Raw genomic sequence first — 137,155 nt, 5'->3', positions numbered from 1 at the left:
CGTCATTAATTCAAATGGAGTATACTGTGTTGTAGAAGAAACGGTTCCTCTTATACTCATAAGAACAAAGGGTACTGCATCAACCCATGTATTTCCTTTGTCTAATAACATTTTTGCAATTCTTGTCTTAATTGTTCGGTTCATTCTTTCCACAATGCCTGCTGATTGTGGGTGATACGCTACATGGAACTGTTGTTGTACTCCTAGAATAGTACAAACAGTTTGCATGATTTTTCCTGTAAAATGACTTCCTCTGTCAGAGGTAATCATTCTTGGGATCCCCCAAGTACAAAACACATGATTTACCAATGCCCTTGCTGTAGACAGAGCATCATATTTCCTGACAGGTAAGATCTCTACCCATTTTGAAAATACATCCACCACCACTAATGCATACCTGAGTCCATGTTTACCTGAAGGTAAAGGACCTATGTAGTCTATCTGTAATGTAGACCAAGGACCATCAGCAGGTGCAATTCGTAAAAGTGGAGGTTTTTTTCCTTTAGGTCGTGGGTTGACTTGAGCACAAATGAGACATGACTGAACTACATCTTGGACAGTCTTCTCCATTTTGTCCCAATAAAATTTCTCTTTGAGAACTCCTAACAATTTTTCCTGACCCAAATGACCTAAACTCTCATGATTGTATTTGGTGAATTCCATTTGTAAATGTTTTGGGACAACAGGACGCAATTCCCCCTGACAGTCATGACACAAAACCCCGTTTTCACAAACAAAGGGAGGTTTTGGATCAACCTGAGAAGCAGCAAGGGACGAATCCTTCGCTTGTTCTTCTGCAAAAGAAGGAAAATGCGTGTCTGTTTTCCTCACTGGTAAAGCTTTCAAAGATTCAATTTCTTCCTTCAATTCTCCTGTCATAGCTGCTTCCTTAGCCAATGTGTCTACAGTGTTGTTTCCAATAACTAACTCATGTTTGCCTTTCCTATGTGCTGGGACTTTGACTATAGCATAGCTATTAGGATGTTTTGAAGCTATTTTGAATATGTCCTTGAGTGTATCACTATGCACTAGGACCTTGTTAGAGGAATCTACAAATCCTCTCCTTTCCCACACTGGCAAATAGTCTGTCAGTGATCTCACGACATATGAGCTGTCACTATAAATGACCAATGGATTCTTGTTTTCTTTCTCATCAATTGTCAGTACCGTCTTGACAGCTTCTAACTCTGCTCTCTGAGCTGAATAGTGTCCTGGCAGTCTATGCTGAACTGCATATCCTCTATCAGGAAACCAGATAGCATAACCTGTATAATACTTTCCCCCTGAACAAAATCTTGAACCATCAACAAATACTGGTTCATCACTGTTCTCTGCATCTCTCCTAAACAAGCTAGGATATGATTCATAAAATGTTTCTGAACATTCATGAGTTTTCCCTTCATACTGCATTAATTGAGGAAGTACATACTTGGCCTTGTGATCAATCTCAATTTGTTTTGATGATAAGGACAACAACCAATGTGCAAATCTTTGATTTGACACACCTGGGAGGTTTTTCTCAAGGAGAAGTTTTAGTGTGGAGTGAGGAGTCTGCAGAATGATTTTGTTAAATCCAACAATGTGTTCTGTTGCCTTAACAGCAAAATAAACACCCACCAAATGTTTTGCACAAATTTCAAACCCTTTTTCCACAGGTGTGAGAAGCTTAGAGAAATAGCCCAAAATCCGCCATTCTCCCCCCTGCAACTGCAAGAGTACAGCTGACACAGCCGTGTCTGAGGTGTGAACCTGCAAAGCAAAAGGTGCCTGAGTCATAGCTGTTGACAATGCTGGAGACTTTTGCATACTTTGCTTTAAAAGTTCAAATGCCTTCTGTTGTTCCTCTTCCCATGGTCCAAAAGAGTCATCATCATTATTTTTCAAGAGATCATAAAGAGGTTTAGCTTTTTCTGCAAAGCCTTCTATGAATTCTCTGGAAAAGTTTACCAGACCCAAGAAATGTCTCAGAGCCTTGTGTGATGTTGGAATGGGAAGAGAAGCAATAGCTTCAACCCTTTCTTGAAGCGGCTGTCTTTTTCCTGGACTGATCAACACTCCAAGATATCTCACTTCAGTCTGCAAAAGTTTGACTTTCTTGGTGTTCAATTTCAAACCTGCTTCATGCAACAATGAAAATAATTCTGCTAAGAGAGATAAATGCAACTCTCTATCCTCAGTGGCTAAAAGAATATCATCAACATATTGCAACAGACAATCGGGTCTTGAAAATTTGGACAATACTTTTGCAACTGCCTGATGAAATATGCTAGGTGATAAATGTGCTCCTTGAGGTAATCTGCAAAATACATATTGTTCATCCATGAAACAAAATGCAAATTTGTATTGACAGCTCTTTGCAAGAGAAATGCTGAAAAAACCATTACTGATGTCTAAAACAGAGAAAAACTTTGCCTTAGCATTCAGTCGTGCCATTATGTCATGAGTATCTGCAACAATGGGTGCCACATTTGGGGTATACTTATTCAGCAGTCTTAGGTCCAATAACATTCGGTATGAACCATCAGGCTTCACAGTACACCACAAAGGATTGTTTGTTACTGAATTAGCTTTTCTAATGACACCTTGATCAAGCAGTTCCTGTATGATTTTAGACATGGGACCAATTGATTCAGGTGGCAATTTGTACTGCTTTTGGGGCGGAGGGTCTCTCCCCTCCACATTGACTAATACATCTTTCATTGTGCCCACATCATTCCTGAATTGTGCCCACAAAGAAGGAGTACATTGTACAATTTCTTTTAGAACTTCATCATCACCAGTTTCTGGCCACAAATGTTCAGAAGAAACAACTTCGGTTAGGCAAACAGTACCAACATGACTGTATTCAGTGGGATCAATGACTACAGGTTTAGATCCATCAACATCTTTCCAGATCACCTTATTTCCTAAGTCAATGACCCAACCCCATTTTTTCATTAGGTCAGTTACTATGATGTTTTCAGAATTAGTACTATGCCAAATGTCTATTTTAGTTTTCAGATAGCCTAGTATTTCTAAATTAACATTCTGTGCTAAAATTGCCTTAGTGCCGCTTTTCCTACTAAAACCAACAATTGTACAAACAGGTGCATTTGGAGTTAGAGGCAAATCCTGATTAGTCACACTTAATTGAGCTCCTGTGTCAATGAGAAATGTCACCTCATTGCCCTGTAAGGATCCCCTTACAAATGGTCTCCCACAGTCATCTAATGAAACTGGAGCTACTAATTCCAAAGGACGAGAGGTCATAGTTCGTCCTAGTCATGGGGAAGGTAACAAACCAGCTGTCTCCTCAATTTTATTACCATAAGATTTCCCCTTGTACGAATTATTCAATGTTAATTCTCTAATTTGTCTTATTAAAGGTGCATATGGTGATTGTGACTGATCCTGCTCTGGAGAAGGAGCAGTTGGCACAAAACCATTTTCTTTCCCTGCATTCTGGGACTCATTTAGGAATTTCCTACATTGCCATTTTAAATGTCCTATTTTTCCACAATAATAACAAGTAACTTGTCCTCTTTGAAATGACACCTTTCCTTTCTGTTTATATTGGTCTCTTTTCATGGGAGGGTTTGATTTAGGACTATTTGAATTTGTTACCTGATTTTCATCCTTTTTTTGGACTGCAGCAACTTTGACCCTTATACTACTTTGTTTTATCGATCTCCTTATTTGATCAATAAATGTTGCCGCTTCCTGTAACGTAGGCTTTCCTAGTGCTAACTCCCTGGAGACTGGATCAAGATATTTGAACCGTTTTACAAATGACTTTATCATTGCAGTGGGTTCAGAATCATCCTCAATTTCCATGACCATTCTATACGCCTGTTCAAATTTTATCAAGAATGCAAATGGATCATCCTGTAAAGTGGGCTTTAACATGTCAAGGATTTCAAATGTAGGAGTAGATTCTCCAGTAGTAAATAAAAGTAGTTGCCTCAATCGATCTGCTGGGGAACTATGTATTTCGTGCTCACCATTTGTTCTTGGTGTTGTCTCTAATCTCCTTGCCATATGTGAGGGAAGCCATACTTTAAATACTTTGTTTTTCTGTTCATTATTTAGATTGAACTTATCAGCATTAGATTCAAAGATATCAGCATTGTGAAATGCATCCATCTTATCAGTATAAGCTGGGATATCTTTACAAATTTTTATTAACTGATCATGTATTTTTTAATTTAACTTGGCTGCCCTGTCATGTAATTTCCTCCTCTTGACTTCTTCAGCCTCTATATCTTCATTTGCATCAGCTGGACTAGTGTCTGGAATGTAGGATGCACCCGTATCTATGCCACTTTTTGTAATAATAGAAACTTTTTTCGTATGATGGCATAATTTTGATATGAGCTGTGTCCTAATTTCCATCTGATCTTCCAGATCTTCTATGTGTTGTGCCAAAATTTGACACTTTGGACAATCATTAAAATCATCCTCTTCTATGTGTTCCTGTGTGTCTGTATCATGTGTGTCCTTATTATTCACACATATACTATGTGTCTGAGTCTGTGGCTGCCTATCTTCAAGAACTAATGTATTGAATATTTTCACCATATGTAATACATTCCTGAGCTTCTTCTGCAATTTATCCATACACAACAACTTTTTGTCAATTCTTATGTTTTCTTCTTCACATTGATTATATAAACTTGCCCATAATTGTGCATTAGTATGACTACTTACAACTTTAAACTCCAATTTACTTTTATCTGAATAAGAATTAAGAAATTCCATTACTTACTCAGGTACTTGTCCTTGATGTCTCCTTCTTACGTCTTCTTCCCACAGTCAATGGAAGGATCTCTGTGTAGTTTCTTCACAAGCCTCCGTCTGTAATACGTCTGGGAAGTGACACTTGCAACAGATGTATGGCTCAAATTCTTCTTCTTTAGATTCGTTGTTGTTGTTTTCCTGAAGCTTGTAATAATAGTAATTACTCTCTTGGGCCCACCTCTTTACAAACTGAAGGAATTCAACAAAAATCCGCTGGCTCGCCAATGTAGAATAACGTCCTGCATTACTCTATTTTTCAAGAAATGCTTTAGAAGGAGCCCAACAAAATGTGCAAAGTTCGTGATGAAAGATAAAATTAGACGGATTTAATTCTCATAAAAAGAAAGTTGCAAAGTTTAGAAAGAGAAAAATATAGCACAGCAATAAGTCTTGAAAGGTTACAAGCAAGCAATAAAACAATTAAAATAAGTGAAAAAGCTTATTTCCCCAAAATAACGTGTATGTGTGAATCTGTGTGTGTGTGTGTGTGTGAGAGCAACAGGTGTCCGTGCAAGAATGCTCTGCCTATGTCATGAAACAAAGCCATTTTATAGGTTGACTCTTCATAGAGTTACATTGTATCCTAAATTTACCATTCTAACAGACATATATGGTTAACAAGTAAAATCCCTTACATCATGGTTTTCTAAGTATACCTTATTTGTAAAGCTAATAATAATATGCTGAGAAGGAGGATTCCTAACCTTCCCAAATGCTATTGTCGTCTCAACCTGTCAAAAATTGACACTTCAACACAAGTGCTGCCCTTGCATGGTCCTCTAAAATAACCCTAGCCTGATAAAAAATGTTAGTTTATTATTTTACAGAGACCATCCTGCGTTTTCTGCATTTTAGCGACAACACCACCTCCCGTCCCAGAGGCCACCCAGCTTTTGACCGGCTCCACAAAATTCGGCCCCTCATAGACCATTTCAACCAGAAATTTGCAGATTTGTATACCCCCGAGCAAAACATCTGCATAGACGAGTCCCTAATACTTTTTACCGGGCCCTTGGCTTCAAACAATACATCCCAAGCAAGCGTGCCCGGTATGGGGTCAAATTGTATAAGCTCAGTGAAAGGGCCACAGGCTATACCCACAAATTTCGTGTCTATGAGGGAAAAGATCAGACCCTGGAGCCGGTCGGTTGCCCTGACTACCTGGGGAGCAGTGGGAAGACAGTCTGGGACTTGGTGTCACCCTTATTCGGCAAGGGGTACCATCTTTATGTGGACAATTTCTACACAAGTGTGGCCCTCTTTAGGCATTTGTTTCTAGAACGGATTTGCGCCTGTGGCACCGTGCGACCTAGTCGCTAGGGCTTCCCCCAACGGCTCGTTACCACCCGTCTTGCAAGGGGGGAGAGGGCTGCCTTGTGTAACGAAGAACTGCTCGCGGTGAAATGGAGAGACAAGCGTGACGTTTACATGCTCTCCTCCATTCACGCAGACACGACAATCCAAATTGAGCGAGCAACCCGTGTCATTGAAAAGCCCCTCTCAGTCCACGACTATAATTTGCTCATGGGAGGGGTGGACTTCAATGACCAGATGTTGTCTCCGTATTTAGTTTCCCGCAGAACCAGACGCTGGTATAAGAAGGTGTCTGTATATTTGATTCAATTGGCGCTGTATAATAGTTTTGTTCTCTACAGTAAGGCTGGGAGAACACGATCCTTCCTCAAATTCCAGGAAGAGATCATCGAGAACCTCCTGTATCCAGAAGGTTCCGTGGCCCCATCCACCAGTGTAGTTAGCCGTCTACACGAGCGACATTTCCCCAATGTCGTTGCTGGTACCTCAACCCAACCGTCACCCCGAAAAAGATGTTGTGTCTGTAGCAGGAGTGGAATAAGGCGTGACACCCGCTATTTCTGTCCTGACTGTCCTGACCACCCTGCCCTATGCTTAGGAGAGTGTTTCCGGAAGTACCACACACAGGTACACCTAGCATAGGGATCACATCTCACCAGGACAGGCACACAGGGCTATTAGGGCTCATTCACTCATAGCTGCTGCAAACGTCTCCTTTCACATGGGACAAAGTGCATAACGTACTTCGCCACATCTTTGGGCGATTTGCGCTTTGCACATTGACCCATGGGGAAGGAGAGGTTTGTTCTATAAAGGTAAAAAAATTAATAAAAAAAAAACACCAGTAAGCAAAAAGGTTAATGTTCAGTTCAAAAAGTTAAAGTTTATATGTTCTCTTCCAAAGTTAATAAAATTATTGTGTTGCGGCCTGGTTTTTTCTTTTTTTTTACCTTCCAGGTGGACCAACCGATCGACTAGCTGCAGCACTGATGTGCATTCGGACAGAAGCATTGCGCTGCTGTCAGATTACACGCAAGTCGGTGTATGCGGCGCTGCAAGACGAGATTTCTCCTCTGCAGTAAAAGATACGTTTGCCGAGGCATATGAGCTGAGGAGGTGGCGGTGTTCCTATGCTTTGGCAAACACTTTGTATATAAAAAAAAAAAAAAAAAAATCCTGGCAATGATTTATTCATCCACATCGATTGATGTGAATGGAGAAATCTGGTTTGCCAGGGCACACGAGCTAAGTGGGTATGGACGTTGGGCGGAGCTCCTATGTCCTGGCAGACGCCTTTCCCCTCCTTTTTCTTTTTTTGGCAGAGATTTTTTCATCCACATTGATCGATGCGAATGAAGAAATCTGTGCCGTTCATTTTTTTCTTTCAGCCCAGAGGCTGAACGGAAAAAAAATATCTCATTACCCGTATGCTCAATATAAGGAGAATAGCAGAAACTCCTAATGCTGGCCATACATGTAATGATTGCGGAGACCCTCAAATGCCAGGGCAGTACAAACACCCCACAAACAACACCATTTTGGAAAGAAGACACCCCAAGGTATTCGCTGAGGGGCATATTGAGTCCATGAAAGATTGAAATTTTTGTCCCAAGTTAGCGGAAAGGGAGACTTTGTGAGAAAAAAATCTAAAAAATCAATTTCCGCTAACTTGTGCCAAAATTTATTTTTTTCTATGAACTCGCCATGCCCCTCATTGAATACCTTGGGGTGTCTTCTTTCCAAAATGGGGTCACATGTGGGGTATTTATACTGCCCTGGCATTTTAGGGGCCCCAAAGCGTGAGAAGAAGTCTGGTATCCAAATGTCTAAAAATGCCCTCCTAAAAGGAATGTGGGCCCCTTTGCCCACCTAGGCTGCAAAAAAGTGTCACACATCTGGTATCTCCATATTCAGGAGAAGTTGGGGAATGTGTTTTGGAGTGTCATTTTACATATACCCATGCTGGGTGAGATAAATATCTTGGTCAAATGCCAACTTTGTATAAAAAAATGGGAAAAGTTGTCTTTTGCCAATATATTTCTCTCACCCAGCATGGGTATATGTAAAATGACACCCCAAAACACATTCCCCAACTTCTCCTGAATACGGAGATACCACATGTGTGACACTTTTTTGCAGCCTAGGTGGGCAAAGGGGCCCACATTCCAAAGAGCACCTTTCGGATTTCACAGGTCATTTACCTACTTACCACACATTAGGGCCCCTGGAAAATGCCAGGGCAGTATAACTACCCCACAAGTGACCCTATTTTGGAAAGAAGACACCCCAAGGTATTCCGTGAGGGGCATGGCAAGTTCCTAGAATTTTTTATTTTTTGTCACAAGTTAGTGGAAAATGATGTTTTTTTTTGTTTTGTTTTTCATACAAAGTCTCATATTCCACTAACTTGTGACAAAAAATAAAAACTTCCATGAACTCACTATGCCCATCAGCGAATACCTTGGGGTGTCTTCTTTCCAAAATGGGGTCACTTGTGGGGTAGTTAGACTGCCCTGGCATTCTAGGGGCCCAAATGTGTGGTAAGGAGTTTGAAATCAAATTCTGTAAACAGTGACCAGTGAAATCTGAACGGTGCTCTTTGGATTGTGGGCCCCTTTGCCCACCTAGGCTGCAAAAAAGTGTCACACATCTGGTATCTCCGTATTCAGGAGAAGTTGGGCAATGTGTTTTGTGGTGTCATTTTACATATACCCATGCTGGGTGAGAGAAATATCTTGGCAAAAGACAACTTTTCCCATTTTTTTATACAAAGTTGGCATTTGACCAAGATATTTATCTCACCCAGCATGGGTATATGTAAAATGACACCCCAAAACACATTCCCCAACTTCTCCTGAATACGGAGATACCACATGTGTGACACTTTTTTGCAGCCTAGGTGGGCAAAGGGGCCCACATTCCAACGAGCACCTTTCGGATTTCACTGGCCATTTTTTACAGAATTTGATTTCAAACTCCTTACCACACATTTGGGCCCCTAGAATGCCAGGGCAGTATAACTACCCCACAAGTAACCCCATTTTGGAAAGAAGACACCCCAAGGTATTCCGTGAGGGGCATGGCAAGTTCCTAGAATTTTTTATTTTTTGTCACAAGTTAGTGGAAAATGATGATTTTCTTTTTTTTTTTTTTTTTCATACAAGGTCTCATATTCCACTAACTTGTGACAAAAAATAAAAACTTCCATGAACTCACTATGCCCATCAGCGAATACCTTGGGGTCTCTTCTTTCCAAAATGGGGTCACTTGTGGGGTAGTTATACTGCTCTGGCATTCTAGGGGCCCAAATGTGTGGTAAGGAGTTTGAAATCAAATTCTGTAAAAAATGACTAGTGAAATCCGAAAGGTGCTCTTTGGAATATGGGCCCCTTTGCCCACCTAGGCTGCAAAAAAGTGTCACACATGTGGTATCTCCGTATTCAGGAGAAGTTGGGGAATGTGTTTTGGGGTGTCATTTTACATATACCCATGCTGGGTGAGAGAAATATATTGGCAAAAGACAACTTTTCCTATTTTTTCTATACAAAGTTGGCATTTGACCAAGATATTTATCTCACCCAGCATGGGTATATGTAAAAATACACCCCAAAACACATTCCCCAACTTCTCCTGAATACGGAGATACCAGATCTGTGACACTTTTTTGCAGCCTAGGTGGGAAAAGGGGCCCATATTCCAAAGAGCAGCTTTCGGATTTCACTGGTCATTTTTTACAGAATTTGATTTCAAACTCCTTACCACACATTTGGGCTCCTAGAATGCCAGGGCAGTATAACTACCCCACAAGTGACCCCATTTTGGAAAGAAGAGACCCCAAGGTTCTCGCTGATGGGCATAGTGAGTTCATGGAAGTTTTTATTTTTTGTCACAAGTTAGTGGAAAATGATGATTTTTTTTTTTTTCATACAAAGTCTCATATTCCACTAACTTGTGACAAAAAATAAAAACTTCCATGAACTCACTATGCCCATCAGCGAATACCTTGGGGGGTCTTCTTTCCAAAATGGGATCACTTGTGGGGTAGTTATACTGCCCTGGCATTCTAGGGGCCCAAATGTGTGGTAAGGAGTTTGAAATCAAATTCTGTAAAAAATGACCAGTGAAATCCGAAAGGTGCTCTTTGGAATATGGGCCCCTTTGCCCACCTAGGCTGCAAAAAAGTGTCACACATCTGGTATCTCCGTATTCAGGAGAAGTTGGGGAATGTGTTTTGGGGTGTCATTTTACATATACCCATGCTGGGTGAGAGAAATATCTTGGCAAAAGACAACTTTTCCCATTTTTTTATACAAAGTTGGCATTTGACCAAGATATTTATCTCACCCAGCATGGGTATATGTAAAATGACACCCCAAAACACATTCCCCAACTACTCCTGAATACGGAGATACCAGATGTGTGACACTTTTTTGCAGCCTAGGTGGGCAAAGGGGCCCACATTCCAAAGAGCACCTTTCGGATTTCACCGGCCATTTATTACAGAATTTGATTTCAAACTCCTTACCACACATTTGGGCCCCTAGAATGCCAGGGCAGTATAACTACCCCACAAGTGACCCCATTTTGGAAAGAAGAGACCCCAAGGTATTCGCTGATGGGCATAGTGAGTTCATAGAACTTTTTAATTTTTGTCACAAGTTAGTGGAATATGAGACTTTGTAAGAAAAATAAAAAATAAAAAAAATCATCATTTTCCGCTAACTTGTGACAAAAAATAAAAAGTTCTATGAACTCACTATGCCCATCAGCGAATACCTTAGGGTGTCTACTTTCCGAAATGGGGTCATTTGTGGGGTGTTTGTACTGTCTGGCCATTGTAGAACCTCAGGAAACATGACAGGTGCTCAGAAAGTCAGAGCTGCTTCAAAAAGCGGAAATTCACATTTTTGTACCATAGCTTGTAAACGCTATAACTTTTACCCAAACCATTTTTTTTTTACCCAAATATTTTTTTTTATCAAAGACATGTAGAACAATAAATTTAGAGCAAAATTTATATATGGATCTCTTTTTTTTGCAAAATTTTACAACTGAAAGTGAAAAATGTCATTTTTTTGCAAAAAAATCGTAAAATTTCGATTAATAACAAAAAAAGTAAAAATGTCAGCAGCAATGAAATACCACCAAATGAAAGCTCTATTAGTGAGAAGAAAAGGAGGTAAAATTCATTTGGGTGGTAAGTTGCATGACCGAGCAATAAACGGTGAAAGTAGTGTAGGTCAGAAGTGTAAAAAGTGGCCTGGTCTTTCAGGGTGTTTAAGCCATGGGGGCTGAGGTTGTTAAATAAGTGTTTATGACCAGTGTTCCCTCTAAGCCTCTGCTGTTGCTGAGCGGAGCAGTTAGGCTTCTTTCACACTTGCGGCAAAGTGATCCGGCAAGCAGTTCCGTCGCCAGAATTGCCTGCCGGATCCGATAAAACGCACATTGCCGGACATTTTTTATGCAACGGATCTGTCGTTCCGTCGACGGAAACTAAAGCCAGAGCCGTCATTCCGTTTCATACCGTAGACAGTTTTTTACTGATCCGTCTGCCGGATCCATCGTAATAGCGGATCCGTCTATTCCGTTTTCTTCCGTTTTTAAACGGAAAGACGGATCAGGTATTCAAATTTTTTAGATAAAAAGATGCAATCTGTAAAGCAAATACTACAGTGGCTTTAAAAGACAACCGAAGGTCACTTACCACTCAGAAGTTCCTTCTGCAGATTGCAAAGATGATGCCAAACCATATTCGTTTTGGATTTCAGGCTCTAATTCTGGTTTCACGCTGGAGAAGACGTCTTCGAGCCAGACGGCGTCGTAAGCATCGCTATTGGGTGCATCCAATAACCTCTGCAAGAATAAGGCCTCTTTCAGACGGGCGTTGCGGGAAAAGATGCGGGTACGTTGCGGGAACATGCGCGATTTTTCCGCATGAGTGCAAAACCTTGTAATGCGTTTTGCACGCGCATGAGAAAAATCGCGCATGTTTGGTACCCAAACCCGAACTTCTTCACAGAAGTTTGGGCTTGGGATCGGTGTTCTGTAGATTGTATTATTTTCCCTTATAACATGGTTATAAGGGAAAATAATAGCATTCTGAATACAGAATGCAAAGTAAAATAGCGCTGGAGGGGTTAAAAAAAAATTAAAAATAATTTAACTCACCCTAATCCACTTGATCGCGCTGCCGGCATCTCCTTCTGTCTTCTTTCTTTGCCGTGTGCAGGAACAGGACCTGTGGTGACGTCACTCCGGTCATCACATGATCCATCACCATGGTAAAAGATCATGTGACGGACCATGTGATGACCGGAGTGACGTCACCACAGGTCCTTTTCCTGTACACAGCAAAGAAAGAAGACACAAGAGATGCCGGCTGCGCGATCAAGTGGATTAAGGTGAGTTAAATTATTATAATTTTTTTAACCCCTCCAGCGCTATTTTACTATGCATTCTGTATTCAGAATGCTATTATTTTCCCTTATAACCATGTTATAAGGGAAAATAATAATGATCGGGTCTCCATCCCGATCGTCTCTTAGCAACCGTGCATGAAAATCGCACCACATCCGCACTTGCTTGCGGATGCTTGCGATTTTCACGCAACCCCATTCATTTCTATGGGGCCTGCGTTACGTGAAAAACGCACAAAATACAGCATGCTGCGATTTTCACGCCTCGCACAAGTGATGCGTGAAAATCACCGCTCATGTGAACAGCCCCATAGAAATGAATGGGTCGGGATTCAGTGCGGGTGCAATGCATTCAACTCACGCAACGCATCTGCGCGGAAAACTCGCCCGTGTGAAAGGGGCCTAAAAAGGGGAGTTTTTGAAACTCTGTTTCCTGAATTAAGGGATTATCCTGAAAAATTATTTAATTACTTACGGATGACCGTAGAAAGTTTTGATGATCTTTTACAACGTGTGTCACCTCACATTCAAAGTCAAGACACCACTTTCCGCCGCTGTGTTTCCCCAGCAGAACGCCTATTGCTGACCAAAAGGTAAAGTACATATTATATATAGTAAAAATTATTTTCGGTATTAATTTTTTAAAGATGTTATTTTAGGTAGTGTGAAACCATAAATCTTTTTGAACCCAAATTTGCTCAGTTTTTCTGGGATCACTGTACAAAGTGCATAATTTTGGCCACAATTGATGCTCAGCATTATTATTTTGACTTCTATATCTTGTATGTTAAGTAGAATGAACTGTGATCAATATCGGTCACCATGGAGAAGAAACCTTTATCGTTGTCTTTTAAAAAAAATTATATTGGCCACATAAAAAATCTTGACCAAACAAAAATATGGAAATAAGGTCCCATAGAATTGCGTCCGATTGATATACCTTGTACATTATGTTATTTGAAAATCTAATGCCCTAATATTTTTTATTTTTTAGGTTTCTGGCAAGTGGAGAAAGTTTCAGCTCACTCCATTTTCAATTTCGCCTTCAACTGTTTCCATAATTGTGAAGGAGACATGCCGTGTTTTGTGGGAACAACTGCATGATGAATTTATTCCACATCCAACTAGACAGCATTGGACAAAAATAGCAGTAAATTTTGGGACATTTGTCAGTTTCCCAACTGCATAGGTGCGGTTGACGGGAAACATATTCCGATTATAAAGCCCCAAGGAACCGGATCAGAGTTTTACAATTACAAGAAATATTTTTCAATAATACTAATGGCCATCGTAGATGCCCAATATCGTTTTGTTGCCGTCGACGTAGGAGCCTATGGACGCACCAACGATTCAATGGTATTTAAAAATTCTTATATGGGCCGTAGTCTATATAACAGACAATTAGATTTTCCTCTGCCTCAACCACTGCCAGGTACTGATGCCCCACCCATGCCATTTGTCATGGTTGGTGATGAGGCCTTCCAAATGTGTGGAAATCTTGTGAAACCGTATTCAAGCTGCGGATTAGATTAAAAAAAACGCACATACAACTACCGCTTGACCAGGGCTCGAAGAATGGTTCAATGCACATTTGGAATTTTGGTAGCAAAATATAGGATTTTCACCAAACCAATTCATATGAAGGTTGAATCGGTGGACGAGGTTGTAAAGTCTGCTGTGGTGTTATACAACTACCTCCTTAAAAAAGAACCACTCAATTTGGAACAGATACCGGAGGACAGCGAGATGGCAAGCATTCGAAGTTTTGGACCTCGGTCAAGTGTAGCGGTTTCACGTATGAGAGACTGTTTTGCGGATTATTTCTGCTCTGAAGCAGGAAGGGTGGACTGGCAGGACCGATTTGTATAAACATTTTGTGATTAATGTTCAAATAACCGTTAATTTCTGTTTATTTGCCTGTTTGTTGTTGGTTACAGTTTGCTGTATTTGTTTTCGATTGGATTTTTGGTTCAATAAATATTGTTTTTCAACGTACTTGAAAGTTTTTTTTAATATATTTATTTGCCCACAATAGAGGAGAAACACATTCTTGCGTCGCTCCACTGGCGATGGTATATTATGTGAGGCATGTTTATAGAGACTCATTTTCAATCTCCCCATGCTAGAGAAACGACACATACTTGTGTCGCTCCACTGGCGCTGGTAGATTTTATCAGGCCTGTTATGTAGACTGAGGTTAAAGGTTAAATCTGCCCACGCTAGAGAAGCGAATAGTTGTGTCGCTCCGCCAGTGCTGGGAGATTATGTCTGGCCTCTTATACACCTAGCTTGTCCACAATCTCCCAACGCTGGAGGAGCGACAATTAGTTGTGTCGCTCCGCCAGTGCTGGGAGATTTTAATTGTTTTTAAAAAAAAACATTTTGGATCTACTATTTAACATTTTTTTAAATAAATAAAACAGTCATTGAATTTAAATAACATTTATTAATAAATAATAAAAATATTAAAATAAATATTTACAAATTATGGAAGGTAGGGTGGGGGGATGGAGGGAAGTGATTGGTTTGGGTCCACTCTGTCCTGTTGTCCTGCCGCTGTGGATAACAAGTGGAAAGTGCGTGTTGGTGCAAGTGGAACAGAGGGAGTATTAAGTGTGGTTTGGGCAGGAGAAGGAGTTTCCCGAGCAATAGTAGAGGGAGTGGTAAAAGAGGTAGGAGCATAGTAAGAAGGAGGAGAAGAAAAGTGTTGAGAAAAGAGCTCGGGGGTTTGGGACGGGGGTGGGGTTTGGGAAGGGGGAGGGTGGGAATGCAGAGCCTGTGGAGGCTGTAAAGAGGGATAGGTGTGGGCTGGAGGATAGGTGAAGGATGGGGGAATGGATGTGGGGCGGTGTGCCAGTTGCCACAAGACGCTGTCCATTTGTCTTCTGGCCTCATACTGCTGGTCGAGCGATAATCGTTCCAGCGCAGGTAACAACGATACAATATAGTGATGCATCGGACTCATTTGTGTCGTCATCACCGCCCCCTCCTGAAGACGACGCAAATGATCCTCCACAGATGCAACCCTATTTGTGATCCCCACCAAGGACTCATACATGAGCCTTGTGAGGTCTTCGTAGTCCGCCTGGCGACTCATACCTGACCTCTGGCGACGCATTTGGGCCTCAAAAAGTGGAGCCATAGTGGACATTATTGCGTCGCCAGAGGGCCCAGGTAGGGGAACAGGTAGGGAAACAGGGTGTTCCTGACCAGCAGTATGAGCAGGACGAGAGGGACCCCCGGTGGCTTGCTCTTCAGGGACCGCCTCCTGTGGAACTTCGGGCTCCAGAGTGCTGCTTGATGTTCTGTAAAGCAAAGGAAAAAAATATAAAAATTAGAATAGCGGTATTCCCGCCTCGAGGTTCCTCCCGACCCACTCGGGCGCCGAAGTTCCTCATTAAAGGCCTTCTTGTAGCGGTCACTGATTGAGAACCATGATCGTATTCCCTATAAAGTAGTAAATTATGTATATTATAAAAATCTGTGGTTTAATCAAAGATGGTTTACAATTTAATTGAAACAGCCACAAGAAGAATAAAAAAAAAAAAAATTATTTTGAAAAATATCAGTGGCGGTGATAAAAAAAAATAGACTGTAAACCACTTTTGATCAATAAAAATATTACGTGTCTGCTATCTACAAATGAAATACTTTATACTTATGGCACTGCTCCTGTTGCCTTTCTCTGAGGTCGTCCCAGTTGGGCAGAATGGCCGCACATATCTCGTGCCAGAGGAGCCTTGTTCCCTGATGGTCTGCGTGGCGGCGGTCGGTGTGGTCCCACAACGGTGGACGCTCTTCCACCATATGGATGAGGAGGTCATTGTCGATATAAAATCCTTCGACGTCCTCCTCATGCCATCTGGTGGAGAATTGGGAACCCTAAAAGAAAAAAGTAAAATAGAAAGAAATTAAACTTTAATCTTTGATAAATTTTAATTTAATAAAAACCATAACTTTACAATACACACACGACCACGACGTCCTCTGGCAGATGGTAGATGACCTCTCTGACTGGCAACGGGACGAGATGGCTAAATAAAATAAAAAATATAATTACATTAAAAAAAAAATTAAAATACAATGCTTTTTTACTTTGAAAAGTATAGCAAAAATATTAACCAACCATTTCTCCTCCACCCCCGACTTACTCCTCCCCTGTTCCTCTGGTTGCCCGGGACTTTCCCCCATAGATGATGACTGATTCAAAAAACTAAATAATTATTAGAATAATAAAACAATATACAGTTTGGAATGCTAAAGAACTTTACATACCACATCCTGGCGGCGCCGTGATCAAGGAGGAGAGCTCCCGGCCTCACTGGATGACGAAGATATGCCTATAAAACATTTTTTAATTGTATATCTGGACTTTAAATAAAAGAACAGACCGACGAAAATAATACTTACTTGTCATTGTAATTTTAATGAAAAACTGGCTGGATTGCTTGCTGGCTGGCGGCAATTATTTTTTTTGTCTAAAGTTTTTTATTTATTTGGACAGGCGGTCATATTGTTGAACGAAAAACTACTACTCCTAACATGCATTATGTACTTATATTACCTGCAATCCCTATGCTATATTACATAGGGGTTGCAGTTAATATAAGTACATAGTGGATGCTAGGGGTAGCAGTACACAGGACTACTACTTCTAACATGCACTATGTACTGACAGCTACTATGTACTTAAAGCTCCTATGTATAAGTACATAGGCGCTGTTTATTTGTCATTTTTCTGTCAAGCAATAAAAAAAAATAAAAAAAATGGACTCTCCTTCTATGGCTTTGCTCCCGACTCCCTCGCAGGCAGTATCCAGACAGGATGGCGCGAAACTTGCTCCTCCTCTATCCATCCTTAATACAATTTAATGGAAATTAAGTACGGATCCGGCGTTACGGCGAATGCTACGGATTTTGAGCCGGAGATGAAAATTTAGCATGCTACAGTTTTGTATTTCAGCGGAAACGTCGAAAAGACTGAAGTGGAGCAATCCTGATGCATCCTGAAGGCCGTACTATCCATTCAGAATGCATGGGGATAAAACGTATCAGTTCTTTTCTGGAATTGAGCCCCTAGGGCAGAACTCAGCGACGGAAAAGAAAAACGCAAGTGTGAAAGTAGCCTTAGTAGCTGGGCAATCTCTTACTAATGGTGCATTCCTATGTAGTAACCACAGGGTAACCTGCAATACCGTGTGACCATAATTTAAAGGGGAATTCTTATCTAATGTTTCTGTGGATTTACAATAAAAGTGCAACAGATGCTGACTCCTATGGCAGTGTACGGAGAGGTGACAAGTGTGGTTCCTTCCATTTACTTCTATGGGAGAATGGGACCTGTGGTATCTCAATCTATGGGACTCCTGTGAATATTCCATAAAAGTTTTATCTGCAGTCCTATGTAACACTACATATAACACAGTGATAGCTATCTGAATACAAATAATGTAGTAGATGGTCATAGCTTTCAATTGTTAAAAAGCCCAAGGAAGGCCATGATCAGCAGCAGCCATGCCTCTTACCCTGCTTAATGTCTATCTATATAGGTCCCACTTCCGGTCTTCTACCGGAAGAGGTTCAAGCCATTGATTTACGCAAGGTGGTTACCTCCATATTTAATACCCTCCTGTTCCTTTGGGCCCATCAAAACTGAATTCCCCCTTACAGTAGAACGCCTCCTTTAGTGGCCCTTCACAGTAGTGCTGGCCCCTGAATTGTTCATAAAATAAAAAATAACACTCGTCCTGTTCCCCTGGTGAATAGAACACACATGACAGCACCATTGCACTTATCCTAAAAATGCAGACTGGTAAGAGCAAGACATGCGACAGCCCTCCGAGGAAGACAGGACAGCCACCGAACTCCGAGACTGTCCTGCCAGTTCTGGGGCGGTACAAGTACAGATAATGTTGTTGATATCGGGGGCGTGGCCTGAGCATGGACGCGTGAACACATACCTTTCAGAGCTCCCGGACCCTGGGTCCTTTAACCTACTCTTTCTGCCTCTCAGAGTGCCCACAAACAGCGCACAAAGCCATGGTCAAGCGCTCAGGAAGACGGGGATCCACTGACCTTGCTCCTGAGCCACATATTAGGAGATTCTTTACTCAAACTCTGACCGCAGAGCGAGAGCCCGGCGCTTTCAAGATGGCGCCCGCAGTGGAACCTGCAGGGAAGACTATGACGCCAATGAGCACTCCACTCCTTGGCTCACAGTCCCTCCTTGCTCTGAGCACCAGTAAGGAGCCGACGGGGCCCGCACCACAGGGCTCACCCTCTCAGCCTTCCTACACGAGGTCAGCTCTTACCTCCGGTCCTCTCCCGCTGCAGGTCCCGACAACGGCAGCGCAACCTCCACGGGGTCCCTTGGGCATGAATGACCAGACAGCAGCAGTGCCCCTATCCACTCACCTTCCTGCACCGAACCCTATATCGCTGGCCCTGAGCACACAGGGAATGGAGCAGTCATCCACATCTCCTAAAGGGGAGACTATAGGACGGGTCATAGAGATGAATGAACCCGGCGGGAATGCAAAGACCACATCACGGGGACTGATTGCAGAGGACTTGCAGGAGAGCCATTTCTCCTCTCCCCACCTGATTCCACGTTGTAGACTCTCCCTCATGGCACAGGACTTTGTCCCTCAGTCTGATCACTTAATCCAATCTCCACGAAACATATCAGGAGACTTTTCATCTACTCCGGGGATCTTCCGTACTCAGTCTCCTTCAGAGGAATCGGAGGCCTCCACCTCTGCCTCGACCTCTCCATCGAGAAAGTCCAAAAGGCCGAGGCTCAAAGATATATGGTCGCTATTAAGCTCCCTTCCCAGCAAATCCGACTTGGAGACCTTGATAAGGAAGGTAGAATCCAAACAAGATAAAGCAATAGCAGAGGTGAAAGCCGACATCTCGAGTATTTCTGCTCAAATCATATCACAGGCTCAGGTGTCTGGTGTCCTGGACTCTCGCCTCACCATAGTAGAAAACAGCATTGCGTCCCAGAAAGCTATGAACAGACACCTACTACTGCAGCTTGACGACCAAGAAAACCACGGTCGCCGAAACAATATCAAACTCTGTGGAATACCGGAAGAGGTTCAAGCCATTGATTTACGCAAGGTGGTTACCTCCATATTTAATACCGTCCTGTCCAGACTTACTGACGCAGAGATTGAATTGGACAGAGTCCACAAAATTCTGGGTCCGAGACGCCCTTAATCCACGTGACGTCTTATGCAGAATTCACTTTTTCCGCATTAAAGAAGATATTCTACAAAAGGCTTGGAGGCATGGTCCAGTGTTGTTCGGTAACTCCCAAATCCAGCTTCTCCCGGACGTTTCCAGACGAACCTTACTGATGAGGAGATCTCTCAAGCCGCTCTTACAGATCATCACGGAAGCAGGGGCCACGTACCGCTGGGGTCACCCATTTCATCTCATCATTCGCAAGAATGGATCCTCAATGGCTCTCCATACTCCAGACCAAGCGGGTGACCTGGGACGATTCTTGGACATTCCACCTATACAATTGCCGGACTGGTTTGATGTCCCGATCTTTTCATTCCCTTTGTCTGGTCCTTCCGCACATCCAGATGTAGGACCACATCAGGATCCCCAGCGAGAATCTACTTCTGCCGCCCTGCCACTGACTGTCGAGACGATCGCTGGACCAATGGACTAACCTCACAGTCTAGCTTAACTGTAGGATGGGCTTATATGTTTACCCTAGTTTTTCCTTTTTATGCAGTTCAGCAGATGCAGACCTATGTGGTGCTGGCGTGTGGGCCGCCTTTTGGTAGTGTTGTCACCAACCTCCCATACGTTTTGCATATGCTGGACCCAGGGAAAGGGAGACGCTTCGATTTGCTCTCCCTCCTCCCACATAGTGTAGTGAGTCTTGGCTGGCTCTGTTCGAGTTTGCCAAGAATCGCAAAGTGGGCTTGGTTCCCACAGTATTCTTTAGGGTTCTTCAGGAACCCTTTTTGTTATTTCTGTTCAGAGTTATTTTTTTTATTATTACTACCCTCTCTGGGTTAGCCGGTTGGAGTACATAGCTCTAGTAGCTTGTGTTGTGTGTTTTGTTTTCCCCGTCCTGGTTGTGTCTATCTCTTCCTCTGTTGTGTCCCTTTTCTCACATCTTTGTCTTCTAGATTGGAAACATGTCCACTATTAACTTTGCCTCGATCAATGCCAATGGTTTGAACACCCCTGAAAAACGCTCCTCCATTCTCCGGCTCCTATGGAGTAAAAAGGTACAGTTTGCTTTTATCCAGGAGATGCATTTTCGCCGTGACGCTATGCCGTCCTTCAAATCCCCCAGATACCCCGATATGTATCACAGTTGCTATTCAGAATCTAAATCAAGGGGGGTTAGTATCCTGATAGCCAGATCTGCCCCATGGGAACTTATCGATACTTGTACAGATGACAATGGTAGATACCTCTTCGTCAAAGGCCGCTTAGGAGAACAACTTTTCACTTTTGCTAATGTATATTTACCCAACTCCAAACAGCTCAGAGCCATGGAGAAGATTTTGTCTAAGCTTGATGATTTTGCGGAAGGCACTTTACTGGTCGGAGGGGATCTCAATGTGGCTTTCGATCCGTCGGTAGATGTCTAGAGAGGAACTTCTCATCTGGCCTACACCTTTCTGCATCGTTTCAAACGTCTTCTCCACATGTACCAGTTGGTGGTTGTATGGAGGACACCCGGACACAAGGGACTTTACATTCTACTCGGCAGTGAGGGACTCTTACTCCAGACTCGATTATCTCTTTGTGAGACACTCAGATATATCCCTTGTCTCCTCGTCCTCCATCGATTCCATCACATTCTCAGATCATGTCATGCTCCATGTTTCGATGAAGTCCCTACTGCCGACTTCCAAGCCATGGAATTGGCGTTTGAACGAATCTTTGTTGCAAGATTTGTCCGTCTCTCCAGAAATTGGTGAGGTCCTAAGCCGCTATTTTGAAGAAAATCAAACTGCAGACACCTCACCAATTATGGTGTGGGCTTCTCACATATGTGTAGTGCGGGGGGAGTTTGTTAAACATGGAGCTAGGCGTAAGAGGGAGAGGGCATTGGAGATTGCCCACTTGCTGAAAGAGATCGCCCAATTAGAACAAGTCCATAAACGGTCCCATGCATTGGACTCCAGAGCGGCCTACTCATAGCCCGGGGAAAGCTTAGGGAGAAACTAGATGTTCGCACTAAAACCATTCTCGCTAGGGGCCGAAGGCTCTTTTTCGAATTTGGCAATAAAAGCGGTAAACTGCTAGCCCGCTCTTTGCGAGATCAAAGGGTAAAAAATTATATCCCCCGAGTGACAGCCCATGGGGGCCGACTTGTAACTGATCCGGAATCCATTGCGGAAGCGTTTGCACACTTTTACCAGAACTTATAGAATCTACCGCACTCTGGTACTGCCAACCCATCCTTGACTGAGGCGATGCGTGCATACCTTGTAGACTCTGAAATGTCTAAGATCCCTGAAGAGGCCCTGCGAGACTTGGACAGGCCGATTCAGGAGTTAGAACTTAAAGAAGCCTTGAAGTCCATGCAGCCCAGTAAGGCCCCGGGGCCGGATGGCTTACCTGCCTCGTATTACAAAAGATTTTCCTCTCTCCTTCTGACCCCACTCACTAAGGCGTTGAATGGGATCACTGCAGGTCACCCTCTTCCTTCTGATATGACCCATGCACATATAACTGTAATTCACAAGGAACGGAAAGACCCCTTGGCGTGTGCGAGCTACCGACCCATATCTTTACTGAATGTGGACCTCAAGTTATTCGCAAAAGTCTTAGCCACACGGCTGGTGCCTCTATTCTCGGGTCTCATTCATACTGACCAAGTGGGTTTTATTCCCGCTAGGGAGGCGAGAGACAACACCACCAAAATTCTGAATCTGGTCCACCATGCAAGGCGACAGTCCACCCTTCACTGTCTCCTCTCCACTGACGCCGAGAAAGCCTTTGACAGAGTGGGGTGGCAGTGGCTGTTTGAGGTGCTGGACCATATAGGTATTGCAGGCCAGATGTCGACATGGATACATTCTCTCTACACATCACCCTCTGCAGCGACTAAGGTCAATGGGTTGCTCTCGTCCTCCTTCGCAATAAGAAATCGAACCCGTCAGGGGTGTCCCTCTCTCTCCGCTAATTTTTGTTCTCACCCTTGAGCCTCTTTTACGTTCAATTAGGTAGGTAGCCGAGAGTTCAAGATTGCTGCTTATGTGGATGACTTGATGTTCACGGTCACCAGGCCCAGGACTTCTTTTCCGAATTTGATAGCAGAGTTCCGTACATTTCAAAGGTTGTCCAATCTCAAAAACAACTTCCAAAAGTCTGAAGTTATGAATGTGTCCCTCCCAACCTCTCTAGAATCAGACCTAGCCTCCGCCTTCAGGTTTAGATGGGTGACGGGAGCAGTTAAATATTTGGGTACCTTTATCCCTAGGGATCTGGGAGAGGTGTACAGCCGGAACTATGTGCCTCTCTTGGATCGGATCCAAGCGGACCTGAAGAGATGGTCCAAAGGTATTTATACTTGGTTTGGGCGCTGTGCCATTTTTAAAATGAACGTCCTCCCACAAGTGCTGTACCTCTTTCAGACTGGGTGCCGAAATTTTTTTTTGACATAGCTCACCGTAACCTTTTTAGATTTATGTGGGCGGGAGGGAAACCTAGATTATCCCGCTCCTTACTGCAGTTACCGAAATAGATGGGAGGTCTGGGGGTTCCTGACCTTAGGAAATACTATGTGGCATCACTATTACAGAGAATAGTTGATTGGTGTCGTCATACCAAAGTTAAACAATGGGTGTCTATCGAACAACACTACTCCAGATCTCCATTGGCGCTTCTCCCCTGGACTGGGACGAAACTCTCCCAGACCCTAACCGCGCATCCGACTATAGGCCCTACCTTGACGCAATTTGAAAAGTCTAGAGATACCTCATTGATCTCTCCTAGCCCATCTCCGCTTTTTCCAATCCTGGGTCATCCAGACTTCCCGGCTGGTTGTTCGGGTGGTCTGTTCCAACAATGGCGCACACAAGGTAAAAGCCGTGCCCCGTTCTTCCGAACCTCCGGGAGATGGCTAACTTATACTGAATTAGAAGGAAGATCGGACCCTTGCCCTCTGGGACATTGGGGGGCCAGACAGCTAGCTAATTTTTTATCTACCTTACCCCCTCCGAGTGGTTTAGACAGATCCCTCACTTCCTTTGAAAAGATTTGTATAGGTTCAGGGACATACAGACTACTGATGTCCAGAGGACTAATATACACTTATTAATCCAGCACCTATTCCAAGTTACCTAATACTTAACTTTTATTTGTATATTAGTAAAACGAATTGCTACCTTAACTATATCTTAAAATTGCAGTGCGTTACAGTCCTCACTTGTCTATTAGAGTGCTATAGTGTTGTGCAGCATCCCCTTAGTGTGGGATACAGGACACTCCTAATCACCACTGATGCTGCTGGCTGCGCGCTGCCAGCATGCTCAACATTCAGTGTGCGATTCCCCTTATGCTGTTTGGGGCTGTAAACTGCACTGTATTAAAACTAGAGCCTCACGCTGCCCCCCGACATGTTTCGCCGTTACCGGCGTCTTCAGGGGTTAGGGCAGAGTGTGCGCGTGTCTCCTCCCGGATGGTTTATAAGACCATGTTGATGACGTCGGCTTTAAGGCATACTACTAATGCCCATGTCAAGGCATGGACCCCATGGTTTACCTTCCAGGGTACACAGGAGTACCAAGACCTACTGACACAATAGGCACTTATTCCCCCCCACTGACCCTTCCCCCCCCCCTTCTGTCTAATCTCCCCCCCCCCCTTCTGTCTAATCTCCCCCCCCCTTCTGTCTAATCTCCCCCCCCTTGTTGTTCCGTCTTTGTCTGCTTCTTCTGTTTGTTTGGTTACTCCAAATACTGTCAAATACAGATCGAGTGATCTTAATAGTATATCTGATTTGTTTCAATGGAACACATCTAGCGATTGTACTTTATGGTGTCATGTTCACGAAAATACTTATATGGGACAACTTTTCCGCTAAATGTCCCTTCACATGTTTTTATATTGTTCATTCTCTTTATGATGATGTCATATGAAAATGGTAACCCGTTGGGTTGCTTCACTATTGGTGATTAAATAAAGAATAAAAAAAATAATAAAAAAATGTTGTTGATATCATTTGCAGTCCTATGTAACACCACAGGTAACACAGTGATGGCTCTCTGATTACCGAAAATTTTGTAGTGTTACCTGTAGTGTTGAGCAAACTTGTGTTTTACGTTTGGCGTCTAACATTCGGGTTATCGAAGAATCGCGTTATGGATTCTAAATTCCATTATGGTCCGTGGTAGCGGAATCCATAATGCGATTCTTCGATAACCTAAACTTTAGACGCCGAACTTAAAACACAAGTTCACTAAACACTAGTTACCTGCAGTCCTATGTAAAACCACAGATAACACTAGTGCTGGTAATGTGGTAGTGTTACCTGCAGTCCTATGTAAAACCACAGATAACACTAGTGTAGATCATGTGGTAGTGTTACCTACGTCCTTAGTGTGCCTCCCTGTGCCTCTCCCACGGGACTCCATGTTGGTGGCTCTGCCTCCTCTTTCTTCTGCTTCTTCCCCCGCACAGAACGTCCTGACGCAGCTGCGTCAAGACATACATTAAATATGATTCATTTATTCAAAGAGTTTTCTTTATTTTCATGACTATGAAAATTGTAGATTCACACTGAAGGCATCAAAACTATGAATTAACACATATGGAATTATATACATAACAAACAAGTGTGAAACAACTGAAAATATATCATATTATAGGTTCTTCAAAGTAGCCACCTTTTGCTTTGATTACTGCTTTGCACACTCTTGGCATTCTCTTGATGAGCTTCAAGAGGTAGTCCCTTGAAATGGTTTATACTTCACAGGTGTGCCCTGTCAGGCACTTATAAATGGGGTTGGGACCATCAGTTGCGTTGAGGAGAAGTCAGGTGGATACACAGCTGATAGTCCTACTGAATAGACTGATAGAATTTGTATTATGGCAAGAAAAAAGCAGCTAAGTAAAGAAAAACGAGTGGCCATCATTACTTTAAGAAATGAAGGTCGGTCAGTCAGTCAGCCGAAAAATTGGGAAAACTTGGAAAGTAAGGGCTATTTGACCATGGAGAGTGATGGGGTGCTGCGCCAGATGACCTGGCCTCCACAGTCACCGGACCTGAACCCAATCGAGATGGTTTGGGGTGAGCTGGACCGCAGAGTGAAGGCAAAAGGGCCAACAAGTGCTAAGCATCTCTGGGAACTCCTTCAAGACTGTTGGAAGACCATTTCAGGGGACTACCTCTTGAAGCTCATCAAGAGAATGCCAAGAGTGTGCAAAGCAGTAATCAAAGCAAAAGGTGGCTACTTTGAAGAACCTAGAATATGACATATTTTCAGTTGTTTCACACTTGTTTGTTATGTATATAATTCCACATGTGTTAATTCATAGTTTTGATGCCTTCATAGTCATGAAAATAAAGAAAACTCTTTGAATGAGGTGTGTCCAAACTTTTGGTCTGTACTGTATATATACAGTGGGGGAAATAATTATTTGACCCCTCACTGATTTTGTAAGTTTGTCCAATGACAAAGAAATGAAAAGTCTCAGAACAGTATCATTTCAATGGTAGGTTTATTGTAACAGTGGCAGATAGCACATCAAAAGGAAAATCGAAAAAATAACTTTAAATAAAAGATAGCAACTGATTTGCATTTCATTGAGTGAAATAAGTATTTGAACCCTCTAACAAAAAAAGACTTAATACTTGGTGGAAAAACCCTTGTTTGCAAGCACAGAGGTCAAACGTTTCTTGTAATTGATGACCAAGTTTGCGCACATTTTAGGAGGAATGTTGGTCCACTCCTCTTTGCAGATCATCTCTAAATCCCTAAGGTTTCGAGGCTGTCTCTGTGCAACTCTGAGCTTGAGCTCCCTCCATAGGTTTTCGATTGGATTAAGGTCCGGAGACTGACTAGGCCACTCCATGACCTTAATGTGCTTCTTCTTGAGCCACTCCTTTGTTGCCTTTGCTGTATGTTTTGGGTCATTGTCGTGCTGGAACACCCATCCACGACCCATTTTCAGTTTCCTGGCAGAGGGAAGGAGGTTGTCGCTCAGGATTTCACGATACATGGCTCCGTCCATTTTCCCGTTTATGCGAATAAGTTGTCCTGTGCCCTTAGCAGAAAAACACCCCCAAAGCAAAATGTTTCCACCCCCATGCTTGACGGTGGGGACGGTGTTTTGGGGGTCATAGGCAGCATTTTTCTTCCTCCAAACACAGCGAGTTGAGTTAATGCCAAAGAGCTCTATTTTGGTCTCATCAGACCACAGCACCTTCTCCCAGTCACTCTCTGAATCATTCAGGTGTTCATTGGCAAACTTCAGACGGGCCTGCACATGTGCCTTCCTGAGCAGGGGGACCTTGCGAGCCCTGCAGGATTTTAATCCATTACGGTGTAATGTGTTTCCAATGGTTTTGCTAATTTGAGGTCATTAACTAACTCCTCCCGTGTAGTTCTAGGATGCTTTTTCACCTTTCTCAGAACCATTGACACCCCACGAGGTGAGATCTTGCGTGGAGCCCCAGAGCGAGGTCGATTGATGGTCATTTTGTGCTCCTTCCATTTTCGAACAATCGCACCAACAGTTGTCACCTTCTCTCCCAGCTTCTTGCTAATGGTTTTGTAGCCCATTCCAGCCTTGTGCAGGTCTACAATTTTGTCTCTGACATCCTTGGACAGCTCTTTGGTCTTTCCCATGTTGGAGAGTTTGGAGTCTGCTTGATTGATTGATTCTGTGGACAGGTGTCTTTTATACAGGTGACTAGTTAAGACAGGTGTCCTTAATGAGGGTGACTAATTGAGTAGAAGTGTCTAACCACTCTGTGGGAGCCAGAACTCTTAATGGTTGGTAGGGGTTCAAATACTTATTTCACTCAATGAAATGCAAATCAGTTGCTATCTTTTATTTAAAGTTTTTTTTTCGATTTTCCTTTTGATGTGCTATCTGCCACTGTTACAATAAACCTACCATTGAAATGATACTGTTCTGAGACTTTTCATTTCTTTGTCATTGGACAAACTTACAAAATCAGTGAGGGGTCAAATAATTATTTCCCCCACTGTATACATACACACACACAGAGAGAGAAATACATGCATAGGCATAGACAATAGGTACCTATACACGTAAAGACACACATTTTATAAATATATATATATATATATATATATATATATGGACCCGGATTTTTATTTATTAGACATTTTGAGAACCATGTAATCATTTTCTTTTCACTTCACATATACTTGCTACTTTGTGTTGGTCTATCACATAAAATCCCAATAAAATAAATTTTGTGGTTGTATTAAAATACAGTTTGTGGTTGTAACGTGAAAAAATGTGGAAAAAGTTCAAGGGGTATGAATACTTTTTCAAAGACCATATGCCATTTCAGTGCCCAAAATTTAGTGTCTAGCGTGTGCCAGTGTGAAAAGCAAGCCCTCTTATTATTAGGCCTCTTGCACACGGCCGTTGATTCCGTTACGGTCCCCAATGCACGGGCAACGTCCGTGCGGCGGTCGGAACGGATCCAGACCAATTCAACTTGAATGGGTCCGTGATTCGTCCGTTCCGCAAATAGATAGAACAAGTTCTATTTTTTTGCGGAACGGAAGCACATACAGAATGCTTTTGTGGGGTTCCGTTCCGTATCTCCGGATTTGCAGACCCATTCAAGTGAATGGGTCCGCATCCGTGATGCAGAATGCACGCGGCCGATGCACCGTGTATTGCGGAACCGCTGTATGGAGCCCGCAATACGGCTACAGGAGCACAACAGCCGTGTCCAAGAGGCCTTATGCTGTGCTTCCTGGTTTTAGAAACACCCTACGTGTGGCTGTAATCTTTTGCCTGAACGTATGAGAGGGTTTAGGAATATAAGAGCACCATGTGCATTTTGAGGCCCCATGTGGTGATTTACACTGCTCGTGCTGACAACTGTATTGGCTCTAGGGTGAAGTAATAAACGGAAGCCCTGAGAAGTGACCCCATTTTAGAAACTCTTCCTTGCACAGTAATATGAGATGGAGTGAGCATTTTGACATCAAGGGTATTTTGCATAATTTAATTAGCAGTGGACCGTGCAAAATTTTCATTTTTCCACAGATATGGCATTTCAGTGCCCAATATGTTGTCATGCTCACCACACTACTTGAATTTATAGGCAGGTTTTACTGGCTACAGAAATTCCATAAATGTGGACGTAAGCTGCTGTATGGGTACATGGAGGGGCTCAGAAGGGAAGGAGCGCCATTTTGCTTTTGGAGAGCAGATTTTGCTGGAATGTTTTTCAAGTCCTACATCATATTTGCAGAGCCCCTTGGGTACCCATACAGTAAATCCCCACAATAAGTGACCTCATTTTGGAAACTACACCCATCAAGATATTTATCTAGGGGTGAAATATTTTGACACCACAGTTAGTTACAGAAAATAATGAGCAGGTGACCATGCAAAATGGAAATTGCAAGTATTCTATAAATATGGCCAATATGCTGTGCCCAGCCTGTGCCATCTGAAATAGACCACACCCCAACTGGGTACACAAATGCCATAAATGTGGATATAAACTGCTGTTTGGGTACACTGCAGGGTTCAGAAGGGAAAGAACACCTTGTGGCTTTTGCAGCACAGATTTTGATGGACTGGTTTATGGGCACCATGTTGCTTTCAACCAGCCTCTTAGGTATCAGTACGGCTATTTTCTGACAACTATATTTTTCCCTGACAGAGCTTTGTGAGGGTTTACTTCTATCCATCGGCAATATTTTGGGGTACATATGACTTTCTGGTCACTTATGATTTAGTTTTTTGGGAAGCAGGATAATAAAGAGGCTTATTGTGGCATGCACTGTGCGGGAAAAATTACTAACTTTATGCTGCAGGTCAGTACAATTAGAGGTATGCAAATTTTTATTTTTTTTCAAAGTTTTGCAACTTTTACACAAAGCATTGTTGAAACTAAAATCGTGTTTTTGTGTCGCCATTTTCTGAGAGCTAAATATTTTTTATTTTTCTGGTCATGGTCTTGTGTGAGGGCTCGTTTTTTTGTGGAATTAATTGACGTTACCATTGGTATCATTTTGGGATGCAGACTACTTTTTGTTAGCTTGATAGTTTTTTTTGGGGGGAGGCGAAGTGACAAAAAAATGGCTGTTCTGGTGTTGCGTTTATTTTTTTTACAGTGTTCATCTGACAGGGTAGATCATGTGATATTTCTATAGAGCAGGCCGTTACAGATATGTCGATAACAAATATGTCTTTTTTAAATTCAGTTTTACATAGAAACATAGAATGTGTTGGCAGATAAGAACCATTTGGCCCATCTAGTCTGCCATCTACATAATAAAAGCATTTTTGAAAAAAAATCATGTTTTTGTGTTGCTATTTCCCAAAAGCCATATTTTCTTTTTCTGGCGATGGTCTCATGTGAGGGTTCGTTTTTTGCAGGATGAGGTGACATGTTTATTAGTACCATTTTGGGATACATACGACTGTTTGATCGCTTAATATGATTTTTTTGGTGAAAAGTGACTAAAATGGCTATTCTGGCACAGTTTTTATTTTTTTATGGCTTTCACCTGATGGGGTAGATTATGTGATATTTTTATAGAGTCAGTCGTTAAGGATGCGACAATACGTAATATGCATTTTTTTCCCCCATCACAATTGTAAATAGTTTGATTAGGGGAAAGAAGCAATTTTTTTACATTTGAAACTTTTTTTTTTGCCTATATTTATAAAACACTTTTAAATGTTTTTTTTTATTTTTACCTTTTCTTTTAGTCCCTTTATGGGACTTAAACTTTTGAGGGTCTGATCCCTGCTTCAATGCAGTACAATACATGCTGTATTGTACTGCATTGAAACGGTCAGTTTCACACTGACAGTTGCCTATGAGACTCAGCCTGGGAGATACAAGTAGCAGCACTCTGCCATGCGCAAAGACACAGGTAAACACTAGAAACATGAATAAATGTAAACTACATTACTGCTATACTTACTATAGGAAAATTAGAAGCTCTTTTCGCACATTTTTGATCAAAATGTTTGGGCCCATCTACCAATGATAGGGTGGCTTCTAACGAACCTACACTATCAGACTTGCCTTTCCTGGGCTTTTGGCTTATAAATGTTAGGGTAATGTAGTATCCAGTTATATCAACCTGGACAGATGGGCGAGAGTGCACAGTTCAAAAGGGGGCAGCCATTCTCCCAATGTACAATGTAAAAACAAAGTTAGAGGAGCACCTCCAAATAATATAGAAAAAAGGGTTCAGGTGCACATTCCAACTTAATTCCAGGGGCCTCTCTCTTCTATATTATCCAAGATGCCATTGGGTTGATAAAAATATCCATTAAATAACATGGCAATGTGGCATTGTACAACAGGTAGAGACTCTGAGGCTTAGGCCTGTATTACACCGGCCGAGGGTTGGTTACATCATCGCTAACAAGCAATCGTAGGAACGTTTGTTAACGATGATATGTTTGTTTAAAAGTGCTGCTGATTACCCGTTTATCAGGCAATCACATCTTTTATACAGGCACAAAAATCGTTTGCCGGTGTCAGATCGTGTTGTCTAATCATGTTCTGCTGCCGGCAAATAATGATTCCATATGGGGACGAGTGATGGCATTAGCAATCCATACTGTGGAGGAGATCGCCAATTGTAACAGGAGCGGTTTCCTTCACTGATGAACAGTTGTAAGGGTACTTTCACACTAGCAGCAAGGAAATCCGGCAGGCTATTCTGGCGGGTGAACAGCCTGTCTGATCCGTGCTGCCGCTAGTGCATGCGTGCCCCCGGACTACCGCTCCAGGGGCACGCGTGCACTAGCGGCAGAACGGATCCGACAGGCTGCTCACCCGCCAGAATAGCCTGCCGGAGTTCCTTGCCGCTAGTTTGAAACTAGCCTAAGGTTCATCTGCCAGTGTAATTACAGCCCTTACAGTTGAAAGAAAAAGTGAACCCTTTAAAACGTCCTGGATTTCTTCACTGATTACTAATAAAGTGTCATCTGATTGTAATCCAAGACAAACACAATCTAAGCCAATAGCACAACCAGTTGTTCCATATCTTATTATCACCGCAAGTAAATATGCACAGTGCAGGAGGAAAATGTGAACCTGTGTTAATGACTTCTCCAAGAGCTAAATTGGCAAGAGGTTTTTCAATTAAGGTGATAAGATTGGAATTATGGGTTTACAGGCGCTTTTCCTATAACAAAAGCACACAAAACCTGGTTACTGACAAATGTATTCTTCTACCCCCAAAAAACTAGTGGCAAATATACCTCAGTGCAAACTATAGGAGTCATTTATTAAGACTGGTGTTTTAGATGCTCGTCTTAATTAATCCCCTGCTCTGGCGGTGGATCGCTGAAGTTATCTAGAGGCACTGGCCTCTACATAACTTTGGCGCATCCAGTGCGGCTTCTAAATGTAAAACACCTTCCTAGCTGGCCTACATTTAGACCATTTTCTACGCCTTAACCAGGTGTAGAAAATGATGAATGAGCCCGTCCCCTTCCCCGCCACGTCTTTAGACCTGGCACGAGCAGGAAAAAGTGGCAGATTGCAGCTAATATAGGCATATTTCAGGTTAACCCCTTAAGGATCTCCGCTGTATCTCCTTTTAGCACAAATGCACAACTCTATGGAGGAAAAAAAAAAAAAGAACCCTGCACAACAAAACATCATCCCAACTGGGAATTGTGATGGAGAGACCATAATGGTTTGGGGCTGCTTTGCTGCCTCAGGGTTTGGACACCTTGCAGTCCTTGAGAGAACGAATTCTAAATTATCTCAAAACATGTCACTGTAGAATGTAGGGTGGCAGTTCATGCCCTCATGCTAAAGATGTTCAGAGATGCATCAAGACAATGACCCAAGGAACACAAATAAATCAAGTAATAGTTGAAACTTGAGTTTTCCGAATGACCACAGTCATGTCCAGGGCCGCTGATAGGCCAGTACAGCTGGCCCAGTTGTACCGGGCCAGGCTGGCAGGGGGGCCCGGGCAGCCTCGACATAACCAATTAATGTTTTAAAAAAAAAAAAAAAAAAACCTCCACAGCCCTGACCGCTAGTCAAACGCCGTCGTACACCCCCCCCCCCCCTGCTTTCTACGTTTTTTTTTTTTTTTTTAAATCGCCGCTCAGTACCTGCCTGCTTGCTCCGTTTGTATGCGGCAGCAGGTAGGGACTATTTCCTCTGTTTCGGGCGCGGAAGAGTATCTCTTCTCTTCTCTCTCCCGCACCCGCTCCTCTGCTCTGCTCAGTCTGCTCTGCAGAATCAAGTCCCGGCCAGCTTGTCCTTCCCTGGCGCCGCGGAGTGGCCCATAGAGTGTTGTGTTGTCACAAGTTAAAGTGACACTAAACTGTAGTTCTATTCAAGTATGTATTCTTAACTTAAAGTCCCGTCTTCCTCTTACAGCAAAAGTGGATAGGAGAGCTTCGGGAGCTCGCAGAGGACGTTACAAAGAGGCAGAAAACCACAGTAAGAAACAATTTCAGGAAAAATAGATTACAGGCCCATTAAGTAGTGGATATGTATGCTTTTTATTTTAAGCGACCGTGAGTGTTTTTGAGCTGATAGTATCTTAAGACACTGGGCTCCATTCCTGAAACAATATCTACCGCTTTAAGAGCAGTGGTAAAAAATCAATTTCAATTTTTTTTACCATTCTGCAAAAATTTTTAGTAAAACATGGCCTGCGTTATTCCATTCAAATATGCGGTACAAGAAGTCCCCGAGTTGCGAACATCCGACTTGCGAACAACTCCTGCTTGCGAACGGGAGGCTGCGTGGCCACTTTTCGGCGGCGGGCACATTCGAATGAACCTTTTTGACTGCGAGCACATTCAACGGAATCTTTTCAATGGCGGGCACATTCAAGGAACATCGGAAAACAACGTATCTGCTGTTCTGCGCATTCGCGGCCACTTTTTGATGGCGGGCCCATTCGACGGAACTTCAAAAAACAACGTATCTGCTGTTCTGCGCATGCTTTTCCGACTTACGAACATATTTGACTTAAAAACAAACCTACAGTCCCTAGCCAGTTTGGAACTTGGGGACGGACTGCCTGTATTTATCTCATGAAACCAATTGCTATTTTATTATTGCATGCAATTTTTAGGAAAATGTGTCGTCGCCCAATACCGCATGCAATATGCTTTAGTGAATGGAGCCCAATGCCCATGATCACATTGAGGTGGAGTGAGTGATAAGCGCCTTTGGGCAATCTTACTTAGATATGACCCAAATTTGGGATTCTGGCTGCGTTTGTTCAGAACAAGAATCCTATCTCCCTGTTTCAGGTCAATCCAAAAATGTATCCACACAAGTCTGGATTTCTGAAGCGCAAGGAGAGGAAAGAGCGAGAGGAAGAACAAGAAAAAATAAAGAAGAAAAATCTAATATTTCACTATTTTAAGAAGCCAGAAACTACCCAGGAACCTAATGTTGAACAAGGAGAATCCTCAGAACTAGATATGGATGTTAGGTCAGACACAATTGAGGGCCATTCTCAACATTGTGAGCTGCTCACTATATCTGAAGATTTGCAAGAAGAGGGTATGGCTGCCTTTGAAATTCAAAACTGCTCCACTGAGAGTGTTTTACCTGAGGAAAGTGTGTCCTCATGCACCCAGTCTGCTGCAAGTATAGAAGATACCTCCTCCATTGCATATCCCTTTGAAATTTTGAGCGATTTAGAAACTTCATGCAGCTCCTCTTTTGCCTCAAGTTCTACAGGTCCTGTTACTATGGATTTGTGCAAAGTCGATTGGAAAGATCCAGCACTGTGGCCAGAAAATCTTCAAGACAAAGAAAGAAATCAAATTGTGCTTTCTGGATTGATGACTGAAGAGGATCTGAAAAAAATGGCATATCGTATGACTTTGGACAGCGATGGACGTTCATTTTCGGAGTATCTTTTGTATGCAAAATCCTCAAATGGACGTGAGAAGATTTTAAGAGACTGGCTTCGATGGAGTGATTCCAAACATGTTTTATACTGCATCACTTGCAGAGCTTTTTCTACAAATTATTACCATAGAAAGAATGGGAGTATACTATGTAGGAGCGAAGGCTTTGACCCTTCCAAAAACACATGGCATCGACTTTATACACGATTGCCAGAGCATGAACGTTCTGCTCAACACCGAAAGTACTACCTAAGTTGGCGAGCTTTACAGAGGTCCATAGGCGGACAAGGTGTGGACTTTGAGATGCAAAGAAAATTGACAAGAGAAGCAGAAAAGTTTGCAGCTCTGTTGGAAAGGCTTCTTAATGTTACCTTATTTTTGGCCTCACGGAATCTGGCTTTTAGAGGATGTTCTCAAAGAATTGGAGACATTCAAAATGGTAATTTCCTTGGAACTCTTGAACTTGTTGCCAAATATGATAGTGTACTTAGGGAGCACTTGGAAAAGGTGAAACAAAGCCAGGAAAAAGGAAAGCGTCTACCTGCACATTATCTGTCATCAGCCACACAAAACGAATTAATCGATGTATGTGGAAGACATGTTTTGAATGTCATGCTTTCTGAAAGGCAACAATCTATTTATTTTTCAGTGATCTGTGATGCAACACCAGATGTATCGCATATGGAACAGAATGTTATTATTCTGCGATATGTGCACAGAGATCTTGTGAAAAGAAAATGGGGCATTCAAGAAAGGTTCCTGGAATTCTTTGATTTCTTTGAGAAGACTGGTGAAGAAATTGCTGAAATGCTGCTAACAAGATTGTGTGAGCATGGCATTGATGTCAAAGACTGTAGAGGTCAAGGATATGATAATGGAGCCAACATGTCAGGAAAAATTAAAGGTGTAAGATCCAGGATCCAACAAAAGTATCCAGCAGCGTTGTTTAGTCCATGTGCAGCACACTCATTAAATCTGGTGGGTGTACATGCAGCTTCAAGTTCCCCTGAAATGAAGACCTTCTTTGGGAGTGTAAATAGGCTATATGTTCTATTTAGCAGCAGTCCTGAGAGATGGAGCGCTTTGTTAGATGAAGTTGGTGGTTCTTTACATGGCCTTAGTGACACCAGATGGAGTTCCAGGATTGAAGCAGTAAAGCCAATCGCACAAAAGCTTCCAAGTGTTCTGAAAGCTTTGGAAAGAGTGCTGAAAAGTAAAAAACTGACAAGTGCTGCACACTCTGAAGCGGAAGGGCTGCTAGATTATTTCTCCTCTTTCCGTGCAATTGTTCTGGCTACATTCTGGGTCAAGGTCCTGCAAAGTTTTGAGGAACGGAATAAAATCCTTCAGTCCAGGTCTGTATCTATTGACATAGGTGCAGCCAACATCAGGGCTTTGTCTGAAGAAATGAAGATTCTACGGGATAAGTGGCCAGCTCTACTCTCGGAGTCCAAAGTTGTTGCTGATTCTATGGAGATTCCCAAGGAGCTACTGAATGCTCACCAGCTTCGTAAAAAGAAGGCTGATAAAAATGTAAAAGATCTGGATGTGGAAATTTATTTCAAAGTCAATATGTTCTTCCCAGCAATGGATGTCATAATTTCAGACCTGGATCAAAGATTTAAATCAATGGAAGAAGTCTGCAAGCTCTTTGCTCCCATCTTGAATCTGAGGACTCTTTCAGAAGAAGAACTGAAAACTTCAACAGAAATGCTGATTTCCACATACCGTGATGACTTTACTGAATCCCTACTTACAGAACTACAACTCCTGCGGAAAATCTATGCAGAAACATTTACCAATCAGCTGGGTCCCTTGGAATTATTAAATTCAATTTATGAGCTGCAGCTTGAAGGGATTTTTGGAGAGATTTGTATTGCCCTTAGAATTTTTGCTACCCTTCCACTCTCAGTTGCAGAAGGAGAGAGAGCGTTCAGCAAGTTAGCCTTGATAAAAAACTATCTCCGATCGACAATGAGTGAGCAGCGTCTGAACAGTCTGGCTCTTCTGTCCATTGAGCATGAACTTGCAAGACAGCTAAACTTTAAAGACCTTATAAATGAGTTTGCTGAAGCAAAGGTACGAAGAATGTCCACTACAAATTTGTAACACCTTTGGCAAAATGGGAAAGGACTAGTGAAACTGGTCAGTGTTTCACATTGTTTTTGGGTGAAGCCATAAATATATGCACATATGCAGACTGTGAATGTTCAATTGCACTCTGAACTTGGGTCGTTTGACTCCTGTTGTTTTTGTGCCTGTTGGCGCACTTATGTTTACCCAGTTGTCTACAGTAAACTATCTTTAACGAGACCTGGCTTGTTGTTTTTTTTCCACCTTTATCATTTGTTTAATCTTCCTAATTTTTTCAAAATACCACTTAATTTATTCATTAATGTTTTTTTATTACATATTGATATTAAAGAGGTCTGTTCTCATCTGAAAACAGTATTTATTTTGGATAATAAAACTTATAACTGGCTGGAGAAAAATAAATATCACTTGTAGACAAATCTGCATGTTGTTTCAAGGCGGCGTCTGGGGAGGGGCCAAGGGCGGGGCCAGGGGTGTGGCTGAAGGAGGGATCAGGGGGTGGAGCTGAAGGGGGCCCCGTCATGTATGCTGTACGGGGCCCCATGATTTCTATCAGCGGCCCTGGTCATGTCCTTAACCCAATCAAGATGCTGTGGCATTACCTGAAGAGGGAGGCCCATTTATCACAGAAATATTTATAAACTGTAACACTTTTATAGGAAGGAATGTTCTAAATTTCCTCAACGTTGTATAAGTCGTATTTTCAGTGATTGCTGCTAAAGGGGATTTATGGGTTATTAAATTCAAGGGTTCACTTACTTTTTTTGCAACCGTATATACACTGCTCAAAAAAATAAAGGGAACACTTAAACAACACAATGTAACTCCAAGTCAATCACACTTCTGTGAAATCAAACTGTCCACTTAGGAAGCAACACTGAGTGACAATCAATTTCACATGCTGTTGTGCAAATGGGATAGACAACAGGTGGAAATTATAGGCAATTAGCAAGACACCCCCAATCACAGGGGATTTGTTTGGAGGAAGATACCCTATTGGTGACGTGTGACGTAGAATCCCTGTATACTAGTATCAAACACGCTGATGGGCTCCAGGCGTTAGAATTCTTCCTTATAGCCAATAATGTGAGGAAGGAGTTGGCCCTGTTTTTGTTACAGTTTGTCCTTACGAGGATTTTATTTTTACCTTCAATAGGTCCTTTTTTCTACAGCTCCAGGGAACTGCAATGGGGGTGGCCTGTGCACCCTCATATGCTAATCTTTTCCTGGGGCTGTGGAAAAGGGACCTATTCCTATCAGACAGACATGTCATCATGGACCGTGCCATTTTCTGGGCGCGGTACATCTGTCTTTATGATCTGGCAGGGTACAGAAGAACAATTACATGACTTTTTCTGTGTTCTTAATAACAATGCTCGGAACATTAAGCTCTCCTATGCATATCATAGACACATCTAAAAAAAAAAAAATTTCCCTATGATTAGAACTACAGGGGGTCATATACAAACCGATGTTTATCGGAAAGATACTGCTGTGAATGCATATTTACATGCATCTTCTTCACACCCTAGAAATACCATAAATGCCATACCTATTGGTCAATTCTTACGTATACGGACAACACAACTTTTGAAAAACCGGCCAACGACCTGAAAGATCGCTTTCTGAGAAGAGGCTATAGTCATTGGTCTATTAAGAAGGCATACCTGAGAGCAAAGACACAGAAACAATTAGACTTGTTACAGCCAAAGAAACATAGAATTGCTGATAATAAAATCAGGTATGTGACTACTTACCTTTCACGGTGGGAGGAGATAAGGAGGTCTTTAGCCAAACATTGGTCTGTTCTTCTAACTGATCCAACTTTGGATAAACTCTTACCTTCATAGCCGTTCATTACGGCCCATAGAGGGAATACTCTACGTGACACTCTGGTGAAGAGTTACCTTGAATGAATATCTCCACAGATCTTTCCTGGACAAAGTAGACCACAATGGGGTTTTAAACCCTGTGGTAAATGCGTTGCATGTCCCAATATGGAGCGGGCATATGATTGTGGATTCTCGGGGACAAAAAAAACAACTTTAAAATCAAACACTACCTCACTTGTTGTAGTTCCAGGGTGATATACTACGCTTCTTGTTTGTGCCCCAAAATATATGTGGGTTTACTCGGGAATTGAAGATTTGGGTACAAGAACATGTGAAGGACATCATCTCTGCAAAGGATACAGATAGGACTAATGGTTTGAAACCGATCGCAAAGGAATTTCATGCATGCAATCCAAGACTCTTAAAGAGCAGAGGAATTGATTGCATTAAAGGGAACCTGTCACCAGGATTTTGTGTATAGAGCTGAGGACATGGGCTACTAGATGGCCGCTAGCACATCCGGCAATATACATTCCCCATAGCTCTGTGTGCTCTTATTGTGTAAAAAAAACTATTTGATGCATATGCAAATTAACATAAGAGTCATATCTTACTTGTGTGACTAGAGAAGAGTCATATTTTTAAGCTCTGACTCATCTCAGGTTAATTTGCATATGTATTAAATCGGTTTTTATACACAATCAAAGCACACAGAGCTATGGGGACTGGGTATTGCGGATGTGCTAGCGGCCATCTAGCAACCCATGTCCTCAGCGCTATACACAAAATCCCGGTGACTGGTTCCCTTTAAGGTTGATTTAGGAGCTGGAAATATATCAAAGAAATTGGCCCAAAAAGAAAGTCTCTGTATTTGGACCCTTGGAACTTTACATCCCATGGGCCTCAAGGAGAATCTGTGTTTCTCATCGTTCCTATGATTGTCACGGCCACGACTGTGGATCTTCTATGTTTTTAAATGTTTATTTAAGTCTTATTTACCCTTTCCTTTTTCCCATTTTTATAGGATGCTGTTTATTGACAGGACAAGTCCTGAGCTGACCCACCTTCATTCTTATTTGTTTCCTTCTCTGGCCCGGTGTTCTTTTGAATGCAACTTATCTTGGACGCTTTTTTATTCGATCATCTTTTAATGTTGATGTTTTTCAATTTTTTTTTTACCTTATTAGTATTTATGTGTATACACACTTTTTTTTTTATCCTACATCCTTATCATGATTGTATACTCGAGTATTTTTTGTATCATGTGTTACATATATTCTATAGGGGACTTAGTCTATGTATGTTGATTTTATGTATATCATGATTTGTGTAATATGGATAATGGGATCTCCCCTTCTGTTTTAGTCTATTTATATAGTATATTTATATTTTAACCATGCTGATCACTGGTGCACAATATAATATTATTTTTAATATTAATGATAATTGATTGTGTTTGCTCCTGGATACTGTTTTTATGCATGGGCTATATGGACCAGTAGAGGGAGCTCTATATATATTTGTGGGTGTTTTTGTCTCGCCTGGGTTGTTGGCACGCGGTGCCTCGCTCGGCACCTTCCGTCTGTGCATCTCTACACCGGGGCCGCCACATCACGACTTGTTTCATGTGTTTGTGGGCGTGACGCCAGTCGGGAGGGGGGGCATTCACGCATCGCGCGCCCATGGCATACCCAGGTGACTGAAATTACTATTTTAAACATCAGTATCCGATTGGTGGGTATGGGATTAAATACCTGATCCTGCAATGATGGCGTTACCACCGGACAAAGGCACGCCGAAACGCGCGTCAGGGTAGCGCCATACTGGTATATACACACTGCTTCTTGGGTGAGTCGTGTTTATGTTATTGTCGTTTTGGCCTAGACTTTTGAAGGACTTGTCCGCATTTATATGTTCAGGTTGCAAATATCCTCATACTATGTATTGTTTATGACTTCTGGTATCATTGATTTACTCTAAGGTAAACTTTTACTAGTATATCACATCTAATATCCATTTATACACATAGGACATTGATTTTTATTTATTTATCCCTATACATGACATTTTTGTGGTGTGTGTATTGCCGGGATGGTGTCTGTTCTGCCACTTCCCCCTTTTTAATGGTATTTTTTGTTACATATCATGACTTAATAAAATACAATGTTTTATATGGGTATTATGTGAGCTCCATTTTTTTGTCTTAGTTGTTCTACAGTACTGTACATAGTATAGTGGCTGTGCTTGGTATCGCGCTCAGCCCCATTAACTTCTAAGGGACTGGGCTGAGCTGCGTCTAGGCCACGTGACTGATGAACGTGTCATCACTGGCCTAGGCTAAGCTGCAAGAAGACTAGGCTATCTTCAGGAAAGGTCATCAGTATCTAATCAGTAGGGCTCCTACACCTGGGACCCCCACCGATCAACTGTTTGAGAAGGCATTGGCGCTCGCAGTAGCACAGTACCAAGCACAGAACCATACATTGTATAGCAAATGTGCTTGGTATTGCGCTCAGCTTCATTCACTTGAAAGGGGCTGAGCTACTCCTAGGCCACGTGACACATGAACGAGTCATCACTTGCCCTAGGAAAAGCAAAGAGAAGGCTGCAGCGCTCACAGGACAAACAGCTGATCTGCAGAAGTCTCAGGTGTCGGAACCCCACCGATCAGATACTGATGACCTATCCCGAGGATGGGTCATCAGTATCAAAATCTTAGAAAACCCCTTTAATTCTGGCTTTAGCGGCTGAGTATAGCAATTGAACCTATCAAATAAATCCACTGCCAAAACCCATTCAGGTCTAAGTGGCCGAGATATATGAACATTCAGTACTTTAAAGACTTCTGCAGTATCCAAAGATGCAAAAGCCTTCAGGTATGATGGATTCTTAATTCTGAATTAAATCTGGACTGATCACTGGAAAGCCTTTAATTCATGTTTAATAGTGTATCTGGAATGTGCTGCAACCAAGTGTTGTGTTCTGCTTCAGTTACTTTCACAAGATCCTTGCTGTCTGACCTTTTTTGAGATGTTACAAGGCTGCTTGCAACTATTCTCCACATTGCAACCATCTGATATTTGCCCGATTTGGAAATGTATTTAGACACCCATCTGCTAATCGTAAATGCCTCTTTTGGCCATGTAGGATTAACAAAAAAAGGGTTAATTACTCTTATCGGTCTTTGGATTTTCAAATAGCCTCCCCAACGGCACTCAACAGGAGGGTGTCCCTGCCCCCTGGACAGGAAACAACACGGAAGCTGAAGTTTAAAAGGCCTCCTCTCCTTACCCAAGTCAGTAAATAAAGTACACGGTAGAGATGCCAAACAAAAATGTATATATTAATTCATATACAAAAAAACTAAGACTGAAACTCCAGAGAAAGTTTTGCATAAGGGAGGGAAATCCCAGTGCCGTTGGGGAGGCTATTGGAAAACCCAATTACCGGTAAGAGTAATTAACCCTTTTCCCGGCGCCTCCTCAATGGCACTCAACAGGAGAATTTACAAAGAAATAAACTAGGGGGGGGGGGACTACTGCAGAAAGGATTCTGCGTCCAAAAGAGGTCCTGGTTATGGACCACGTCCAATCTATAATGCTTGAAAAAAAGTCATTGGATTTGCCCACGCTGCTGCTCTACAGATCTGCTCAATAAAGACGGAGGCAGATTCAGCCCAGGAAGCTGACACGGCTCTTGTTGAGTGGGCTTTAAGGCCTGCTGGGGGATCTTGATTCCGCTGAGTTTAACAAAGTGATAGTGTCTCTGATCCTTCTGGCGATTGAAGCTTTACTGGCTGCTTTACCTTTATTAGGCCCCTGGAACTGGACAAGGAGATGGTCTGAAATCCTAAACTTCTCAGAATATTTTAGATAGGCCAGTACACACCGCCTTACATCTAAGTTATGAAACTTCTCCTCTTGATCTGATGAAGGATTGGGGGAAAAATGATGGTAAGGCAATTTCTAGGTTACAGTGGAAACTAGATACCACCTTCGGGAGAAAGGACGGGCAGTGCTTCAGTATGATGCGATCATCAAAAATCTGGAGAGAAGAACGGCAGGAGAAAGGCTGGATTTCCCCAATTCTTCTGGCTATAGTGATGGCGAGAAGGAAGGTGGTCTTCAGAGTTAGAAGTTTCAGAGAGATTTCCTCAATGGGCTCAAAAGGAGGATTCATCAAGACCTAAATTTTGAGTCCCAGGGAGGGACAAGAAGTACGGATGGAGAGGGAGTCTCTGATTGCCCCTTTAATAAAATGTTTGATTAAGGGGTGTTCTGACAGTTTAGTATCCAAGAAGACCCCTAGAGCCATAATCTGGACCTTAAGGGTGGAAGGCTTGAGACCTCTTTCCAGGCCTGTCTGTAGAAAATCTAGAATTTTGGGGATAGTCTCTAAGGCTTCCTGGTGAACTTCATATCCAACAAATAGCAAAAAAAAAGTCTTCCAAGCCCTGAGGTATATTCTGGAGGTTATTTTCTTCCTGCTCTTCAGTAAGGTGGATATTACAGCATCAGAGAGTCCTTTCTTCTTCAGACTTAGCAGCTCAATTTCCAGGCTGTCAATCTCAGATGAGAGACCTCTGGATGAGGGACCCGACCTTGATGTAAGAGATCTGGACTCACAGGAAGAGTCCAGGATATTCCGGACGAGAGACTCATAAGAAGCGGAAACCAGGCCCTTCTGGGCCAGTAAGGAGCAATCATGATGATTTGTGCTTTTTCTTCTGCCACTATCATCAAGGTCCTTGGAATCAGGCTGAAGGGGGGAAATGCATACAAGAGCCCCTGAGGCCAAGGGCAAGACAGAGCGTCTAAGATATGCAGATGATCCTGAGGAGATAAGGAACAAAACCGTGCCACCTTTCAGTTGGCTTGGTGTGCGAACAGATCTATGATGGGCATGCCCCAAATCTCGGTGATTTGATGAAATACCTTGGTGTTTAAAGACCACTCGCCCTCCTTCAGAGTTTGTCTGCTGAGGAAGTCTTCTATTAAATTGTTGCTCCCTTTCAGGTGAACCGCAGTAAAAGACAGCAGGTGGTTTTCTGCCCACAGAAATATTCTTCTTGCTACTGATGCCAGAGCTTTATTTCGGGTACTGCCCTGTCTGTTTAGGTAGGCCACGGTGGTAGTATTGTCCGAGAGGGCCCTTATGTGACCAAGAGGCCCTTTTGCTTGAAGTGCTAGAAGGACCTTGTGAACCGCCGTGAGCTCTCTTAAATTTGAAGAGGCGTTTGACATGGATTGGTCCCAGATACCTTGAACACCCAAGTCTTTGGTATGACCTCCCCAGCCTCGACTGCTGGCGTCTGTAGTAACCACGAGCTGATCTTCCTGACGCCAAAGGACTCCCAATTGTAGATTTTTCTTTACCTTCCACCAGGCCAGAGAGTACTTTACTTGAGGTGGAATAACGACTTTTTTGTCTAAGGTCCTTTTGTCGCCGTCCCAGGAATCAGGAAGAAAAGCCTGTAGAATTTTGGTGTGGCTTTGTGCCCACCTGACTGCGGGAATTGTTGCTGTTAGCGTTCCCAATATGGTCATGGCATTCCTGATGGTCGTGGTTCTTAACTCGCAGAAACGACGTACTTTTTGATACAGGGTTATCTGCTTCTCTTCGGGGAGAAAGGACATTAATGGGCGGGAGTCGAGGAGGACTCCTAAAAAGACCTTCCGCTGAGAAGGAGCGAAATCGGGTTTTCTGAAATATATTAACCATTCTAGTTCTGAGAAGGTAGTTTGAACAATGTTTAGATGGGAGACGAGATGGTCTTCTGAGTCTGCTGCAATAAAAAAAATCGTCCAGGTATGGGACTATGTGGATACCTTGTAGATGCAAATGAGCTGTTACCTCTGCAAAAACTTTTGTAAAAATTCTTGGGGCCGATGCTAGGCCAAAGGGGAGAGCCTGAAATTGGAAGTGACTGAGGTGGCCTCTTAAGAAGACTGCAATTCTGAGGAATTTCTGATAGTCTCTGGATATGGGCACATGATAGTAGGCATCTTGCAAGGCCATAGTTACCATGTAACAAAACTGAGGCAGAAGATTTTCTGTCGATCTGATGGTTTCCATTTTGAACCTCTTGTAGGTCAAGGATCTGTTTTGGTTTTTTAGGTTTATGATTAGTCTGAAAGAGCGTTCTGGTTTTTGGACCAAAAATACTGGGGAATAAAACCCCTGTTGATGTTGGTGTTCCCAAACAGGAAGCAGGACTTCTTTTTGGATCAGGTTCATTATTTCGGATTCAAGACACAGTTGTTCTTCCTTCCTGGGTAATGGATTGTTTACAACGAAATGATGTGGTGGGTAAGAATCAAATTCTAGTTTGAATCCTTCTTGAATGGCGGCAAGTATCCAAGGAGAGATTCAGATTTTTTTCCAGCTTGGAGCGAAATTTTTCAGTCTTGTCCCCACCTGACCACTGGCGTCATTGGGAGGATTTTGATGACTTATCTGGATTGAAAAGGAAACCTTTGCCTCTACCTTTCAAAGCCTGCCATCTTCCCGAGGATTCTTTTCTTTTTCTGGTCCCCTCTGGACTTGTTTTGAGAACGAAAGGACCGTCTCTGGTGAAAATATTTTGGCTCCGATGGGAAACCTTTTTTTCTTATCGGACGCCTTTTCTAATATGTCGTCCAAGACTGAGCCAAAAAGTCTATCCCCCTTGCAAGGGATCGAGCAAAGGCGGTTCTTCGAACCTGTATCCCCTGACCAGGATCGAAGCCACACGGCTCTGCGGGTGGCATTCGATATGGCTGCAGATCTTGCAGACAGCTTTACCAAGGACACTACACTGAATGTTTTAGGAAACCAGAAAATGGGGGTGGGAGGCAAAGGGTTTTTAAGAATAATTACAATCAGCAGTTTAATGATTATTTACCGCAGCGGAATCATGGATATTATAACAGAAACTACGAGCGTACATATCAGCCTAACAGAGATAATGAATATGCATATGAGTCAAATTTTGGGAAAGGGAATGACTACATGTACCAGCAGAACCATATATACCAGCAAAACTATGGAGGCCAACAGGGCGGTAATTATGGCCAAAACAATAGCTATAGAGGAGGTCAACATAGTGGTAATTATGGGCAGAATAATGGATATAGAGGATATCAATACAGACAACCATATAGACAGCCGTATCAAGGGGGAGGATATAAGGGAAAGCCAAAATGGAGACCACAGGAAAATTATAACATGAGCCATTATGAGAAAGGGACTTACTATGAAGGAAATGGCTATGGAGAAAATCAGAAGAGGGACAACTATGAGGGACACAGATCAAGTTTTAAACAGCAAAGTGAGCAGAATTTTCCCCATCAGAGTATAAAAGGAGTACAGAGGGAAGGAGACATAAGGGAACAGATAGTGAGGACACCACAAAAAAGAAGCTTTGCAGAGGAAGACGGGGAAAAGGGAAGAATAAGCCCAAAAACCAAAAAGAGCAAGGAGACATAAGAGGAATTTTCAATTTGAGCAGTCACATTCTAACAGAGGGAGAAAAGAGTGTCCTTAGTAAGGGTCTAAAATATGCACCAAGCCAGAAGATTAACAAGTTTGAGGCATTCCTGGATATTCATAAATATATTCGGAAAATTAATATGGCAAAATACTGGATTAATAACCCTGCACCACAGAACATAAAGGTGGATAAAGAAGAGGGGATTGTGCATACACATATGAAAGAAAAATCAAAGTTTTTTCCAAAAAATCGGAATAATGAGTGTGTGGAGGCATTTAAAACAGGCTTATTGAAAGAGCTAGAAGAGATGGATACGAGTAAGGTGACACAAAATCTCAATTATAAGGAAAGAAAGGCCCTGAAAGGCCTGGAAAAAAAACCTGATATAATAATTAAGCCAGCTGATAAAGGGGGGGGGGGGGGGGGGGGGGGGGTTTGTAATGAATAAAGAAAAATACGAAGCAGAAATGGCGAGATTGGTATCTGATGTAACCACCTATAGGAAATTGAAAAGCAACTCCACCCATGAGTATAAACAGATTCTTGATGGCATATTAGTAGAGGGCTTCAAAAAAGGGATATTAAACAAAAAAAAAAAAAAAGAGTATGAGTACCTTACCGTTCCGTTTCCCTTAGTGCCGGTGATATATCACCTGCCAAAGGTGCATAAAAGCCTGACTGACCCTGCAGGGAGGCCGATAATTTCGGGTCTAAATTCCCTAAACTGCAGAATTACAGAATATATTGATTTTTACCTACAGGGATATGTGCTGCAAAATCCCTCGCATCTGAAGGATAGAGGGGCAGTGTTACATCTTATCAAAGATCTAAGCCCCCCCACTGTCAATACATGGATGGCCACAATTGATGTGGCATCCCTGTATACAGTTATTCCAAAGAAACTAGGTATGGAAGCGGTAGGGAACAGGATTAAAAAAGATGCGAAAATAGGAGATCAGCAGCGAACCTTTATCCTGGAATGCCTCAGCTATTGTCTTGACCATAATTACTTCTGGTTTAGGGACTCACACTACGTACAGTGCATTGGTACGGCGATGGGGGCGAAATTCGCCCCCAGTTTTGCTAATATTTTTATGGGGGCATGGGAGGAGAGCTCTATCCTTCCCACACTAGGAGCGGACACCCCAGGGGGTAAGTTGACCTTCTGGAGGAGGTATATTGATGACTGTCTCCTAGTGGGGGAAGGAGGGAGAGAGGGACTTGAGTCTTTCATCTGCCAGTTGAACAACAATGACTGGAACCTGCGATTTGTGGGGGAGATCAGTAATGTCTGTCAACTTTCTGGATTTGTGTATACGGATAGAGGATGGCCGATTCATAACTAGCTCTTATTTTAAGGAGACAGATGTTAACTCCTACATCGACATGAAGAGTTGCCATTACGGGCCATGGCTCAAGAACATACCGAAAGGACAATTTAAGAGAATGGCCCGTAATTGCACAGCAGTGGAAGACTATAGAACACAATGTAAGGTGTTAAAAGATAGATTTGTTGAAAGGGGTTATGATGAGGCAAATCTGGACATGTGTATACAAACTGTAGAGGTGGAAAAAAGGGAAGAAAATGAATGTATGAGAGAAAAAGTGAAAAAGGATGATAGGGACTATAGGTTCTCCTTCGTGACAAAATACTGCTCGATGTCTGACAATATCAAGAAAGTGGTGAAAAAGAACTGGGGAATATTAAAGAACGATCCAATATTAGGAAAAAAGTTATACCAGACAATCCCTCCTTTATTTTTAGGAAAGCGGTCAGTATCAGAACAAAGCTTGTGCACAGCGCTATCCCCCCAGTGAATATAAAGTTAAATAAAGGAAGGAGGAAAATTCACTTGGTGTGGGTTTTGCGCAGGGTGCAAGAATCGGAATATAAAAGAACGGCAAAGAAATATTAACTGTATGATATCCAAAAAGAATGGAGCGGAGTTCCGTATAAGAGGAAACTGCTCTTGTGAAAATGAGGGTATTATATACGTGCTGGAGTGCCCTTGTGGGCTCCAGTACGTTGGTAGGACGGTGAGGAAGCTGAAAATTAGGATACAAGAACACCTACGGAACATCAAGAAAGGTCTGATGACCCACAGTGTATCAGCCCACTTCAAGCTCACGCATGGAAAAAATCCGCGGGGCTTGAAGTTTGCTGGAGTAGAAATCGTCAAGCCACACTGGCGAGGAGGGGATTCGCTGGCACAAATTAATAGAAAAGAGGTAGAGTGGATCTACCAGCTAGGGACCCTACAACCAGGTGGGCTGAACATAGAATTTGATTTGAAACCATGCATATTGTAAAGTGTCTCTATTGGTAGCGCTATTCAGGTTCTCTTTACCTTGCTTCTTGAGGACGTTTGAGCGACGTCATGAGGGATTGACCGTTCAATAGGGCGGTGGTACATTGTGATGCGGGCGTCAGAGGGAGGAGGCGAGGTCGAGAGTACCTGAATGACGTTCCAGGAGTGGGCGGAGCCTAGGTGACGGCACTATGAACATTACAGGGAGTGCAGAATTATTAGGCAAGTTGTATTTTTGAGGATTAATTTTATTATTGAACAACAACCATGTTCTCAATGAACCCAAAAAACTCATTAATATCAAAGCTGAATATTTTTGGAAGTAGTTTTTAGTTTTAGCTATTTTAGGGGGATATCTGTGTGTGCAGGTGACTATTACTGTGCATAATTATTAGGCAACTTAACAAAAAACAAATATATACCCATTTCAATTATTTATTTTTACCAGTGAAACCAATATAACATCTCAACATTCACAAATATACATTTCTGACATTCAAAAACAAAACAAAAACAAATCAGTGACCAATATAGCCACCTTTCTTTGCAAGGACACTCAAAAGCCTGCCATCCATGGATTCTGTCAGTGTTTTGATCTGTTCACCATCAACATTGCGTGCAGCAACAACCACAGCCTCCCAGACACTGTTCAGAGAGGTGTACTGTTTTCCCTCCTTGTAAATCTCACATTTGATGATGGACCACAGGTTCTCAATGGGGTTCAGATCAGGTGAACAAGGAGGCCATGTCATTAGATTTTCTTCTTTTATACCCTTTCTTGCCAGCCACGCTGTGGAGTACTTGGACGCGTGTGATGGAGCATTGTCCTGCATGAAAATCATGTTTTTCTTGAAGGATGCAGACTTCTTCCTGTACCACTGCTTGAAGAAGGTGTCTTCCAGAAACTGGCAGTAGGACTGGGAGTTGAGCTTGACTCCATCCTCAACCCGAAAAGGCCCCACAAGCTAATCTTTGATGATACCAGCCCAAACCAGTACTCCACCTCCACCTTGCTGGCGTCTGAGTCGGACTGGAGCTCTCTGCCCTTTACCAATCCAGCCACGGGCCCATCAAGACTCACTCTCATTTCATCAGTCCATAAAACCTTAGAAAAATCAGTCTTGAGATATTTCTTGGCCCAGTCTTGACGTTTCAGCTTGTGTGTCTTGTTCAGTGGTGGTCGTCTTTCAGCCTTTCTTACCTTGGCCATGTCTCTGAAATATGGCCAAACTGGTGGCAAGTGGCATCTTGGCAGCTGCACGCTTGACTTTTCTCAGTTCATGGGCAGTTATTTTGCGCCTTGGTTTTTCCACACGCTTCTTGCGACCCTGTTGACTATTTTGAATGAAACGCTTGATTGTTCGATGATCACGCTTCAGAAGCTTTGCAATTTTAAGAGTGCTGCATCCCTCTGCAAGATATCTCACTATTTTTGACTTTTCTGAGCCTGTCAAGTCCTTCTTTTGACCCATTTTGCCAAAGGAAAGGAAGTTGCCTAATAATTATGCACACCTAATATAGGGTGTTGATGTCATTAGACCACAACCCTTCTCATTACAGAGATGCACATCACCTAATATGCTTAATTGGTAGTAGGCTTTCGAGCCTATACAGCTTGGAGTAAGACAACATGCATAAAGAGGATGATGTGGTCAAAATACTCATTTGCCTAATAATTCTGCACGCAGTGTATAGGTAAAGCTTGAGGGATTTAAGGTATCGGCTGTTAATGCTATGATGCGGGATAGAAATGTTTAGTAGCAGGTTTAGGAAGTATACCTATTAAACAGAACTGCGGTAACCCGAAAGGGTGAATATGTGAATAAGTGTTTATAATAGCAAGAGAAATTTTAACTTTTATTTTTTACTTTGAATGTATAAGAAGATTACTGTTTGCATTTTTATTATGTATGATTTGAAACTGTTGCTTGTAACTTTGGAATATGATTCGGATAAATACCGGCTCATGTAATGGGACAAGCTGGGCTATTTAAAGGGCCCTACTGCGGACATGCGCAGTTGTCGCCCCTGAGGAAGCGAGACAGCGAAACCCGGGTCGGGCAGGAACGTGACGGTTTTTTATTGTGTTATATGCCTTTTGTCTACCGACTCTTGTGAGTAGAATAAAACCTTTTAAACTAACTTGCAAAAGGGTGCTTCACTATTCTGCCAATCTTCTTAACCCTGTAGAGGAGGAGGTCTGTGGAAGATCGGATCCTTTGGGTGAAGAGGAGAGGGGCCGGTGCCCTGTGCTATTCACTGTTGACCGGGGAACATAGTCTCAAGCAGCGCGGTTCCAAAACTTTTATTATCTGCATATCCAGTGTGAAGTACCTACCACACTACTCCGGGACCAGCAGCAGCGCAAGTAATTGTCCGTGTTGGGACACAGGACTGACTTTTCATATTTTATTTTAAGCTTTACCAAGTCTGCTGAGGCATCCGCCAATTTTTTTTTTAATTGTTTAAGTACTGACAAGGATGCCAGGATCTCTTCTCTGGGAGTACCTGCTGTCAAATGACTTTCTAGTTGAGATAACCACACAGATAAGGACCTTGCGGTGCAAGTAGCTGAAATACTAGGCCTGAACATGGCTGTTTTTGTCTCCCAGGCTCTTTTCAGCAGGCTTTCACATTTCTTATCCATTGGGTCCCGGAGTAGACCCATGTCTTAAAACGGGAGTGATGACTTCTTTGAAATCCGAGCCACCGGTGCATCAATTTTGCAAACGGATATTTTATTTTAAAAGAACCTGTAATAGGCTTACGTTTTTCAGGATCCTTCCACTCTCTGGATATGAGTGATTTTATATTATTGTGGATTGGAAATACCCGCCTTTTTCTCTATCACCCAGACCCTGGAACATCTGGTCTTGTAAGGATACGCTTTCTTTAGTATTTTCCAGGTTCATAGTGGATCTTATAGTTTTTAAGAGACCCTGGGTGTCTTCTGGGAGAAATAATGGTCTGCCCGACTCATCTTCTGAGGAGTCAGAATTGTTACTGGAGGTAATCTCTCCTTCATCTAACTCCAGCCCATATGACAGGGAGCCAAGAGATCTATGGGAAGTAGAGGCCTGAGGAGATGAAGGCAGCAGCCTGGATTCCACTGCTGCATTCCCTTCTTTAATATTGCGCATAGAATCCAAAATAGAGAGGGATTCTTCGCTCTTTCCGTACACTTTGTACATAATTTCTTGCCCTTAGGGACAAAGGATTTCCGGCAAATTGCAAATTTTTTGCAGCTTGATTTAGCCCCTGGTGCCTTGGTAATGGAGGTTTCTCTGCCCTAAGAGTAAGAGTAATCACAAGAAGGGATTAAATGGAACTAGGTTTAATATAAGAGATTCCCCCAGCACCAGGCACCCAGGGTGAAAAGTGTATAAACCAGATACAGAGAGGAGGCTTACCGGGCTAAGGGTGAATGAGGCTGGATCCATTGGCTTGCGGGCAGCATCCAAATGGATAGGGGCCGACATCACCAGAGCCGGACACACCGCAGGAAAAAACGCCAGCGTTCCCGGCTTTTTCAAATGCCGACATTTGGCGTGATGTCACGGCGCACGTGACGCCGTGAATACGTCATCACGCATGCGCTGCCATTTTAGCCAATAATGAGACTCTCCCCGCTCTGGTCATGGGGAGTCTCCGCCCACAGAACGCCTACTAAGATTACTCCTTGCTCCGGGTTCAGGGATCAAGCGACAGCCCGGGGCTGCCTTGCAATGAAGGACTTAAGCCGGAGGATGGAGGCACTGCGTCCCCGAGGCCCCCTATCCTGTGCACGGCCCTCCCAGACTCTGGGGAAGAGACCATGCACCAACGTATAGTTCCTGGAACACAACAGGAGGAGCTTCCGTGCGACCCGGGGACAGGAAACAACACTGACTTAGGGAAGGAGAGGAGGCCTTTTAAACTTCCGCTTCCGTGTTGTTTCCTGTCCAGGGGGCGGGGACACCCTACTGTTGAGTGCCGTTGGGGAGGCGCCGGGAAAATTGGGCATTGCTTACCCATGATGATTGAGGAATACAATATATTACCGGTACTTAGTCAAATCAGACACCAGCTATTTATTATTTCTTGATGTCAGAGAATAACCAAACATCCTTTTTCTCCGTTCTTTTCCAGACATACCGCACATCTCCTGTATCACAGGTCCTTTAGTCCAAAAGTGTAGTGAGGAACAGAAACTGCCAAATATTTTTCCTTCACACTTTGGCCCATATTAACATATGAGCAAGAGCCAAAAAATAAGACAACTTAACAGGTTTTATTACAAATACACGTAATTGACAAGGAATAAAGAAAAAAAATAAAAGGGTGCTCAGAACTTAAACTCCTTGTATTTTTTGCCTCCTGCACGGGAGTCTTGCGGCTGTCCCTTCCTCTTTTTTTGCTGCATTAAAAAAATACAAAAGAAATTAATAGTATATTAGTACAATAAGAGCAAAATTAGGAATATTTATAGTACAATAGTGAAGGGGACAAAGACAAACCCATTCCATTTTAACTATAGTCATGCAATGTGAGTCCTGAGAAGGACAAAAACAAAACCTTGTGAAGCATTCGTCAAATGTCTCCCTTTCTGACTTCAACTATGGCAGATCAAAACCCTGTATTATGAATGTCAAGAAATAAAAGTTAGCCTCTGTGGCCTCCTGTCTGCACCGTGCTGCCAGGGCCTTATGTGCACACATAGTCAGCGCACTGGCTGATACTGTGTGTGACATCAGGTCCCGCCAGTGCATGCCGAGAAGTAGGAAGAAGATGCAGTCCGTCTCCTGCGGACTCCATGTCAGCGCACTGCCAGGAAAGTTAAGTAAAAGTTAGCAGGGGCCAAAATCTGCAGGGGGGGGGGGAAGGGGGTTGGGGGGCACCTGTGATTTGAAGGGGCTGATGGCGCTGGAGGACATGGATGGAAATGGCATGGAGGAGCTGATGGCGATGGGGGACATGGCATGGAGGGGCTGATCTGATGACACTGGGGGAGTGTGGGACATGGTGGATGGCATGGAGGCACTGGGGGAGTACGACAGATGGCAATGGGGGAGGACAACATGGCAATGGATGGCATAGAGGCACTGGGGGAGGACGACATGGCAATGGATGGCAGAGGCACTGGGGGAGGACGACATGGCAATGGATGGCATAGAGGCACTGGGGGAGGACGACATGGCAATGGATGGCAGAGGCACTGGGGGAGGACGACATGGCAATGGATGGCAGAGGCACTGGGGGAGGACGACATGGCAATGGATGGCATAGAGGCACTGGGGGAGGACGACATGGCAATGGATGGCATAGAGGCACTGGGGGAGGACGACATGGCAATGGATGGCATGGAGGCACTGGGGGAGGACGACATGGCAATGGATGGCATGGAGGGGCGGATGGCACCGGGGGAGTGGAGGACATGGCATGGAGGGGCTGATCTGATGGCAGTGGGGGACATCATATGGCAATGGTAGGCATGGAGGCACTGGGGGAGTGGGGGACATGGAGGGTCTGATAGCACTGTGGGAGTGGAGCTGAAGGCACTGGGGTGGGAGAGAGATGAAGGCACTGGGGGAACGGAGCTGATGGCACTGGTGGATAGTGGAGCTGATGGCACTGGGGAGGAACAGATGCACTTAGACTGATCGCACAGGGGGGAACGAAGGGTGTTGGGGTCTGATTATTTTTTTTATATAAAAGGTAAACAGTCTATTAATTCATTTTTTCTTATTAGAGTACTCGATTAATCGTAAAAATAAAATCGGTAGAATACTTGATTGCTAAAATAATAGTTTGCTGCAGCCCTACCCCCAACATTTCAGAGTAAGGGCCCATTCAGATGGCCAGATGCGTTTTGTACCCCGCAAAACACAGATACCGGCTCTTGTGCGTTCCACATTTTGCGGACGGGCAATCCTGTGATAGAAATGGCTATTCTTGTCTGCAATTGGGGGGCCGCAGAAAGGAAGTACGGATGCAGACAGCACACAGGGTGCTGTCTGCATCTTTTGCAGCCCCCTTGGAGTGAATGGGTCCGCATCCATTCCGCGTACGGTCATGTGAATGGGCCTTAACAGACAATAATGGAGAAAGTGTTGACTAATTTCAAAAGATAATGAAGAAACTAAGTGGAATATTGATAATCTTCAGAGCATGGCAAGGATAATACGGACACTTGACTAGAAGACAACTAATAACGCATGTTAATGAAGATTTTATACAGTGGAAACATACTTTCTGTTTGGCTGCATGTTCGGCCACCATGTCGCTAAAGTCCTCTTTTTGTACTTGTTCCTGTGCTTCCCGCACTCTTTCCTCATACTTCTGTGTCATTGCTGATGGGTCCAATTCAAGCTCTTCTGGTGCTAAAGCCACCTCCACACCTTGTGGTTCTGTAGGTGCACCCCTCCGAGACAAGGCCTGTGAAAAAAATAGAAAAAATAAAAATGTAATCAGTTAACCAGTTAGGTAGTAAAACTACCTAATGAGGCAAATGTCTGGTGTAACAAAACTTCCAGCAAGCAAGACTGCAGTTTCTGGCACTAGTTATAGCAAATCCAGTAGGCCGTGATAGGGTCTACCCACTCCAAGTGAGAAGCTGAAAAAGTTGCAAATTATGGCACAAATATGGTGTGTGCCAAAATTTAGGACTTTTTAACTCAACAATAAAGAATACATATGAATCTGTTATAAAACAGATACAGTGGTCCCTCAAGTTACACTATCAATTGGCTCCAGGACGACCAGCGTATGTTCAAACCATTGTAACTTGAGTAATTGGTTCCAAAGCCCCAAAATGTCATCTAAGATAAGAGAAAATGTGTTTAAGAAAAATAAGCAGATAACTAAGACAGATAAAACAAGTCCTTACATATAAACAGTTAGAAATAGCTGTTAACTATCAACTAATACAGCTGTTTTACTAGAGAACGGGCCTTAATTCGTTGATCTGAGGGAATTTGTTGGATCAGAGTATGAGGCATCGTATGTGGAGTCTAGTTTCAACTTACGATGGGTCAGAAGACACCACTGTATGTTGAAAATATTGTGTCCTGAGGCCATTGTATCTTGAGGGTCCACTGTATATAGACAAATAGCGAGATAAGATATGGCTCCTGTAAAGCAAAGATGCCAGTCTGAGCATTAGGCTTAAATGAGTTTTCTGGGGGATGTCCCTGATTTTCTTTTTTCAGGCTCTGGTGCTCATGGGCTGAGTTCTCTAGACTTCTAGTCTCCGCATGTAAACTTTCTGCACAGAAAGGGTCACGTGCAATGCTGCAGCCAAATACTGGCTTTAGTGTTCCCAAGTGGCACATGACCCAGCAGTGATGTGCCATTTGGTGACACATCACCACTGAGTCGAGTCAATGCTTACAGCAGCGCATGGGACCCAATATGCCCAAGGAGTTTGTGGAGACTGGAAAATTATGTTAAGACAGTCCGGGATTGCTGGAGCCCGAATGGTACAGCGAAGCAGGTACATAAAAAAAAAAATTGGGACAACTCCTTTAAAGGGTTTGTGCTATAAACTACTTTTCACTCTAAAGTGTATTTTCATTAATTACTCTAGTTCCTATTCCTCGTTGGATTTTATATTCAAATTTACCTCACTTGCAGTTTTCTCTTATCCCCCATGTTTGAATCCTATTTCCTGCTTTGTTATGTGACTGCCCCATTAGGGCAGTGAGATGGCTCCTAACCTGAGCAAATTACTAACCACACCCCTTGTTCTTACCAATGATGCTTCCTACATCCTACATTACAAGACTTCAATGCAGAACATAAATAACAGCAACTGAAAATCGAAACTGATTTGCCGGAGAGCGCAATGGGCAGGCTAATCACTTTCGAAAAAGGAGGAGTTTTGATAAATGGTGGTATTTGGGGAAAAATGAGATTTTTGTAAAACTTACCAGTAAATTCTCTTTCTCGCTCTTCATTGGGGGACACAGAGACTGTAGGTTATAGCCATGTCCTCTAGGAGGCGTTGACACTAGATAAAGCTGTTAGCTCCTCCCCTGGCAGCTATACCCCCTCCAGCCTGGAGAGAGAGAGCTCCAGTTTGTGAGAAGCAGTAGTAGGAAGCAAGTAAACCAACGAAATAACGTGGAACAGCAACAATGCCAAGAACCTAACTAGGTTCTAACCAGCAACAGCCACAACTGTGGCCGAACAATAATATTGGGTGGGTGCTGTGTCCTCCAATGAAGAGCGAGAAAGAGATTTTACTGGTAAGTTTTACAAAAATCTACTTTTCTCGCCCATATTCATTGGGGGACACAGAAACCGTGGGACGTCCGAGAGCAGTCCACAGGGAGGGAAAACCACAGACCCATGGAGCAAGTGCCCCTGTAGGCAACTAAGAACTGCCGCCTGCAAGACCTGCGGGCCAAAGGCGGCGCCCGCCGATGCATAAGTATGCACCTGGCAAAATTAAGTGAATGTGCGTAAGGAGGACAGTAGCCGCCCTGCACAACTGCGCGGCCGAACCTTGAATCCTCCGAGCCCAAGAGCGCCCACCGCTTTGGTGGAATGAGCTGTGACACCGAAGGGCGGAACCCTGCCCCGGGTGCAGTATGCTTAAGCAAATGCAGATGTGCAATTGCCACCCTGGAGGCCGCCAATGCCTTGCGAAAAACCCTCTAGAATGACAAAAACAAAGGAGAGTCCGTACGCCGGAAGGAACTGGAGGCTGGCAAATAAATAGTCAGGGCCCTGACAACGTCCAAATGACCTAACTCCCTTTCCCTAGGGTGTGAAGGGGAGGGACACAGTGATAGAAGGACAGTTTCTTCATTGAAATGGAAATCAGAGACCACCGTCGGGACAAAGGAAAGAACGGGCCAGGGAACCGCTTATCCCTGTCAGAACCAGGAGGTGCTCTGCAAGAGAGCGCCCCAACCCGGACACCCGTCTGATGGATGTAATAGCCACAAGAAAAAAAACACCTTCCAGGACAGGAGTCAGAGTGACATCTCCCGCAAGGGTTCAAGGGGAGAATTCTGGAGCGCTGAAAGGACTAAGGTCCGATCCCAAGGCGGTAAAGGAGGACGGTATGGAGGAATCGTATGCGCCATTCCCTGAAGGAAGGTATTGTGGGCCCCGGGTGGGTCAGAGGACGCTGGAAGGATACACAGCGCCGAACCTTACCCAGCAAAGAACTAATGTCCAAGCAAAAACCCAGGACCGCAGGATCCACCCCTGCTAAAGGGAAGCGCTCCACGGAAACGGTAAGTGGTCCACCAATGTCCCCCGAGCCTATCAGGGAGACTGAGAAGCTGGCTGATAAACTACCGAGAAAATAACGCCTGAATGAGGCATGTCCAACCGCAAGCCAAGGAATCAATGCATTGGATAGGTAAAAGTAGAGACGATATGAGAATCACCGGCGGTGGAGTTACGTCAGTGACCGTGTATTGACGATGTAGCAACACTGCTCGACGGAATTTTTCGACCAAACCAAGATTAGAGAGAAAAAACTCCTGCCTCGAGGAGGAAGAATAGAAGGGGTGTTCCGTTCCAGGAACAAAACTCCATCAACAGTCGTGACAGCACCCCCGCTCTGCCTGGCGTGGTGAGTCTCGTAGTCTAGCCACAGAATGTGCAGTGAAAAGGCATGACTACATCGGACTGACATGGCAGTCACTAGTCAAGTCTCAAGAGAGGTAGTTGTAGATACGGGTAGGTAGTACACCCAGGACCAACGGGTAGGATTCACCTGTAGAAGTAGAGTATGGAAAACGTCACAGCCCAACAGTCGGTCCGGAACAAGACTGGAAGAAAAACCCACAGAACCAATACCCTGCATCAACGTAGATGAGGGGAAGTAGTAACATAGGAGCTACCAAGGTTTGCGGAGTGGCCATGAACCCTGAGCCAGAGAAGGAATAAATGGAAGGAAAAAGGGGGAAGGGCAAAGCCCATTCCCCATCTGAGACTGGCAGTACACAGAAGTAGCCACCGGATGATAGCGGCGGTGCCATACTCCGCCTAAGGAGGAGGCCATGCAGCGTATGCCCCCGAATTCGGCGATAGAAGAATCCATCACCTGACAAAGGCACCGTGCAGGAGGAGCCAGAGTATGTAATGGCTACTCCAGGACCCCCATACCGTAGAAGCTGCAGCGTGCCCCGCCAGCACAAACTGAGGGGCAGAGTAGAGGAATCCGGTAGAAGCCATGGTATCATACTGCCCCCGGGAAGGAGAGCTAACCTTAAACGCTCCACCTGGGAAGGGCGTTGAACAGGAACAACCGCCAAGCGAGCGTCAGGGTAGAACCCCTACTTGAGGGAATGCCCCACTGTAGCGACTGCGAACGCTAGTACCAGCGTAAAATCTGCACCAGCGGAGGAGAACAGGCTGCAAAGCTAAACCAGAGTGCCAGCACAACCACTTCCCACATCAGGAACGGTGGAAAGAGAATATAGAGTCAGTGTAACACTTGACTCTCTGGAACGTACTCATCATATATGTGCAATGGTGTACGCACTTCTACTGATGCGGACAATATCATAACCGACTGGGACAATGGAAGCCCATGGAGATGGGAGTCTCTAGGACACAAGTGATGCTAGTAAACCCCCTGAGAAGACAGAGGAGTTATAATCATGCCCAACACCAGCTCCAAAGGAACACAATGAGGAATAGTCACCATAACCACTGGCGGCACTCATATAGCACTAGAGTAAGAGTACCGAGCACCGTTGAGTACCGACTGTTGCCACGCCCCTTATAAAATAAGCAAAGGCACCTAGAGCCGTGGCGCAGTTGAATTGCAGAATCTGAAGATGTTCAGGTATTCCCCCGCTAGTGGATCACTTGCGAAAGGGGGTAAGGCAAGTAGGAAGCACAGTGACGCGCAACACTCCGCCTATGGAAGGATAGTGCGACAGTCGGACCGTATCCAATGGTGGTGTAATTACCCTACCTATGGAAGGTGGAATACATACGGAGTACTTAAGCCAGTGGTAGGGAAAATACCCCACCTAACAAGGGGGGTTAATGCCCACGGCGAGAACTAGTGCATATGGCAGTCCTGTACCCTGTGGGAGAGCAATTAGCACCTGAGTAAGGGGGTAATGCATACAGCACACCTTGTAACCAGTGAGAATGTAATCGCTCCACCTATGGAATGAGCTAATGAATACGCAGGTACTGAACCCAGTGAAGGTGCAATTCCGCCACCTACAGAAGGGGGAATGCACTGAAAACAGTGTTATTGTACTTAGTCCACCTATGGCAGGGGACAATGTATAAGGTCAGAACTGTATCCTGAAGTAGTGCAATTACTCCGCCTAAAGAAAAGGGGTAATGCCTACGACAAGTGCTACTGGCCACCGTAGACACAATCTTAGGAGACTGTTCCGGATTCACGTCAGGGTCTGAATCAGTGATTCTCTCCCCCCCCCACCCCCCCTTCCCTCGAGGGTGCGCCTGAGCGTGACCTGGGGAGAAAGGGAGGGGGCGTGGAGATAGCGCGCAGGTCTACGCCTCAGAAACTTGCCCCAGTTGCGGACTGCGTAGGTGGGGGCTTATCAACCAAACTACCCAGGGGGTGGATTGGGAACAGAGGTCCTGTATAAAATTGAGCTTGCAGAGAATTATCAACCTAACGACCCTAGAGGGTGGATTGGGAAGTTCCAGTTGTCCCCCACTGGAATCGCGCAGGTGGGGAATTATCAACCAAACGACCCCGGAGGGTGGATTGGGAATTCCAGAGGTTCTCCGCTGTATTGAGCAGGTGGAGAATTATTAACCAAACGGCCCCGGAGGACGGATTGGGAATCCTGCAGAGGTCCTTCACTTAATTGCGCAGGTGTAAAATTATCAACCAAACGACCCGGAGGGTGGATTGGGAATACATCAGCTGTCCTACACGGGATTTGCGAAGGTGGAGAATTGTCAACCAAACGGCCCCAGAGAGCGGATTGGGAACCCAGACATCCTTGTGAAGTACGCTAGAGAACTAGAGGACCCGGGCCCAGCTTGGTACCACACAAACAGGGGGAGGGGAGGTCCTGCTGTAATGAGGCATTTATGAATGCGCATCTGCCTTGTCTCCCTTTTTTTTATTAGGCTGCCCAACAACAAGTGGGCAGAGAGGCAGGAAGGGGTTAACTTAACTTTCCGGCACTTCTACTGAAGATAGAATCCTCAGAAAATCTGGGGCCGGCCACAGGTGGCTGGCCAGAAGGAGTTAAGCTGCCCTGAGGAAGGGGGGCGGGGCCAATCGACTTCAGGAGGGGGGGGGGGGGGGGGGGTGTGAGTGGCGGGAAGAATTTGCGCCTATTAACTCCCTAGTGCCCTGACAGCAGCGATCTACATAGGGGGAGCCTCTCCGCTCCCATCCCTGTTTTTGCGCTGGTGCCTGCCCCCAGTTCGCAGCGGGGGTGGTCGGGTCCGCATGTTGCGCACACTGGAGCTGTAGGTCGGCCGGGGCGCAGGGGTAGCAGAGCAGTGAACCGGACACTGATTCTCCCTTCTGCTTCTCGGCCCCTCTCATACTAACACGAGCCGAGAAGGGGAAAAAAAAAAACGTGGCCGGAACACTGAAGCGGTGCACGGCCGATCGCGCGACAGTTAACCCCCTCCGGAGCGGCGCTCTCTCACTGCAGCGCATCCGCTCCTGGAAGGGGTGGATGATGGTGGTAGGTGTCTCCGCTGTCTGACCGAGCGCACCCAGGCAGCAGTGCGCTCGGTCTCCTGCTTACAGTGCCAATATCCCCCAATATGCGCCCAGTGATTAACGAGGAAAGGCCAGAGAGCGCCAGCATGATTAACTCCCAGAGGAAGTTAACAGAAGCGAGTGTCTCACCACTCAGACACTGGCGGCACCCCAGCGGTCCCTGGATAGGGTCATAGACTGTCCCTGATAACCAAGAATAGAAGGGGATGGTCAGAGGAGGGGGGAGGTTAAACATACTTACCTAGTCCCGTGTACGCACCTCATCTTCTGTCTTGCCGCCATCTTCACCCCTCCTCTGGTCCAGCAGGGTCACCCCTTCAGCTACTGGCACCGTAGTGGCAGGACGCTGGAAAAGGGGGGCTTGGATGGGTGACCCTTTGGCTGGCGGGATGCAGGGGAGCGAGGCTGCCCTGGTCCACCTTGTCTTCTGTGAGGGATGCAGCAGTGCGGGTGACCGGCACTGGCGCAACTCGACCCCGGGAGAACAGTGAGGCGAGGCGTCCACTGTTTTCCCATCTGAAAAAGAAGCAAAAAAATAAACTAAAATAAAAAATCTTCAGGAGATTCCCTGCAGAGCAGGGAGGTCTTGCCTCCTATTGACACTAGAAAAAACTGAAGCTCTCTCTCCAGGCTATAGGGGGTATAGCTGCCAAGGGAGCAGCTAACTGCTTTTACTAGTGTCAACGCCTCCTAGAGGACACGGCTATACCCACGGTTCCTATGTCCCCCAATGAATATGGGCGAGAAAGTTATATAACAGTGATATCTGTTGGGAGGGATATATTTATATTAGTGGCACAACCCCTTTAAGCATAAATGCTGTAGTATAATTTTGTTTTATAAACTAATTGGCTATTTTTTTTATAGCAAGAAACTAAATGAGTCTTGACAAAATAAAAAGTAGAAGAAAGGAGCATCCCTCGGCGCATCCCCTGATAAAAGGGAAGTGGTCCACGAAACACATAGTGAGTTTGCAATAAATATTTCTGAAGATTCTTCATTCGCATCTGGTTGGTTCCTTGCGCCGAGGGATGTTCCTTTCTTCTACTTTGCATAGATCCTCTGTGAGGGCCCAGGCACACGCATCTGAGGAGACCCGCATCCGTGTCTGCATACCTACCTGTCCATTGGGGATTGATTTTATTTCCGACACGTCTTCAATAGTGTTGTGCCTATCATTTGCACAACCATCCAATTTTGGAGTCTATTTCACTTTTCCCATACGTTTTCACCCTATGGTGCGCCCTGTCTTTTTGTTTATATAGTAAACATACGCCTGAATATTTGAGTCTTGACAAAATGTAACACTGATGTCGCTCACACAGACAGATTTATATCATATGGGACATCTGCTTATAGCAACCAATAAGATTCCACACTGTTACAGCCTACCCTAGCCACATAAACCAGTAAGCCTAGTGTTTGTCTATAGATTTCACTTTCCATAACAGTCACTGGCACCAATTTACTCACTGATGAAATCTCATAGATGTGCGTGGATCCCATTATAGCTCCACCGACAGTCGCCGTCCTCTTTTCTGGCAGGACAGTGTAGAGCAATGGTGTTTCCGTACTGGTGGAACACAGAATAAACAGTCAGCATAATCAAACAGGCAGAGAATAATTATATTGATGCAAATCAATATTAAAACTATGTATCGCATTAGTCTGGAAAAAAACCTGAAGGTTCTCTTACCCATCCATGGCCTCCTCATTCTTCTTTTTTCGCAACTCAATAAGTTCTGGAGTCTCCATACCGGCAGGGACTGAAGAAAATCCTCCAGGAGTAATAAGCCCACTGCAATAGCACAACAAAACGGATTAAGACACACAAACAGATGTTCAGAAGGTAAATAATGAAGAGCAAATTTAGAAAAAGTGGTGCAGGAGTAGAAACGGTGGCTGTGTAATAAGACTTGCAAGCTTTCCTTAACAACAGCTGGGATTTCAGATACTAGTGTTAAGGCAAACAAGCAGAAGGGGCTGCCCAGTTGAGATAACCACTATAATCTCAAAGCTTTGTATGATCCTAGAGCCTTTTATTATAGTGCTCTGTCTTATAGTTCATTCATTGTTTTTAGATGATTGTAGACCAATATTGCCACTTTTACAATACAATTGGGAGAGATTTATAAAGACCGTCGTTCCCATAAATTAGTTTGATCCCCTGGCGCCTAATTTATTAAGCGGCTGATAAATTAGGTGCACCTCTGGCACTCTGTGCACCAAAAACTCATATCCATGATGTGATCTGTCATATCTATCACTTGAGCTGTAATTTATGCTAGTTTCTGGCAAAAGTTATAGTAAAGCTGGCGGTCCCTCCCACTAAGCCCCATCCCGTTGCTTGCCACTTTAAAAAATGCGATGAGAAGCTCAAAGTCACAAATTTTGGTGCAAATATGGTGTAATTGCCTGCACAATAATTTGCATCTTTTTATGCCCCAATTGAGGTGTAAATAGCTTAGAGGCCATGTACACCTTTGGAGGCAGATTTTGTTTATGACTGCATTTTACTCATTTTTGGCTAAAATCATATTTTCAATTGGCCTTTATTAAAAATATTGAGCCATTCTTTCACAAAGGGTTAACTATTTTTCTAACCGTGTGCCTGGTACTTTTACTTTCGGTCATCTAATAACCCTCATCTCTAAAATACTAAGAGGTCACAAACACTTATTTAAGCCACATTCTTATCAGCAAGATAAGGATTGAGCTTTATTGAGTGTTTATAATGTCAGAGAGCAGAGATTAGGAGTCCATCTGCTCCCCAGATGACGGAACAGACAGTAAATACACAGGTCGCTGCTAGAGCATCTTAGCTATGTAGAAGTAAATAACAGGAATAGCTCACTCCTAAGCAATCAGGACCAGGTGCTCTAAGCCAAAAACTGTATCACCCATACAGGAGAAAATTGGATTAAGTGAATGGACTAGGCTGGCACTCTGTATGTGTGGAGTAATATGGATAAATACAATAAAATGAAAATAAAATCAATATAAAGTGATCACACAATTTAATTCAAATAACAATAATAAAATCACCAAAAATACATGGCTAAAAATGAACGCTGCGCGGCAAAATAAGACACTGCAATGACAATCATAAAATAATCATAGAAAATGTTCCCATAAAAAGTCTTTAAAATCGATGGTATTTGATAATATTCCTATATATATGGGTCTAATGATAGAAAAAATGAATGAAAAAATGCAGATAATGTGTCCTTCCTTTCAGCTGCTGTATGGAGAGGAATGCCGCATTAGGTGTGCGGTAATAGATTGTATCTATATTTTGAAAAGGACTTTTAAAAGAAACAGGTTCCCAAAGCGACTTGATACATTGTCTGGCTTGGTCCGCAGCAGAGTATCGATACTCTGCTGCGGACCAAGCCAGGAGCACGCCATAGACCACGCTACTCCAGCGTTTGTGCCCACATACAAATACAAGACCGTGCATAATCAGGTATGCGGCATCTACACTTACTTTAAATACCATCTGGGCAAAGGTAAGACTTACTGTTACCTTAGAGCATACAGCATTTCACCTGTACATCAAATTGGACTAGAGACAATGTATCAAGTCGCTTTGGGAACCTGTTTCTTTTAAAAGTCCTTTTCAAAATATAGATACAATCTATTACCGCACACCTAATGCGGCATTCCTCTCCATACAGCAGCTGAAAGGAAGGACACATTATCTGCATTTTTTCATTCATTTTTTCTATCATTAGACCCATATATATAGGATTATCAAATACCATCGATTTTAAAGACTTTTTATGGGAACATTTTCTATGATTATTTTATGATTGTCATTGCAGTGTCTTATTTTGCCGCGCAGCGTTCATTTTTAGCCATGTATTTTTGGTGATTTTATTATTGTTATTTGAATTAAATTGTGTGATCACTTTATATTGATTTTATTTTCATTTTATTGTATTTATCCATATTACTCCACACATACAGAGTGCCAGCCTAGTCCATTCACTTAATCCATCTTAGCTATGTACACAAAAAAAGATTCCATATTGTTAATACCTAAAGACCTATTGAAACACAGATTTTTTAGCTCAAAATGAGTATAATGGAATAAATAAATATTGCCCCAAAGGTGTACATAGCCTTTAAGTGTATATCAGTAAGGCCTGTGCTTGTAAGTGTGTGGGATGCAACAGCTTACCTGTCAGCAGGTGTGATAAATCCTGTCTCATCTGGTTTATCTTCGTCACTTTCTTCCTCCTCTTCCTCTGAGGAGGATTCATCATCGGACAGTTCTAGCTCTCCCCATGGGGTTCTGTCTAGATCTTCTTCTTCATTCTTACTCTATCAAGTAACAATACCATAAAATCTATTTATTTGTGCATACAGGCCATGTATAGGAACATAAAAACATGGAGGTGTACAGTGAATTGTCAGGATAGTAAGAATATCACCGAACCCGGATCATTACCTGGAAATCGGATGCATTAGTCCCAAACACATCTCCATAAAGGGGTTTTCCCATTTCATCTACAGGAGGCTTTCCCCATCCACCAGCGTGATAGCCAAATGAGCAGCCCTTTAAAATTGTGGGGGAAAAAGGTTTAAGGTAATGGCAAAAGAGATAAATGCATTAAAAGAAGTTAAAAATAAGATCAAATTGTTTAACAATCTTACCTCAGGAATGGGAGAATTCAGCCCTGGAATTTTAAGGTTGGGGTATGAAGGGGGAGGTCCATATCTCTGCATTGCAATAAGCCAAGGTGGGGGCACCTTATGTGAGTTCTATAATAGAAAGTCAGGACTGTAATACAATGTAAACGCTATTTAAATATTCCATGCACAGATTAAGTACATTTGTGGCCACATATCTGATATATTTGTGATATGATGAATATATTTTACATTGCTAATGCGTTGTTCTATACGACAGATGGCATCTTTAGGCCTGGTTTCCACAGCAGTGTGCCACAGTTTCTGAGCAACAACTGGTGGAGCAAATGTTTTGCTGCAAGTTTTTCATCCCCTGCATCTGCTTCTTCCAGCCTCCAGGGTAAGTGCGATCTGTGACCTGCAACCTGTATGTACATCCCGACACAAGGGGAGTGTTTGTAGCACTAAGTCTCTGGTTCTCCTTCCCCTCCCAGCTCGAATATCACAGATCCAGGCCTGCTTGAAGCCCTGCTGGAAAAAAAACAGCCCTGAGGTCCCTTTCACACGGGCAAGTATTCAGCGCAAAAGGACCTTTGCTGATATCATTGCGCTCACCACGTGGTGAGTGCGATAACGTCAGCGAAGGTCCTTTTGCAGGTTCTTCAAGAAGAAGAGGATCCCTGCTGCGCGATCAAGTGGATGAGGTGAGTTATGTTTTTATTATTTTTTAACCCTCAATTGACATTATATTTAGCATTCTTTATTAAAGAATGCTATTATTTTCCATTATAACCATGTTATAAAGGAAAATAATAAAATCTACAGAACACAAAACCCGAACTTCAGTGAAGAAGTCCGGGATCGGGCCCAAGTACCACATTCAGTTTTTTCTGATGTGTGTGCAAAATGCATTGCACTCGCGCAGAAAAAACAGAACGGAATCGCAGTCAAAACTGACTGAAATTGCGTGCCTACTCACACGATTTTCCCTGAACGAACCTGCATTGCATCCGGCCCTCACCCGCGACGCCCGCGTGAAGAAGACACAGCATCATTGCTGACGACATGTCTACAGGGCAGGGTCCAGGAGAATGAGCAGAACACTACCCTTCAGAGGCAAAGCCATGGATGATGATGTTGTGTCCACAAGGCAGAGCCTTACAAGCCTTGTCACAACTCTGATACATGTCGTCATCAGGATTAGTGTTGAGCGAACTTGCGTTTTAAGTTCGGCGTCTAAAGTTCGGGTTATCGAAGAATCGCGTTATGGATTCTAAATTCAGTTATGGTCCGTGGTAGCGGAATTCATAACGCGATTCTTCAATAACCCGAACCCAAACTTTAGACGCCGAACTTAAAACACAAGTTCGCTCAACACTAATCAGGATAGGGAACCAGAACAATGGAAAATGTCATGCGACCTCGATGGAGTGCAGGAAAACAGAGCAATACAGATCAACCCCCCACCATGATGCTGCCTCCATTGTGCTTTACAGCTAGAATGAGGTTTTGTTGTTGGTATGCAATGCTCTTTTCCTCCAAAGATAGCATTATGCACTAGTGATAAAAAAGTTCCACTTTTAGTCTCATCTGCACAGAAGCATTGTGGAATATCCAATTGTTCTTGGGTAAATTTAATACAGGCTGCAATGCTACGTTAGGAGGCAAAAGGAACACAAACATCTCATCCTAATTGTGAAGGATGGTGCAGGGGGAATTGGGACAGCTTTGCTGCCTTCAAGGCCTGGACACTTTGCCATCATTGAATCAACATTGGCCCACATTTACTAATGAAAGTACACCAAGACTTTGTCAAAAACCAGCCAAAAGTGGTTGCAGTTTTGCACATTTTTGGTGCATCTAGTTTTAGAGAAATCATCTGCACCTAGTGCACCATGGGGCATGGTTTGGCAGGCAATGGGTGCAGCTTAGTGGGAAAGGGGGGAATACCACATTTTACAGCTTTACAATTCTGTGTTAAAATTATGTTGCAGGCTAAGCCAACCAATTGTTAAGAATGTTAGAGAAAGTGTCTAGCCATGTGCCAAACATATCATCCTGTCTAAGCCACTGCGAAACTTGCTGTCAGGGCTGCAGAGTTGTAACGACTCCAGCTTAAAAAATGATCTGTTATTAATATTGTTAGTAGTTTATTAACTTTCACATACATTTAGAAATCAAATATATTTTATGTTCTATCAATCTAAGGCCCTTATCCATCAACTGCAGTGATGAGAAGAGTGCCTAGTGGTGATAGATAATCAGTTCTCACCTCTCCTATCTTCTCTCTTGTTCTCATACTATAAAGTGATAAGCAGGGTGTTCTAGTGGTGATAGAAAATCAGTTCTCACCTCTCCTGTCTTTATATTACAAACAGTAATAACTGGTTTAGGCAGTGAGGTGTCTTTTATGGACACATCACCACTGAATCCTGTCATTATCTGCAGTAGAGCAGATGACCATGCTCAGGACAGAGAGGAAGCAAACAAGCTGTGAACCAGATGATGAACACATGGGAATCAGCACACAGGACTGGAGCTGCAGCGAGCAGATAAGTATGGATCTTTCCATAGCGGAGGCAGGCTGCAGGCTCGTGTAAAAAGTTACTTATTCCCAGACAACCCTTTTATTGCAGCAGTGACTATAGCAGCTCCACTTTTACATGTTTCTTTTAATCCCATTTAGGGCTCTTTTAACACGAGCGTGTCCCTTGTGGGAATCGCGCTCCGTGTGAGAGAGGGATTGTTCGGTCTGGACTACAGAAGTGCACTTCATTATCTTTAATGATAATGTTGTGTGCATCTGCCTGACCTATCTGGCAGAGGCACACAGCATTATCAATCATGATAATACCATGCGCTTCTGTAGTCCAGACCGCACAATCCCTCTTTCACATGGAGCGTGATTCTGGCAAGGGACACGCTCATGTGAAAGAACCCTTAGGGCTGTTTCACACGAGCAGATGCAGTGTGTGTCATCCGCAGCGTGAATGCTGTACAGTGAGGGGCTTGGCTGTCAGAGACACGAAGCAACATGATTGATAATTCTCCGTGCCCCTCTGTGATCTTTTTACTACAAAATCACAGTGAGATAAAGTTGTCACTGTGATTTTGTAGCAAAAAGATCACAGGGAGGCACGGAGCATTATCAATCATGTTGCTTCGTGTCTCTGCTGTCAAGTGCGCAGCCTGGCTGGATTCACGCTGCGGATGACACGCATGGCATCCGCTCGTGTGAAACAGCCCTTAGGCTACTTTCACACTCGCGTTTTGTGTGGATCCGTCATGGACGGATCTGTTCAGATAATACAACCGTTCAGAACGGATCCGTTTGTATTATCTTTAACATAGCCAAGACGGATCCGTCGAACACCATTGAAAGTCAATGGAGGACGGATCTGTTTTCTATTGTGCCAGATTATGTCAGTTAAAACGGATCCGTCCCCACTGACTTACATAGTGTGCCAGTTTGGCTCAGTTTCACCAGACAGACACCAAAACGCGGCAAACAGCGTTTTGGTGTCAGTCTCCAAAGCGGAATGGCGACCGAACTGATGCGGATTCTGAGTAGATCCTTTTCCATTCAGAATGCATTAGAATGCAAACTGATCCGTTTTGTGAGAGCCCTGAACAGTTCTCACAAACGGAAAGCCAAAACGCGAGTGTGAAAGTAGACTTATTAGACTTGCACTTGACTCTCCGCAGGGCATACATCTGCACGTGATTCTCTCCAGCACACACATACAGAGCTTATACAGCTTTTCTAACTTTTTCTGAGGACAATTTCATAGATTTCTTACAATTGTTAAATGTATAACAGCATTTATACGTTATTAAATGCATAGTGCATTGCATATATACGTACAGTAATTTCGAAAATTTCTGAAATTGTATTCCAATAAACATGGTTTAAATTCCATCTAAGTAGCCGGATTACTTACACGATAGTAAGAAAAAGCCAGATATTACAATTTTTACTACAGGAAATTTGTCATTTATGAAGTAGTCCTAGTCAGAACTTTGGCTTACAGACTCCACAGCCCTGCTTGCTGTATATCTCTAGACAGTCTCTCTAAATTTGCCCCAATAAACTCTCAAGGCTCATGCACACGAACGTATTTTATTTCCGTGGTTTTTTTTTGGCGGACTGTACATGGAACCATTAATTTCAATGGGTCCGCAAAAAAATAAAATAAAACGGAAGTTACTCCGTGTGCATACAAATTCTGTATGTCTGTATTCCCGTTCCACAAAAAAAACAGAACATGTCCTATTATTGCCGGCATTACGAACAAGAATACTACTGTCCTATTAGGGTCCAGCTGTTCCGTTCTGCAAAATACAGAATCGACACAGATGTCATCCGTGTTTTTTGCAGATCAATTTTTTTTTAACCGTAAAATACATACAGTATCAAAGCCTTATAACAGGAGAATGTAATAGCATCAGTCCATGACTGTAATAAATTAATAGTTCGGGTTGTTACGGATGTGGAGATATTATGTTATCCTTAAAATTTAATAAAACATTTTTTGGGAGCACTTGAGGTCTAACAATGGCCTTCAGGCATGCCATCTATGAAAGCCCATTAGGCTCTGGCGAAGGCAAGGTCTAATAGGCAGCCTGTCAGTATAAGGCTGCATTCACACGTCCGTGGAACACTGTCTGTGAGATACCGGACTGGCATCCTGCTTAGTGCAGGAGTGCACGGCGTCATTGGTTGCTATGACGCCGTGCGCTTCGGGCCGCCGCTGCTGTACAGTAATACACTACTATAGATCATAAGGTGGCACGAATCGCACAGCGTCATAGCAACCAATGACGCCGTGCGATCTGGCACTAAGCAGGATGCCAGTTCGGTATCTCACAGACTAGGTTCCACGGACGTGTGAATTCAGCCTAACACTGACAGGGATCATGCACTGCAATGCAGGAGTGTGCAGTGATTAGTGTTTTAGAAGTTCACATCCATTAAAAATCCTGCATTGAAGTGCATTATACCTGTCAATGTTATACTGACAGCCTTCCTATTAGACTATGCCTTTGGCAGAGCCTTATGAGCTTCCATAGATGGCAGGCCTGAAGGAAATTGTTAGAACTCTAGCCACCACAGCAACCCAAGATCACATCGCTGGCATGGTGACATCAAATGACAAACTCCTTAGATGCAGTGGTTGATATTGGCTGAGCTTAAAACGACCGTGGTTGATATTGGCTGAGCTTAAACGGCCGTGTTCGAAGTTGCAGCATATCCCCACGAACATCATTCTTTGGTAGGTATACAAGTTTGTCTTTAATGGGTTAAAGCAATCAATTCCACATAGAAGACCATTTACTTACTGGTCCCACTGGCATTCCCAATGTTATTCTTAGCTCCTCAGAAAGGTCACCTGGCTTCTTCTCCTTTAAACGAGTCTCAAATTCTTTTCCCTAAAGCATGAAGAGTTAAAATGCATTAATTTTACACAGTACTGACTGTATCTAATGTTAATACTCGTATTACCGGTCCTATGAAAGCACTTAACCAGTATATTCAATATGCTTTAAGATTAAATGAACATAATTATTCTTAACAATCAGACAAATATGACCAGGTTATCATATGTCTAGGTATAGGTTAGTAACATGATTGGTTCCAACCAAGTCCCAGGGTCTCCTCATACTATACCAAGCATAGTGCTGTACATTGTCTTGTGGCTATCCTTGGTATTCCAACTCGATCATATTCACCTGAATGGAACCGAGCTGCAGAAACGCCATGTGACCGATGGATGTAACATCACTCAAGTTCTGCAGCCCCTTCCAACACCTGAACATTGGGGGTTCCAGGATTTGGCCCCCACTGATCAGAACCTGATGACTTGACCTGAGTCCTAGAAAACCCCTTTAGAAATAACATTCACAGAGTTTGCAAAAATGAGATTTTTGTATAACTTACCAGTAAAATCTCTTTCTCGCTCTTCCTTGGGGAACACAGGAGACCTTGGGGTATAGCTCAGGTCCCAAGGAGGCGTGACACTAAGTGAAAACTGTTAAGCCCCTCTTCCAGCAGCTATACCCTCAGCCTGGAGAGAGAGACTACCAGTTACGTGTCCTAGTAGTGAGAAAAAAGGCAATGACCAACAAAGTGGAAACCAAACAAGGCAACTACCCGACAGGGGCAACCAAACCGTAACCTGTAGAACAAATAATGATGGGTGGGTGCTGTGTCCCCCAAGGAAGAGCGAGAAAGAGATTTTACTGGTAAGTTATACAAAAATCTCGTTTTCTCGCCCATTTCCTTGGTGGATACAGGAGACCTTGGGATGTCCGAGAGCAGTCCAAGAAGGGAGGGACCACAGCCCAAGGCAAAGCCACCGCAGGCATCATGAAACCGCCGCCTGCAAGACCAGGCGGCGCAAAGCAGCATCTGCCGATGCATGAGTGTGCACCCTGTAAAACTTGGTACAGGTGTGCAAGGAAGACCAAGTGGCCGCCTTGCACAATTGTTCAGCCAAAGCCCGATGTCTCTGGGCCCAAGAGGCACCGACCGCTCTGGAGGAATGAGCGGTGACACCGAAAGGCGGAACCCGGCCCTTGGCGCGGTAAGCTTCAGCAATAGCTAATTTGATGAAACGGGCGATAGCCACCTTGGAGGCCGCCAATCCCTTGCGCGGACCCTCCGGAACTACAAAAAGAGAGTCTGTGCGACGAAAGGAGCTGGTGATCTCCAAGTAAACCTTCAAGGCCCTAACCACGTCCAAGCGGTGAAGTTCCCGTTCCTGGGGGTGGGAAGGGGACGGGCAGAGAGGGGAGGACAATGTCCTTATTGAGATTAAAGGAAGAGACCACGTTCGGAAGGAAGGAAGGGACATGACGGAGAACAGCCTTATCTTGGTGAAAGACCAGAAAAGGCTCGGAACAAGAAAGAGCCGCCAATTCGGACACCAGTCTGAGAGACGTGATGGCCACAAGGAACACGACCTTACAAGACAAAAAAGTCGTAGGGAGATCTTCCGTAACGGCTCGAAAGGGGAAGCTTGTAGTGCCGAGAGCACAATATTCAGGTCCCAGGGCGGAATCGGGGAACGGTATGGAGTTACCGAGTGAGCCACTCCTTGGATGAAGGTCTTGACAGGTCCGAGAGGAGCCAGGGGACGCTGAAAGAGGATGGACAGCGCCGATACCTGACCCTTCAAGGAACGGAGACCCAGCCGCAGGTCCAGGCCGGACTGGAGGAAGGACAGAACCGTGGGGAGAGAGAAACTGAGAGGGGGAACGCCCAGATTCTCACAGAATCCCAAATAAGACCTCCAAGTCCGATAATAGATCTTGGACGAGGAAGGCTTCCGGGCGCGAATCATGGTGCGAACCACATCCGTGGAAAAACCCATTGCGTGAAAACTGCGGTCTCAACAGCCACGCCGTCAAACGTAGCGACCTGGAATGCTGGTGGACGATCGGCCCTTGAGAGAGGAGATCTTCTCTGAGGGGTAACGGCCAGGGCGCGTCTCCCAGGCGCAGCATCAGATCGGCGTACCAAGACCGGCGGGGCCAATCTGGAGCAACTAGAATCGTGGGAATGCCTTCTGCCGCGATCTTCCGGAGAACCCAAGGCAGTGAGGGAATGGGAGGAAACACAGAAGGAAAAATTCTTGCCACGAAAGAACGAGGGCGTCGGCGCCGTACGCCCTCGGGTCCCTTGCCCTGGCCAGGAAGGTGGGAAGCTTGTGGTTGAACCTGGAGGCCATGAGGTCCACATCCGGACGACCCCAACGAAGGCAAATGGACTCGAACAGGTCCGGGTGTAGCGACCACTCGCCCGCGTCGATGGTGGTCCGGCTGAGGAAGTCCGCCATCCAGTTCTCCACCCCTGGAATATAAATCGCTGACAGGGCCGGAACGTGAGCTTCCGCCCAGAGGAGAATGCGGGTAACCTCTTGCATTGCTGCGGCGCTGCGAGTGCCCCCCTGGTGGTTTATGTATGCCACGGCCGTGGCATTGTCCGATTGGACACGGACGGGGCGGCCTTTTAGCAGGGGAGTCCAGTGTCGGATCGACAATAAGATTGCCCTCAATTCCAGGACGTTGATCTGAAACTTGGACTCCGATGGACACTAAGTGCCCTGGACGGACCGGGGAGGAACCCCCCCCCCCCCCCCCAACCCTGCAGACTGGCGTCGGGGGTAACCACCTGCCATGTCATTGGAAGGAAGGAAGGATTTCCCCTGGAGAGGGGTCCGCAACCACCAACGGAGGGAGGCCCGAACTTGGCGAGTTAGAAGGAAGGGCCGGTCCAGACTCTCCAGTGACTTGTCCCAGGCAGAGAGGATCGCCCTTTGAAAGGTGCGGGAATGAAACTGTGCAAAAGGAATCACCTCGAAGCAGGCGACCATTTGTATCAAACACCCGCATGCTGGATCGGAAGGACGGACAGCGGTGGTGAAGAAGATTTAGAACCGACCGGTGGAGGGCCAGACGCTTGTCCGATGGAAGACGTGCCTCCGCCGCCTCCGTAACCAGCATCATCCCCAGGAAGATCAACCGTCTGGAGGGAATCAGGGAAGACTTGGGAAGATTGAGAAGCCAACCGAACCGTCCCAGGGTCTCCAGAGTGAGGTCTACGCAGGCGGACGTCTGAGGAAAGGAGGGCGCCGTGATGAGGACGTCGTCCAAGTAAGGCAGCAGAAAAACACCCCTGGAGCGGAGCAAAGCTAGGACAGGAGCCAGGACCTTGGTGAACACCCGAGGAGCCGTCGCCAGGCCGAAGCGAAGGAAACTCTGGTGACACCGGAACATGGAGGTAGGCATCCTGAATGTCGATTGATGACAAAGTCCCCCTTCTCCAGGGAGGCCACCGCGGATCGGAGGGACTCCATCCGGAATCGCCAAAGGCAGAGAAAACGGTTTAGCCGTTTTAAGTCTAGGATCGCCCGCACCGAGCCTTCTTTTTTGGGGACCACGAAGAGGTTCGAGTAGAACCCCGTGAATCGGTCCGCCGGAGGCACAGGGACGATGACTCCCTTGTCCAGTAGGGTGTGAATGGCTGCGGAGAAGGCGGCTGCACCCACGAGGTCCCGCGGAGAACAGGACTGAAAGAAATGATCCGGAGGGAGAGAAGCAAACTCGATTTTGTATCCGGAGGATACAATTTCAAGCGCCCAGGCATCGGAGACGTGAGCCAGCCAGACGTCCCTTCAGTGCTCTTAGACAGGAGGGCCACAGGACGGTCAACCTTAGGCGGGGACGCCCATGTGGCAACACAATCCGCTGGAAATGGATAATATATGTCCAGCTTTTTGGGGAGGTAAAGCGGGCATCAGGACGAGCCCAAGCTTTAGAGACCACTGAAGAAAAGTGGGCGTGGAGAGGAAAAACCTTGGACGCCTGTTTGGAGCGGAAAAAAGACACGCCGGCCTGATCAGTGCTGGGAGGGTCATCGTGTATCTTAAAGGTATCACGAATGTTGGTGATGAGGAGGCTAGTTTGGACGGTAGTGCCGAGTCCATGTCCCAATCCGAATCCGCCGGATCTCTCTCAGAGGGCGGGTCCAGATGGGAGGAGAGGCCCGACTGAGTCCGCACGCGTGGCGGGGAGAGACTATTCTGAGGAGGATGCGCACTCTGTCCTGGAGTGCTTCTGAGAGTGTCGGGCCCTGGAGGATTCACTGTGTGCAAGTGAATCAGTGGGGGCGGCAGAGCCAGAGGTTGCGACAGGAGGTGTGGCAGCTTGCGAGGTAGGCGGTTTATCTACCAGGCGGCCTACTATGTGGGTGAGACTTTCCACGGCCTGGGACAGGGATCTGGCCCAGTCAGGCGGACCAGAGGGAACAGGGAGCGGCACGGCCGGTGGCGGACCCTGCATTGGGGCCTGGCATGCAGAACAATGCAGATTGGATTGCCCACGTGGAAAGGGTTCGTTACAGGCGGTACAGGCATGATACCAGGGCTTAGAGGCCCCTGTGGGGTCCGACATGTCGGTGATGAGGGGGTAATATAACCAAGGAAGAAAGGCCTAAACCCAGGCTAGGGCCACTGGGAGGGGGTTAACAGTCCTACCAGAAGTCAGGAGGAAAAAACTAGGAGCAACAGGAGCGGTAGCACTGAGCCTTCTCTGTGCAGTTCTGGATGATGGAGGTAGCAGCGGTGGTGTGCTCATGCGGTCACAGATGCGGATGTAGCAGGAGCGGCGGGAAGAGGCCTTGACAGGCCAGGGGAGCAAGGAAACATGGAATCACTGAAGGCCAAACGAGTGAGCGGAAGAATAGGCTCCGCCCCCGCTGCTGGGAAGTGCCGCGCACGGGCAAAGTTAATCCCTGAAGTGCTGCAGGCGTGCCGAAGTAAGAGAGCCAGCCCGCCGGAAGTCTCAGCGGAGTTGCGGAGGGGGGCGCTCGACCGCCGCAGGAGGGGGCTGTTGGTTGAGCGCTGAGGCAGTAGCTCCACGGCGCCTCCCTCTTGGCGTTCGGGGCTCACTATATTGTAAAGACCGCAAGCGCGGTCCTGGATACCGGCCGAGAGGGAGAACTTGGACAGAGAGCGCTGCGGCCCCCCGCAGCGCCGGAGTTCCAGAGGTAATCTGCGGCAAATAGTGGGGAACATTATTAGGTGCCGGCCAGTGGAAGGTCCCAGGAAGATGAAGGGAGAGGGGAACCGTAGGCCCCTAGGTTTAAGTGCTCCCTTATTCGTTTATATGTGCTGCCGCCAGATGGAGAGGAGAGGAGAGGGGGAGGCTAGAGCAGCCACCTCTCACCGTCCTGCAGTCTTCACCCTCGGTCCATTCCAGCAGGGTCGCCCCTTCAGTGACTGGCACTGCAGTGGCATTACGCTGGGAGAGGGACTTGGCGTGCGGGCAACCCTTACGCTGGTGGGATGCAAGGGAGCTAGGCTGCCCTGGTCCTCCTTGAATTCTGTGGGGGAGGCAGCAGTGCGGATGACTGGCACTGGCGCAACTTGACCCCGGGAGAAAATTGGATTTTTTGTACTCACCGTAAAATCCTTTTCTCGTAGTAGGCATTGGGGGACACAGCACCATGGGTATATGTCCAACTACCACTAGGAGGCGACACTAGACATAAAAAGTATTGGCTCCTCCCCGTTGCGCTATACCCTCTCCACAGGCACTAGGCTAATCAGTTTGTACCAAAAGCAGTAGGAGAGAGAAGAAAGGCAAGGAACCAACAACTCCCGTACCGGGAAAGATCAAGAGACCAGCCCGGAGAAGCGGAAGTAAAAAAACGTAGGGTGGGATCTGTGTCCCCCAATGCCTAATACGAGAAAAGGATTTTACGGCGAGTACAAAAAATCAAATTTTCTCGTGTATGGCATTGGGGAACACAGCACCATGGGACGTCCCAAAGCAGTCCCCGAGGGCCACCGGTTGGGCATACAGGTGCAGGAGAACCATGTGACCCAACAGGAGAAATGCACGGAATAGGCAAGAAGCCTCATAACAAGGGAGAAACCCCAAGGAAGCAACAGCGAAGACTGCCAGCACCCCAGGACAAATGCCTGAGAGAAAGTCCCAAATGCAAGAAGGCAAAGGGGAACACCCAGCTCACCAGCTCATCCAAAGGCTGGAGAGAAAGTAGGACAGCACCGCCTATTGGAGCTACCCAACATTCTAATCGTCTCAGGCTAAAGCACAAACACCCTGTGGCCAACCCTTGACAGGCCAGGGGAGCAAGGAAACATGGAATCACTGAAGGCCAAACGAGTGAGGGAAGCCATAGCAAGGCTCACATGTGAAGGGAGCAGGTCTCCCCTCACCGCAAAGCAGGTGATGAAGTTAAGTGCTCTATTGTGAAAGGAGAAAATCCCAAAGACGCTAAGGGAAACCGCCAACCCTTGGAAAGGGAGGGGGTTGTAAGTAAATGACAGGAAAAGAGAAAAGATAAGACCGGCATCCCAAAATCAGGAGACGAGGAACGAGCCTCTGAAAACAAAATATCGCTGAGAAGCGCAAGACCGGAGAAACTCTGGCCATATGAAGTATCAGGGAAAAAAGGGGACCAGAAGCAGGCCCAGGAAATCTCAGCAGGGATACACTGGACTGAGAGACATGGGAGGAGAAGAAGGAGAGCACTCCCAACAGTCTAAGGAGGAAGGTTCTACCAACAGGAGGAAGTCCCTCCCGAAGGAGACCATAAGGTGGAAATGCAAACCGTAGCACTAAACCACTCAATACCAGATACTTGACATGGGAGGATGGGAAGATAGACACGAATCCCAAGAGGTCCACAAGGCTATTGGAACCTAGAAGGGGAACAATCAATTATGTTAGATAGAGATCAGGTGGTCAGGGCTGCAGGAAAATGAGACAATTGAGAGAAGGGGGGAGAGCCTGCATAAGCAAATCAGCCAGAGGCTGCCTACCAGACCCCAGGAGCTGTACAGCGAGCCCCATGCAGGAGAGCAGCAAGATGGCGACCTGGTGAGAGAAGGAGTCGGCAGCCAGAGGAAGAACCGCCCCTCTGAGACAGAGCAGGGAACCCGTGCAGGAGCTGGATTCGACAGGCAGGAGAGGCCCCTCCCAGGCTCCCCCCACGCCCGGGAAGCTCAGGAGCAGGCGGGGAGTTGCGGCCTAGTAGGCCCGAAAAGCCTGGGCCTCAATTAGTGGAGTGCGGAGCTGCCGCAACGAATGGGGGCCAGGTGGGGGAGAGAACTGGAGAAGCGACCCCTAGAGAGAGAAAAGGAAGGCCAGGGGGCTTCTGGGGCCAGGATACAGCTAAGAGATGCAGGTTTCCGGGAAGGGAGGAGAGGGGGGAACGTGCCCAGGCCCGGCGAGGAGGGTGGGAGACCCTAATCTAAAAAGGAACATACTCACCCTCAGACGTCTTCAGGCGCAGCAATAACCACCCCCTTGGCGGACTCAACACGGGAACCGTGGGACTGCCGAAATTCCACTGCGGAAGCAGATTTGGGGACTGGGTGGCTGCCAGGTACCTGAGTACGCGCCCGCAGGGGGGCAACTAAAGTGGAACACGATGGAGCCACCCCTGCAGCAGGCCGGAACCTGCAGAGAAGAAAAAATAAAAAATGATTGAAGAAAAAATAAAATAAAAAAGTAGCAGGATGACCTGCGCAAAAAGGGCAGGTCAGGTCTGCCTCCTACGGACACTAGAACAAGACTGATTAGCCTAGTGCCTGTGGAGAGGGTATAGCCCAACAGGGAGGAGCCAACACTTTTTATGTCTAGTGTCGCCTCCTAGTGGTAGTTGGACATATACCCATGGTGCTGTGTCCCCCAATGCCATGCACGAGAAACAGAGACGTCCAGGCGTCTCTGTTGTTCCTGAGAAAAATAAAAAATCAGTATTAAAAAATAAAATAAGAAATAAAAATTGAGAAAAAACAGCCCTGCAAAGCAGGGAGTGTCTTGCCTCCTTGGACACTAAGCAAAAACTGGCAGTCTCTCTCTCCAGGCTGAGGGTATAGCTGCTGGAGGAGGGGCTTAACAGTTTTCACTTAGTGTCACGCCTCCTAGGGAGCTGAGCTATACCTCAAGGTCTCCTGTGTCCCCCAAGGAAATGGGCGAGAAAAATAAAAATGGCTAAAACTATATGCATGAATTTCTTATTTCAACTAAATACTTTTACATTAAAAAAAAAAAAAAAAAAAAAAAAACCTTACCTAAATGTTGATGCCAGGCTTTGAGGCTAGTGTTCTGATCTTGTATTCTACAGAAAATACATTGCATAAAAACTATGGCCTCACTCTACTAAGGCCGCATACTTTTGGGGCTTTTTTGGGGCTTGTAAAAACAGAAGGAATTTCTTTTTCTAGGATTTTTGGGTGGTGCTTATAGGTATTTAGGCTACGTTCACAGCCCGGTAGCCTGACCCAATGGGCTGTTCTGGCATAAATGACGGATGTCGGCCAGACAAAAAAACGTGCATGCTGAGGTATTTGTCCAGCTGAAACACGGCATTTCTGCCAGAACACCGGCCGGATACTGCGAGCTCCGCTAGCCTGATCATCATCCAGATCAGGCTACCGGAATTCAAGGCAACCCTTATTCCTTTTGTTTCACATGTTTATAAGTTTAACAAAGTAACACAGCTTTGACTTTAGACTACTGTTTATTGCCTCTTACAGAAAATCAAGCATGTACATCGCTTTGGGGTCTGGGATTAATGGACCAAGTTGGAGGTGGAGATAAATAAGACAAAAAAACAAAACAAAAAAAACTGTAGCTTCAGAAATATGGCTATGCTGTGACAAAACTGAAGACAATACCACGGCTGCTAGTGGCACTGCACCTATTGCCCTTACCTCATAGTACAGGTCTCCATGGATAGTCAGTTTTGGCTTGCTCTGCCATTTGAAGAATGCATCGTGGAGTTTCTGGTAGTCAATGTCAATTTTTCCCATTTTGGGTCGAACCTTCTCTCTCATCTTGGATTTCATAGTCTTTTGCTCTTCCTGTGAGTACAACAAATAGTGACAATAAATAGGAAGTAGGGGTGGGCGATATGGCCTAAAATCTATATTGCGATATAATTTTAAGCATGTGCGATATGCAATATATATCGCGATATATTGTTTTCTATATTTGGGGGGCGTGTTTAAACTTTTTTTTTTTTTTACTTTTTATTTAATAACTATTAGCCTCCTTAAGGGCTAGAACGTAGAACCCTTGTCATATTCACCCTAATAGAGCTCTATTAGGGTGAATAGGACTTTACACTCTCCCTGCTGCCCTGTGCTTTGTGCACACAACAGCAGGGAGCTGAGTCCCCTCCCCTAAACTGTGCCATCCACAGATCCCCCTCCCCTAAACAGTGACATTCACAGATCCCCCCCCCCCCCTTAACGGTGCCATCCACAGATCCCCTCCTGCCCTAAACGGTGCCATCCACAGATCCCCTCCTGCCCTAAACGGTGCCATCCACAGATCCCCTCCTGCCCTAAACGGTGCCATCCACAGATCCCCTCCTGCCCTAAACGGTGCCATCCACAGATCCCCTCCTGCCCTAAACGGTGCCATCCACAGATCCCCTCCTGCCCTAAACGGTGCCATCCACAGATCCCCTCCTGCCCTAAACGGTGCCATCCACAGATCCCCTCCTGCCCTAAACGGTGCCATCCACAGATCCCCTCCTGCCCTAAACGGTACCATCCACAGATCCCCTCCTGCCCTAAACGGTGCCATCCACAGATCCCCCCCTCCCCTAAACGGTGCCATCCACAGATCCCCCCCCCCTCCCCTAAACGGTGCCATCCACATATCCCCCCCCTCCCCTAAACGGTGCCATCCACAGATCCCCCCCCCTCCCCTAAACGGTGCCATCCACAGATCCCCCCCCCCTCCCCTAAACGGTGCCATCCACAGATCCCCCCCCTCCCCTAAACGGTGCCATCCACAGATCCCCCCCCCCCCCCCCTAAACGGTGCCATCCACAGATCCCCCCCCCCTCCCCTAAACGGTGCCATCCACAGATCCCCCCCCTCCCCTAAACGGTGCCATCCACAGATCCCCCCCCTCCCCTAAACGGTGCCATCCACAGATCCCCCCCCCCCTCCCCTAAACGGTGCCATCCACAGATCCCCCCCCTCCCCTAAACGGTGCCATCCACAGATCCCCTAAACGGTGCCATCCACAGATCCCCCCTCCCCTAAACAGTGCCATCCACAGATCCCCCCTCCCCTAAACAGTGCCATCCACAGATCCCCCCCCCCTCCCCTAAACGGTGCCATCCACAGATCCCCCCCCCTTCCCCTAAACAGTGCCATCCACAGATCCCCCCCCCCTAAACAGTGGCATCCACAGATCCCCCCGACGCTCACAGGAATACATTTAAAAACGAATCAGTAACTTTATTCATTGGTGATCTCTTTACTGTATACCTTATTAGGTCTTAGCTCCGGTAACAGCAGGCAGTGCGGGCGGGCGGCGCTCACTCACTGACGTCACGCGCCTGCGCCGCCTAGTGGGAGGAGCAGGCGCGTGACGTCCGTGAGTGAGTGAGCGCCGCCCGCCCGCACTGCCTGCTGTTACCGGAGCTAAGACCTAGTAAGGTATACAGTAAAGAGATCACCAATTAATAAAATTAAAGTTACTGATTCGTTTTTAAATGTTCTACTGTCAGCGGCGTGGCCCTGTATATTCTAACCCCCAGGCAAGTGTCCCCGTCACCATGGGAACGCTTGGGGGTTAGAATATACCATCGGATTTGAGTTTTCACACGCTCACTGAGATCGTGAAAACTCAATGATTTACTGTCAGTCCCTCCCCTCCTCCTCTGTTCTCATTGGTGGTCAGCGGCAGCCACGCATAGTGGGGAGGGAGGGACTCCCTCCTTCTCCACTGTGCCGGCTCAGGAGAAGATGGTGCGCGCAGAGAGCGCGATCATATCGCGCTCCGGCGATATGCTCAAAATCCATATCGTGGCACAAATTTATATCGCATATCGCCTATATCGTCTATATCGCCCACCCCTAATAGGAAGAAGAATCTAACCCATTCCCATAGTAAATAATTCTTATTGTTTTACTCTCTGTATTTTCCTCTTCACATAGCTGTATGAAGTTGTACTCTCTAATGGCACAGTTTCATATTCCACATGATTTATTGGGTATTGGCCACTGTTTTGCAGATGTCGTCTTTACAGCATACACCGTGTAGTAAAGACACGTTCCCCTTGATTCCATGGGTCAGTATGGATTACAGCCAATGCGAGATTTATATAGTTTGGTACATATATATATATATGCGCAATACTTTTGGAAAAAGGAGACTTTTGTATTACTTACCAGTAAAGTCTCTTTCTCGCTCTTCCTTGGGGGACACAGGAAACCATGGGTATAGCTCTGCTCCCTAGGAGGCGTGACACTAAGTGAAAGCTGTAAGCCCCTCCTCCATCAGCTATACCCTTCAGCCTGGAGAAGAGACTGCCAGTTGCGTGTCCAAGTAGTGAAAGATAACCACCAACCGGAAAAAGAACTGTCGAGCCCCAACGGGGGCAACCAAGCCGGAACCACAACTGTAACCCAAATGAAGGGCGGGTGCTGTGTCCCCCAAGGAAGAGCGAGAAAGAGACTTTACTGGTAAGTAATACTAAAGTCTCCTTTTCTCGCCCATATTCCTTGGGGGACACAGGAAACCATGGGACGTTCCAGAGCAGTCCCAGAAGGGAGGGACCAGAACAAACTCAACCAACACCAGAGGCATCAATCAACTGCCGCCTGCAACACCAGACGGCCTAAAGCAGCGTCAGCCGACGCATAAGTATGCACCCTGTAGAACTTGGTGAAGGTGTGCAAGGAGGACCAAGTGGCCACCTTGCAAATCTGCTCCGTAGAAGCCCGATTCCTCTGAGCCCAGGAAGCCCCGACCGCTCTAGTGGAGTGAGCGGTAACACCAAGGGGCGGAACCTTGCCCTTGGCGAGATAAGCCTCAGTAACAGCCATCTTGACAAAACGGGCGATAGCAACTTTGGATGCCGCCATCCCACTGCGCGACCCCTCCGGGACCACAAAGAGCGAGTCAGTATGCCTGAAAGAGCTGGTTACTTCCAGGTAAATCTTGAGCGCCCTGACAACGTCCAGGCGATGAAGCTTCCTCTCCCGCGGGTGGGAAGGGGAAGGACACAAAGAGGGGAGAACGATGTCCTCGTTCAGATGAAAGGCGGAGACCACCTTAGGAAGGAAGGAAGGGACCGGACGAAGAACCACCTTGTCCTGGTGGAACACTAGGAAAGGTTCCAGACAGGAGAGTGCAGCCAATTCGGACACCCTCCGAAGAGAGGTGACGGCTACAAGGAAAATAACCTTGCAGGACAGAAGTCGCAAGGAAACCGTCCGCAGAGGCTCGAAAGGGGAAGCCTGGAGCGCTGAGAGAACCAGGTTCAGGTCCCAGGGCGGTACCGGAGGACGGTACGGGGGAACCGCGTGAGCCACGCCCTGAAGGAAGGTCTTGACAGGACCAAGGGGGGCCAGTGGGCGCTGAAACAAAATGGACAGCGCAGACACCTGACCCTTCAAAGAACTAAGGCCCAGCCCTTGGGCCAGTCCGCTCTGCAGGAAGGACAAAACGGTGGGGAGAGAAAAGCGGAGCGGAGGAATCCCCAGATCGGCACAGAACCCCAAAAAGGTCCTCCAGGTCCTATAATAGATCCTAGAAGAGGACGGCTTACGGGCGCGGATCATGGTGCGGGCGACGTCCGCAGAAAAACCCCTACGTGTCAGGACGGTGGTCTCAACAACCACGCCGTCAAACGTAGGGACCCTAAACGCGGGTGGAAGATCGGTCCCTGAGAGAGAAGATCTTCCCTGGCGGGCAGCGGCCAGGGCGCGTCTGCCAGGAGCAGCATGAGGTCGGCATACCAAGACCGGCGGGGCCAGTCCGGAGCGACCAGAATCACCGAGACGCCTTCCGCCGCGATCTTCCGAAGGACCTTGGGCAGGAGAGGGATGGGAGGGAATATGTATGGGCGCGCGAAGCCTCGCCAAGGAAGAACGAGGGCGTCGGCTCCGCAAGCTCCCGGATCCCTGGCCCTGGACAGATAGGCGGGGACCTTGTGATTGAATTTTGAGGCCATGAGGTCCACGTCCGGTATGCCCCAACGAAGGCAAATGGCCTCGAATACCTCCGGGTGAAGAGACCACTCGCCGGGGTCGACGGTGGTGCGACTGAGGAAGTCCGCCGCCCAATTGTCCACCCCTGGAATAAAAATTGCAGATAGGGCCGGGACGTGGGCTTCCGCCCAACGGAGAATGCTGGTGACCTCCCGCATTGCTGCAGCGCTGCGAGTGCCCCCCTGGTGGTTTATGTACGCCACAGCCGTGGCGTTGTCCGATTGTACACGAACAGGATGACCCTTCAGCAGATGAGTCCAGTGTCGTAGAGACAGAAGGGCCGCTCTCAGCTCCAGGACATTGATCGAGAGTTTGGACTCCGATGGAGACCAAATGCCCTGGACGGATCGGGGAGGAAACACGCCTCCCCAGCCCAAGAGACTGGCATCGGTTGTAACCACCAACCAGTTGAGTGGCAGAAAGGACCTGCCCAGAAGAGGGGACTGTAACCACCAGCGGAGAGATGACCGCACCGGAGGCGATAGACGGAAGGGATGATCCAGAGACTCCGGCGATTTGTCCCAGGAGGAGATGATCGCCCGTTGGAGAGGGCGGGAGTGAAACTGCGCAAATGGGATCGCCTCGAAGCAGGCAACCATCTGCCCCAAGACCCGCATGCAGAAGCGGAAGGACGGTCGGCGGTGGAGAAGGAGACCCCGAACCGCCCCACGGAGGATCAGACGTTTTTCCGAGGGAAGACGTACCTCCGCCGCTCCTGTGTCTAAAAGCATTCCCAGGAAGACTAGTTGTCTGGAGGGGGGAAGGGAGGACTTGGGGAAGTAGATGACCCAACCGAACCTCGCCAGAGTCTCTAGAGTGAGATCCACGCTGGCAACCGCTTGAGAAAGGGACGGAGCCTTGATGAGGATATCGTCCAAGTACGGTAGCAGAAAAACACCCCTGGAACGGAGTAAGGCCAAAACCGGGGCCAGGACCTTGGTGAACACCCGGGGGGCTGTTGCCAGCCCAAAGGGAAGGGCGACAAACTGGAAGTGGAGGTCCCCCACGGCGAATCGGAGGAAGCGATGGTGACACCGGGCTACCGGAACATGGAGGTAGGCATCCTGTATATCGATGGAAGACATGAAATCTCCCTGCTCCAGGGAAGCCACCGCGGAACGGAGGGACTCCATCCGAAACCGTCGAAGGAGGAGAAAACGGTTGAGCTTTTTGAGGTCCAAAATGGGCCGCACCGAACCTCCCTTCTTGGGAACTACAAAGAGGTTCGAGTAGAACCCTTGGAACCTTTCCTCTAGAGGAACGGGGGTAATCACCCCCCTGTCCAGTAAGGCTTGAACGGCCGCGGAGAACGCAGCCGCGCTTTTCGGGTCCCGCGGCGGGCGGGAGCGAAAGAACCGATCTGGAGGGAAGGATGCAAATTCGATTTTGTATCCGGAGGACACAATTTCGAGGGCCCAGGCGTCGGAGACGTGAGCCATCCAGACGTCCCTGAAAAGGAGGAGCCGGCCCCCCACCCGGGTGGGTGGGGGCGCGCCTTCAGGCAGAGGACTGCTTTGCTGCGGGTGTGCGGGCAGCCTGCGGCTTGCGCCAGGAGGGCTGGGCCCGAAAAAACGGCTTCCTACGCTTGTCCTGGGGAGGAGCCGAAGCGGCAGCTGTGGTGGGAGCCCCAGAGGCCCTGCGGGAGGACCGAAAACGAGACGCACCAGGGCGTCCGCGGGGGGCGCCCCTGGCTTGGGGTTGAGGAAGATGGGTGCTTTTACCACCCGTGGCCTCCGAAATAAGTTTGTCTAGGCGGACCCCGAAAAGGCGGGAACCCGCAAACGCTAGTCCCGCCAAGGAACGTTTGGAGGCAGCGTCCGCTTTCCAAACCTTCAGCCAGAGCTCCCTCCTGACGGAAACTGCCAGGGCGGAGGAGCGTGCAATAAGGGCTCCCGCATCAAGGGAGGCCTCACAAACAAAATTCCCGGCCCGAATAATAAGCTGGGCCAAGGAACGTAGGTCCTGGATGGGGACGTCCGAGTCCAACTCCTGTTCCAGCTGCGCACCCCAAGCAGAGATTGCTTTCCCTGCCCAAGCAGAGGCAAAAACCGGTCTGAGAGCAGAACCGGAGGCAGCAAAAATGCCCTTGGAAAGGGTCTCCATGCGACGGTCCTCCGCTGACTGAAGAGAGGACCCGTCGGGAACAGGGATGGCCGTGTTCTTTGACAGCCGGGCCACAGGGGGGTCCACCTTGGGTGGGGAAGACCATGTGGCCACGACATCGGCTGGAAAAGGATAGCAAATGTCCAGCTTCTTGGGGTTGACAAAACGGGCGTCCGGGCGAGCCCAAGCCTTAGACACCACAGAGGAGAAATCAGAGTGGATTGGAAAGACTTTTGAGGCCTGCCTGGGTCTGATAAAGGAGACGCTAGCTGCGTCAGAGCTAGGGGGATCATCCTGCACCTTAAAGGTGTCACGAATATCAGAGATGAGTTGACCCATCGCTGAGGCTAGCTTGGACGGCAGGGCCGAGTCCATTTCCAAATCTGAAAACCGCCAATTCACCTTCAGAGAGCGAATCCTTTGGAGAGGAGAGGCTCGTCTGGGTGCGCACGCGTGGCGGGGAGAGTGAGGCCTCAGAGGAGGAGGCTCGCTCTACTCTAATACGCTTCTGAGAGTGCCTAGCTCGGGAGGGGTCACTAAGAGAGAGTGAACCCGCTGCAGCGGCAGAAGCAGTGGACCCGGAGGGCGCGACAGTCAGAGAGGCGTCCTGCGGGGTAGGTGGCCTGTCTATTAGGCGGCCCACGACATGAGTGAGGCTTTCCACGGCCTGGGACAGGGATCTAGCCCAGTCAGGCGGGTCAGAAGAAGCAGGGAGCGACACAGCGGGCGACTGAGGCTGCGGTGGAGCTCGGCATGCAGTACAGTGCGGATCAGACTGCCCCCGGGGAAAGGGTTCCCTACAAGCAGTACAGGCATGGTACCAAGGCTTGGCGGCTGCAGAAGGGTCTGACATGGTGGAAAAAAGATGTTGCACTTAAAGTGGGAGACCCCAAAGAAAAGTGGTGGCACGGAGGGGGTTAACCGTCCTACCAGACCCGGATGATGCAAGCGGCAGCGGTAAGGGGAACAGACTGAGGAGGCTGTGGAGGAGAGGCAGCAGCACGGAGATGAATGGCTTCAGGATCGCACGGCAGAGAGGATTCCACGCAGCACTGAGAAGTGGAGCCCGATGAAACCGGAAGTAGCGGAGCGCATGTAGGAAGCTCCGCCCCCCCCCTGCCGCGCTGAAGAAGAAGCAGAGCCGCGCGCGCGGCAAAATGATTTTAACCCCCAAGGATGATGAAGTGCCGGCCAAGATGAAATGGCGCCGTTCACGCCAAGTAAGCGGCCCCCGGCTTGCTTTTGCCTGCAGCCGTCCCCTGAAGGCAGCGTCCCTGCCAAGGACTTGCCCAGATGAACTCCCCTGCCCGGTAACGGTCCCGATATGCCCGGGGGGGGGGCGGGGGGGGCCATGGGGGATGTAGCAGTGGCCATGGGAGCCCAGGAAGCCTGTAGCAGCGGTGGGAGGGAGGAAGGGGAGGCTGGAGCAGCCACTCTCACCATACGCTGTCTTCGCCCTCAGTCCATCCAGCGGGGGTCGCCCCTTCAGCTCCTGGCACCGCAGTGGCAGGAAGCCGGGGGAGGGACTTGGCGTGCGGGCGACCCTGAGCTGGCGGGACGCAGGGGAGCGAGGCTGCCCTGGTCCACCTTGTCTTCTGTGGGGGAGGCGGCAGTGCGGAATCACCGGCACTGGCGCAACTCAACCCCGGGAGAAACAGAGGGGTCTAATGCGCCTCTGTTGTCCCTGTAGGTAGAAAAAAATCGAATTAAAAACAACAAATAACGCAAAAATAAAAAATCATAGGAAAACAACCCTGCATAAGCAGGGGGTGTCTTGCCTCCTTGGACACTAAGCAAAAACTGGCAGTCTCTTCTCCAGGCTGAAGGGTATAGCTGATGGAGGAGGGGCTTACAGCTTTCACTTAGTGTCACGCCTCCTAGGGAGCAGAGCTAAACCCATGGTTTCCTGTGTCCCCCAAGGAATATGGGCGAGAAATAAACTTTCAACAAAAACTGCATAATCGCAGGCTGACACCTATAACTTTGCTGTGTGTAAAGGCCATTTGCTAGGTGAGCTGTAGATGTGTTAGCACTATTTTGAGGTATGTATGGCTTTTTGATAACTTTTTATTCAATTTCTTTTGGGAGGTAAGCAAACAAAAAAGGACAATTCATGAATTTTCCCCCATTATGGTGTTCAAACAGGATAAATACCGTACTTTATAGTTAATGAATTTGGACGTTTTCAAACGTTGCGATACCAATGATGTTCATTTTTAATCGTAAAATGGAGAAAGGGGTTTTTAAAATTTGTAGTCCTTTTTTTTTATAGTTTTATAAGGGTATGACTTTTTCAACAATTTTTTATCTCCCTAGTGAACTGTAACACTTATACCATAGACTGCAATAGTTTACCATTTTACTATTTACTATTGCAGTCTACCGCAAAATTGCCATGTTCATATTAAGTCCTGCTAAGGCAGGGCTTAAAGGGACACTTCCATCACATATTAGCAACCTATATGTCAATATTCCATGCATTTTTATTATTAATAACCCCATGTATTCTGCTTCCTGGCTCTTTAACTTCCTCTCTGTTTGGACTTTTAACTCAACAAACAGCCTAACTTGACCATCAGTCAGACCACAACCTGCAAATCATACACTCACCTGCTGCCTGCCACTCAATTACGTTCCAGTGCCAAGGGTCTGATCCAGCACGTAAACATTCAGATCTGGTCAAATGCGCCACTCCGGCCAATCACTGGCATCAGCAATGACACATCACCAAGCGGCAGCTCACTCCTGGGTCATGCAGGGCTGCCGGCAAGTGACTGCACGAGACCTCATCTGGAGGTTTACGTGTCGGGTACCAGACCTTCAGTACTGGAACATAATTGAATGGCACGGAACAGGTGAGGGCATTTTTAGTTTTAGGTACAACACTGTGGTTAAAGTTTTAAGGTTCAGCCGATTTTTTTTTCCATGTTAGCGTTCTTAATCAAAGCTGTGCATTAACGTGACTAAAGAAGACCGTGGTCTTGAGGGACATCTCATAATTAGTGTTGAGCGAACTTCTGTTTTAAGTTCGGCGTCCGGTTAGCGGAGAATCCCGATATGGATTCCAAATTCCGTTGTGGTCCGTGGTAGCGGAATCAATAATGGCCAATTATTGATTCCGCTACCACGGACCACAACGGAATTCGGAATCCATATCGGGATTCTCCGCTAATCGGAAGGCGAACTTTAGACGCCGAACTTAAAACAGAAGTTCGCTCAACACTAGTCATAATTTAAATTTTATAATTTTGGCTATGCAAACATTAGCATTTAATTTTCATTAATTTGATACAGGTAAACCTCACAATTCATGAATTTTTTCATCCACTCTGTTCATCACGGAGCTGAATGAAGCGTACGTAACAAGCAGGATCTATTCCTCAGAAGCACTAACAAGACGATGACAAAAAAGTGGCGATTTAGAAACTAGCCCTAAAAACTGACATTTTCTTCATTGGTCAGGAATGTGTTAAAGGGGCTTTATTATTTTGTTATGACATGTCAATAGGACAGTGGTCTGCAACTTGTTGCTCTCCAGATGTGATGAAACTAGGGTTGCACCGGGTATTGAACTTTTGATACCCAATCGATAATTTTATACCCAGATCGATCCGATACCGGGATTTGCTATTTTCCGATACTAGGCTGCGATACTGCGCAGCCTAGTATCTGTTGAACATGGCATGCGCTGCCCTCAGCTTGCACAATGTCCTCATTAGCCAGCACAGTCACTCCCTCCCTTCCCATTGTGATGTGCCTGCCGCTGGCCACCAATGAAAATAGCACTGAAAAGGAGGGGAGGGGCTGTGGCCAATGAATATAATTAACCACTTAATACAAATGTACACATGTACGGAATGACAGGGGATGGCATTCCTGCAAACCCTGTCAATTAACCCCTCAGGTGCCGCATCGATGCGCTTCGGTGGGATCCCTGTTATCAAGCCGGCACCCGTCGCCCACATTTGTATTAAGGGGTTAATTATATTCATTGGTGGCGCAGCGGCCACAGGGTCCCCTCCACTCCTCCTCAATATATTCATGTGGCAGCCTCCGATCAGAGCCCCAGCAGTGAAATCGCAGGGCTTCGATCGGTTACCATGGCAGCCAGGATGCTACTGAAGCCTTGGCTGCCATGGTAAGCTCCCTGCTCTCGTGTGCACAAAGCACAGGGCAGCAGGGACTGTGTAAAATCCTATTCACCCTAATAGGACTGTTCTATTATGGGCCGGACGTTCCATAAAATGTGGAATGAAGCTTTTTTGGCGTTTTATTCTTTCTTTTGGTATTGAACGGTATCGAGTATCACATACATTTTTATGGTATCAAAATCGAATAAAAATTTTGTATCGTGACAACCCTAGATGAAACTACAGTCTTGTTTCAATAGGACACAGTACATGTACTTTAACCCCTGGAAGTAGGGATTAAAGCTTTCAGGGAATGGTGAAGGTTACTTGTCACTTTTTGTTGAAAGATTTGTTTGTAATTAGGTCATCATTCACCCTACTTAAAGAAAAGATCTACTATCGCACAATGGAGCCTCAGAACGAAGAGCTTGTGGTATAATACTTGCTTCTGAACTGGATTACTGCTCACCTTCTCTTGAAGAGCCTCTCTCATTTCCTGGATGCCGGTTCTCTTGATGAATTCAGGAAGCTGGAAAGGTGGTTTCTCAATTCCTCTCTTGCCTTGCAGATACTTGCGCTTGAAGCACCAGTGACGAGGAACAGGAACAGAATTCCTGGTCCCTTTCAGGTGCACAAGCAGTTTGGGGTCTTGAGCTGTGACATCGTGCATCTCTACTACATCTGGACGTGAAACCAGCTAAAAGAAACAAGTAGATTAATACATGGTAAAAGAAATACATGTGTGTGAAATTAACATTTTCCAGCACAATGATTTAACTGTACACTGCTGTTTTAAGTAAGTCAAAGAAAACGCAACATATGGTTACACTTCCAGGATGGTGCAGACACAGCAGTTGTGTCTATGCAATGGGCGGGCGGTTTTAATATCCGATCCCAGCCAATAGTGTTTTATAGGTCGTGGAATGCGACGATGGTAAAAATAAAAATAAATTGCTAGTCACTAAAGGTCTATTAAGGCTGGTCCTGATGGGGTTAAAAAGCAATATCTCTGCTTCATGAATATTTCTTATTGGTGCTTCATGTACCACTGATATCTGATAATATATGTACATATTATCCCGTATAGTTGGGTATATCCAGTCACCAGTAAGCTTGCTTTGTACTGCAGTTTACCTGTTTCAGTTCTGCAACAGTGAATCTATTCATTCGCCTTAATTTTTTCTTAGACAGTTTTGGGGCATCCAGTTTTTTGTCCTGCAAATTAGAAAATATAGAAAATTAGCTTAGAAATAAAAAGCAATAAAAAATAAATTTGGTAGGGGGGCACAGTAGTTTGTCAAATCAAATACAGGATTTGTGATAAAACCACCTATGTGAAGGATACTGTCTGAGCAACAGGATGGATTAGGGAAGATTTAGGAGCAGCCACCAGTCCCCTGATGTCTACAATCTGAAGAAAGGCTTTACATTTCACATACAACTCACACATCATGGCTGTGCATATCACACATGTTTGATATGTAACTGTAAAGGCAGCCTTTGAAAAAGTCCTCAAACAGATTGTACAAAGTCCAATTAAAACTGAGGAAGCCCCTGTAAAGGCCCCATTCACACATCTGCAATTTCGTTCCGCATTTTGCGGAACGGAATTGCAAACCCATTCATTTCTAGGGGGCCGCACGACGTGCGGCCCGGCTCCGGACCCGCACTTCCGGGTGCACATATGTGGACAAGAATAGGCATATTCTATTAGTGCCGGCAATGTGCGGTCTGCAAAATGCGGAACGCACATTGCCGTGTCCGTGTTTTGCGGATCTACGGATGTGTGAATGGAGCCTAAATGCGATAAAATAACAGAGTCGATACTCAGTCCATTTCTCCCCTGACACTTTCATTGACGAGCTCTGTTCCTCCTGGCTGCAGCAGTGACATTCTGTGCACACAGGTCACTACTGCAGCCAATCAATGGCCTCAGCAGTCAGAGGGAGGAAGCAATGGGAAGTGCTGGAAGTTGAAGGGGAGAAAATAGGCAAGTATTTTTTATTTTATTTTATCACATTTACAGGGATGGAATGAGATTGTATTAAATGTGGACAACACCAACCTCGGCATCACTGTCGCTGTCACTGTCCATCAGTTCTTCCTCAAATCGCTTCCTGGGGGCAGCTGGTTCCACTTTTTCAACTTTTTCTGGTTCTTTTTCCTTTTCTTTCTTTACATCATCTGTCAGCTGGCACAAAAATACACAGCATGAAGTGAAGAAAATGTTGTAATTTTGTGTATTCTGTGTCCATGTAATCTATGGTAACTAAAGACCAGCCCCATATTTCACTACAAAACATTCAGGATCCCCATTTAAACAACCGAACACCAAGAATCAATCACCTTAAATGCTTGAAAGATCCTTTTGAAGAAAATGAAGTTTGGGTCGTAAATGTCTGGCTCCTCAGTTACATACTCTATTTCCACTTTCCCTCCAGTGGAGTCGGCCTCTGCTGCCTCATTTACATCATCTACCACAACAGTGGGGGCCGCAGTTGTTCTCCTATGTGTCCGTTTCTTCCGGTTCCTTCGTCTACGACTTTTCTTCTGTAGGGAAGGAGAGCATTATATGACCATTAAGCTTATTTAATCCCTTAGTGAGCAGTCACTTCTCAGCAATTTTGCACACATGATGCTTTTACAGTCCTAACTTTATTTGTTGAGCTTCTAAGATAATTTTTGAGCTTTTTTTCTGTCGACATAGGGCTGTTTAATATGTTTTAATAAAATATTTCTCTTCTTTTTTCTTACAAAAAGTAAAAATAAAAATCCCTTCATTTGATTCAGTCATGTTGATACACATTATGTATACCAAAATTTCAGAATCAGACAGCTCACGACCTCAGTATCGATGTCCGCACGGGAAAGGAGCAATCCCCATAAGATGTATAAAGAATGATCCCAGCAGACGTACTTGCTCTTCAAGGTATACTTTATTAAACGGTTCACAGAACGCGTTTCGGCATGTCAGCCTTCCTCAACTGCACAATACAATTTCAATTGTGCGATAGAATGGTTATGGTTATGGTTGTGAAAATGAGAAGGAATGGGCAACAGCAAATTTTGTTTCCGTATTGTGGATTTATGTTTAGATATGCGATCCTTCACCATTTGAGTTGTCTCTCCCACATACAACAACCCGCACGGGCATTTAATAAGATAAATGACATTTTTTGTGTCACAAGTGTAGTAGCCTCTAATCTTATAGGCCTTCCCAGCGCGTGGATGATAGAAATACAGAGCAATCATCCACTGGGAAGGCCTATAAGATTAGAGGCTACTACACTTGTGACACAAAAAATGTCATTTATCTTATTAAATGCCCGTGCGGGTTGTATGTGGGAGAGACAATTCAAATGGTGAAGGATCGCATATCTAAACAAAAATCCACAATACGGAAACAAAATTTGCTGTTGCCCATTCCTTCTCATTTTCACAACCATAACCATTCTATCGCACAATTGAAATATCAAGTCATAGAGCAGGTACATCAACCAAGGAGGGGAGGTGATTTGAAGAGACTGTTGTTACGCAGGGAGGCCTTTTGGATACATACGTTGGATACGTTATATCCAAAAGGGCTGAATAAGGATTATGAGGTCATGTGTTTTTAATTCGGTTTTCACATATTTTTTTTGCAGACTGCAATGCCACGAAGTTAGCTTGGAAAGACACGAATCAGGACGTCAGGTGTTTGTACCATTAGCTAGTGATGTCAGTTCCTGTGTCACTAATTGATTGATGATGTCATGATCATGTGACTGTGATCCATGTCTATAAAATGTGAGAGAGGGTCAGTTTGCATTGTGCAGTTGAGGAAGGCTGACATGCCGAAACGCGTTCTGTGAACCGTTTAATAAAGAATACCTTGAAGAGCAAGAACGTCTGCTGGGATCATTCTTTATACACATTATGTATAGTCTTGAGGAAATGGGTAACTATAGCAACATTCTGGGTTGCAGTGCTCCAGACTAAAAAAAAAAAACCTAGTAGCCATTGGCTCCTGAACTGAAAAATTTAGGAGCCAAATTAAATTTTTAGTCGCCAAATCGAAACTGAATCAAAATTTTGGTATCGTGACAACGCTACGCCGATCAGATCGGCGTAGGGTTGTTTAAATACCAAAATTTTGATTTGATTTCGCCACCCTAAAAAAGTATTGCGATACTCAATACCACAACAAAATAAAAAAAGCAGCGTGCATTTCGCATTTTATGAAACGTTCTATCCTATTTTTTGGGGTGACAAGGTGACTAAAAAATGCCAAAAAGCATGGTTTTTATTTATTTATGTCTGTTACGGCGCTCACCGCATAGGAGATATTTTTTAATAATTTAATAGTTTTTTACTTACTATTAGCCCCCTTAGGGGCTTGAACCCTTGTCCTATTCACCCTTAGGCCCCTTTCACATGGGCGAGATTTCTGCGCGGGTGCAATGTGTGAGGTGAACGCATTGCACCTGCACTGAATCCGGACCCATTCACTTCTATGGGGTTGTGCACATGAGCGGTGATTTTCACTTGTGCGTTGCGTAAAAATGGCAGCATGCTCTATGTTGTGCGTTTTTTAACGCAAGGCAGGCCCCATAGAAGTTAATGGGGCTGCGGGAAAATCGCAAGCAAGTGCAAGCAACTGAGGATGCGGTGCGATTTTCACGCAAGGTTGCTAGGATGAAAGTCTATTCACTGTATTATTTTCCCTTATAACATGGTTATAAGGGGAAATAATAGCATTCTTTAATACAGAATGCTTAGTAGAAGGTCAATTGAGGGTAAAAATAAATAAAATAATTAACTCGCCTCCTCCAATTGATCGCGTAGCTGCCGGTCTCCTGTTCTTTCTTCAGGACCTGTCAAAGGACCTGTGGTGACATCACTGTGTTCATCACATTGTACATCACATGATCCATCACCATGGTAATGGACCATGTGATGAGCTCAGTGACGTCACCACAGGTCCTGAAGAAAGAACAGGAGACCGGCAGCTGCGCGATCAATTGGAGGAGGTGAGTTAATTATTTTTTATTAACCCTCATTGGCACTGCTGTTTATTATACTGGGGTGTGGGGGGGGGGGGGGGGGGGGGGACACACTGCGCCACCAATGTTTATTATACTGGGGTGTTCGGGGGGTCGGGGCGCACTGCGCCACCAATGAACAAAACTGACCTGTTAATACAAAAATACAGGAGGCGGGTGCCGGAATCAAATACCCGGCACCCGACCTCTATGACAGGGAGCTGCGATCCGCTGCAGTTAACCCCTCAGGTACCGCACTTGATTCCGGCACCCACCTCCTGAATTTGTATTAGCAGGTCAGTTATCTTCATTGGTGGCGCAGTGGCCACAGCCCCTCCCCTCCTGCTCCCGTGTCTCTTCTTATTGGCGGCAGCAGCACAGGGGGAGGAAGAGACTCCTTCTCTACTGCGCTGCTGAGAAGAACATCGGTGGCGGGGCAGAGAACTATCAGCTCCTGTGCCCCGCCGCTGTATTTACAGCTGCGGCGGGTCTAGTCGCAAATTGCGACAAGACTAAAAAGTCTTGTCGTCATTTGTAAATTCTAAGTCGCATTGGCGACCATTTTGGTCGCCATCTGGAGCCCTGGGTTGTTTTGGGAGGTTTGGGTCTTTATTTGCATTTTATATGTTTTAATATAATGGGGGTCCATTTACTAAGACAGGAATTTCACATTGTTAAAAAAAAAACAAAAAAAAAAACTACCCCACCAGATAGAGAATATTTCTAGTGCAAAGTGCATGACATCTCTGGGGCACATGTTGTTAAATGAGTTGGGCTGCAAATTTAACACTCAATCCTGCGAACAAGCATTAGCTCATTCATTGGGTGATCGCTTGCAACTTTACCCAGGGGAATTATTAGAAACTAGTCTTCCCAGGAATGCTCTGGGGAACTGCCCCGATAATTGGCCCAAATAAAGAGGGCTTTACTCTTAGGCGCTATAGAAACCAAAACCAAATCTTGCAATGTATACACCGAATATACACTTCCTTTCTACTCCCAATATTTTATTGAAAAAACAAAAACCTTAAAACAAAGTTAGGCTACTTTCACACTAGCGTTCGGGGCTCCGATTGTGAGTTCCGTTTGAAGGCTCTCACAAGCGGCCCCGAACGGATCCGTAGAGCCCCAATGCATTCTGAGTGGATGCGGATTCGCTCAGAATGCATCAGTCTGGCACCGTTTGGCCTCCGCTCCGCTCAGCAGGCGGACATCCGAACGCTGCTTGCAGCGTTCGGGTGTCCGCCTGGCCTCGCGGAGGCAAACGGATCTGTCCAGACTTACAATGTAAGTCAATGGGGACGGATCCGTTTGAAGTTGACACAATATGGCTAAATTTTCAAACGGATCCGTCCCCCATTGACTTTCAATGTAAAGTCTGGACGGATCCGTCTGAACAACTTTCACACTTAGAATTTTTTCTAAACTATAATGCAGACGGATCTGTTCTGAACGGATCCCAACGTCTGCATTATAGGAGCGTATCCGTCTGTGCAGACACCAGACGGATCCGCTCTGAACACAAGTGTGAAAGTAGCCTTAGGCTACGCTCACAGTAGTGTTGGTAATCCAGTAACCTGATCCGACATAAATGCCAGCTTCAGCCAGGCAAAAACTACTGCATGCAGTGGTGCCCTGCCGAAACCCGGCATTTATTTCAGAAAAGCAGGTGGATCGTCGGATCCAATTATAGGGGATCCGGCGGTACACGGCTGTATCCAGCAATGATGGATACGGTGAGCTTCAATAACCTGATCAGGCCACCGGAATTCAAACGTACCTGTGAACGGGGCCTTATAAAATGCAGTAAAGGCTTTTGTCTGGTAGAGAAAAAGATTCTGACCCGCTCTACATCTCTCTCACCTCTGTTCTCTACATCCTACCTATGATCCAAGACTAACATCCTCGATTCCAGTCTGCAGGATTTCTCTTGTGCTGCACCAGTTCTCTGGAACACACCATCCCAGAAAACGAGATTCATTCCCAACATTCCAGATTTAAGAATGCCCTAAAAACACATTTCTTAATCTGACTCTTCTATCTAAACCCCACACACTCCTAAATTATTCCAACAGTATCCCTAACACTCCATGCACCCTAAGGCACTTCACTTCTGTCCATACACAGATACAGGCTGGGTGACTGGCTCATACAGTTTGATATGAACACCCTGTTTTGTATAGAAGATGGCTGGACCCTTGGGTGTATATGTTGTCAACTACCCCACCATTAAAAACCTGCATACAGCTATTTTATAGCAAACACTGTGCAAATGTCATTTAGTTATAAGCTTGGCACATATAAATCTATGCACGTCACAATATTCAGTTACTTGATAACTCAACATACTAATTACAGCTAAACAACAAATAAAACTAGAAAAGCTACAATTTCTCGGGAAATTGTGTGAAGTGTTCTTGCCTCCACCAGTAGTTTACAACTGGAGTGGGCGGAATAACTGGGTGGAGTGGCTTGAGTAACTGTTGTGTGGTTGGAATGGCTGGAGTAACTATGGAAAAGTTGGACTGGGCAGAGTAACTTTGTGGAGTGGGCAGAGTAACTGTTTGGAGTGAGTAAAGATAGTAAACATTACACTAAGCAATTGTTCAAATTTAAAAAGTGCACATGGCAAGCTTGATAGAGTGAGAAATGCATTTCAACTTTTATTTATATAGCACATTTAATTGCAATGTTGTTGCCCAAAATGCTTCACAATTACATTAAAACATAGATTTATAAAAACCATTAGCAGCTGATTTGTGTAGGTGGGCTTGAAAATGAGGGAGTGGTGGCAGTTTAGAAATCATGTCCTGATTTTTCAGCTCACACTCTAGCTTTTGTCATTCTGCTGGCTGCTCACACACCTGGGTTCCTATGGCAACTCACTCTACAGCAATGGCAGAGAAGAGCGGTTAAAAACAAACTGCTCCAACTTGCTCACTGCACTGGCGGTTGCCATCTTCAAACAGTTGTAGTTTAAAAAGGTATATTCCTACAGCGAAGAGCTTTATATTGTGAAAATCACAAGACCCAGACCTACATTTTGATTCAGATGTCTCTGAAATATTAAAAATGAAGGCAGTGTCGCAGTTTAGAAACTGCCCTTCAAATTTGAGGTGGCTAGAGTGGAGTTTCAATGAATGTCAATGGGCGGCGTGAGTTGCAAACAAATGGTCATATTGTGAAAACTATCAGGACTATGGCTTAGCCGACATTTTTAGTGGCAGCAGGGATAGCTGAATATTTTTGATATAAGATTTGTGTAGGTGGGCTTAAAAAATGAGTGAGTGGTGGCAGTTTAGAAATCATGTCCTGATTTTTCAGCTCACACTCTAGTTTTGAACATTCCGCCATTCATTCATATGGGACCAATTTAGCCACAAAAACGCAGATATTTCGTGAACCATTTGGCGAAACGTTCCACAAATAGCACACCAATCGGGAACAATCCGCACGTTTTGATATATTACGGTCTATGCAGTGTAAAAACTGTGGGAGGAGTTAGGGTGGCAAATTTGGCTATAATAACAATATATATGTGAGATAGCAGTAAGTGGTCTTGCCATGCAAGAACACTTAATGATCAGAGCGTATTAACTCTTCGACTGCTATTCTCTTACCTCCTTCCTTGGTCCAGTAGTCTCCTCTTCCGTTTCAGATGCAGTGTAAATCTGACGAGGATCATTATCATAATCTTCCTCTTCTAAAAACATAAAATGAAACTTTTCTAATTACAACAAAAACCTAAGGAAATTAGATGCTTTTATGCATCTGCGTGATGGACATTTGAATACAGTAACAAATAACCAATGTGGTAGATTTGATTTCCACAATACAGACAATAAATACATCAATCTGCCCACAGATACTTCCCCAGAGCACAGCGATAACATAACTATGGCTAGTCTGTAGTCAGATTCCGGTATTCTGTACCAGCATAGGAACAGAATACCAAAATCACCAGATCCAGTATCTGCTGGAAACGGATTCACTATAATGAGGGCAGTCTGTTTTTTTGCATAAATAGTGATTTTGCAGGAGAAGATTTAACTGCATGCAGCAGTATTTAGTTGTCTTTTTGCTGGAATCTGTGATTAAGGCTCCTGCCAAAACCTCTGCCGCAGATATGAACCTACCCTAAAAGCTTTGAGATTCTTCCAATGTCCTAAAATTATAAAAACAACTGCATTTTACTGGTGTACACTACGTGAAGAGGTAGAGCAATCCTTCACTCCCCCAAGTCCTGGAACACGTCAATCCCACAGAGAGAAAACAGCCCTTCAAAAGGAAATGTGTCACTGAAAAGGTTTTCTGCGACACATATCTGTTTTTATTTTCCGGTTGCAAATTTTTTTATTCTACCTTCTGAACATGAATATGGGGGTGGCCATCTTGCCTGAGCTGTTCTTAACAGCATTTACAGATACGCTTTACAGCAGCCACATGGGCCATAGCACAATAGACCGGAGGAGACTTTAATGACTTTTATAGGAGTTTTCTAGACATGATCTGCGACCTGTGCAGAAGTCAGGAAGGAGTAGATAAGCTTTGATATCACCTATTGTTAATGGTGGATACTGTGTTATATATAAATATAGGGTGATATCTCATTGTAATCCTGCCTGTAATGATAAACAGATAACTACAGTAAAGTGATCTGTACAGACCAAGAAGTGGCCAGTGCGAAAACTGCAGGATTTTATGTTCCTTGTTTAAATATAGATATTGACATGGAAAATTTAAAATGACCACCTAAAAAACTTTAGACATCTGTTTTACAGAAAAATATTATTTAAAGAGGACCTTTAATGCAATTTTATTAAGGGAAAGACTCAGTCTCCTCCTTATTGCTCCGATGCTCAGTATTAGCATACTGAGCGGGAGAAATCCAGGCACAGGAGGCATATTTAAAAAAAATCAAGCAGGGTGGCAGCATCAGCGGGAGGAGTACCCGCAAGTACAGGTATATATCTATTTCTTAATGACACACTTTAAATTATCCTTTATTTATTAAAGATGTTGCCCCATGATTTAACCCCTTCTACTGTGGGCCAGTTTTCACCCTCCTGCCAGGGCAATATTTTGCAAATCTGACATGTGTCCCTTTATGTGGTAATAACTTTGGAACATTTTTTACTTATCCAAGCCATTCTGAGACTGTTTTCTCGTGACACATTGTACTTCATGACAGTCAAACTTGAGTCAATATATTTCACCTTTATTTATGAAAAAATCATTATTACACTTTATGGGGCAAGGTGACCCAAAAATTGCCTTTTTGGCACAGTTTTTATTTAGTATTTTATTTACGGTGTCCACTTGAGGGGTTAGGTCGTGTGATATTTTTATAGAGCTGGTTGTTACGGATGCGGCAATACCTAATATATCTACTTTTTTTTTATTATTTCACTTTAAACACAATAATAGCATTTTAGAAACAAAAAAAATGTTTGAGTGTCTCCATATTCTAGACCAGCATCCATCCGACTATGAGGGCATATCCTAGCGATATGCCCCCATTGTCTGAGATAGGAATACCCCTTTAAACTTTTAGTTCTATATAGGCATGCCATATCGATTTGTTTGTGAGAATAAATAAGAAAATAATGAGAATGAATAAACCCTGTGCCGTCTGGAGGCTTTAATGTCTGCTACTGAACAGTGAGAATAATTGGATTTTTGTACTTACCGTAAAATCCCTTTCTCCTTCAATTCATTGGGGGACACAGCACCATGGGTATATGCCCAGCTACCACTAGGAGGCGACACCAGATAACAAAGTGGTTGGCTCCGCCTAAGTGGGCTATACCCTCTCCACAGCCACTAGGCTAATCAGTTTGTACCAATAGCAGTAGGAGAGAGAAACAAAAGCGAAGAACCAACATGTCCTGAACGGGAAAGGAAACGAGAACAGGAAAAGAAGTGAAAACAAAGGGTGGGATCTGTGTCCCCCAATGAATTGAATGAGAAAGGGATTTTACGGTAAGTACAAAAATCCAATTTTCTCGTTATTGTCATTGGGGTACACAGCACCATGGGACATCCCAAAGCAGTCCCCGAGGGTGGGAAGGAAATCTCATGCAAAAAGTTGGTGTGACCCAACCGGACCAGGAGAGGCCATAGCATGAAATGGTTCCAAAGAAACAAATATAGGAGACTGTAAGGATTCCAAGGACAAATGCCTGGAAAAAGAGCCCAAGAAGGAACAAGGGGTACACCCAGTTCCTCCCGAGGTGGGATAGGGAGCAATGTAGATGTCCTGAGCAAGAACCAAGAGTTGAACAAGTGCGCACTAAAGAGCCAGAGGAAGGATCTGGAAGAACCAGGGCTCTCCTGAAGAAACAGGAGAGTAGCACAGCAGCGTCTGTTGGTAACGGCCTAGCGCTCTGCATATGGAAGGATGCTCCAGGAGGAGAATCCATAACAGGACAGACCCAACAAGAAAATTCGAATATGAGGGTACCTGGCAGGAGGAAAAATGCCTGGAAAGAGGATGGAGCAGTCCTTAACCAAGGAGAAAAACTTCCTGGAAACAAGCTAAAAGACCCTGTGGACCGCCCCGCTTCTATAAGGCCTGGAAGCAAAGGAACCCAACCAGAAAGAGGACCCAGCAAGGAAAAAACTAACTTGTCGCAGACCAAAAACATGGCCTGTCTGTGGTCAACCTCCTGTAAAGGCCAGGGTAGAGAGGAACCATGGGAAGGGAGCGATCCTCCTACCGCAGCAAGGGCAAAGATAAACACCCTATGAGAAGGTGGAAACCTCAACCTGCTAGAGAAAGCAGCCAACCCCTGCGGAAGGAGGGGGTCCTAGGTAATGGCCCGGAGAAGGGAACATAAAGACCTGCTTCCCATAAAAAAAGAGGCTAGGATCAAGCCTCCGAAAAACTAAAAATATCGCTGTGAACTGTAAGACTAGAGATATCCCTGCCACATGAAGTCTCAGGGAAAAGGGAAACAGTAGCAGGCCCTAGTAATACAAGCGGAGACACACGTCTGAGAAATATTGAAGTAGAAGGGAGAGGACTTCAGACAGCCTAAGGAGGAACATTTCTTAAAATGACGGAAAGCTCCATCCCCAAAGTGACCAATACGATCCAAATTGCAAACCGTAGCATTAAACTCCCAGATACCAGGTACTTGACCTAGAAAGATTCTGTATGGTGGAAGACCACCTGATGCTCTGTTCCGAGTCAGAATCGGTGCAGAGGTGTCCCCCGAGGAGGCGTAAGATGAGTCAGGGAAGAATACGTCACCAGCCTCAGACCTGTCCTGGGGGTGACCTGAGGATGCCGAGGAGGAGCGGGACTTAGTTGTGACAATCCGAGGTCGTTTGCAGGACCTGGTGTCTGAATGTGAGCGTGCCCCGTCCGCGGAGTCGTCCCTGGGAGGGGCAGAGGCGGCCGCAATTTGGGCAGGCAAGCGGTCTAGTGACTCCACCATGGATTGGGAGAATCAGACAAGGTTCCCTATGGCTTGGGATAGGGAAGAAGCCCATTCAGGAGGGACCGACACAGAAGGGGTGGTCAGGGAGACATGAAGGGCCTGGGAGCAAGGTACTGCGCACAAACAGGGAGTGACGCTCAGTGAGGGTAAAAACGGGGCAAAAGGAGCACCCGGGGCCCGAGGACAGGCCGGGGAAGATGCGGCCTAGTCCTGGCAGAAGCCGGGAACTAAAGTAGAGGGAAACGCCGGGAGAGGCATGGGTGGCCAGGGAGGTGAAGGATACCCAAGGGAGGGAAGAAAAAGTGGAAAGGAGGTACCTAACCAGGCCCCACAAATATAATGAACCCCATCGCTTGGCAAGAAAGGGGGGGGGGGTTTAACCTGGGGCACCTCTTGGGGCAGGGACACAGGGGAGAATACTTACCATCCGGCGTCTTCAGGCGCCGCAGGGTCAGCCCTTTCGGCAAACTCAACACTTGCGTGGGATTGCCGGCATGCCACTGCAGATGCAGTAATGGGGGACTGGCGTAGGTACTTCAAGTACACGCCTGCAGGGGGTGCAACTAAAGTGGTAATCCACGATGGAGCCCCATCCTGCAGCAGGCCAAGACCTGTAGAAGAAAGGAAAAAAAAAAAAAGAATAAAATGAAAAGCAGAAAGACCTGTGAAAAACAGAGCAGGTCATGTCTGCCTCCTACGGACACTAGACTAAAACGGATTAGCCTAGTGGCTGTGGAGAGGGTATAGCCCACTTTGGCGGAGCCAACCTTTTTGTTATCTAGTGACACCTCCTAGTGGTAGCTGGGCATATACCCATGGTGCTGTCTCCCCCAATGACATTAACGAGAAACTGCTTTGATGACTGGCGTGGACAAGGTGTAAGGGCTGTTTTTATTCAGTGGAATTTATAGTTATTCCTGGAACTGATGCTATTCTCATCATGGACACTGTAGAGCTAAATTGCTGTGTTCACCCACTGTCAATGATGTTACTGCATCTGGTCTGGAGGCAACACCATCCTCTTTTCTGGATAAGAGGATTACCTGTGGCCACTGGCATTATCATCTCTTCTTGTCTAATTTCTTTAAGCTGAAGAATTTTCTCAAGGACTTGTGGAATCTTTGGGCCAGAGGAGGAATCTTCCATCTAAAGAGAAATTAAAAGTATACAAACACGGAATTAGTTATGTAACCAAAGACAAAAACCAAGTCAAAAGAATGAGAAATCTTAAGTCCAGAAGAAACTCTTACCTCTTTGGAGTCATCTCCAGACTGGTTGAGAACACGTGGACGAGTAATGGAGGGCATTAGCGGTGGGATAGTAGTAGCAATGGGAAGATTACCTGTAGATAAATATATAATACATTCATACTACATTGTCCAATATGCTAAATTTGTGGCATGTGCAGTGCTTTATGAAAGTCTGCAGACCTTTTCAATGTTTTCACATTTTCTTATGTTGAGGCTTGTGCTTACATAAAAGAAAATTCTTATTTCCCCCACCATTCTGCACTCAATACCCCATAGTGAGAACAGAATGTTCAAAATGTTTACTATTTTATTGAAAAGGAAGAACTAAAATATTGCATTTATATAAGTATTACGAGCCTTTACTAAGGACTTAGTTAATGAACCTTTGGCAGCAATTACATTCTCCAACCTTCTTGGGTATGATGCCACAAGGTCTGCACACCTAACTGGGGATTTTCTGCCATCCAGATCCAGTCAAGCTCTATTAGGCTGGATGGGAACCATCTGTGGGCAGCAATTTTCAGGTCCCTCCAGATATGTTTGATTGGGTTCTGGCTGGGCCACTCAAGGATATTCATATCTGTCTGTAAACCACTCCTGTGTGGTCCTGGAAGTGCGCTTAGGGTCATTATCTTGTTGGAATGTAAACCTTTGGCCCAGAGCACTCTGGATCAGGTTTTCATCAAGAATATCCTTGTACTTTGTGCCATTCAGCTTTCCCTCAACCCTAACCAGTCTCCCTGCCCCAGCCCCCTAAAAACACCCCCACAGCATGATGCTGCCACCACCATGCTTCACTGTAGGGATGGTATTGGGCAACTGATAAGCAGTTTCTGGTTTTCTCCAGTCATGACACTTAGAATTGAGGCCAAAAAGTTCAATCTTGGTTTCATCAGACCATATAATCTTCTTTACTACAGCCAGAGAGTCCTTTAGGTGCATTTTTTATATTTCTTGCAAAGTCTAGGCAGTCTTTCATGTGTCTTTTACTGAGGAGAGCTTCTTTCTGGCCTCTCTGCCATAAAGCCCAGATTGGTGGAGTGCTACAGTGTTGACCTTCTGGAAGTTTCTCCCATCTACACACAGGATCTTTGGCGCTCAGGCAGAGTGACCATTGGGTTTTTGTTCACCTCTCTGACCAAGGCCCTTCTCCCCCGATTACTTAGTTTGGTGGGGCGGCCAGCTCTAGGAAGAGTCCTTCTTGTTCCCAATTTCTTCCATTTAAGAATTATAGAGGCCACTATGCGCTTGGGAACTTTCAGTCCAATAAAACATTTGTCCCCTTCTCCAGATCTGTGCCCCCACACAACCCTGTCTCTGAGCTCTACAGATAGCTCTTTCCTCCTCATGTTTCAGTTTTTGCTCCGATATACATTGTCAGCTGTGAGAAATTATATAGACAGGGCTGTATCTTTCCAAATCATGTCCTATCATCAGAATTTACCACAGGACTCCACTCAAGTTTTAGAAACATCCCCAAGATGAAGAGAAATGTGAGACCCTCAGAGCTAAATTTCAAGTGTCATAGCAAAGGGTCTGAATGCTTATGTCCATGTGAAATTTTAGTTTGAGTGCAGATTGATGGGAGAAATCTTATTTATCAAAAGGCCGCAACAAAATGTGAAGAAAGTGAAAGTGTCTGAAGACTTTCCGAACGCATTGTATATCTGACATTACCTCTAGGAAGGAGGAGGGATCGAGTGGTTTCCGGATCAAGTAGAGTTGCCTGAAAGACAGTACCGTATTCACCAAGTGAGATTTTGTATTAAGGAAAAACAATTGTGTGTAAATCACTACATGGGACTCAATCAGACTCAACTTATGGCAATAATTGCGATATAGCAAAATAGCTTTTCACCTTAGGAAGGCCATCATTCGGCTGGGTTTGTGACGGCTTGCTGTTTTCTAGGTCAGGTGGCAAGCGAGAATTAAGGCCAAGTGGAAATCCAATACCCATGCTTGGGGGAGGCGGAGGAACTCCCATATTGGGCAGTGGCATGCCAGCCATCTAAGGACAAAGGACATAGACTAGTGGTTAGAAGAGACAACATAATTAGTTTCAGCAAACATCCACAGTAACCACAATAAAAAGAGAGGGGGACAGACTACCTGGAGAGAAAGTAGGTAACAAATGTTTTTTCTATATTAGAGAACACCATTTGCCTACAGCAGGTAGATCGCAATGTCTATACTTATAGGGGGTTTCCAAGATGACCAATACGATCAGCAGCTAGCAGGAGCCAAGGCCATTGGAACCAGCAGATTGTACAGAGCGGGAAGCAGACAGCCCTGAGCACTATGTGGCGGCATCTCAGTCACTATGTCTGGCACTTTAATTTAACATCCATACGGTGTGTTAGCTCAGGTGGTTAAGGCTCCCACTAGTGGCGTTTTGGTGTTGGTACTATGCGTCATACCCCCACTGATCTGATATTCAGAAGCCCCATAAAATCCCTTTAAGTGCCTCCCACATACACGCTTGGTAATTTATGTCTTTTCAAAGAGAGGAGAAATCTGCCATCCCGCGCCTCCTATTGTGGATTATCTCTCAGGAGGAAAGATTTGGTAGTTGAAATTCAGGAGCTCCCGATACGTGGAGTCTAATGTGTACAAGTCCTTTAGGTAAAAGTGGAATGTGGAGGGCTTAGATAATAAAGCCGCCTGGGGCGGGCTTAGGCTGGGCCTACTTTATTTACCTAATCAGGTGGAAAAGGCAGTAAGAAAAATACGGCTTCTGGGTACATCAGAGTGAACGTATGATCCACAATTTCTATTACCTTTTCTCACATAAGACAAAAATAAAGATCTATATTTCATCTTCCCCTGCCCCACATATGTATGGGGTCATTTCTGAGTACTATCTCCATAAAAGAAAAGCATGAAACAGGGTCTGTAGGGAATGACCAAAGTGTTTTATGAACCACATGCCTACACAATCGGCATGATATAGTCTACTAGCAGTTATCTCTAGGGCTCACTGGGTTAAGGGTGTATTAGACTGCCAGATTTTCTGGCAGATAGTCTCTAATGAGTGTTTCCATTAACATCCGGCAGTCTAATACTGCCTCCAAATGCCTGATAATCAAGCAAGCGCTCGGATCGGGCAGTCCAGATCTTTCTGCATGCTTAAAAATCACAACGGTGCTGGCGGCAGACCGCTCTGTGTAACAGTGATCTGCCACCGGCACACCACTGCCCTGCATGGGGACGAGCGATGCCACGGAGAAGATCGCTGCATGTAATAGCAGCAGTGTCCTCTGCTAGCTATCTGACGATTGCCGAGAGGGAATGCCTTCCTCCTGACAATCGTCTGCGGCATATCCACTTAAAGAAGACCTGTCACCACTCCTGAGATGCCTGTTTTAATAGCTTTATGCGTTCCCAATGTAACAATTCTGGAGCATCTATTCTTATGGCTCTATGTTGCGCCATAGCTCTATTATTTCTACTAGAAGTTATGAATAATTGCCAGCAGTCTGCAGTAAGGGTACAGAGGGGTGGTAACAAGTTGGGGGGGTAATCACTGCACAGTCTAAAAATGGCAGCACTTGTTACCTCCCCTCTGTACCCTTACTGCAGACTGCTAGCAATTCATTCATAACCTCTAGTAGAAATAATAAAGGAATGACACAACATAGAGCCATAAGAACAGATGCTCCAGAATTGTTATTACATGGGGAACGCATGAAGCTATTAAAACAGGCATGTCCGGAGAGGTGACAGGTCCTCTTTAACCCCTTAAGGACTTAGGACGTACCAGTACGGCATGTTTGCCGAGTCCTTAAGGACCCATGACGTACCGGTACGTCCTAACTTTAACCCCCGCCGCGCCGCAATGTAGTTTTAATCGGAACAGGATGTCCGCTGAAATCAATTCAGACCTGCGGTTTGCGGCGTTTCCGGTCCATTCGGGTCTCCGGTGACCCGATGAACCGGAAAAGGACGGTGATTGGTGGTGCGATTACACACCAATCACAGTCCGAGCATTTGGGGGAGGCGGTGCTGTCCTTGGTGCTGGGAGAGAGGCGGGAGATTCAAACTCCCGGCATTCCTCTCTCCCCTCCTCTTCCTGCTGCTGCTCCTGCGATCCCCCTGTCGGCACCCATCACCCTCCAGGTAGGTTAGGGTCAGTGAGGTAGAGGCACGATTATGGTCCATTCACACATCTGCAATTCCATTCCGCATTTTGCGGAACGGAATTGCAGACCCATACATTTCTACGCAATTCCGATCCTGAAAAAAATAGAACATGTCCTATTCTTGTCCGCAAAAAAACTTTATCTGATTTATTGTTTCTGGTGATTGGGGTCCACAGAACTTAGCTGTGAGACCCTAGACCCACCCAGGAGTGCTGCCACTTGGTTTCTATTACATAAGCCTCACAAAGTGAGTTCAGACCTGGACTGGTCCATAAAAAGTGGGATTTGGAAAATTTCAGAAAAATTTCAAAATTTGCTTCTAAACTTCTAAGCCTTCTAACGTCCCCAAAAAAATAAAATGGCATTCCCAAAATGATACAAACATGAAGTAGACATATGGGGAATGTAAAGTTATCACAATTTGAGGTATTACAGAAGTAGAGAAACTGAAACTTTGAAAGTTGCAAATTTTTCCACATTTTTGTAAATTTGGTATTTTTTTTATGCATTTTAGCAGTGTCATGAAGTACAATATGTGACAAAAAAAAATCTCAGAACGGCCTGGGTAAGTTAAAGCGTTTTAAAGTTATCAGCACTTAAAGTGACACTGGTCAGATTTGCAAAAAATGGCCAAGTCCTTAAGGTGAAATAGGTCTGAGTCCTTAACCTCTTAAGGACACATGACGTACCGGTACGTCATGATGTCCTGGTACTTAAGGACACATGACGTACCGGTACGTCATGTGTTGTTCCGATCACTGCCGCCCGGCCGGCAGTGATCGGAACCCGGTGCCTGCTCAAATCATGGAGCAGGCACCAAGGCTAAATGCGCGGGGGGGTCCCGTGACCCCCCCATGTCGGCGATCGCGGCAAACCGCAGGTCAATTCAGACCTGCGGTTTGCTGCGATTTTTGCAGTTTCTGGTCCCCGCGGTCCCTGACCGCGGGGATCAGAAACTTTATATGCCTAAAATAATGTTTTATTAACCCCCCCCTGCACCCCCGAATGATTTTATGGTGGCGGGAGGTGCAGGGGGAGGGTTGCGGGCGGTGCGGCAGGCGGGATCGCGATCCCCCGCCCGCCTCCCCTTGTATAATCGTTGGTTTCTAGTGGGTATACCAGGGTGCCAGCACATTGCTGGCACCCTGGTATAAACGGCTGACATCTGCGATGCGATGTCAGCCGTTAACCCTTTCCATACAGCGGTCCGTACGGACCGCTGTATGGAAAAGGTTAACAGCGCAGGGAGCTCCCTCCCTCTCCCATCGGGGGGCTGCTGTGCCTTTGCAGCCCCCCGATGGGAGAGGGAGAGAGCCCCCCTCAGCCCTGTGCTTACCCTTCCCCGTCTGCGCAGTTCTGAGCAGACGGGGAAGGTTCCCATGGCAACAGGACGCCTCTCAGGCGTCCTGCTGTCCATGGTGCTGAACAGATCTATGCTAAAAGCATAGATCTGTTCAGTGTAAGTAAAATACAGTACAGTACAATATATATTGTTCTGTACTGTATTATACAGACATCAGACCCACTGGATCTTCAAGAACCAAGTGGGTCTGGGTCAAAAAAAAGTTAAAGTGAAAAAAAAGTAAAAATCAAAACACACATTTATCACTGATTAAAAATGAAAAAAATAAAATTCCCTACACATGTTTGGTATCGCCGCGTCCGTAACGACCTGATCTATAAAACGGTTATGTTACTTTACCCGAACGGTGAACGCCATAAAAATAAAAAATAAAAAACTGATGAAATTGAAATTTTGCCCACCTTACTTCCCAAAAAAGGTAATAAAAGTGATCAAAAAAGTCGCATATACGCCAAAATAGTACCAATCAAACCGTCATCTCATCCCGCAAAAATCATACCCTACACAAGATAATCGCCCAAAAACTGAAAATACTATGGCTCTTAGACTATGGAAACACTAAAACATGATTTTTTTTGTTTCAAAAATGAAATCATTGTGTAAAACTTACATAAATAAAAAAAAAAGTATACATATTAGGTATCGCCGCGTCCGTATCGACCGGCTCTATAAAAATATCACATGATCTAACCCCTCAGATGACCACCGTAAAAAAATTAAAATAAAAACGGTGTAAAAAAAGCCATTTTTTGTCATCTTACGTCACAAAAAGTGTAATAGCAAGCAATCAAAAAGTCATATGCACCCCAAAATAGATGCCAATCAAACCGTCATTTCATCCCGCAAAAAATGAGACCCTACTTAAGATAATCGCCCAAAAACTGAAAAAACTATGGCTCTTAGACTATGGAGACACTAAAACATTTTTTTTGTTTTAAAAATGAAATCATTGTGTAAAACTTACATAAATAAAAAAAAATTGTATACATATTAGGTATCGCCGCGTCCGTGACAACCTGCTCTATAAAATTACCACATGATCTAACCTGTCAGATGAATGTTGTAAATAACAAAAAATAAAAACGTGCCAAAAAATCTATTTCTTGTTACCTTGCCGCACAAAAAGTGTAATATAGAGCAACCAAAAATCATATGTACCCTAAACTAGTACCAACAAAACTGCCACCCTATCCCGTAGTTTCTAAAATGGGGTCACTTTTTTGGAATTTCTACTCTAGGGGTGCATCAGGGGGGCTTCAAATGGGACATGGTGTAAAAAAAAACTGTCCAGCAAAATCTGCCTTCCAAAAACCGTATGGCGTTCCTTTCCTTCTGCGCCCTGCCGTGTGCCCGTACAGCAGTTTACGACCACATATGGGGTGTTTCTGTAAACTACAGAATCAAGGCCATAAATAATGAGTTTTGTTTGGCTGTTAACCCTTGCTTTGTAACTGGAAAAAAAATATTAAAATGGAAAATCTGCCAAAAAAGTGAAATTTTGAAATTGTATCTCTATTTTCCATTAAATCTTGTGCAACACCTAAAGGGTTAACAAAGTTTGTAAAATCAGTTTTGAATACCTTGAGGGGTGTAGTTTCTTAGATGGGGTCACTTTTATGGAGTTTCTACTCTAGGGGTGCATCAGGGGGGCTTCAAATGGGACATGGTGTCAAAAAAACAGTCCAGCAAAATCAGCCCTCCAAAAACCAAACGGCGCACCTTTCACTCTACGCCCCGCTGTGTGCCCGTACAGTAGTTTACGGCCACATATGGGGTGTTTCTGTAAACAGCAGAGTCAGGGCAATAAAGATACAGTCTTGTTTGGCTGTTAACCCCTGCTTTGTTAGTGGGAAAAATGGGTTAAAATGAAAAATTAGGCAAAAAAATGAAATTCTCAAATTTCATCGCCATTTGCCAATAACTCTTGTGCAACACCTAAAGGGTTAACGATGTATGTAAAATCAGTTTTGAATACCTTGAGGGGTGTAGTTTTTTAGATGGGGTCACTTTTAGGGAGTTTCTCCTCTAGGGGTACATCAGGGGGGCTTCAAATGGGACATGGTGTAAATAAACCAGTCCATAAAAATCAGCCTTCCAAAAACCATACGGCGCACCTTTCACTCTACGCCCCGCTGTGTGGCCGTACAGTAGTTTACGGCCACATATTGGGTGTTTCTGTAAACGGCAGAGTCAGGGCAATAAAGATAGTCTTGTTTGGCTGTTAACCCTTGATTTGTTAGTGGAAAAAATGGGTTAAAATGAAAAATTAGACAAAAAAATGAAATTCTCAAATTTCCTCCCCATTTGCCAATAACTCTTGTGCAACACCTAAAGGGTTAACAACGTATGCAAAATCAGTTTTGAATACCTTGAGGGGTGTAGTTTCTTAGATGGGGTCATTTTTGGGTGGTTTCTATTATGTAAGCCTCGCAAAGTGACTTGAGACCTGAACTGGTCCCTAAAAATTTAGTTTTTGTAAATTTCTGAAAAATTTCAAGATTTGCTTCTAAACTTCTAAGCCTTATAACATCCCCAAAAAATAAAATATCATTCCCAAAACAATTCAAACATGAAGTAGACATATGGGGAATGTAAAGTCATCACAATTTTTGGGGGTATTACTATGTATTACAGAAGTAGAGAAACTGAAACTTTGAAATTTGCAAATTTTTCCAAATTTTTGTTAAAATAGGTATTTTTTGGTGCAAAAAAAAATATTTTTTTTGACTTCATTTTACCAGTGTCATGAAGTACAATATGTGACGAAAAAACAATCTCAGAACGGCCTGGATAAGTCAAAGCGTTTTAAAGTTATCAGCACTTAAAGGGACTCTGGTCAGATTTGCAAAAAATGGCCTGGTCCTAAGGTGTAAAAAGGCTGTGTCCTTAAGGGGTTAAAGGGCATCTGTCAGCAGATTTGTACCTATGACACTGCCTGACCTGTTACATGTGCGCTTGGCAGCTGAAGGCGTCTGTGTTGGTCCCGTGTCAGCTCCTCCTGCCTACAGATTACACTGCATTTTGTGGTGACAGGTTCAGGGGACAGCGTACTGTGAGAGGGAGTGTAGGAGACAATTAAGAGAACATCACTCTGGCTCTTAAAGAGGACCTTTCACCTGTATAAACAATGTGAACCGAGTATGCTGCCATGTAGAGCGGCGCCCGGGGATCTCACTGCACTTACTATTATCCCCGGGCGCCGCTCCGTTCTCCCGTTATAGGCTCCGGTACCTTTGCTTTTTAAGTTATAGTAGGCGGTGTCTTCCCTTGTCCTGTGGGCGTCTCCTTCTCCTAGGCTGCAGCGCTGGCCAATCGCAGAGCACAGCTCACAGCCTGGGAGGTTTTTTTCTCCCAGGCTATGAGCTGTGCGCTGAGATTGGCCAGCGCTGCAGCCTAGGAGAAGGAGACGCCCACAGGACAAGGGAAGACACCGCCTACTATAACTTAAAAAGCAAAGGTACCGGAGCCTATAACGGGAGAACGGAGCGGCGCCCGGGGATAATAGTAAGTGCAGTGAGACCCCCGGGCGCCGCTCTACATGGCAGCATACTCAGTTACCATAGTTTATACAGGTGAAAGGTCCTCTTTAAGGGGGCCCCACCATGTGTGACGGCCACTTAAAGGGGTTCTCCGGGCTTTTAATATTGACAACCTATCCTCAGGATGGATCATCAAAATCAGATTGGTGGGAGTCGACACCTGGCTCTCCCGCCGATCAGCTGCATAAAGGGAAGGCGCACAACATACGCACGCCGACTCCTTTGTCTCTTCCTGCTCGCTGCTGCTATGTCTATGGCGAGCAGGGAAAGAGAAGGGAGACAGCATGTGCGCACCTTCCCTTTATACAGCTGATTGGCCGGAGTGACCGGTGTCGGACCCGCCATCCATCTGTTATTGATGACCTATCCGGAGGATAGGTTACCAATAATAAAAGCCCAGAGAACCCCTTTAAGGGAACATCTTAAGCCTCATGCAGACGTCAGTGTTTCACGGACGTGTGCTGTATGTGATCTCCACGGACAGCACACGTCCCTATTCATTTTAATGTGTGTATTCACACATCAGTGTTTCAGCACGGTCCGTGGGTCAGTTTTTTTTACCATGGATGCATGCTCTATTTTGTCCGTGTTCACGGATCCATGACACCCATTATAGTCTATGGGTCAGTGAAAACCACAGATGCCATCCGTGTTTCACGGATCATTAACAAGAGATTCTTTGAAAATTATTTTTCAGCTGTTGAGTGTTACTGAAAGACGGATGCAACACGCACAGCAAAAAACGGACCCAACACGGATCTGTCACGGGAGAAAACACGGATTGAACACGGTCTGTGTTACCACTGATCCAAAACTGCCACGGACATCTGCATGAGGCATTATTGTGCGGCGCACACTTAGAGAGTATCATTTTGTGTGCGGACCATTTGAGGGAGGGGAGGGGGTGGAGTCATTTTGAGTTGGGGCACTAAGGGGCATCACTGCTGTGAGGTGGCACTAAGGGGATATACTTTTTTCAGGCTGTAAACGGATTACAGTCGTGGCTTTTTCTTAGGGGAACAAATCTATATAACTGAGTGTGCTACACCGCGCTGATGTTGTCCATCCTTACAGATCTTCATACAAAGACCCGGGTATGTGGATCTTTACAAAAACGACTTGAGTGCCCCTGATCTAGCATAATAATCAAAACCACCAAGCTCCCTGCATTACTAGGTCTGGGTCTCCATATCTACAAGTTAAAGAAAGAAGTAAAACAGAATGGAAGAGACGGGTAACATGCAGGCAAAATGGGCAGTTTTTCTTATGCCGTGTGTACGTAGCCCAAGAAGCGGCTCTGTCAGGAATATATTAAGAGGTCACACTTGGCTGGTCATGTAGCCCTCACCTGGGCCAGTCTGGAGTTGGTGGATGACATGTCACCAGCATCATGAGCCTAAAATTACACAATAGACAAAAAGATTAACATAAAAGAGAAGCAAGTCCTGGTGATATCGACAATGTATTAGGAAACATTCTCTCATCGTTCCCTGCGTGGCTGGTAGTGCGGGGTTATAACGGACCTGAATTAGGCTCCAATCAGCCATAACATTAAAACCACCTGTGGCAGAAAAGGGAAGCATGCGTCAGTCTGAGAACCGAAACAAAGGCAGAGGAGCCCTCAGTGACTAGAAGGATTCAAGCCGACCATAGAGCGTGATTTCTGTCACCCATAACTCTCCGCCATACATGTCAGCCTTGCACAACTGTGTCCAGCCGAAAGCCGGCATTTCTGCCGGAAACCATCCAGAGCCACACTGGATACCATTATGGTCCATGAGGTTTGTGGCTATGCTGGGTACGGTGAACTCTGGCGGGATCTTCCTCTGCCGGCAGATTTCACAATGCAGAGGTGAACGTGGGGTAACCATAACAATTCGGTCCTTGTCAAACTCACGCAGATACTTTTGCAACACATCAACTTTAAAAGGGAACCTGTCATCTACTTTCTGCTGAGCTCACTGAGGACAGCATACATTAGTGACAGAAACGCTGATGTCAGCGATGTGTCACTCATGAGCTAAAAGTCAGAGGTTGCTGAGAACCAGCATCATAATCATTTCAGCCCAGGCCTTGAAAAGAGTCAAATCTACCTGAGAAGAGTCCTGGTTATTCATGTATTCCTGCTCTCCCCGACCACCTGCTGATGATTGGCAGTTCTCTCCTAGAGAGAGAGTCTTCTACCTAGTTTTCTCCCTGTCAGTCATCAGCAGGTGGACAGGGAGAGCAGGAATTCATGAATAACCAGGACTCTTCTCAGGTGGCCGGGACTCTTCTTCCAGGCCCAGTCTGCAATGATTGTGATGATGGTTCTCGGCAACCACTTACATTTAACTTATAAATGACAGACCTCTGAAATCATCTCACCTGTCTCTACTTTAGGCAGCCGTTAGTATGGGCAGCATAAAGTTGATGACAGGTTCCCTTTAAGAACCGATTGTTCACTTTCTGCTTAATAAATCTTCAAAAGGTGCCATTGTCATAAGATAATCAATGTTATTCACCTCAAGAGTCAGTCGTTTTAATGTTATGGCTTGGTGATTGGTGTACATTAGACGAGCATGTCCTGTGTGCGGGAATCCCGTTCCGTGTGTGAGCGCGATTCTCGGCTCTGCTCGTTTGGCAGGAGCGAACGGCATTCTACTCATTTATAATACTGGGTGTCTCTGCCTGACCTTACTGCTACAGAATGATACAGACATAATGCTGTCAGTATAAGGGCTCATGCACACGACCATATGTATTTTGCAGTTCGATATTCGGCTCATGATAAATTCCCCCCGTGGAGTGAATTAGATCCATACATAGACACCCCAAGACCTAATTACAGAAGAACCTTGTATGTATGGATTGTATGCACACCACGAGGGAGATTTATCAAAACAGGTGTAAAGTAGACCTGGCTTAGTGGCCCACAGCAGCCAATCCGATCCCACCTTTCATTTTTCAGAGCTCCTTTGGAAAATGAGAGGTGGAACCTGATTGTTGGTTGCTATAGGCAACTTAAACCACTTTTACTTTACACCAGTTTTGATAACCCCCTCCCCAAATGTCTTTTGCTGTGCACTTCCTGAATCACCGCACTCTGTATGGACACCCTGTCAGTCCTATGTAAATACACACAACATGCATTATTGTGCTCGGTAAGACGCGTTACCTGTGCTGCGGTATGTTCCGTCATATCATCTCTCATACCTGAAATGACAGACAAGAACATTACAGACGGTGCAGCATTCATTCACACAGTTTAAATTATAACAAGACTTTAATACCATTAGGCCTCTTTCAGACGGGCATTGCGGGAAAAGATGTGGGTGCGTTGCGGGAACATGTGCGATTTTTCCACGCGAGTGCAAAACATTGTAATGCGTTTTGCACTCGCGTGAGAAAAATCGCGCATGTTTGGTACCCAGACCCGAACTTCTTCACAGAAGTTCGGGCTTGGGATCGGTGTTCTGTAGATTGTATTATTTCCCCTTATAACATGGTTATAAGGGAAAATAATAGCATTCTGAATACAGAATGCATAGTACAATAGCGCTGGAGGGGTTAAAAAAATAAATAAATAATTGAACGCACCTTAGTCCACTTGATCGCGCAGCCCGGCTTCTCTTCTGTCTCCTTTTTTGCTGTGTGCAGGAAAAGGACCTGTGGTGACGTCACTCCGGTCATCACATGGTCCATCACCATGGTAAAAGATCATGTGATGGACCATGTGATGACCAGAGTGACGTCACCACAGGTCCTTTTCCTGCACACAGCAAAAAAGAAGACAGGAGAGATGCCGGGCTGCGCGAGCAAGTGGATTAAGGTGAGTTTATTTATTTTTTTAACCCCTCCAGCCCTATTTTACTATGTATTCTGTATTCAGAATGCTATTATTTTCCCTTATAACCGCACCGCATCCACACTTGCTTGCGGATGCTTGCGATTTTCACGCAACCCCATTCATTTCTATGGGGCCTGCGTTACGTGAAAAACGCACAAAGAGAAGCATGCTGCGATTTTCACGCAACGCACAAGTGATGCGTGAAAATCACCGCTCGTGTGCACAGCCCCATAGAAATGAATGGGTCAGGATTCAGTGCGGGTGCAATGCGTTCAACTCACGCATCGCATCCGCACAGAATACTCGCCCGTGTGAAAGGGGCCTTAGGGAACCGTCCTCTCTGTGCCGTGTTCATTCCATACTGCGCTCCTGGAGACTGATCGCTGTCGACTTGCAGCTGTGTGTCAGAAGGAGCACCCGTCCTGAACTCCGAAACCTTAGGCTAAATGCACACGATCAGGAATGCCTGCGGAAAAGCTGCACCACAGGTCATGTACATTGTATTCTATGAGAATTTGAAATTCTCAATGCAAACAATGCAGATTTTTTTCAGCGCAGATTTTGACCTGTGGTGCGGATTTTTAAACCTGCAGCATGTTTATTTATTTTATTTTTCCTGACCAGATTTTCTCCATTCAATTAGTAAAATCCACATGCGGAAAATCTGCACCAAATGTGCACCAATTGTTTCTCCGTGTGCATGTACCCTTAGAGTTCGGCAATGTATAGTATAACACTGACATAATGCGGTCAGTGTTCTCCAATACATTCCAGAACTGTAAGGGTTACATCACATCATAAATCCCTATAATGCTATGCGACCCCGGCAGTGCTGGGAGGTCAGGACGGAAGCTGCTGCATACTCACGCTGCTAGTCCGGAGTGTGGAAGTCGCTCGTCTGAAAGGGGCCTTAGGGGGAGATTTATCTAAACTGGTGTAACAGAAAACTGACTTAGTTGCCCATAGCAACCAATCAGATTCCATCTTTCATTTTTCAGAGCTCCTTTGGAAAATGAAAGGAGGAATCTGATTGGTTGCTATGGGCAACTAAGTCAGTTCTACTTTACACCAGTTTAGATAAATTTTCCCCAGTGTTTCAGTCTGCCCCAAAGGGGAGCTGTAGAAAATGCAAAGTGTGAAACAGCACATTGGGGGTGATTTATCTCTTCCACAGTTTGGAGAGTAGTGACCACTAATGCCATCGCTTGTCCCCGTACAGACTCGTCGTTTGCTGACAGCAGAGTGCTTATTAGACAAACAGTGACTTAGGCTGTCAATTTATACTGCGGTCTTCATCCTTTCCAATGAGAGGAATGAAAAGGTTTTCTGCAACAAAATCTGCAGTGTGTGAACACACCCTTGGGTGCAGATTTTTCTGCTGCTGAAAATCCACAGCTGATCAGTCACTTGTGGACCCAGCCTTATTTGGGTTACATCTCCGCATGCTGTGATACAGGCGGCCGCTCTGCTCTTCAGGGTATACAGCAGCTCCCATGCACAGCAGCCAACAACCACTTTGGCTGAACTACAGGTCCAAGCTGAAAGAACTAGGAATGACATACACAGGAAGGCATGCAGCATCTGTATGACTGTCACCATGACAGAGGGGCAGTCTGTATCACAGCAAGGGGAGATGTCACCCAGTACACAGTGACATGATAGTCTATAATAATAATAATAATAATACAATTTATTTATATAGCGCCACCATATTCCGCAGCCCTTTACAAATTCATAGAGTTCATGTACAAAACAAAACTAACTGGCTCATATGCAACTCAAACACTAGGAGTCAGGGCCCTGCTCGCAAGAGCTTACAATCTATGAGGAACTGGGGGTGATTGTGAGTAGGATTTGAGCCATTATTGAACTGACAGGAGTGGTGCCGGCCGATCTGCTTCGGGTTTGGGACTACTAGAGGATCGAGTTCAGGCCAGAGGAGTTGGTGGGGGGAGGCTTACTCAGGGAATAGTCAGTTTAGGTAGCTTGGTATGCCTGCCTGAAAAGAGGTGTTTTTAAGGCACGTTTGAAGGTGGAGAAGTTGTGGATTGACCTAGTATTCCGGGGCAGAGTATTCCAGAGAGTAGGTGCAGCTCGAGAAAAGTCTTGAAGACGGGAGTGAGAGGTACGAATTATGAAGGTTATTAATCTTGGGTCGCTAACAGAACGGAGAACACGAGTAGGGTGGTAGATGGAGATGAGGGATGAGATGTATGGAGGTGCAGCACTGTGGAGAGTAGGAGTAGGGTGGTAGATGGAGATGTATGGAGGTGCAGCACTGTGGAGAGTAGGAGTAGGGTGGTAGATGGAGATGAGGGATGAGATGTATGGAGGTGCAGCACTGTGGAGAGTAGGAGTAGGGTGGTAGATGGAGATGTATGGAGGTGCAGCACTGTGGAGAGTAGGGTGGTAGATGGAGAGGTATGGAGGTGCAGCACTGTGGAGAGTAGGGTGGTAGATGGAGATGAGGGATGAGATGTATGGAGGTGCAGCACTGTGGAGAGTAGGAGTAGGGTGGTAGATGGAGATGTATGGAGGTGCAGCACTGTGGAGAGTAGGAGTAGGGTGGTAGATGGAGATGAGGGATGAGATGTATGGAGGTGCAGCACTGTGGAGAGTAGGAGTAGGGTGGTAGATGGAGATGTATGGAGGTGCAGCACTGTGGAGAGTAGGGTGGTAGATGGAGAGGTATGGAGGTGCAGCACTGTGGAGAGTAGGAGTAGGGTGGTAGATGGAGATGAGGGATGAGATGTATGGAGGTGCAGCACTGTGGAGAGTAGGAGTAGGGTGGTAGATGGAGATGTATGGAGGTGCAGCACTGTGGAGAGTAGGAGTAGGGTGGTAGATGGAGATGAGATGTATGGAGGTGCAGCACTGTGGAGAGTAGGGTGGTAGATGGAGAGGTATGGAGGTGCAGCACTGTGGAGAGTAGGGTGGTAGATGGAGAGGTATGGAGGTGCAGCACTGTGGAGAGTAGGGTGGTAGATGGAGAGGTATGGAGGTGCAGCACTGTGGAGAGTAGGAGTAGGGTGGTAGATGGAGATGAGGGATGAGATGTATGGAGGTGCAGCACTGTGGAGAGTAGGGTGGTAGATGGAGATGTATGGAGGTGCAGCACTGTGGAGAGTAGGGTGGTAGATGGAGAGGTATGGAGGTGCAGCACTGTGGAGAGTAGGAGTAGGGTGGTAGATGGAGATGAGGGATGAGATGTATGGAGGTGCAGCACTGTGGAGAGTAGGAGTAGGGTGGTAGATGGAGATGTATGGAGGTGCAGCACTGTGGAGAGTAGGAGTAGGGTGGTAGATGGAGATGAGATGTATGGAGGTGCAGCACTGTGGAGAGTAGGGTGGTAGATGGAGAGGTATGGAGGTGCAGCACTGTGGAGAGTAGGGTGGTAGATGGAGAGGTATGGAGGTGCAGCACTGTGGAGAGTAGGGTGGTAGATGGAGAGGTATGGAGGTGCAGCACTGTGGAGAGTAGGAGTAGGGTGGTAGATGGAGATGAGGGATGAGATGTATGGAGGTGCAGCACTGTGGAGAGTAGGAGTAGGGTGGTAGATGGAGATGTATGGAGGTGCAGCACTGTGGAGAGTAGGGTGGTAGATGGAGAGGTATGGAGGTGCAGCACTGTGGAGAGTAGGAGTAGGGTGGTAGATGGAGATGAGGGATGAGATGTATGGAGGTGCAGCACTGTGGAGAGTAGGAGTAGGGTGGTAGATGGAGATGTATGGAGGTGCAGCACTGTGGAGAGTAGGAGTAGGGTGGTAGATGGAGATGAGGGATGAGATGTATGGAGGTGCAGCACTGTGGAGAGTAGGGTGGTAGATGGAGATGTATGGAGGTGCAGCACTGTGGAGAGTAGGGTGGTAGATGGAGAGGTATGGAGGTGCAGCACTGTGGAGAGTAGGAGTAGGGTGGTAGATGGAGATGAGGGATGAGATGTATGGAGGTGCAGCACTGTGGAGAGTAGGAGTAGGGTGGTAGATGGAGATGTATGGAGGTGCAGCACTGTGGAGAGTAGGAGTAGGGTGGTAGATGGAGATGAGGGATGAGATGTATGGAGGTGCAGCACTGTGGAGAGTAGGGTGGTAGATGGAGAGGTATGGAGGTGCAGCACTGTGGAGAGTAGGGTGGTAGATGGAGAGGTATGGAGGTGCAGCACTGTGGAGAGTAGGGTGGTAGATGGAGATGTATGGAGGTGCAGCACTGTGGAGAGTAGGGTGGTAGATGGAGATGAGGGATGAGATGTATGGAGGTGCAGCACTGTGGAGAGTAGGAGTAGGGTGGTAGATGGAGATGTATGGAGGTGCAGCACTGTGGAGAGTAGGAGTAGGGTGGTAGATGGAGATGAGGGATGAGATGTATGGAGGTGCAGCACTGTGGAGAGTAGGGTGGTAGATGGAGAGGTATGGAGGTGCAGCACTGTGGAGAGTAGGGTGGTAGATGGAGAGGTATGGAGGTGCAGCACTGTGGAGAGTAGGGTGGTAGATGGAGAGGTATGGAGGTGCAGCACTGTGGAGAGTAGAGTTGTTGCGATACCAAATTTTTGATTCGGTTTCGATACCATGAAAAAGTATTGCGATACTCGATACCATTCGATACCACGCGAAAAAAATAAACAAAAAAAGCCACGTGCATTCCTCATTTTTAAAAATGGCGAATCGCGCAGTTTTTATTTTATTTTTTCTGTTCCGGCATTCACCACCTAGATTTTTTTTTTATATTTTAATAGTTTGGACTTTTCTGACGTGGCGATGTAATATGTTTATTTATATATTTTATATGTGAAATTGGGAAAAGGGGGGTGATTTATACTTCATATTTTAGTGTTTTTTTTTTTTCACTTTTTATTTAATAACTATTTCCCCCCTTAGGGGCTAGAACCTGGGATCTTTCATCCCTTTTCCTATTCACCCTGATAGATCTCTATCAGGGTGAATAGGACTCCACACTGTCCCTGCTGCTCTGTGCTTTGTGCACACAGCATCAGGGATGTTACCATGGCAACCAGGGCTTCTGTAGCGTCCTGGCTGCCATGGTAACCGATCGGAGCCCCAGGCTTACACAGCTGGGGCTCCGATCAGAAGCTGCCACTGCACCACCAATGAGGGGGAGTGGAGAGGTCCCTGTGGCCACTGCCACCAATGATTTTAATACTAGAGGGTTGAGAGGGGCCGGCGCACTGTGCCACCAATGATTTTAATGGGATGGGGGGATTGAGGGGGGGGGGCACACTGCACCACCAATGATTTTGGACCACCGCTGATCGCAGCTCCCTGTCAGGGGCAGGGTGCCGGCAATGCGATTCTGCTGCCGGCACCCGCCTCCTGTATGTGTTAAAGACTGACTACTGTATATGAGTCCAGACTTTCACTATTAGGCCACACAGAGCGGCGCCCAGCGATGTCTCAGCACTCACCATTTAGTCCTGGGCGCCGCTCCGTTCGCCCGCAGTGCCCCATTACTGTCTCCTCTCCTGCTCCACATGCTGCTGATTACTATCGGAGCGATGGGAGGAGACATCAGCTTCACTAGTGGGCGTTCCTTCTCCCTGGCTGTAGCGCTGTCCAATCGCAGCGCAGGGAAAAGGAACGCCCACTAGTGAAGCTGATGTCTCCTCCCATCGCTCCGATAGTAATCCTATCATTGGTGGCGCAGTGCGCCCGCCCCTCCTCCGCCCCTCTCTTCTCATTGCCGCCCCTCCTCCACCCCCTCTCTTCTCATTGCCGCCCCTCCTCCGCCCCTCTCTTCTCATTGGTGGCAGCGGCAGCAGCACAGGGGGAGGGAGGACAGCTTCCTTCTCCCCGTGCTGCTGAGAGAGAACATGAGCGCGCCGATAGCAGCGCTCATGTTCAGAGATACTAGACTGCGCAGCAGCGCAGCCCAGTATCGAAAAAACGGAAATCCCGGTATCGTATCGATACCGGGACAAAAGTATCGATTGGGTATCGAAATTTCGATACCCGCAACAACCCTAGTGGAGAGTAGGAGTAGGGTGGTAGATGGAGATGAGGGATGAGATGTATGGAGGTGCAGCACTGTGGAGAGTAGGGTGGTAGATGGAGAGGTATGGAGGTGCAGCACTGTGGAGAGTAGGGTGGTAGATGGAGATGTATGGAGGTGCAGCACTGTGGAGAGTAGGGTGGTAGATGGAGATGTATGGAGGTGCAGCACTGTGGAGAACACGAGTAGGGTGGTAGATGGAGATGTATGGAGGTGCAGCACTGTGGAGAGTAGGGTGGTAGATAGAGAGGTATGGAGGTGCAGCACTGTGGAGAGTAGGGTGGTAGATGGAGATGTATGGAGGTGCAGCACTGTGGAGAGTAGGGTGGTAGATAGAGAGGTATGGAGGTGCAGCACTGTGGAGAGCTTTGTGGGTGAGAAGTTTGAACTGTATTCTGTGGTGGAAGGGCAACCAGTGAAGTGACTGGCACAGACTAGTAGCGTCAGTGTAGAGGTTGGATGGATAGATGAGCCTGGCTGCAGCATTTAGGACAGACCGCGATGCTAGGCAGGCTCGTCCCCATCTGCCATTGGCTGCTCCCCCTGAAGTAAGTGGCCATGCCATCAGCGCAGAGGTCAGTGACAGGTTCTGGGACTTTAGAGCTTAGAAGGGAATGAAAAGTGTCAGTCTTTTTGGGTTATTTGAGAGTGAGGAGGTGAGAGAGGTGAAGTACTTTTGTTTGGCACTGTTGAAAGCCAAATTATATGTTTTGAGCATAAATTTATAATGGAGGAAGTCTGCGGATATTCACGATTTTCTCCATAAGCGCTCTGCACATCTGGAGTAGCACTGTACAAAACGTGTTTCAGGTGTGTGCCAGGGTTGTAGTGTTGTGTGTCAAGAGGGTCGGATTGATAATGGAGCTACTTCATCTAGGGTGGTTTTGAGGGTCTGGTTGTAATGACTGGAAGCCAAGTCTGGACAGGGGGGGGGGGAAGGGATTGGGGTAAGAGCTAGTTGGAGGGTGTTAATAAGTTGCTGGCAGTTAATGGTGTATAGGTTTCTGTAAGTGTGAAAAGATTGCCATGAGAAAAGCGAGAGGTCTTTATGGTAAATGAAAGAAGATTGTGGTCAGAAAGTGGGAAGGATAAGTTAGTAAACTTTGAGACTGAGCAATGACGGAAGAAGACTAGATCAAGTGTATTGCCCTGTTCATGCGTGGCAGAGGAAGTAAGTTGTGATAGACCGAGAGAGGAGGTTAAAGAAAGAATGGGGAGGTATAATCATCAATGGGGATATTAAAATCACCCATAATAAGAGTTGGTGATTCAAAGGATAGGAAGTCAAGCTGCAAAATGATCCAGAAATTGTTGGGGGGAGCCTGGGGGACGATAGACAACTGCAACTCTCCGGGGGAATGGATGGAAGAGTCTGATGGTGTGAACCTCAAAAGAGGGGAATGTGAGAGAGGGTACAGGGGGAAGGACCTGAAAGGTGCACTGTGGAGAAAGTAGTATGCCTACTCCTCCACCGTGCCTGTCATCAGGTCTGGGAGAAGTGAAGTCCACCATAGGATAGGGCGGCAGGGGAAGCAGTGTCAGAGGGTGGAAGCCAGGTTTCTGTAAGGGCCAGCAAGTTCAGAGAGCGTGAGGGGAAGAAGTCGGGGATTGTGGGTAGTTTGTTTCGAACCGACCGTGCGTTTCAGAACGCGCAGTTAAAAAACACTGGAGAGGATGTGCAGCAGAGGCAGCACTACGTTTTTTCCAGAAGAGTAAAAATAAGCTTCTGACCATTTTCTAGGCGTATTTTTTACCCGAGGAGGAGTACAAAAGTTGCAGTAACTCAAACACAGAATACTCGCTCACGACTGTGTTGGAGGCTGCGTTTCGAGCCTCTGGTGCAGATTTTGTCGAATGACCAGACAAAGAAGCCTTATATGCAGCACTTTTTTGTCAGGTATAGTCGGAGGAGTCTGCTCAGCTTCTTCCCTGTCAGGAAGGATACAGGTTTTCTTTCTGCTGAACTTTGCAGGATGGAGAAACGTGGTACACTACGCTTTACCATCCTGCAGAGTTCTGCTAAAGAAAAGTATGGCATCTGTTTGAGGCGTCCGTTAATGCATACGGTTTGTGTATACGTTGAACGTATCACAAAAAGCCAGACTTACGCGCCCGATCCAGCACTTCTGCTATTTTTGTTGCTCTGCTCATCTAATGGAGCAGAACAACAGAAATACATAGCGCTGGTGTGAACGTGGCCTAAGAGGTGGAACCATTACCATTACTAATCTAAATACCATCAGGCAATTATAGCCAAGGGATAAAGTCCAGTCCAATATCGCGGAATTAACCCTGGACTCTCCCTCTTGGCTATAATAGCCTGCCTGCATTCACTACATGTATCAGTGTGTGGTGCATGATGATCACACACTACTGACACCTTGATGTCCGGGGCTGTTTGTCACCTCTGAGGAGTCCTCTTCAGCTCCTCTGCCGCCATGTTTCCTGGGGTCCTTGTCCAGCGCGCCCGCTCTCCTTATTGTAGAAACTCCGGGGAGCTAGCCCCTCCTGCTTCCCCTCGGCTCGGTGCTGTATGGCTCTGGCACCCGCCCAAACCAACCAATAGCATAGCTCCTTACTGTACGGAGCTTTGCTATTGGTCATTTCAGGCACAAGCAGCATCGCCGCGTTCCCGTGCCATTCACAGCACACCCTGCGCTGAAGAATGTGGGGGGAAAGTCTAAGTCTACTTTCACACAGGCGTTTTGGCTTTCCGTTTGTGAGATCCGTCCAGCGCTCTCCCAAGCGGTCCAAAACGGATCAGTTTGCAGTCTAATGCCTTCTGAATGGAAAAGGATCCGCTAAGAGTGCATCAGTTTGTCTCCGTTCTGCCTCCATTCCGCCCTGGAGGAAGACACCAGAACGCTGACTGCAGATGAAACTGGGCCAAACGTTTTCACGTTCCGTTTTCACTGACACAATTTGCACAATAGAAAACGGATCCGTCCTCCATTGACTGTCGATTCGCATAAAACTTCGCTCCGTACAGTATTAGTATGTATTGACTCCGATGAGCCAAATGTATTACTTCAATAATAATTATTACTGTAAAAAGCCTTGATACAGAACTCGGGTTTGGTTCCAAGTGGTACAGTATTACAACCAAGTCGACTTCAGATGAAGCGTCTCATCCCTAACCATAGACGGTCGTGTGACATTGCTGTCTAGCCCTAGAGGGGTTATCTAAGACCTATAATGAGCCCCATATGCCGGAGCTTCTCACAGAGGTTGTACTTACCTCGCTCGCCAGCGCAGCCGCCGCTGCATCCCCCCCCCATGATGCAAGGGAGGCTCATTCCCCTGGCGGCCTGCTATTGGCTACCCCAAACCTACCCCCAAAGCCAGATGTTTTCATCTGCACGACGGGAAGATGCAGCGGCAGCCGGTATGAGAAGGAGGTACAACCTCTGTGATAGGCCGTGGCATAGGGGGGCATTATCACCCCTTTAATGTATCCCTGCCTCAGCATACACCCTGCTGCAGGGGGGGGGGGGGGGGGGGGGGTCTAAATCAGGCATTAGACAGGGATACCCCTCTACAATGAGTGTGCCTCACATAGGGTCTCTCAGGCTTAAGATGTCATTTGAAAAATAAAGGCAATGGGTAACACCTTACACGTTCTCTTGCACTGGTTCTGATGACTTCCCCACCCGGCAGAGGACACATAGTGGTACAGTCCACAAACCCCATAGCCCTACAAGACTACAATAACCAAGGGCGGGAAGGAAGAGACCATAGTAAGAGGGGGTTCACCACGGATGCCCAGCGGCCTCCTCTACATAATGCAGTATGAGTGGCTGGATGCCTCCCCCTGCCAGCCACCATCTGACCCCTCCATGCAGCCGTGCCCGGAACCAGCGTTCACGCCCATGGCTGTAACGGGCAGACGTGGACCCGCTCAAATACCCGGCTTTACTCACCGTCTGCGATTTCCGCCATGTTCCTGATCTACCTGTGTGGCGTCTGTGTCCAGAGTCGCGGAATCTACGTCATCGTAAGCGACCAGCGGAAGAGGCGGTACCACGTGGAGTCAGTGGAACATGTGGAAGCCATGTTTGTTGAGGGCAAGTCAGGATGACTAATGGTATCGTTTATTACAAGTTTACAGCTGGGCACAGGCAGAGACACATCCAGCCAGTGTCCTGCCAGTGGCGCTCTTGTAACGGTGACTTTGTCCCCATAGAGCCGTGGCCATATAAAAGCATCAGTAAGCATTCTCCTTCAGTCTTCAGTAGTTTCCACAGCATATGACCCAATCCCCCCTCTTTTGGAGGGACAGACCCCATCTAGGATAAAAGTCTCTTTTTAAGGGTACGGGTACACAATGACATATGTCGCGCAACAAAAAGGGTACAACTACACTGAGACAACGTTGCTCGACATTTATGTGGCACCAATGTGGCGCAACATTTTATTTAATAATAGTCAATGGTCGCAAAGCGAAAGAGAGAGTGGGTGTCCAGGGGACCCGGAGTAACTGGAGGCGCCAGGGGATGGGGGGGGGGGGGGGGGGGGCAGAGGAAAGGCTGCTGCGCAGGGTCAGCCCTGCAGAAGAGTCTGCAGGTGAATGAAGATCAGTAACAAGGGGGGGGGGGGACAACACTCCCAATCTCACTCCAAGCAGACCCTGGAAAAGCGCCAATCAATAGGGTGGGAAGGACGTTTGGGCTTGGAAACAAATAATTGCGAGATATTGTGTGGATAATATAAGGCAATAAAAAACAAAGGTATGGATTATAATCAATGGGTATAGAAAACGATGGGATAAAATAAAATAAAAAAATATATAAAGATATATAGTATCACTTTAAAAATGGTGTAGCCTTAAAAAATCGCCACAGTTCGTGGCGAATAAATGCACAAATGAATACATTTCGGTGTAAGTCTGCACATTAAGATGTTATTCACTTCACGGGGGGGAGGGTGTTTACTCGGATAAGCATAATACACCGGTAAACCAATACCCCCCCAGCCAGGTTCTCCTCAAGATGGTGAAAGATGAAGGCAGCCATAGTCAGGAAGCTTCTGTTCAAATTTATTTTATTTAGTGTATAAAAACTGGCTCAACGCGTTTCAGGACGATGTCCCTTCATCAGGAGTAGTATTACTTGTGATGTGGAATGGGGGGCTATATTATGGCCTGGGTGTTGGGCTGATTACCTGAAAAATGCGCCAAAAAGAGGGAGTGGTCAAAAAGGGCGCCATTAGTCAAGAGTGTGGTGATGTCACCTGTAGGGGTGGAGTTAGGTGCGGTGGAAGTATGGATAACAGATGGTGGGGGGAAATTATAAGAGCAAGAAGGTCAAGCTCATAGGTGTCGATTGAAATGGAATCTATATTAATCTATAATAGTCTATATTAATCCAAATCATATAGGGAGTTACTATGTTTTGGGGTAAAAATGATCAGATGTGGCAAGGGGGGGGTGTTGAGAGAGAGTGGATGTGTGTAAAGTTGTACAAGGGGTGTGTGGGGGTGGATAGGATGTTTGATGCTCATCAACAAGATGTGTATATATGATATTGTTCAAAAAATAAAAAATTGTACAAAAAATATATACATAAAAAGGGGGTTGTATATATGTATATAAAAATGTGTAATAAAAATGTGTAATGAAAATATATATAAAGAAAAATATGTAATCAAAATATATTATAAAAATATATATTAGAAAATTATATTGGACATGTCACAGATATAGTCGTGGCCAAAAGTTTTGAGAATTACATAAATATTGGAAATTGGAAAAGTTGCTGCTTAAGTTTTTATAATAGCAATTTGCATATACTCCAGAATGTTATGAAGAGTGATCAGATGAATTGCATAGTCCTTCTTTGCCATGAAAATTAACTTAATCCCAAAAAACCTTTCCACTGCATTTCATTGCTGTCATTAAAGGACCTGCTGAGATCATTTCAGTAATCGTCTTGTTAACTCAGGTGAGAATGTTGACGAGCACAAGGCTGGAGATCATTATGTCAGGCTGATTGGGTTAAAATGGCAGACTTGACATGTTAAAAGGAGGGTGATGCTTGAAATCATTGTTCTTCCATTGTTAACCATGGTGACCTGCAAAGAAACACGTGCAGCCATCATTGCGTTGCATAAAAATGGCTTCACAGGCAAGGATATTGTGGCTACTAAGATTGCACCTCAATCAACAATTTATAGGATCATCAAGAACTTCAAGGAAAGAGGTTCAATTCTTGTTAAGAAGGCTTCAGGGCGTCCAAGAAAGTCCAGCAAGCGCCAGGATCGTCTCCTAAAGAGGATTCAGCTGCGGGATCAGAGTGCCACCAGTGCAGAGCTTGCTCAGGAATGGCAGCAGGCAGGTGTGGGCGCATCTGCACGCACAGTGAGGTGAAGACTTTTGGAAGATGGCCTGGTGTCAAGAAGGGCAGCAAAGAAGCCACTTCTCTCCAAAAAAAACATCAGGGACAGATTGATCTTCTGCAGAAAGTATGGTGACTGGACTGCTGAGGACTGGGGCAAAGTCATATTCTCTGATGAAGCCTCTTTCTGATTGTTTGGGGCATCTGGAAAAAGGCTTGTCCGGAGAAGAAAAGGTGAGCGCTACCATCAGTCCTGTGTCATGCCAACAGTAAAGCATCCTGAGACCTTTCATGTGTGGGGTTGCTTCTCATCCAAGGGAGTGGGCTCACTCACAATTTTGCCCAAAAACACAGCTATGAATAAAGAATGGCACCAAAACACCCTCCAACAGCAACTTCTTCCAACAATCCAACAACAGTTTGGTGAAGAATAATGCATTTTTCAGCACGATGGAGCACCGTGCCATAAGGCAAAAGTGATAACTAAGTGGCTCGGGGACCAAAACGTTGACATTTTGTGTCCATGGCCTGGAAACTCCCCAGATCTTAATCCCATTGAGAACTTGTGGTCAATCCTCAAGAGTCGGGTAGATAAACAAAAACCCACTAATTCTGACAAACTCCAAGAAGTGATTATGAAAGAATGGGTTGCTATCAGTCAGGAATTGGCCCAGAAGTTGATTGAGAGCATGCCCAGTCGAATTGCAGAGGTCCTGAAAAGAAGGGCCAACACTGCAAATACTGACTCTTTGCATAAATGTCATGTAATTGTCGATAAAAGCCTTTGAAACGTATGAAGTGCGTGTAATTATATTTCACTACATCACAGAAACAACTGAAACAAAGATCTAAAAGCAGTTTAGAGGCAAACTTTGTGAAAACTAATATTTGTGTCATTCTCAAAACTTTTGGCCACGACTATATATATATATATATATATATATATATATATATAAACCAAATATTAAAAAACATTATAAATAAAATTATAGGATATATATCAAATGGATTCTGTCACCAGGATTAACGCTATGTAGATATTTATATGTGCCCATTAGTCTTCATGCAGTGTTTACAATGATCCCTCTGTTTATGACCTGTGTGCCTTATACTCTTATAAAAACCGATCTTACTCATATGTCAATCACCTCTGTCAGGAGCCCAAGGGGTTGTCCCACGATCTCCTGGAGCCCAGCACCGCCCATCGATCCAGAGCCCAGCACAGCCTACTACTTAATTTATTCACTCCATTATCCCTGACGTCATGTAATCTCTGCTCCGTAGTTTCGCGCAGGCGCAGTGGACACTGTAGTCTGCGCCCGTGCGGACTACTGGCACCGGCTCCCACTTGTCCATTGCGCATGCGCCGGCTCCCTGCGCACCCCGATCGGACCGGAAAAGTCTTTCTTTCTCTGCGCAAGTCGGTCACAATTGTCAAAGGAGCGCTTGCTGCCAGAAGATTCCTCCGCTTAGGACCGACTTGCGCAGAGAAAGAGTCTTTTCCGGTCCGATCGGGGTGCGCAGGGAGCCGGCGCATGCGCAGTGGACAAGTTGAAGCCGGTGCCAGTAGTCCGCACGGGCACAGACGACAGTGTCCACTGCGCCTGTGCGAGACTAGGGAGCAGAGATTACATGACATCAGGAATAATGGAGTGAAGAAATTAAGTAGTAGGCGGTGCTGGGCTCCGGATCGATGGGCGGTGCTGGGCTCCAGGAGATCGTGGGACAACCCCTTGGGCTCCTGACAGAGGTGATTGACATATGAGTAAGATCAATTTTTATAAGAGTATAAGGCACACAGAGCATAAACAGAGGGATCATTGTAAACACTGCATGAAGACTAATGGGCACATATAAATATCTACATAGCGTTAATCCTGGTGACAGAATCCCTTTGAAATATATATGTAAAAGTATATTCAATACATTTGTAAAGTAAATTTGTATTGATTGTGATGAAGTGTATGGGGATCCGTAGTGGTGTGTTGGAATAAGGATGGTGTGGCAGAGGATGGACGTGGAGGGAGTAAATGTATGTGGTGTTGTGGGTGGGTGTGTGTGCACGGTGGGTCAAAGGTGTTTGCAATGGATATATGTGAACAGATGATACATTATAAATTGTAAAGATATAAAGATAATGTGATGAGTATGTAAGGGTGTCTGAGATGGTGTGGGTGATTGTGTGCTGGAAAATGTGTTGTGGAGTGTGTGTGGGTGCACGTGTGTTGGTGAGTGATGTTATGGTTGGGGGTGGGTCTGTGTGGGGTGGCTTTAAGGCGGGTGGCGGAGGGGTGGGGGGGTGTATTGGGAGGGGGGAGGGACTGAAGTGTTGATTACTGATTGGGGGCTGGTAGGAAATGTCCAGTGGTATGTCGATAGACAAATGTGAGAAGAAGAAAGGTGGGTTATTGGTGGCTCACCTGGTCTATACAGTGGGTAGGTGCTCTGGTTCTGAACTGACTCACCCGGTCAGAAAAGGCGGTTTATAACAGTAATGTATATAGTGGAGGACCGGCACTCTACATCTATCAGTAACGCTAAGTAAGCAGTATACACAGATGGTATTAAAAAAATGTATTTATTTTTTATAAAAATACGTTTAGGAGCATAAAAAGTATATAGAAGTTCTAAGGATGTAGAAGTTCTAGAGGATAAGATTCGAAATTATATATAAGAATCTTCTGAGGGATAAAGTTCAAAAATTAATAGAATAAAAAATATATAAGATCATAGGCAGCGGTGGAGGTGCACAGTAGAAATTGCGCAGGCGGCAGTGTGACAATGCGGTGATTGTCAGGTGGTGACAATACAGTGGTTGTCTGGTGGTAGTTTTCACCTACTGTAGGTACAATATATGGCTCTGTCCATTTGTGTACAGTTCATCAAAATGTAAAAATGTGGGAGTAAATATGTATAGGCAGACCGGAAAAAGATAAGTAAAAAGGTATATATAAACGAAAAAAAACATATATGAATATATGAATAAAAATGAAAAAGTTTGTAGCAGTCAGGTGCTGGGCTTAGTGTGGCGTCCCACACATTGGAAAGAGCTGCACCCTGACTGTGTACCTTCTTTGTGAGGTTTTGGATGTCCCGGCTGTTGGAGCGATCTCAATGCGCTCTGTTGTGTCTGTTTCCCGGTCTTCTCGGCGTGCCGCGTGGGTATGACGTCACTTCTTTGGCGTCTCGCTTGTCCTGGTCGGACTTGGTTGAAGACTTTCGCTGGGGGTCTTTGTCGGATGTTGGGAAGCGCTTCCAGGGTAGAATTCTTTTGGCAGTTAATAGAGGGAGGTCACCAGACGCGTTTCGAAGGACTTAGCTGCCTTCTTCATCAGTGCGCATCGGCCATGGAGGAACGCCGAGAGAAGCGAGGCAATCAACCTCACAAACAGTTGAAGTTACCGCAGTGGCAATATTCCCAAGTCCACACCCTGCATTTCAGTAAGTTGATGGAGCGATATATGATTTCATTGATGTATGTACACTGTTTGAGTTTTGAGAATGATATATTAAGTTAACCCCGCTGTAGGACAAACAGAGGAAGGGGTGGTACTCAGTCTTTTTTATGTATTTACATAATTGATTAGGTCAAGTGACTGGCTTAGTAGGGTATATGTACCTGTTGTTTAGTTCACATTGTTAGATGGCTTGAGAAAGATCACACTGATCGAAACGTCGCATTTTTGGTGAAAATAAAGCATTAAGGATCAAGGCTGGAGAGTGCTGCAGTTTTCTGTTTCAATTGCACCCATATAGACCCCCTGTCACCCCCCTGTCATTGATCACCCCCCTGTAAGGCTCCATTCAGACATCCGTATGTGTTTTGCGGATCCACGGATCCGCAAAACACGGACACCGGCAATGTGCTTTCCGCATTTTGCGGATCCACGAATTGCCAGAACTATATAGAAAATGCCTTTTCTTGTCCGCAATTGCGGACAAGAATTGGACATGTTCTATATTTTTGCGGAACGGAAGTGCGGACCCGGAAGTGCAGATCCGCAATTCCGGATCCGAGTGGGACAAAGTCTGTCCCCATAGAAATGAATGGGTCCGCAATTCCGTTCCGCAAAATGCGGAACAGAATTGCGGACGTGTGAATGGGGCCTAAGGGTCCCTTATTACCGCCAATTAGTTAGCTACTTGTTAGGTAGTTAGCGCCCAGCCCACCGCACCGCAGTCAGGCACCGCAGTTAGGCATGGCGAGTTCATAGAAGATTTTTTTTTTGGCACAAGTTAGAGTAAATTGTTTTTTTTGTTTGTTTTTTTGTTTTTTCTTACAAAGTCTCATATTCCACTAACTTGTGACAAAAAATAAAATCTTACATGAACTCACCATACCCCTCACGGAATACCTTGGGGTGTCTTCTTTCCAAAATGGGGTCACTTGTGGGGTATTTATACTGCCCTGGCATTTTAGGGGCCCTAAAGCGTGAGAAGTAGTTTGGAATCCAAATGTCTAAAAATGCCCTGTGAAATCCTAAAGGTACTCATTGGAATTTGGGCCCCTTTGTGCACATAGGCTGCAAAAAAGTGTCACAAATGTGGTATCGCCGTACTCAGGAGAAGTAGGGCAATGTGTTTTGGGGTGTATTTTTACATATACCCATACTGTTGTCATGGTCTTACCTGCTTGCTGCTCTCCTTCGTTTGACATGTGCTGGCGGCCATCTTGGGTCCTGGGTTTCTTGTAGCCTTCCACCCTGCGGCTCCTCCTTCCCCTGGGAGGAGCTGGATGCCTAGCTCATATATATAGGAGGTCTGTGGCTTCAGTTCCTTGCTTGGTCCTCTTGTGTTCACATGCTTCTAAGACTGCTGCTGCTTCTGGTTCCTGATCCTGGCTTCGTCTGACTACCCTGCTGGTTCCTGATCCTGGCTTCGTCTGACTACCCTGCTGGTTCCTGATCCTGGCTTCGTCTGACTACCCTGCTGGTTCCTGATCCTGGCTTCGTCTGACTACCCTTCTGGTTCCTGACCTCTGGCTTCGCAAAGACTCTGCTCGGTTTCACCATCCGTTTGGACTTTTGCTTTACAGCTTTATTTTCAATAAAGCCTTCTTATTTTCACTTATCTCTTGTTGTACGTCTGGTTCATGGTTCCGTGACATTAGGACCAAGCCATGAATTCTGACGGTACAGGGCCATCCTCGCTACCCACGCTGGTTGCCAGACTTGATCAGCAGGATCACCTGTTGGGTCGGTTCGCTGTGGCGTTGCAAACCCTGCTTGAACGCACGGCTCATTTCGCTCCCGTTGCCGATGGGTCGGTTGTCGCTCCTGGGCTCGCTCCTACTGCCGCTCCGGTTGTTGCGCCAGAGTCTACCCCGACACCTGTTGTTGCGCCTGCGGTGTTTCGGGGTATGACCGGTTCTGCCCCTCTTCCACAGCGCTTTGGGGGAGAGCCAACTCAGTGCCGAGGTTTCCTTAACCAGGTGGGCATTTATTTCGAGTTGCTGCCACATGCCTTTCCTACTGAGAGATCAAAGGTGGGCTTCTTGATCTCGCTGCTCTCGGACAAGGCCTTGGCCTGGGCCAGCCCTTTATGGGAGAACAACAATCCGGTGGTTGCCGAGTTTTCCGGTTTTGTTGCTTCTCTTCGGAAGGTATTCGATGTGCCGGCTCGTGCTGCCTCTGCTGCGAAGCTCCTTATGTCCATCAGACAGGGTTCACGATCCGTAGCTGAATACGCCATTGAGTTTCGTACCCTGGCAGCAGAGGTGGGCTGGAATAATGAGGCTCTGGTCGCTGCTTTCTCTCATGGTCTCTCGGATGCCTTGAAGGATGAGGTTGCAGCTAAGGACCTACCAGTTGAGCTCGAGTCTCTTATTTCTTTCCTGATTTTGATTGACACCAGACTCAGGGAGAGACCTTCCTTTAAGGAGAACCTGCGGAGGTCTTCTAACAGATTGGTGCCTACGTTTGCTGTCCCACCCGTGCCTCCCTCTCCTCCCACGCCTCCTGGGGATGACTTGTCTGGGGGTGAACCCATGCAGCTGGGGTTTGCTCGCCTGTCCGAGGGGGAGAGGGCACTCCGGAGACGCGAGGGCCGATGCATGTACTGTGGTCTCGGTGGGCATTTTCGGTTGGCATGTCCGAACCGTCCGGGAAACGCTCGTACCCTGAGATCCTGTCGGGGGCAGATCTTGGGTGGAGTCTCCTCGTCCCCGGTTTCCCGTGTTGACAAACCACTGATCACTGTTGTCCTCTCCTGGGTCGGGGGCTCGGTGACGACCCAGGCGTTGGTGGACTCTGGTGCTGGTGGTTTGTTCATTGATAGAGTGTTCGCTGCCGCCAATTCCATTCCTCTGCAGGCTCGAGGTTCCCCACTGGCTCTTGAGGCGATAGACGGCAGACCCCTTCTGCCGCCACACGTGACTCATGAGACCCTTCCAGTGGGGATAGCCATTGGTGCCATTCACAGAGAGTCGGTCTGCCTCCAGGTTATTTCGTCTCCACACTACTCGGTGGTCTTGGGGTACCCCTGGCTCCAGAAGCATAATCCGACTTTCGATTGGAGATCGGTCGAGATCCTCTCGTGGTCACCGCAGTGTGGGGCTAGTTGCATCCATGGGTCTGTCAAGTTGCTGTGTACTTCCTCGGACTCTCTGTTGCCTCCTGAATACGAGGAGTACCGGGATGTATTCGATAAGGTGCGCGCGGTTGCCCTACCTCCGCACCGCCCATACGATTGTGCCATAGAGTTACAATCTGGTGCCGTTCCTCCTCGTGGCAAAGTCTATCCACTGTCGGTAGCGGAGAATGAGGCCATGGAGGAGTACGTGAGGGAGGCGCTTTCACGCGGACACATTCGCAAATCTTCGTCCCCGGCAGGGGCTGGATTTTTCTTTGTGAAAAAGAAGGGCGGTGAGTTGAGGCCTTGCATCGATTACAGGGGTCTCAATCGCATCACGATCAAGAACGCTTACCCGATACCCTTGATTTCCGAGCTGTTCGATCGCCTTAAAGGGGCCACGGTCTTTACCAAACTCGACCTGAGGGCGGCATATAACCTGGTAAGGATCAAGGCGGGCGATGAGTGGAAGACCGCGTTTAACACCAGGACCGGTCATTACGAATCCTTGGTTATGCCCTTTGGGTTGTGCAATGCGCCCGCAGTCTTTCAGGAATTCATCAACGATGTTTTCCGTGACCTGTTGCAGCAGTGTGTGGTGGTCTATTTGGATGACATCTTGGTATATTCTGAATCCATGGAGGCCCACATTCTGGATGTCAGACGAGTGTTGCAACGGTTACGAGAGAACAAGCTGTTCGGTAAGCTTGAGAAATGCGAATTTCACCGATCCCAGGTAACCTTCTTAGGTTACATCATTTCCGCTGAGGGGTTCTCCATGGATCCTGAGAAGGTTTCGGCTGTCTTACAGTGGCCCCAGCCCAGTGGTCTTCGTTCCCTGCAGCGCTTTTTGGGCTTCGCCAATTATTATCGGAAGTTCATCAGGGACTTTTCCATGCTGGCCAAGCCTCTCACGGATCTGACCAGGAAGGGCAGTAATTCCCAGGTCTGGCCGCTCGAGGCCATCCGAGCTTTTGAGGCCCTAAAGTCCGCCTTTGTGTCGGCTCCGATTCTGTCGCATCCCAACCCTGGGTTGCCCTTTGTCCTCGAGGTGGACGCGTCTGAGACGGGAGTAGGCGCCCTTCTGTCTCAGCGTAGAACACCAGAGGGTCCTCTGCTTCCTTGTGGGTTTTACTCCCGGAAACTGTCTTCCGCGGAGTGCAACTATCAGATTGGTGACAGGGAGTTATTGGCCATCGTGCAGGCCCTTAAAGAATGGAGGCACTTGCTCGAGGGTTCGGTGGTTCCGGTTCTCATCCTGACGGACCACAAGAA

The 137,155-nt window shown here is 45.8% G+C and overlaps 2 protein-coding genes across 2 annotated transcripts; one reads left to right on the top strand and one right to left on the bottom strand.

Moving 5' to 3' along the window:
- The first annotated feature begins 33,986 nt into the window (after positions 1-33,986).
- Positions 33,987-36,692, top strand: LOC120980062 (zinc finger MYM-type protein 1-like). The gene has a single exon (XM_040408930.1). It carries the CDS (start codon positions 33,987-33,989, stop codon positions 36,690-36,692), a length of 2,706 nt encoding a protein of 901 aa, XP_040264864.1.
- Positions 36,693-52,538: 15,846 nt separating this feature from the next.
- Positions 52,539-126,979, bottom strand: SF3B2 (splicing factor 3b subunit 2). The gene is made up of 21 exons (XM_040409906.1): positions 126,899-126,979; positions 116,305-116,342; positions 114,496-114,543; positions 105,965-106,114; positions 105,784-105,832; positions 104,107-104,198; positions 103,900-104,002; positions 99,032-99,114; positions 92,737-92,940; positions 92,456-92,581; positions 91,525-91,605; positions 90,860-91,087; positions 79,853-80,002; positions 70,944-71,033; positions 65,628-65,735; positions 65,422-65,529; positions 65,152-65,294; positions 62,665-62,766; positions 62,442-62,541; positions 54,518-54,703; positions 52,539-52,685 (listed from the first exon to the last, which is right to left on the bottom strand). Exons 1-21 carry the CDS (start codon positions 126,915-126,917, stop codon positions 52,614-52,616), a joined length of 2,280 nt encoding a protein of 759 aa, XP_040265840.1. The 5' UTR covers positions 126,918-126,979; the 3' UTR covers positions 52,539-52,613.
- Positions 126,980-137,155: the final 10,176 nt, after the last annotated feature.

The sequence above is a fragment of the Bufo bufo genome, chromosome 10 (assembly GCF_905171765.1).
Source record: "Bufo bufo chromosome 10, aBufBuf1.1, whole genome shotgun sequence".
NCBI classification, from domain to species: Eukaryota; Metazoa; Chordata; class Amphibia; order Anura; family Bufonidae; genus Bufo; species Bufo bufo.
This window is presented reverse-complemented; position numbering and strand designations above follow the sequence as displayed.

Coding starts and splice junctions, on each gene's coding strand:
- SF3B2 (XM_040409906.1), bottom strand. Junction 104,199..105,783: donor ATCCCTCCTCCTTCCTAGAG/GTAATGTCAGAT, acceptor ATTTATCTACAG/GTAATCTTCCCATTGCTACT. Junction 54,704..62,441: donor ACATCTATGAGATTTCATCA/GTGAGTAAATTG, acceptor TTTTTTTCACAG/GCCTTGTCTCGGAGGGGTGC.
- LOC120980062 (XM_040408930.1), top strand. CDS start 33,987: ATGTATCCACACAAGTCTGGATTTCTGAAGCGCAAGGAGAGGAAAGAG.